This window comes from Leptidea sinapis, chromosome 11 (assembly GCF_905404315.1).
Source record: "Leptidea sinapis chromosome 11, ilLepSina1.1, whole genome shotgun sequence".
Lineage (NCBI taxonomy): Eukaryota > Metazoa > Arthropoda > Insecta > Lepidoptera > Pieridae > Leptidea > Leptidea sinapis.
The window spans coordinates 7,335,915-7,480,093 of NC_066275.1; the positions used below are offsets into that span (position 1 = coordinate 7,335,915).

General features: G+C 35.2%; 6 protein-coding genes and 1 long non-coding RNA gene across 8 annotated transcripts; 2 read left to right on the top strand and 5 right to left on the bottom strand.

Annotated features, from left to right (window-relative positions):
- Window positions 1–18,120: 18,120 nt before the first annotated feature.
- LOC126966745 (trypsin-7-like) lies at window positions 18,121–31,985 on the bottom strand. The gene is made up of 7 exons (XM_050811015.1): window positions 30,561–31,985; window positions 29,263–29,368; window positions 25,927–26,089; window positions 24,852–25,057; window positions 22,243–22,448; window positions 20,141–20,198; window positions 18,121–18,470 (listed from the first exon to the last, which is right to left on the bottom strand). Exons 1-7 carry the CDS (start codon window positions 30,606–30,608, stop codon window positions 18,349–18,351), a joined length of 909 nt encoding a protein of 302 aa, XP_050666972.1. The 5' UTR covers window positions 30,609–31,985; the 3' UTR covers window positions 18,121–18,348.
- Window positions 31,986–32,124: 139 nt separating this feature from the next.
- Window positions 32,125–39,439, bottom strand: LOC126966743 (trypsin-1-like). Its single transcript, XM_050811013.1, has 7 exons — window positions 39,241–39,439; window positions 38,450–38,534; window positions 37,049–37,211; window positions 35,746–35,951; window positions 33,981–34,192; window positions 32,996–33,053; window positions 32,125–32,334 (listed from the first exon to the last, which is right to left on the bottom strand). Exons 1-7 carry the CDS (start codon window positions 39,301–39,303, stop codon window positions 32,213–32,215), a joined length of 909 nt encoding a protein of 302 aa, XP_050666970.1. The 5' UTR covers window positions 39,304–39,439; the 3' UTR covers window positions 32,125–32,212.
- A 7,160-nt stretch (window positions 39,440–46,599) lies between these two features.
- Window positions 46,600–70,186, bottom strand: LOC126966739 (trypsin-7-like). The gene is made up of 7 exons (XM_050811007.1): window positions 69,995–70,186; window positions 69,121–69,247; window positions 67,236–67,398; window positions 52,657–52,862; window positions 51,307–51,512; window positions 50,515–50,575; window positions 46,600–48,415 (listed from the first exon to the last, which is right to left on the bottom strand). Exons 1-7 carry the CDS (start codon window positions 70,046–70,048, stop codon window positions 48,294–48,296), a joined length of 939 nt encoding a protein of 312 aa, XP_050666964.1. The 5' UTR covers window positions 70,049–70,186; the 3' UTR covers window positions 46,600–48,293.
- Window positions 70,187–73,731: 3,545 nt separating this feature from the next.
- LOC126966734 (trypsin-1-like) lies at window positions 73,732–94,119 on the bottom strand. 2 transcript variants are annotated; one of them, XM_050811001.1, is made up of 8 exons: window positions 93,898–94,119; window positions 83,787–83,916; window positions 82,139–82,177; window positions 81,393–81,558; window positions 79,980–80,188; window positions 77,750–77,835; window positions 76,902–76,992; window positions 73,732–76,273 (listed from the first exon to the last, which is right to left on the bottom strand). In XM_050811001.1, exons 1-8 carry the CDS (start codon window positions 93,994–93,996, stop codon window positions 76,152–76,154), a joined length of 942 nt encoding a protein of 313 aa, XP_050666958.1. In that variant the 5' UTR covers window positions 93,997–94,119; the 3' UTR covers window positions 73,732–76,151. The 2 variants fall into 2 exon arrangements, with proteins under 2 accessions (XP_050666958.1, XP_050666956.1); XM_050810999.1 differs by having other exon boundaries at window positions 77,675–77,835.
- Window positions 94,120–114,844: 20,725 nt separating this feature from the next.
- On the bottom strand, window positions 114,845–117,585 carry LOC126966738 (heterogeneous nuclear ribonucleoprotein 87F-like). Its single transcript, XM_050811006.1, has 6 exons — window positions 117,354–117,585; window positions 116,949–117,172; window positions 116,324–116,568; window positions 115,935–116,072; window positions 115,548–115,862; window positions 114,845–115,333 (listed from the first exon to the last, which is right to left on the bottom strand). Exons 1-5 carry the CDS (start codon window positions 117,381–117,383, stop codon window positions 115,552–115,554), a joined length of 948 nt encoding a protein of 315 aa, XP_050666963.1. The 5' UTR covers window positions 117,384–117,585; the 3' UTR covers window positions 114,845–115,333; window positions 115,548–115,551.
- Window positions 117,586–123,763: 6,178 nt separating this feature from the next.
- Window positions 123,764–127,748, top strand: LOC126966778 (uncharacterized). The gene is made up of 3 exons (XR_007729799.1): window positions 123,764–124,087; window positions 125,700–125,885; window positions 126,780–127,748. It is a non-coding gene; the product is annotated as an uncharacterized LOC126966778 (long non-coding RNA).
- Window positions 127,749–134,403: 6,655 nt separating this feature from the next.
- Window positions 134,404–141,704, top strand: LOC126966742 (heterogeneous nuclear ribonucleoprotein A1-like). The gene is made up of 7 exons (XM_050811012.1): window positions 134,404–134,574; window positions 134,727–134,950; window positions 135,403–135,647; window positions 135,729–135,899; window positions 137,413–137,595; window positions 139,011–139,096; window positions 141,006–141,704. The coding sequence occupies exons 1-6, from the start codon at window positions 134,548–134,550 to the stop codon at window positions 139,082–139,084; spliced, it is 924 nt and encodes a 307-aa protein (XP_050666969.1). The 5' UTR covers window positions 134,404–134,547; the 3' UTR covers window positions 139,085–139,096; window positions 141,006–141,704.
- Window positions 141,705–144,179: the final 2,475 nt, after the last annotated feature.

The following is a 144,179-nucleotide window of genomic DNA, read 5'->3' on the forward strand; positions in this document are numbered from 1 at the left end:
TTGGCTACATAAGTCTACATTTTCCTTTAATAATTAATATATTACGAAAAAATCTGAATCTATTACCTGGGTAGTCTGGTTTTGCACAATCAATTCCCCACGACACAATACCTATAACACAATCGCAAACATAAATTTTATATGATATTCAGGTCAACACTACCACGTGCCAGGTTAATTATTATACATTAGCAAACTTTTATACTTTATTGTAGATATATACGTTTTCCTAAATTATCTTTGATTTTTTTTAATACAATTTGAACAATTACACGTCAATCTGACGTTTATAATTGCCAACCGTACTAAAAAATAATAGTATTACTGTTTTGTGTAGATATAAACACAGTTCGATTAAAAGCTTTCTTATAAGTATGAATAAACATTCAATTGCAAATTTGTTTGTAGGTATTTAACGCTTTTCAAAATCAAACTAAAACACAAAAATTATTTACCCACGTTAGCAAAACTTACAAAATAAGTGTTTCTTTCAAAGTTCTAGATTGTACCTACCATTTACGATCACTTTGGAAAAGTAGAGCTATAATGAGAATTAGTGGCAAGAAACTCAATGCCACTCTTTTAAGATTTACAGCTTCATCATTTCACAAATTATTTTCAATACAAACAGTGATAAAATAAAAATAGTCAAATACTTCCATTTAAATAATACAATAATAAATGTAATAATTGTATAATGTCATAAATGTTCACACAATTTGAGAACAATAAGTTTTATGCGAACATTTTATAAATATTTCACATAAATTTGAAGTACCTACCTATTCAAATAAAATGTAATGTAATGTAAACCTACTTTCAATCGTCCAGCCAAGACAAATACGGCCCGTTCACGAGCACGACGCTTGGGTCAGATCTTTTTTTGCTATCTAATGAACATCAGTTTATCAGAGAGACTTCTTTGCACAATATGTCGGTGACTATCAATATAGTTGTTATATCAATATCAGTATACTATATCAAAGTCAATGCGTTGAGTTTATGTCTTTAACACAAGTTCAAATAAAATCAATTGGTAAAAAAAATAATTGAATGAGTCTTACCAACTTGATACCATTTTTTATTTTCCGTTCGACTATGTGTTGCAAAAAGTGGTCCTCCACTGTCTCCCTATTTATAAAAATATTAAATATAAAAATATTTTTAGAACTGGTATCATTTTTATTGTGGCGTTAGAAAGATAGAAAAGTTCAACTAATATTTTGTCTCAGCAAATATTACGACAAAGCCGTAAAATATTAAATAATTTATGTTTATTTATACAAATTTAATTTGTACCAAAATTTATGGAAAATGCGAGACTCGAACCTGCGACTCTCGAGTAATGTCTCAGCGCTCTTACCAACGCCGATCCGTTTGATCCGTAAATCTTGATAATATGCTTTGTTCAATTCTTAGGTTGTGGCTTCATCTACAGGATCTATTTTACAGTTGATAACCTGCTCAACCCCAATAATTGTATATAAGAGTTGACTAGTGGCTGTTTCAAATCAAAACAGTCTATTATTTTTAAGAGTTGCACAAACACATACCAAGATTTACCGATCATGCGGTATACCGATGGTTGGCTTAGATGGAAGAGCGTTGGAGCGTAACCCGAAAAGCGCGGATTCAAATTCCGCATCAACCATACATTTTGGTACATATAAAATTTGTTTATTCATAACCAGAAATGAGGGATTAAACTTATAAATTTAAAAAAAATTTTTGTTCTTTCCGCTTAATTAATCTCAGGAAAATGTATCAAAATCAAAAGAACTTTTCATCTAGGCACTAAGATTTCATTAAGTATTCATCTGATATTTTGTACCATGAAGCCTATTTCAAATTAATAATCTTCACACTAACCTGGCATGCGTCTTTCCCAGCGTTGTACGCACACATCATAGAATCAGTTACAAGATTGTCTCTATAAATGGAGGTTCGACTGCACTTTTGCCCGTCGACTAGTTTCACTCTAGTTTCTAGAAGATACCGTGAAGATGTCATGGATCCTTGCCTTGTCTTACCCCAACCAGCAACAGTCAAAGGCATATTTTGGAAATCCAAATCTAAAATATATAGATATTGTAAGTAGTATTGTTTTATATTAAAGAAGTGAAAACGTCTTAAGACGTGCCGAGCACATTATTTTGTTGGTATGAATCATACTGATCTATCACACTCGGTTTTGTAATGTTTTGTAAATTAAGTTATAAGCATTGTAGTGTTCTTAATAAATGCGTATTATAATAAACCCCTTTATTTCGAAGCTTACCTCATAAATTAATTCTAAATCTAAATTATCAATATGTCCATACGGCAAGCCTCTTGACATAGTTTATTCTGAGGATTTCCATTGTTTCCTTCCTCGAGGGACTCTCCTCTAGTTCAGACCTGCTGTTAACTTAATTATTTCATCCTCTCATCTTCTTTCATCCTCCAACTGGTTAACTGCCTTCCTCGATTTCGTATGCCATTCAGTCACTGCTTGGCTTCATTTTTCTTTGCTCTGCCCACAGCCATTTCTGTTGGTCTATTCTTTTCAGTAGGTACAGGATAAAAAATGCTTATACTTTTTAATAGATCAATGAAGGGTGTTTGTTTAATACCGCACGAAAGAAGTGTATAATTGTGTATGAATAGATCACGCTTCGGAAATCGTCTGTCTGTAGCTCCATATCCTAGCATGACAGCTTAGTCTAAGTGTCTTCCTCTCACGTCCAATACAAAATACCTTTTTATATTCAAATTCATCACTATATCTTACATTTTAAGTAAGTTACAGCGTTTTTTTTTAAAGTAGCCATACGTAAGATATACCAATCAAAGACGTGGAAAATTCAATGAAATCCGCATTGCGGAACGAAATTCATTGAATTCGCTGCTTCTATATATGTCTGTCTATCACTCTAAATTCTACCTCAATAATTCTCATTGTTAATTATTATGATGATAGAGCGTTGCTATAGATGTAATGTTAGGATATAGAATTTTCTGAAGTAAAAACTACTTGAGTCGCGTCCAACGCAAAACAAAGTGCCATACTTTGTTTTGCGTTGGAGTTCGATTCAGGCAGGCAACGCCGACGGGGAATCCGAAATGGAGATAGGTAATGCGTCCGACGCAAGTTCCATGGCCTCGGTCAAACCGAGAAAAGTGATCACCCGATCAGCCCGTCCGCCTGTCCTTCAGGCGTACTTTGACGCGCAGGCGACCCCTAAGGTCCCCGCGGTCAATCCTGACCGCACGGAAGCCCCTCAGGCTTCCAGTGCTTCACCGGCCCAGCCGGAAACCGCTCTACCGTCGAGAGCGGAGAGTGTCGCGTCGGATGCTGACGGTTTCATCACCGTCAGTCGCAAGAAGAAGCGCGGTCGCGAATCGCCTTCTCTTGATGGCACACCCGCCAAGAAAGCCACGGCCACGACTGGCTCCACTCCCGCGTCCGCACCAGCGCCCACTAAAGCCCGCGTACCGCCTCCGACCAAGCGCCCGCCTCCTATTTTTATAGGAGACCGAGGCCGCTGGTTAGCTATCAAAAATAGGATCCCGAAGACGCTCTCCTTCCAGGCGAGGGCGTACCAATCTCTCATCAAATTAGAGACCAAAGAGGTAGCGGACCACCGCGCCTTGACATCTCTTCTTAGAGAGCTGAGTGTGGGTTTCCACACGTACGCCCTGCCTGAGGAGAAGCGTCTGAGGTTCGTTATTAGGAACGTCCCCAGAGAATTAGACGAGGCCGACATTCTGTCGGACCTCAAAGAGCAGGGTTACCCTGCACACGTGTGCGCGGCACCAACAACAAAGCGTCCCGCCCGGCGGCGTCGGTCCCGCGACCGAGGCCACCGGCGCCCGCGTCCGCGGCAACAGGTAACAAAGGCGGCAGCACCTTTGCCTTTATGTTCGAACTGTCAGAGCTGTTCGACATTGATGAAATCACAGCCCTGGCCAGCAGGCTCGATGCTGTCCGGGACGACCCGCCGTCGCTCCTGCAAGTTATGGCAGACAACGGCAAAATATTCCGTGCCCTCACCGATATAGGGCGAAAGTATAAAAACATTCGCGATGCCTAATTACGTAAGCGGACGGGTTAAACCACATACGCTCCGTATAGCGTTTTTTAACGCCCAAGGCCTTAAGCCTCAACTAGACTTGGTGAAGGAGTTCGCTCACGAACATCAATTAGACCTATTCTTAGTGCAAGAGACATTTCTAAAACCAAGTATACGCGATCCGCGTATCGCTAATTATGACTTAGTCAGGAATGATCGCACCACCCGTATGGGCGGCACCCTCATTTATTTTAAAAGGTCTCTACACTGTATACCTATAGATCCTCCGGTCCTCACTAACATCGAGGCCTCTGCCATCCGGGTCAGTATGGCGAATCACCAGCCGATCACTGTTATTTCAGCTTATCTTCCGCCCAACAAAAAAGTATTATACACAGATATAGAAGCATTACTCGGCCACGGGGCTGCAGTCATAGTGGGTGGCGATCTTAACGCCAAACACTCCAGCTGGAACAGTAGAGCCACAAATAGAAACGGAATCTTATTAGATTCGCTGACAGACACGCTGAACTTTTCAGTAATAGCACCCGACGAACCAACACATTATCCGGATAACGTCGCGCACCGATCCGACATTCTAGACGTTGCGTTACTTAAGAACGTAACGCTCAATGTAAATTCAATCGAGGTTTTTCACGAATTAGAGTCAGACCACCGGCCCGTCGTCCTAAATCTAGGCCCACCGGTCAACTTTCAACCACCGACGAAAACAGTGATCGACTGGCAACGGCTGGAAAAGGATCTCGAGTCTATCAAGTCCGACGACCTTGACCTTATACCGGACGTCATCGACTCGGTCGACACGGCTCACAGTGCTATCTCTCATGTGACGTCACACATACAGAATAGGATTAAGGCCTGCTCCAGGCAGGTTCCGACGATGCAACCGCATTGCCTAAACCTGCCTCCAGAGGTCAGGAACTTACTCACACAGAAGCACAGAGCCACTAGACTTTACGACAGGTATCCGTCGGTCGAGAATAGGCGCCACCTCCGCTACCTACAGCGGGTGGTACGGGAACGTATCGCGGAACTCCGCGGCGAACGTTGGGACCGCTTGCTCGGCAACCTTAAGCCATCACATGTGGCTTTCTGGAAGCTGCCTCGCGCGTTCAAACAGGAGCCGCCCACTGTCATGCCTCCTTTGGACAGACCGGGACTGCAGCCGGCGCTCGATGACGATGAGAAGGCTGAATGCCTCGCCGATAGTCTCAAGAGTCAGTGCTCTCCAAATGCAGCAGCCGACCCGACACACGTTGACGAAGTTGATCGTGAAGTTGAACGTCGCTGCGCTCTGAGCCCTTCAGGCGATGTAATAAAACCCACCTCTTACGAAGAGGTGAAGCTAATCATTAAGGAGCTTCACTCCAAAAAGGCCCCGGGGCCCGACACTATAAACAATAGGGTTCTTAAAATCCTACCCTCGACTCTTATTACTTTATTGGTTACCATTTTTAATACTCTATTGTCTAATAGCGCGTTCCCCAAACAATGGAAAGATTCCATTGTTATCGGTATCCCAAAACCCAATAAACCTAAAGCTAATCCGAGTAGGTATAGGCCTATTAGCTTAATTAACTCGATCGGGAAACTTTACGAAAGATTAATTCTCGCGCGTCTTAATCATTACATCGCGGAGCTCAACCTGATACCCGACATACAGTTCGGATTCAGAACCGCTCACTCGTGTCCCCAGCAGGCTCACCGACTCACCGAGTACATTCTCGTACGGCGTCAACTTCACGCTACCACGGCAGCCGTGTTTTTCGATGTCGCGAAGGCATTCGACAAGGTATGGCACAACGGCTTAGTATTCAAGCTGTACCAACTGGGAGTGCCAGACAGGCTCGTGCGCATCATACGAGCCTACCTTACTGATCGCTCCTTCCGATATCGAGTAGAGGGCACCCTATCCTCACCCAGACCCATCAGGTCTGGCGTGCCACAGGGTTCAGTCCTCTCTCCCACTCTTTTCTCGCTCTTCACGAGCGACATTCCCAAGTTTCCGAATGTCCAGCTCGCTCAGTACGCTGACGATACGGCACTCTACTTTGGCTCCGCTCTATTGAACCGCTCAACCTTGAGCAGGAACATAAAGTGCTTCAAGCCGCCGTCGATGAACTAGGCAACTGGTTCAGAAAATGGCGGATTGAAGTGAACCCCACCAAGAGTGCAGCGGTACTCTTCGGTAACGCGAATAGCATCCGCGCTAAAAAACGACCGACCGACGTCATTAAATTGTATGAAACACCCATACCGTGGGTGAAGGATTACAAATACTTAGGAGTCACGTTCAACAGCAATATGAACTTCAAGAAACATATTGATACGGTATGCAATAGAGACCGATTTGTCCTCAGTCGCCTTTATCCACTTGAGTGTGGGCGTAGCAAACTTCCGCTCAAACACAAAGTGACGCTGTACAAAACCATCGTACGGCCCATACTGTCATACGCAAGCGTCGTTTTCGCGCACACCCGACCGAGCTACTTACGTCGTTTGCAAGTAGTTCAAAATAAATTCACGCGCATGGCAACCGGAGCCCCGTGGTTCATCCGAAACGTTGACCTTCACCGCGACCTAGACCTTCCGACGATAGCTCAACACTTTAAAGAGATCTCGCGACGCTTCTTTGACAAGGCGCCTAACCATCCCAACATCTTGGTTAGGAAGGCATGCGGGTACACCCCCCTTCACCATAGTCTCAACCCAATAAGACGTCCCAGACACGTAACGGTAGACCCGGATGACGACATCACCATCGCGAACGCGACACCCACACAAACACCGACACAGACACGCACACACCGCCTTCGCAGGCGTAGGCGCGGTCAACCACCGCAAACCACTGGCACTCGTCACTCTGACGATGGCCAGCGGCCCGCACCCTAGATACACCACACATTGTATTGATACCCGACGAGACGTTAGTCCTCGTCCTGTAATAGTTTCACTACACTCACTAACACACGGACTGACTGACGGACTGACATACACCACTTACACAACCACAAACAGACACAAACACAAACATACATGCACACTAACATTTACACTACTTACACACATACAAACATACATACATACAATCATAAACACATACACACACACTTACATACATTACACTAAACATCACCACACTCGCCGGCGAGTGTGTTCTTCTCATCTTTTCATCTTCATTTCATCTTCATTTTCATTTTCATTCTCTCTCCTTCCCACAAGCACACAGCCGGTCTGAGGTTCGAGTCTCCTTAGGAGACGCCCCGCGACTGTTGTTGCGTAGTCTTTGCGGCCTCCACGGCCCACGTCCTACTTCGCTGTGAAAGCCAGGGCTGCTAACAGCACAGAGGAGGTTTTAGTCGGTATGGGGCGTCCGCTTACGCGGACACTCGAGTCCGACATATTACGCCCCGTTCCGGGGCGTAAATACGTAACAGTATTTCCTCCTCTCAAAAAAAAAAAAAAAAAAATTGTTTTGCGTTACGGCTATGTAAAGCTCTTTCGCGTAGAGTTGTTTCGAGTCCACTTAAGAGAAACTCACTTGGTGAGCGTAGTTGTACTTAGTATTATTAAGTTTATATTTTTATATATATATTCTCACCTGAATTAGGCAGACATAATGGTCGTACTTTAGGAGAGAACTTCAATCTTTTCTCCAGAGTTAGTACTGCAATGTCGTTGATGTCTCTGACAGCATTTGATGTAAAGTTGGGATGTTTGATGCCATTAGACAGCCTCATGACAGTGTGGCTGGAGGAGAGACGATCGTGCATTCCCACATTGACTGACAGGTCGCGGTAGTTTACACTGCATAATAACACATAGACTAATAAAAACAACAAGAAGGAGACGTGACTCAAATGAAGCAAGTAATAGCAAGCTAGCTCATAGAAAATCAACCGCTAGAAATGTCTGTAATTAATGAATCACCCCGCAAGCAAACAAGATTTCTAAGTCGCAATAAAGAATAACGTCAAAAATGTTTATAAATTTAAAGTTTATCAAGTAATAATTATATACATGTTGTAATAATATTTAACTCTCGCATTATTTACACGCGCCAAGTAGGTACGCATAGATTTATACGCGGCAAGTAGATACTCATAGATTTATACGCAGCAAGTAGGTTCGCATAGATTTATACGCGGCAAGTAGATATTCATAGATTTATACGCAGCAAGTAGGTTCGCATAGATATATACGCGGCAAGTAGATACTCATAGATTTATACGCAGTAAGTAGGTTCGCATAGATTTTTACGCGGCAAGTAGATACTCATAGATTTATACGCAGCAAGTAGGTTCGCATAGATTTATACGCGGCAAGTAGATACTCATAGATTTATACGCAGCAAGTAGGTTCGCATAGATTTATACGCGGCAAGTAGATACTCATAGATTTATACGCAGCAAGTAGGTTCGCAAAGATTTATACGCGGCAAGTAGATACTCATAGATTTATACGCAGCAAGTAGGTTCGCAAAGATTTATACGCAGCAAGTAGGTTCGCATAGATTTGTACGCGGTAAGTAAACACATAGATTTATTATTGCCTCATTTTGATTCTTAATAACAGCGGCTAATGTTCCGTCTTGTTCTTTTATGTAGTCTAATGTAAAACATAAATTATATAATAATTTGTTTGTAAATTATAGTTATTTGATTCAAAATGTAACATTTTGTAATCACTCTTACAAAGGATTACTAAGGACTTTTATTATTTGGCGGATTAGTTCGGTTAATTTAGTTTCAGTTAACTGCACTATGTAGCATATATTTTTACTAGAAGAATTGAAACTGACTATGATAATGACTGAACTGAATTCGGCCGCTGGAATCAACCCGAAGCTCCAGCTCCTCTGAGCACTCCCCGTTATGAATGATTTAATAGGAGTGGTGGTCAAGTTATATCCATTCTCATCCATTGATAACTGTTCTGATAATGACAGGATTAATAGAATTTAGTTAATATTTACCTAAAAGCAATACAATGTCCGGCGGTTAAGATATGGAGGTCTGTAATTATGGCACCACCACAATGTAACTTCGGCCCCAGCATTAAAGATACCACCCATGGATACTGGTGAGGTTGCACACTGGTGCCTCCTACTATTCTCCGGTTCTTTCCAGCTATACCACATTCTATAAATACATTAATTTAATTTAATTTAAATTGCTTTAAATTTCACTTATAAAAGTTGTGTATATTTTCTTTTCTTTACCCAAAATAATAAGATCTTCAAATAAAAACCTTAAAAAATCTGTAGATTCGAAATAAATGATTAAATGTAAAGAAGGAAGGAATGTAGATAGACATTTATGCCTTTATTTGAAATATTTTATACCGATCATATTTTTTTAACTAGATTTTAAATTACGGTAAACAAAGTAAATACGTCGATACTGTACGTAATAATTGTGATGTAGAATCAAAGAAGGAAATTATTTTTTGTATCCCTACCACAATTAAAAATAAATATTTCGAAAAACTGGAAAAACCGCGCTTTGATATCTTTAATAATGAAAAAATGCAGCACCTTTAATCTATTATTTCCTCTGGATGACTCACTAGCCTGTGTAGAGCCAACCAGTGATTTCCGTCTGCTTTGTAATTTATTTTAAATTTAATGCTAATAACAAATGAAATAAAACTAAACAATATTTTACTTTACTTTAAAATATCATCACTCTTTTAATAAAATGAGTCAAATTATGGAACTTTTTAAAATTATATGAGTTATATATAAAGCAAATAGTTATACATAAATAAATAAATATAAAAATTTAATTAATTTTGAATTGATGATTTTTCAACGTCACTCACATACTATACATGCTATTTAGTAAGAAGAGAAATTATAATTTAAAAAAACATGGTTTAGACTCAGGGCAAGATTAGATTTCGGAACATAGTAATTATTTTGGAATCTATGAGGGGAAAGCCAAACTTTCTGGCGACAGGTTTTTTTGCGCATTTTGATTATTAAGCAGTGTAAAAATTATTAATTTTATAAATTATAATAAGCGATTGGACTTTTTTTTGTGAATAAAAATAGAACTAAATAAATAATATATTATTTTTAACTTCATAATTCGGCTTTCTGTGTGAATTATTTATTCAAAGCAGCGAATACTTATAATAAAATACTCAATTCCATCCTATAGGCATATAGATTCTTATAATTCTATTTTTATGCTGATTAAAATATAAAATCAAAAGTATAATAATATTGTATTGCCATAGAATCCATGTCCTTGGGATGTATACATATTTTCACGTATATAATTTTTTTTATGGAAAAGGAGGACAAAAAATCGTACGGGTCACCTGGTGTTAAGTGATCACCGCCGCCCACATTCTCTTGCAACACCAGAGGAATCACAGGAGCGTTTCCGGCCTTTAAGGAAGATGTACGCGCTTTTTTTGAAGGTACCCATGTCGTATCGTCCCGGAAACACCGCACAAGGAAGTTCATTTCACAGCTTTGTAGTACGTGGAAGAAAGCTCCTTGAAAACCGCACTATGGGGGACCGTCACACATCCAGATGGTGGGGATGATATCCTAACTTGTGGCGTGTCGTTCGAAGTTCGAATTCGGCGGCAGGAACCAGGTGAAACAGCTCTTCGGAACACTCCCTGTGATAAATGCGGTAGAGGACACACAATGAAGCGATGTCTCTACGCAACGCCAAGTGATCCAGCCGTTCACAGAGCACTGGGTCCCCGACAATTAGAGCTGCTCTACGTTGCACGCGGTCAAATGGATCGACTAAATCTCTTAATTTTAAATAGACAAATATAGATTAAGTTAATAGGTATGAAAAGTATAAAAATAACTTATCTTACCACATGATCGGTTAACTTTTGAAGCACATATCTATAACATAAAAATGGGATATAATCGTTACGACATTGTCGAGAACGACTGAAAAAACAAAACTCGTATAGTTACTTATACAGGTGGGTCAAATCTTTTGGTCTTCTTGAAACTACTATGATGGCTATTTATTGAACATAATAAACAGTTAATGTTGTTTTTTATTTAATACTCCAACGCAAACTTCAGAATACTCTCTGACACATGCTGCGAAGGACCGCAGCTTACTAAGGTAGACTCGAATTTTCAGGTATCCATAATAAAAGGAATAAATAGATTTTCTCAAAAATTATTCCTTTAAAATTCGAAACTCTCCCAGCATTCTTTTTTTGCGCTATTTTATAATAAAATATAGTTAAGTACAATTATCACAAAGTTATTGGGATAAAATAATCATAATCTAGTCCCAGACTGTCTGATCACTATGATATTCAGCTGTGGAGTAGTAGTAGTAGAGCCATTTTTTAACAAATCAATTAAATTTATTTAAAGACAATGCCTGAACAGTGGATAGGATTTTATTATAAACGCGTATAAATTTACCCTTACAGTTATTATGTAACTTATATAATTATATCAGATGTAAAAGAAAAATAAATTGTAGTACGAAATGGTATTAATTGCCAAGTTTCATATTTCTAGGTCAACTGTAAATAACTACAATACCCTATTTTTTTTTTTAAATCTTATTTCAGTGTTAGACAATCATTGAACAGTACAATTTCCTGCCACGTGCCCGTTCTTCTAACGGTACCCGAGAATTCCAATGGTTCTATTAGCAAATATTTTTGCTCTAACTATACTATTTAACAAGCAATTATTTTATTTGCATCATTTCGTAAATCGAAATAGCTCTTACGATTTAGATCAATTTTTTTTAATTAGGTAGGGTTTTTTATAAATCTATTTTGGAAAACGCAATTACTACCAAAGATAACTTTTTTATTATACTATCTCATAAATCTTAAGTATACTTTATAGTTTATACCACTGTTGATATTGGATGTTAAACTCATGTTTGAAAAATATTAATTTTGATATAAAAATCTAAAATGTTTCCAATCAAGATAAATTCTTTTTTAAATTCATATCATCACATCACAGATTTATTGTTAAAGTGGTAAAAAACTATTAAAATAGACAACATATAATTTAATAACAATGACCAAATTGTCTACAGAATTTGTTAAATGTATGTTTTTCGTAAAATATATATACTTACACCATGTATCACAAAAATGGTCACTAGAACAAGAAATTTCATTTTATTTCCAATAACAATTTTAGAAACAATTGCGTCATATTTAATAATGCTAAACCTTTTCATAATGCAATTAAAATGTTGATGAAGAATTTTAATTAAAATCCGATTATTAATCAATATTTCTGTATTTGTATGCAGATCTTGAGGATTTTATTCAAAATTCAAAAAAAGGTTAGTGAAAACTGACAGAAAGCTAAATATCGCAGTTCTTACATCTTTTGTATATACTTCTGTTAATTCTGCCTACCTGAGTGATAAGCGTAAAAATAATATGTTAGAAAATTTAATTTAAGTCAAAAGTTTTTATACGTGTCAGACGATTTCTGTCTCTTTCTGTCTAAATCAATCCAACCTTTATACCGATCCCCATCTTCCAACTCTCCAACACCTCTTGAAATATGGATATTGACTCTACCATAGGCACCTGCCTATCACCTGATTGTACTCCCGACCGTTGCAGCTAGGACATCGTCATCATTGGAATAATGCAAAAATAAAGCTTACCTTATGGATTTTAAATACACAAATTTTTATTGCCGAATTCGTTAATATTGTTAAAATTCGTCCTCTGGACGCTATTTTTACAGTTTATATTGAATTTTGCTTTGGATTTCGAGTAGATTTAAAACGCTATCGATGGAGGTACTTTTTGCTATTAAAATTGTTAGTTTCTCAGTTTTATAGTTAATTTTGAAAGTAAAGATGGCACGTTTGTTTCGTTTTACTACAATCTGCGTCAAGTTCATGCGCAGGACATACAGAAGACAATACAAGAAGAAGGCGAAACGAGCGCCGAGTGATGCGGTATGCCGACAAATCTTTTTCAGTTTTTTATGTGTTCAAAGCGAACTATCGCGTATGCAGATGATCGCAGCCTCCTTCATGCTTCTCTACCATACCTATCAATCTTGCTGAATCATTTTCAGAGTAGCTTTTAACTTCAATTAGAACAGTTATGTGCCTTCTTCTTGGTCGCATACTTTGTTTTTGAAGGTCGTGTCCGTACTTCAAAGTTTTCGTAACGTTGGTCACTAAAGCCCTCCACTTCCTTCGGTCCTCGGCTTTCCTTATTGCGGTTGTAACTGGTAGGCCACTGATTATCTTGATCTGGTCCGACCCGCGGCTAGGTGATCGTCCACGTGCCTTACAAAATTTAATTTGTAAGCAAATTACTTTATAGTCTTAAATTTGTAATAAATCAAAAGAACGAATAAATTTTCAAATGTCATTTATTTTAATTTAAATCTATGTAGACATTGGATTCAAAAACATTGACATTCTCGTCCAATATTGTCACTAATCCATGGCATGTGATCAACAATTCTTGTATATAATGGACTATCGGTGCTGTTGCGTGCGGCTGATGAAACAATGCCAGTAAGTCTGTACGGACTCTTTGACGTCCAGCGAGTCATCACCGGTGAACCGATGTCCTCCTAAAACAATATAATAATTAGGTACATCTATAAACAACTCGAATTCACGTACAGATTGATTTTGGAAAAATTTGTAAGTAGTCAATGTTTAGGTATATATAAGGTCTATTTTTTAAGTTAGCCTATCATAAAAATAGCAATAACCTAACTGTCCATGTTTCATGGTTCTAAAATGACTTCTTTAAACTATACTTCATAAGTCATTGTGTGAAGAGTGGTGACATCTTACAATAGTACACTAGTATCAAAATCTAGCTCAGAATTTAGTTTCTCAATGGCTAACAAAGTTAAAATATTGCAAAAATTTGTGTTAAAGTGTGTCGTGGAAATATTTCATTCTTGTATAGATTTCTGAGTCATATTGTTAAGGTTTTGATGTTAGGATTCAGGTAAGTTGGGTTTCATTAAATTTCATATAATTTCGAATCGAATAGAATATTTTGTGAAAAGTCGACACTTGGAGTTTTCTTATTTTTAACTCTCCCAGTTATTCATATCTACTGTTCCAATGAATCTTATTTCCATAAAAGATACATACTCATCACTTAAAGAAGTAAAAATTATTTCTACACAAGTAGTAAGAATTACTAAACGGCACTCATAATTCATCATCATGTTATTAATATTATTATAATTAGAAGGCTCACCACCTATCCCTACAATTCGAAAACAAAGTACAATATAATCAAGAAACAAAAGATACGGTTATAATTTTCACCTCATACAAAAGTCCAGTGGATCCAACTGGACCCAAGCATCCTTTATCCGGCGTGGCTAAAGTTGTGTTCGCGTACAGAGCGCAAGAAGACGACAATATCGGCAATGTCTTGACAGTGGGAATACACAATAAAGTACCGTTTTCACTGGCCGATATTGTAGCAATCAATGCTAACTGATCAATACTTATACCTGAAATTAAATTAAAATAAAAAATTATAACAAGGTAAGAGCGAGAAGGGACCGATAGTAAAAAGACAAATCGCAAGACCCAAGAGACACTGGTTCGATGACATTATTGCGATATAGGGAAGGGAATGGATGAAAACAACCCAGATTTTTTTTATAAAAATAAGGGACGAGACAAGCGGGATATTCAGCTGCTCATAATTAATACTCCCTGCCCATAACAATGCAGTGCCGATCAGGATTCTTGATAATCCAAAAATTCTGATCGGAACCACAATAATTGAGCTCGAGCCCGTGAGACACAAGATGCTAAGTTTCATTTGCCCAGTAATTTCACTAGCTACGGTGCCCTTCAGACCGAAACACAATAATGCTTTCACATTAGTGCTTCAGGGCAGAAATAGGCGCCGTTGTGATGCCCATAATCTAGCCGGCATCCTGAACAAAGGAACCTCCCACTGGTGAACGGATGGAAAAAGATGGAGGATTCTTCTACCCGAAAGTGGTCCGAAATAAACCAATAATTAGTATTAACTAACTTAGTTTACATTAGAGTTAACTGTTTTAATTTAAGTACAAAATCTTATTTATACAAAAAATAAAATGTTAAAACAGATTCGGATTAAATAATGTAAAGCATTATTATTAAGAGCGAGATCTGAATTAAAGAAGTGATTAAAAAATAAATTTTATAATTTTTTGATTTGCTTTAAAACAATCAGTGTTATTTTAATATTTTAAAGGCGACATATTAATATGTATGTTACGTTAGAAAAAAATTCATAAAAAACAGTTCAAAAACTTTTTACAATTTTTTTAAAATGTAGTAATAAAGGTAATCATCGCAGCTAATGCTTATTTTTAAAACTTTGCCAGTAAAAAGTGCAAGGAGTTCCAAATTTTTACTTCTTATTGAATAGACTAGAAAAATATTATCTGGAAAAAATTCAGCACTGTAACAATTTATACGGTTATTAAGAAGTAATTAAAAATAACGTTTCTTACCAAAAAGTGGCAAACAGATTGGAACTACGAATTGATTGAACGTAACTGTCTGGCGAAGTTTCAGTAACGCGATGTCATTATTTCTTCTGGTGCTCGTGTATCCAGGGTTGATGTTGATAGATTCCAGACTATTATTTACAACAGTGGTGGCATCACAGCGGTCATAGGATCCTAAACTTACTGTCACTTGCGTAGGTAGTAATCTGTCAAATAGATAATTTTAAATAACATATTTACTTTCTAATTGTGCAGTCTTCCATTTGGTACCAATTTGAAGCTACTTTGGACAAAATGCCAGCGAGATGTGCAGTGTGCTTCATTGTGTTTCGGTTTGAAGGGAGCCGCGACATAACCGTAGCTCCATTCTCGTAAAAAAACGAGAATAGCGATCAAAGTGAACCTTTGTCTAAAAATTAAAATTTCGTTTTCTTGTAACACAAATTGACATTTCTGCTTGTGATGAAGTTACGTTCCGATTATCGGAAATTATAAAATGCGTATCGTTGTAACAAAATCGAACGTCAATAGTTGGGAAATATTGGCATTTGGTTGAATTGATAACTTGAAACATCATTTAATAGAAAATAGATAACTCTTTACTAGTACAAACATTTGAGATGAGGTAGAAGAACTTTGTTGTGAGCTCGTCGTTCACGACGCGCGGATTTATTTACTGTTTTAAGGAGATGGTAGGTAAATAAGAATTTAGAGCAAAACGAGCATGGGATCGTCTTCTGCTTTCCGGATCGCAAAATGTCCTATCTGAGCTATTATTGTCTTGTATATAGTTGCGAAATTTACCTTTGTATTCTAATGTTATTATAGCCGTTTCTCATTAAAACACAGATAAAACTACGTTTTTTTTAAATTGAAATCAATTTCTCACCCCCGAAACTACCTGTATACTTAATTTCATTAAAATCGTTGGTACCGTTTCCGAGATTCAGAATATATATATGTACAAGAATTGCTCGTTTAAAGATATAAGATTTCCTGATTGTTTTATTTAATCCAGTTCATAAATAAAAAAAATCTCGATATGATTAATTTTGGAAACAGATTAAAAACAGAAGCTCAATCAAAAATAAACAAAAGAAAAGCTTATAATAAAACTTACCCATATACCACAGAAGCGGCTGTTATGATATGTCTATCAGATATAACAGTTCCTAGAGTCACTGATTTATTTGTATGTATGTAAGCCAACCACGGCATTTCATAAGGCGGTATTGGTTCACCACCGAGGTTTCGACTAAAAAATCCCCTATTCCCTTGAGGAATCCCACAACCTGTGATTGAAATTCAAAATTTAAAATGTAAAAATAAAATATCGGCTACTTCCGTTCTGTAATAATGATGACTTTATTCTGTATTTTTCATCGCAAATTTTCGACTTTCTAATGTTACGTTATAATATCAAGATGCTGATATTTCGATCCAGCTACATGGACCATGGTCACGCTCTCTATATTCATAGAGATATATGTACCTAGTCTTGGCATAAATACTGTTGCAATTAAAAATAAACAAAATATTACATTTGAATTTGGAATCTTGCTCAAAGCTCTAAGGAATCTTACCAATTATAAATGTTATGTGGGCACTATCCGAGTTCAGTGATGGTTTGGTGGGGTATTAGCTATGAAGGAGTAACTGAGCCATACTTTTGTGAAAAAATATCATTCTTGAGAAGGTAGTGAAGCCCCTTAACAACACCATGTTCAATAACCAAGAATGATCCTTCCAGCAAGACTCGGCGCCGGGTCATAAAGCTCGATCTACGCAGTCTTGGTTGGAAGCGAACGTTTCGGACTTCATCAGAGCTGAAATCTGGTCGTCGTCTAGTCCCGATCTTAATCCACTGACTTTAGAGAGTACGGCTTGCTCTAAACGCCATGATAATTTCGAGTCCCTAAAACAATCCGTACGATTGGCAGTGAAGAATTTTCCCATGGAATGAGTGCGTGCTTCTATTGATAACTGGCCTCAACGTTTAAAGGACTGTATTGCAGGCAACGAAGACCCCTTCGAATAAGCTTGTTATATTTTAAATTGTTTTATATTTATGTATTAAAATGACATACTTTATAAGTAATAAATGTTATTTGCAATAGATTTTTTTTTGTTTGTTTCAGTATTTATGGTAAAACTAGGTATATGACTCAAAACAGGTAGTTGTATAGGAAAAATAATACAAATTAATTCATTTTTATACGGTAAAGCAGCGTCCACCGGTTAACCAGAAACAGACTGTCTTTTAATACAAATATAATTTGTATAATTATTATGTACTATGCTATGATGCAGTAGTTTTGATCATATTTTAAAATTAGTTATGAATAATATACAGATTTTTTACTTACGGCAAAGACATAACCGACGTAATCCAAAAGCATTTAGCAGATCTCCAAAGCTATCAGCATTCTTTGAACAAAAAAGGTTTTTAGTTCACGATTAATACTCATAACACATCACAGGTAATAGAAAGGGAACTTACCGATAACTGTAGATAAAATAAAATAAATACGGATAGCATAAGCATGACAGAATAAAAAGAAATATAAAATAGTTTTTATTACAGAAAAATACATCAATGTTAGAAGATTTAGATACTCTCTGTGCAGTATTTAAACAAACAGAACAATATAATAGAAATAATGTTGTAATATGCGGGCCTTTTAATTAAAAGATACTGGTCACTGAAGAAAATTGAAATTTGGTAAAATGTTACGACATATGAGATACGGGTATAAAATGATATTGAGTAGTATTGTCTATTCGGGTACTTCAGTCTCTACAAAAACAGCCGTGTCTGGCGTTGTGTTTGATCCAGTACAAGTATTTCGTAACACGAGTGTATACTCCAGGATATCCTTGTCTTCCACATCCAATACCCCAGGACACAATGCCTGCAATATAAATATATCATTACAAATTGTATGCGGCTGACTTGTCGGGATCCAGTGCTCTGTAAACGGCTAGATCACTCGGCGTTGCGTAGAGGCGTCGCATCACAGTTTTTTTTTTATGACAATAAGGGACGATACAAGGAGGACATTCAGCTGGTGGTAATTGATACGCCCTCCTCATTACAATGCAGTGGCTCCCAGGATTCCTGAAAAACCCATAAATTCTAATCGGCACTAGAATTGCGCTCGTCACCTTGAGACATAAGATGTTAAGTGTCATTTGTCCAGTAATCTCACTAGCTACGGCGCCCTTCAGACCGAAACACAATAATACTTACACATTACTGCTTCACGGCAGAAAGGCGCCGGTGTGGTACCCGTAATCTAGCCGGCATCCTGTGCAAAGGAGCCACTAGCCAGTCACTGTGTCTTCTACTGCATTAATCACGGGGAGTGTTTCGAAGAGCTGAACTGATCTCCACCTTTGCAGGACACGCCACAACGTTGATATCATTGTTACCATCTGAATTTCATTCCTTTACGTGTAGTTTTCAAGGATAGTTTGCCACGTAGAAGTTAACTGTGGAATAACTTTCCTTGCTCATAGGTACATCAAATGCATTAAAAAGTGCGAACACCTTCCTAAGAAGCCGACAACGCTCCTGCATTTCCTTTGGTGTTGCAGAAGAATTTGGGCGGCGGTGATTACTTCCGGTACTTCAATCAGGTGACCCGTACGCTCGTTTTTCTCCTCTTCCATGTAAAAAGACTTAGCTGAGTAAAAAGCGGCCAAATACGAGTGTAACTAGCTAATCCTTATATTCAACGAGATGCTTAGGGTCATAGTTTTAAAAAACAACGATTTTAAAGTGAAAATATCACTAGGCGCGGGCTAGGGCAGTGCAGGGGCTGTCTAACCGAAGATGAAACGGTCACTCACGTAATCCTGGAATCTGCTGGGGTGGCCAACCAACGGGCACAAACCTTAGTAAATACAAGGTCGCTCCAGGAAGTCTGCGAACACCCCAGGAGTGTTCTGAACTTCTGGAAGGAGCTGGGCTGGTTGGAATGACTGGCCAACACTGCACGCAAAATGGACCCAATTAAGTGGTCTAATTGCGGAAACAGGAGCCCTTTACCAATACCAATACCAATCACTAGGCGCGATTTTTGTTTGTAGGTATTCATGTTACCATGATATTACCATGTGAAGCACCTTTATGCTAGTGTATGTGCGGTTACGGGGTATACCAGTTACACAATTTTTTCTCCCTTAAATAAGCATATATCAAATACTTTTATAGTATTATTTTAACACTTTTTCACAACGCACGACGGCATTTTTAAAATATTTTATTGCTACGCAAACTGATCTGTCACAGACGATGGCAAATCTCATGGCGGCCGATCGGCTTGTAGTAGTGTAAGTGTATGCGTGGGGCTATGTATTTACACGTTTATCGGCTTGTTTTGGTGCCTCACTGTTATGTTAGGTGACACGGAGTCCTTATTTTTTTACTCGTCCGTGTTCGCAAGTAAAATTTTCACCACACCTTTAGGCCTTTACACTTAATTTTTTTTCTTCAAACAAAAACAGGTCTTCATTATGAAGTCGCTGAAAATACAATAGATAACTAATTAAGTATAATTAGGTACTAAAATGTTCATACCTAAAAGTTCATATCTTTTGTCTTTCCTTTCAGCAGATAATGGACCCCCACTGTCGCCCTATAAAACAAACAATAGTAATATAAACACAAGACATAAATTCAAAGTCAAATAAACTTTATTCAATTAGGCTTAATCTAAGCTCTTTTGAATCGTCACTATAAATATTATTTTAAGTTATTATGAATCTACCATATGTTCGCAAAATAGAGCTCGTTAGAAAACATACAAGAAACTCAACTTTTAAACCAAATACAGTATTTTACAATGGCTGTAATATACATTACAATTTAGTTTGCAAGCAATATATGAATCGTGTTCAATATTAAAACCGAAAATATTTTATGAAATAAATTTCATAAAAATGAATAAAGAATAGATATAGTACAGTATGGCTAGCAAGACAGTTATTTGAAAAGAGTTAGCCGAATACTCCTCTACTACAGTTCTACGCTACTCAGTCTTATTCTTATTATATATATTTTTTTTTATGAAAATAAGGGACGAGACGAGCAGGACATTCAGCTGATGGTAATTGATACACCCTGCCCATTATAATGCAGTGCCGCTCAGGATTCTTGAAAAACCCGAAAATTTTAAGCGGCACTACAATTGCGCTCGTCACCTTGAGAGGTCAGATATTACGCCTCATTTGCCTAGTAATTTCACTAGCTACGGCGCCCTTCAGACCGAAACAATAAAATACTTACACATTTCTGCTTCACGGCAGAAATAGGCGCCGTTGTGGTACCCATAATCTAGCCGGCATCCTGTGCAAAGGAGCCTCCCACTGGTAAGTCTTGTTCGTTATCAAAAAATGATTAACGCACCTCAACAATTAGAATTCACTTCGATTAATTATTGCTTAAGAAAACCAAAAAACAAATGCATTTATAGCAAGCCAAACGAAACAGATGAAGATGATTTTCTAATACATTTATAGAGAGTTCGTGATTATAGCAATATAAAGACAATTGATTTTTGAGTTTAATGCGATGAAAGAAAGAATGATGAGTGAAATAGGATTTAATGATCTCAAGTTTTATGAAAGGAAGTGATGGACCGATCAGATGGCGCGTCTGGTGCTAAAGGGAATCTGATAATAGCAGCGGCAGTAAATTCTACGTTAAATCGCATTAAAAAACGACCAAAGGCATAGCATACCGCGAAACGTCCTTGATAATATCGCCGTGCCTCGGGTTTTTGGCTATCGACAAGATTTGTAACGTATTGCTTATAGTATTTTCTTTAATTAACGCGAGTGTTACATAATATTAAAAAAAAAAAACACTTTTTAAAGGATTAAAACGGGTGTAATTGTAACTGTGTTTTACTGTCCTCATCAGCCGGTAATTTCGCAAGACTCAAAACGAGAGAACAGTATCCAATAAATATACTTACATCTATTGCTGTTAAGGGGTAAAAAATATTTGGCACATAGTTATAACTGAAATACAAACGCTTATCAGCCAAATTATTCTGTGATATAAATAAAACCGTTCAAAATCGGTTTAGTAAGGAAAACCTTTTTAATTAATTCAAATAAGGAAAAAATTAAATTCAATTTAGAAAAAACTCATTATCATTATTAGCACAACTCATTGGGAATGCGAATCATTAGCGAATAAGAATACAGTAGGAGCACAAGCTAACCAACTTTTAATACCAACAAATTATGAGGACAAATGCTCGGAGTGTCTTTGCGAGATCGAACCAGAAATGAGGAAATAGCCCAAATGATTGAGAAACTGAAGTGGCAGTGGGCAGGGCACATATTTCGACGGACAGATGGCCGTTGGCGCAGTAAAGTCCTTCAATGGCGACCACGTACCGGAAGACGCAGTTCCCACAAGATGGACCGATGATCTGTTCATAATCGCCGGAATACGTTGGATGGGGGTTGCGCAGGACCGATCATTGCGGATATCTTTGGAGGAGCCCTTTGAGTGGATGATGAGGATGAGGACAAACGAAGGTCAGGCTCAAGGTTACTTGATTACCGCCAGCCATATTCTTTTGGAATGCCAGACGAATGATAGAGGCGTTGGCCGTCTTAATTAATTTATTATTTTTGTAATATAATGTCATACAAATTTCTTCTTACCTGGCAAGTGTCCTTCTTTCCTTCGTCGGGGTAACCAGCACATAGCATTCCATCAACAATCATTGAAGATTCATATTTAGTTTTCTTACAATCATCATTACTCATTATGGGTAGCTCTACGTCCAATAAGTTGCAGGAATGGTTTCTCTGTTCTCCAATAGATCCCCAGCCGGCAGCTATAGCTTTTACACCAATATAGTCGTTCTCTAGAATTATTAAAATTCACATATAGTTGCTAGAATTCGAGGTGTTTAAAATTCTCGTAAGCATGATAATATAAACTTATAAGATAAATTTGACAGTCTTATAAGTTAATGAAATGAAATGAAAAATGTTTATTTTGAAACGTATAAGTACACATTAATATAAAACTTAAAATAAAACTTACAAAGGAGACGAACAATAAACGAACAAAATCTGAAAGAATACTACCTATACGTGACAAAAATGGTCCCAACTCAGATTGTTTGCTGGTGTGAAAACCAACTCTGGCATTCCGTTGGGCCATTTGAGGCCTTTCATATTTGTGTTAATCGGGACGCTTGGCCCGAGGGTACAGATGCGTGGAGATTACAAATTTTTAGCTACCTAGCAGCCAAACTCAGAAAAGCTGCCAGAATTTTTCATATTTGGTTCTCTTAAAGTCTTAAGCCAAAGCCAAGAGCGTTGCTGATAATAATAAAATATTCTATCGGATGGAACAATCTTGGAGAGGTGACTAATTTCCAGTATCTAGGCTCTCGTGCAATTGATAAGAATAAGCATTGCGTCTCAGTCCTGCTCATGTAGAAAAATCCACCGTATCCAGGAGACTGAATCATCATTTTGTTTGGAAGTCCCATAAAATCGCTCTGCTGTTCGATGTTTCGTCCATTGGAACTACCAATATTTGATTGAGACCTAACTCAAATATCAATAACTTGGACGCCTAAAATGTCTCCGTGCAATCTTACGTCATTACGTATCAATAGACCGATACACTAGACTGAACATCTTAGCCGATAAAGATCATACGGCATGAAATACCTATTGAGGAAAGAACAAATTAGATAGTGTCGCTAGCCAGCCGGCATCATGAAGTAATCGCAAGTCATCTCTATCATAAAATAAATCAAGAATGTCACATATATCCTCTTGCAAAATTTTCCTGTAAATCCGTTGTTAATAAATGGCTTTTATCAAAAACATACACAGAAACTGAAGATCTCCTCAAGATATGTAACTTATAAAACAAAAAAATAGTATTGAGTATATACATATAATATGAATTATTATAGAATGTTGTTTAGATGAGATGTATGCGTGCTCCTTCATTTTTAATGTTATTATTATCAAATTGATTTACGCGAACACTGGTACCCATAACACAAGTTAGATCTTATCATGGGTATCAGAGTTTCAATTCAACACTGTATTTTATTTAAGATAAGTTAATTTTTAAGACGTAGTACATATATATTTAAGTATTCTGAACCTCTCTTTTTTTTAAATAAAGTTTATTATTATAGTGTGGCCACATGGAATGGATGGCTGCAAAATACTTGAGAGGATATTCTACTCAATGTTTTCCATTAGAAAACCTAAGATTTGCAGCATCGTTAAAAGAATGTTTTCAAAGCGTATATGTAGTAAAACTACAAATAAGTGGGAGAAAGGAGCTCATAATTGTCTCGATGAGTGATGACGTAATGGGACGCTGGATTTTTGGAGTTTGATCTGCCAAATTTGTAAAACCCTAAGCCACCACTAAACATATTTGCACGGGCCACCTGTACAGTATGACATGTGACTAGGAGCTACAGACGATGTTTGGCCAGGTTCGAGCACACGACTGAAATAGTCCAGTCGAACGTGGCTAGCCAAGGGACATCATTGACGGTTATAGTGTGAAAGACATTATCTCAATTTTGCAAATGCATTTATTTGCAATATTATAAGAACAAATAGCAAGGCATGATAAATTGCATGATATACACCTTAATATATAAATATGAATTTATTGAAATATTTAAAAAAATAAACACGATAAACATGATTTGATAAACAGTATGTTTCTCATCATTTCACAATGTTACCAATGTTTTTACTGTCGTAAGAAGTTCGACGTTTTTTCCTATTTTCTAAATTTTTTCATTTTTTTGTTTTTGTTTTTATGGAATAGGAGGACAAACGAGCGTACGGGTCTAAGTGATCACCTGGTGAGTACCTGGTTTGAAGTGATCACCGCCGCCCACATTCTCTTGCAACACTAGAGGAATCACAAGAGCGTTGCCGGCCTTTAAGGAAGGTATACGCGCTTTTTTGAAGGTACCCATGTCGTATCATCCCGGAAACACATAATTTCATTATAATTATTCAAATTATTTATTTACTTACGAAATATATTCAGTGATGTGGACTTTCAATGAGCTCCCATTATTATGGCATTGTGACAAGCGTTACAATCGCAGTTACGATAGCAGTCAGTCAGACCACATCACAAAGGATGCCATTAGTAACTACTAAATTTAACTAACTGTAGTTTAGTTAATGACTTGATTTAACGGCCTGATTCAACCTAAAAATCTCTCTAAGCCCGATTAGATGCTTCAGAAGCAATAAAAACTTACCATCATTGTGAGGTAGGCACACTGGCTTCACAGTATTCGTAATTTCTACCCTTTCATTGAGCTTCAACAACGCAATGTCGTCCCTGAAGTCGATATAGGTGAAGTTATGAGCCAGTACCTGGACTACGTATCGAGTCACTGGCCTGTGCGTCTCGTTGCATCGATTATGTTCGCCAAGGGTTACTTTTATCATAAACCACATTAAGCTGGAATAAATTAGGAGATTAATAAAATTTATGTTGGTACATTTTGAAGGATTATATTAGGCGGCTTATTCTTGTAGTTGTTATTTTTTATTTGTCATTTTGGAGGCGTAAGATTGCATCTGAATTAATTCTGCATGATCTCAACCCACAACCGGTTCCTTTTCTTTCGAATGCTTAGCAGGTAGAGTTTCCAACTGTACTCTGAAATTGAGAATTGTTCCCTGTTTCATGTAGGTGTACTCTTTTAACTAAACGTTTTTTTAAAGATTCCATCCAAAAAATGACTCTCAAAGTGATAGAAACTTGTTTGCAGAGGGTATTCACAATCCTAGCGATCAGGTATCTGGGACTTGATAAATTATTAATAATAGGTAACTATGATCTTCAGCAATGTGGAAGCGATTGATGAGAGACAGGTATCCTTTTTTGAAGTCAATGACTGTAAATGATGTTAGAAGACATGAAAGCAGAATTTTCTTTTTTGTATAATAAATATTTCATAAAAAATTGAAAATATTACTAATAATTAAAGAAAGAGAAGAAACTAAAGGTCAGAATTTACCTGTCATTGTAAAGCCCTTTTATGTTTCAGATTTATCAATTTTTCCTAGGCCAAACCAAGGCGCAATAATGAAGTCATTGACCTTATAAGTTTAAAACCCATAAGCATAATTACCCAAAAATCTAGCCGGCATCCTGTGCAAAGGAAACTGGTAAAATGGCCAACAAGCGCTCAGTACCGCGCTTGCCCGCTCACCTCAGCTGATTGACATTATTGCATTGCAAATTTATAGGTAATAGAATTCAAATTGGTTATAGAGTCGATGAATGAAGTATAGTCTTAATTTTATTAAATTAAAAATATTTACCCTTTAACACAATGCGCAGCAGTCATAACATATTTATCATTGATGATCATTCCACCGCAGTAGAATTTGTTGAAGTACGTTAAGCGAGCCACCCAGGGGAATTCATTGACGCTGGTCTCCACACCTCCAACTATTCGAGAAGCCTCGTTTCTTTCACCGCAGCCTTCCGGAGTTATATTAATTAATCACATTAGCAATTTCAACTTTATAAAATATTATATTCTGGTCTTTTAAAACTAATTCTATTGAATCATTTAGCACTTATAAAAGCTGTACTTTTCTGAAGTGGTTATAAATGATGAAATGTAGGTAAAAATTTGATAGAGATCACCCTTATAACATTACTGTTCTTATCAGTAAAGAAATTTAGTATAATTATTCATTTAAGAGAATCCTAATTCCCTTTATAATTCAAAAATCATTTTGAAAGAAGAAAGAGGAAATATAATATTACATTTGTAAAAAGACTTTCATGTTATAATATAGAGAAAAACATTTAAAAAAAACTGTGGTATACAGGATATCCCAAAGTTATGGGACATTAAGGGAAAGTACCTTAAATATCGAAGATAGGCTATTTTACTGAAAGAAGACTTTATGTTATTTTTAAAAGTTAGTACTTCTGCATTCAAAGGTTTTCTAAAAATTACTTGCCTCGTCTGGGAATCGAACAGACTGAAATGTAAAAAAAAACCCCTACTTTTATGATGCCAATCGAAAGAATGGCCAAAAACTAATAACTCTTCTTACTTTCCCTTCATGCCCCATAACTTTGGGACACCCTATATAATATCTATACGTTACAAAACATCCCAACCCAGCATGTTTGCTGGTTTGAAAACCAGCGCTGATCTCCCGTTTGGCCATTTGTAGCTGGTAAACGTATAAAATAATATGTATACACGGACTAGTAAAAAAGAAGGACTCCGTGCCGTGATATTAGCAAGTGAAGCACCGTTATGCTAGTGTGTGTGCGGGTACGGGGAATACCAGTTACACAATTGTTTCTCCCTTCAATAATAATGTAACCACAAATACTTTTACTGTATACTCAGAACGCACGACGGCATTTTTAAAATATTTTATTGCGACGCGAACTGAACTGTCACAGACGATGGCAAATCTCTTAATGGCTACCGATCGGCTTGTGTTAGAGTAAGTGTATGCGTGGGGCTATGTATTTACACGTTTACCGGCTTGTTTTGACGCCTCACTGTTATGTAAGATGACACGGAGTCCTTATTTTTTTACTCGTCCGTGTATGTATATAACTAAATGAAAAACACTTATATGTTAACTTAGTTTATATAACAATATTACTGCAGTGTATCTCGGTCTGAAGCAATAGATTTTATTTTTAAATTTATTACTTGTATGATCAGTGACCGCATGTGAAACTTATTGACTGTTTTTGGTGACAGATTGACAATTCATTGATTTGGTCTACGCAAGACTTTTTAACTTTACGTGCTCTGATTAAAGCCACCATCAAAATATAGTCAAAAATAATGTGACATTTTGGTGGCATAGGTAATATATTCTGAGAGGACGGAGGAGGAAGATTATCTAATATAATCTATAGTATATATAATAAATAATAAAAATAATATAATATTATAAAGCTGCAGTGTTTGTTTGTTTGTTTGTTTGAACGCGCTAATCTCTGGTACTACTGGTCCGATTTGAATGATTCTTTCAGTGTTGGGTAGTCCATTTATCGAGGAAGACTATAGGCAATGTGTTTTTTTTTTCAAAATTAGGGATCCGTAATAAAATTGCTATTTTGTAACACAAGGTGTAAAATCGAAAACCTATTTTTGCGTGCGCTGCAAAAACTATTGACAGTAGAACAAAATGATGTACAGGCTATAATATAGGCAATATTTTATTACTTATAAAACTATCGCGTGAATTATACTTTATATGGCAAAACAACGTTAGCCGGGTCAGCTAGTTATAGATATTTCTGTAACGAGTATTAAACTGTTAATAATTCTTATTTGGGTGTTTCTTATATAATATAAAATTGCTTTATATTTAAGTAATTATTACTATTATTTTAATATCGTAATATTAATTACTGTGTATGTTTATGGTTATGTTGATGCCTATGACGAATTATTTGTGAACTGTTAAACATGAGCAAAGTAAATTGATTAGATACACAAACCTTTGGATAAATTAGCTATACTTGCAACATATTTAATTTTTCTTGTAGCTACGGCGGTATTAACAACAATATAACTCGGATATGGCGTTGTAAATAATTTTGAAGACTTAGGTTCTCGAAGCGAACCGGTCAACCATGGCTTTGTCGAAATATCTACCTATAAGTTTAAATTGTACTGGTCCAACTTTAACGTTTTATAGCAAGATAACGCTCTTATTAAAAAGAAATCAATACTTTGTAGTATGCACACTCAAAAGGACTTTACCAGTGGCTCCTTTGCACAGGATGCCGGCTAGATTATGGGCGGCGCCTATTCCTGCCATGAAGCAGAAATGTGTAAGCATTACTGTGATTCGGTCTGAAGGGCGCCGTAGCTAGTGAAATTACTGGGCAAATGAAACTTAACATGTTATGTCTCAAGGTGACGAGCGCAGTTGTAGTGCCGATCAGAATTTTTGCGGTTTTTCAATAATCCTGAGTCGCACTGAATTGTAATGGGCAGGGCGTATCAATTACCATCAGCTGAATGTCCTGCTCGTCTCGTTCCTTATTTTCATAAAACAAAAGGAAGTGTATATGTTACATCTGTACATATAAAATAATCGTGTATTGTTTCTGTATTTATGGAAAAAACAATGCACGTTGTAATTATGTAATCGAGGCCAACAAAACAGGTTTTAGAATTTTTGTCTGTTTGTCAGTTTTTCTGTGCATATGTACACGCTTATCTCATAAACAGACATAACGACTTGATTATGTTTGTAACTGATTTAATCCAATCTATTCACGAGCAGAAAAAATTAAATAAATAGCTATAACCCCGAAATCTACCCAGATGTTTTTTTTATATGTACAATACTAGCTGACCCGGCAAACGTTGTTTTGCCATAAAAAACATTTTTAGAGTTTTTTAGACATTGCAACATTACTTTATTTTTCTAAAATAAACGAAGCGTAAGTTACTCGTTTGTACATCAGCTACCTTCCAATAAAAGTTCCGTCAAAATCGGTCCAGCCATTTTAGAGATTATGCGGAACAAACAGACAAACATTTTGTAAAAAATGTTATTTTGGTGTATGTATTAATTACAAACAGACACCCCAATTTTATTTATATGTTATTAATATTATCTACATTCAAATCCATTATTAACTTGAATACTTACGACAATTGCATCTATTTCGTTGGCTTTCAAAAATTTCTTCTGAATAATCCTCCGTAGTGTCCGTTAACGATACCAATTGTTTTTCATTCGCTTCTAGCATATGCGCCTTAAAAATAATCATGAAATAAACTACCACTACATGTATAATTTTAGTTTGCTTAAAATACATTGCTGAATACGAACATAAGTAATTTAACATTACCAAAGCGGCACTGCATTGTAATAGATACATCCCCTTACCATCGAAACCTACTAGAAATACCTACTTTTTTTAACAAAGAAAACGGAATTAAAACAAGACAGAAGGGAAAACTTCAACACGCGAGGTAGTTAAAATCAAAAATCAAAATCAAAACGTTTATTGAACTCATAACATTGATTTACAATGGCTTAAGTTCAGTCATACACTAAATTTCATAATAATAAATAAATAATATCAAATAAGTAATATAAATAACATCAAACAATTAAAATCACATAAAACAAATCACACTTTAAGTAGATCAATTCAATTCCAGGCTGCTTTATCATTTAAATAATCTTGGCTATTGTAATAGCCTTTGCTGCTTAATTTACTTTTTATGTAGGCTTTGAATTTATTTATAGACATATTTGCTATATGTTCGGGGAGTTTATTATAGAAGCGAACACACTGACACCTAAAAGAATTACTGACTTTATGGAGTCTTGTGGCAGGCATGACAAGTCTACCCCTATTTCTAGTATTAATACTATGTAAGTCACTTAGTTTTGTGAACTTATTTTTATACTTTTGTACAAACATCAAGTTAATACGAGATACAGCTATTTCTTATTTTAAATTCTTAAGGTAAATAACATTTCCACTTGTATATTTTGCCAACTTTTCCCAAACAAACATTACATAGCCCAGCGTGACGGCTTATTCTTATTCAATACTAACAACATAAAGTGTTCAGTGTTGAAGATTTCACTTAAAATTCAAATATTTTTATACAAAAAAAGGTTTCAAAATCAATTATAGAACGTCAAATATACCACACATTCGAAAAATTACAGAAATAATAATTTAAAATTTATGTGTCGTAATATTTGCAACAATAACACTCAGATTTAGATTTATTTAGAATAATATTTAATATACTTACATATTATGTCATAATTATGTTTGCGATAAAGTCAGTACATTTATTAAATTTAATGAATTTTGTTACAATATTATATTGTTTAATAGAATTTATTATTAATCTCAAATAGCCTGAAGACGAAATCCCAATCTGTGGCATCCAAAATGTAATTCAAATAAAGAAATCACTTACCTGAATACATACACATATTACCAACACAGTCACAAATACTTTCCACATAATTATTATTTGAAATCACAAGAAGCAAAGATCCTGATACTCTAAGCCTCCGGACTGGAATGAGGGCAATGCTCCTGTGACCACAACCTGAAGCTAGGCTTTATAGGAAAGCTATTATTAGCGGTTTCGCCTACGCTTATTAAAACACAAAACTGGTACTAAGCTCATAATAACGTCATTATGAAATAAAAATCAAATGAATAAAATGAAATGAAAAACAAATTTAATTTAACTAATCTCAGAATTGAGGGTTATCACTTTAAAATTACAAATTTTTTATATTGAAATAGCGACATGTCAAGTCAATTTCCTAATATGCAATTATTGGGATTGAGCAGGTTATCGACTATAAAGTAGATCCTGTAGATAAAGCCACAACCTGAGAGTTGAACAAGACATTCCAAGATTTACGATCCATGAGTCACTCGAACAACAGAACCCGAGAGGTCGCCGGTTTGAGTCCCGTATCATTGATAAATTAACGGGAGTTTGTCTTACCTCTATTAAGTTAATCTCAATTTTAATAATATAATCAACAACTCTAATGTAGCCTTAGCCTAATAAAATTATTGATTTAAATTGTACGGATACAAAATACAATCTTGTTTGCATAATATTTATACAACAGGATAAAACTTTGATTTTTAAATACCGTCTCAGACTCTTAATCATAATGAAATATGGTGAAGCTCCGTACAACCCACAAAAGATTGAGGTTCAGTAATATATAAGATACAATAAAACAGTATTATAAATTGTATTAACATTTTATTTATGTTCCAAGAGGGTTCTTGATTGTGTAATAAAATTCAAAGTAAGCTTATAAATTATGTGCGCTGTTTTATTTTTGAAAAACTACCGGATGTTTGGAGATTACTAACGATATTAATTTCTAAATACCTATCTAACAATTTTTTTTTGATGCACACAAAATCGTTGAATTTGAATGTATGTATTTATTTGCTTAGACTTAAAAGATTGAGTTTATACTAATGCCTTACCTATATAAAAAAGGAAAGGTCGAATTTATACGTATTGATAGAGCTTCTTGCTGTGAGGCAAGGCATGACAAATGCAGGCCAGGTTTATTACTTTTGTGTGCGTGACAAGCTACGTCTTTCACTTGTTGTTGTTAAAATAGAGGTTAATAGTTCGCCGCTTTCGACATGTTCCCAGCTGTCATAATCTATCTAGAAAGTCTCTGTCTGTCAAAAACTCTTTCTCAGCAGCAAGTTGATTGATTGATTTTGAGATTTCAACCTGAGTCTCTAAGCAATAAATAAATATGTTAATAGTGCTAAAAATACTTTTTTTTTATATTCCCAGATTGTTCCAGAATTATTATAGATCTTGTACACCAACAATGAACAGCGACAAACGAATGTTCTTCCTACTCTTTCACTCGCTGCAACCACATACTCTTTCTCTTTCGCTCCATAGCTTATTTCACCGAATTCGATGTATCTGTGCGCGGCGCAAGGAGCAGGGTCAAACAGCTAAATAATACTAATATCAAATTATTTATTAAAAAGCAATTTATTTTAATTTAATAAGGACTACAATCCAATGACTAAGTCATAGTATATCTATGAGTTATCTGTATATTACATGTCACAATAGCAGGCGTCGTCCGTATTATCTTTAATCCAATCCATATACTCAGTCACTCTTGTGTAAACGCCAGGGAATCCTTTTCTGGCGCAGCCATATCCCCAGGACACCACACCTATAACCACACCAAAAATATCAAAATTCACCAAAGAGTAGGGAATCGGAGAAATTATTAAACAATTACTTTAATTACGAAAGGCTTATAGTTATATAAAGTCAACTGATTTCTTTAAAAATAACAATAAACCATTAATTACTTCAATATCGGTACAAAGTTTACTGTTTTATCTTATAATTTTAATATTGATTAATATTGACACACTTTTTACACAAATTATCTTGCCCCAAGTTAAGCATATATAGCCTATGTTATGGGTTACAAGACAATGATATATTTAATACAATATACTTACTTAAACATACATAAATTCATATAAACATACATATATACGTACATAAATACATTTAAACATCCATGACTCGGAAACAAACATCCATATTCATCATATAAATGCTTGCTAGGTGCTGCGGGATTCGAACCCGGGACTCTAGCTTTGTAGGTAGGATCGCTAACCACTCGGCTATACAGGTCTCTTACTCAAATTAGAAATAAATGCAAAATTTTATGCATTTATTTCTAATTTGAGTAACATCTGGATAAAGTTATCTTCTATACCTACTTATAACTGAAATAGATACGAATAGACTTAATTTTAAACATATATAAGAATAATATCGGTAAGTAAACCTCAGTGTCAATAGAATGTTTAACTTACCAATTAGTTCATAAATATTGTCAGAATTTTCAACTACAAGAGGACCGCCGCTGTCACCCTGTAATAAAACGGTATTAAATAATAATTCAATCGTAAGTATACTCCAAGTATTAAATCTGAGATTACCTAATTCTATATTAATGAACATTCTCAATATTGATAATAATACTAATTCGACTCTACTCTGGGATTAATAGTTAACCCTACAGACTATCTTAGCCAAAGTCTAGAGGTGGAACACTTTTTTTAATGGCATTACTTGAAATTTTTATAAATATATAATTATGGACTTATTTTGTTTTAAGAATGAGATAAATAAATTGTTGAAAGTTATATGACTATGTAATCCTCACTTAATATATTATATTGTTAATTAAAATTAAGAAAAGCAGGGGCCTCACGCTTGAACCTTGTGGAACTCCGATAACTACTGGAAACGGTACTATTGTGTTTGTCAATTACAATTACTATTGATGACTGACGTGTGATTGGAAGACTTTAAATGCACAATATAAATACACACACAGTACAATATAAAAGAGTAACCCCAAAAATCTTAAGTGCATAACACTGAAAGCAAAGTGTACATTGAAAATCAAAAACACATATTTCTTTTTTTAAATAAAAATAGAAAGTTATATTTGCTGCGATCCTCGATCATAAATTCAAATAATATACAGCCATAAGTGACGTAATAACGTCATCTTTTTGCTATCGAAATGCATGGGTCTGTGTAAATGGGCCTTTATTCAAGCATGAGGGATGTTTTTTGAGTAAGATCCTTCTCTGTTTTTCTACTATTAGTAGTAACGATTTAAATACAAAGCTACTTCTTGGATAAACTAGAAAGAAATAGTCCAAGTAAAGGTTTTTAGTTGAGGCGAGAAAAGAGTATTTTTATTAAAAAGCCGGAAACATTTTCACAGGATATTCCGCTTGATGCGACGGCCAAAAATTTTAAATATTCAATTTGTTTAACACTCACGGTGCAAGCATCTTTGTGTGCAGTTTCTGGAAAGCCCGCACACATCATGACATCTTTAATTTTCGTCCTATTGTACTTTGTGTCTTTACACTCATCGTTACTGAGAACTGGCAACTGAGCTTCTAATAGAGTACACGACCATTTTCCTGTCTCCGCCATCGCTCCAAAGCCAGCGACTGTTGCCAGAATACCAGCAAATGAGAACGTTTGACCTAAAATAACAATAAGATGTCAAGCTGTCTAGAAAGACTATTGATTATATAATGTACTTATAATAAATTAATTTCTTTAAGCTACCATGCTTCAAAGGGACAAACAGATAACTCAAGATAACCCGCAACATTTAAAACAATTTTTCGATGTTTGTTTTAATCAAGACTGTAAGGCGCTGGCTACTCCCAATTTCGAAAAATGGTTGTTAAATTGGTGCAATATTAATAAAAGTAACATTATATGCAATTAACAAGATCCTTCGACATAAAAAAGGTACGAATATAAATACTTTGGTGGCTCATTAAATGACGCCAAAACAAATTTTATTATCACCGAATTTTATCCCAAAAACGTACATAAATAAGTTCATTAGTATGCAACGAATCATCAAATCGAAGTATTTTTACAGTCATATGTGAAATAGTCTTATGTATGACTTTATAGAGTTACAGTAACATGCAGGTGTATTCACAGGTAGACTTGATGGTAGGTCATAATGCCAAGCCATAGAAAACACAACACCTCAAACTTTTATAGGATGTATTTAATATCGTAAGTATCCATCCTTACTATATGTTAATATGATTGCGGCTATACCGGCGCACCTCTTGCCACAATAAAAAAAATATTTTACTAAGTAGGAACTGTGTTATATTATTGCATAACAATACGGAACCCTGCGGCCTATTGGCGGACTCGCACTTAACCAATTCTAATCGTCTACGTAAGCTGCAGAACGTTGTTAAGTGGCGTTTCTTTTGAATGGCTTAATAATTTATATAAATTTAAGCTTCTAAATGAACCCTTGAAGGTCTTGAGACTATATATATAGTCATACATAACTATTGGATGTTATTCACCCATTCCTGAAAATAAGGGTCTTCACAGGACGGACTAAAAATTTATCATATAAGACTTTTTCTTTAGGACGCATAAAACTTTGCAGATTAACCAACTGATGCTTAGGTCAATAATCCTGATCTAAGATATAATCTGTGATCAAGTGTATTTTGTCTCTTTTATGCAGAGTAATGAAGACATAGACAAAACACACTTGATCAAGAATTACGTATTGACACACCTTCTGGAATACGGCCCTTAAATGTGTATTTTATTGAAACAACCTGGAATTAACGATAAATATTAATTACCACCACGATTGGACAACACAACCCCCCCAACACTACACGATTGGTCCTTGACTGCCTTCATTCGACCTATTCTAGCGATCTTGACCAGATCATCGGTCCATCGTATGTGGTGTCGCACCAGAATTGCACCACCCTATCTCCTCCCATCGTTAGAGGAAACATACAAAGAACGGAGGATGGGCGGCAGCATCTTCCGAGTGAGCATCACCATCTGCAAATACCAACCCGCCTGCCAAGCGTGGCGATTTTGGCAAAACCCACCCAAAACTCAATAACTCACATTTTGGGGTTACTTCAAGAAAAAAAATAGTAGAAACACGGTTGTCTCTTGTGTAACTTTAGCATCGACAAAATTGTATTCTTTAGAAAAATGAACTAAATTTTCTAATACTTTCACTTACTCTGAATCGGAGGTAGGCAAACAGGTCTGATGGAATGCACGAACTCAATTGGTTTGTTCAGCTTCAGCAACGCGATGTCATTCGTCAAATGAGTGAGTGTGAAATTATGCGCAATTATCTTCACGATGTATCTCGTCTCAGGCATTGTCTTCTGCATGCAGCGGTCGTGTTCTCCAAACTTAACACGAAACATGTACCACATAAACCTAAAATTAGAAACGGTAAGAAAAAGTATAGTTTATCTGTTTTATTGATTAGGAAGAAACAAGCAAGCGGTCCACCTTATGAAAGTAAACGCCGTGCCTGGTAATCCGCGATACTAGAGGTCAATACACCATGCGACAGATGACTCCACAATGTTGCTGTCTACCCGACAGCAACGTGTGGTGATGAAACTCTATTAACCTAATGAATGTGCCCATGATCTCATGCACAACCACAGAATCATAATAGCGTGGCCTGCCTGTAAGATGCCTACGCATATTAATTCAAAGTTTTCAATATTCTAAAAAAATCCTTAGGTATCCCGGGTGTACATGAGCCAAGTGGTGAGGATCCTACGGAATTATATTGTGGGGTAGAGCCGCGAATATTGACAACATATTTGTGCCGCAGAAACGGGCAATTCGAGGAGTCTATAAAATTCGTTCAATGGATTCATTGTGACAAAAGTTTAGTAATATTAATATTATGACAGTACATAATATGTGAGAACCTCCTATATGCTCATAAACATATTAGTCAATTTTAAAAAGAATAGTGATGTACATAATGTTGAAACAAACATAAACTCGCAATTCCATCTACTAGGCTCCGTAAAATTGCTAAATCTTTTAAAGTGGATTGTTATATTTTATAATAAACTCCCGAATGATATGAAAATATTACCTATTAAAAATTTAAATGTATCGTAAAAAATAAATTAACATCCAAGGCCTATTGCTATACTCATTTGAATATTACTGTAACTTTTGTACTTCATTCTGACTTGCATTAAATAACTTATAAAGTTACCGTGAATAAAGATTTTTTTGTATTTGAATATAAAAATAAAAATGTTAACTAAAATTTAATTTACTTCCTTTTAAAATTCTCCCAGCGAAGCGGGCGGGAACGGCTTGTAACTCTATATAAGTATACAAATAGTTTCTCCGTTGGTTGGTTGAGAAGTAAAGGCGTGTAAGCGTAACAAGCAAACAATATCGCGTTCACATTTCTATTTTTTGTTAAGATTAGCTACTGCAAAATAAAATTAATTATCTAAGGCCTATTTTATGTGACTTTCCATTCAAATTATATTTACCCTTTTACGCAATGTGCAGCGGATACAACATATCTATCGTTGATCAAAGAAGCGCCACAGCCGAAAGACTGGTGGTATATGAGCCTGGCTATCCAGGGGAATGCGTTTACATTGGTCTCCGTTCCTCCAACAACTCGGGGCTCTTCGTTCCGTTCACCACAACCTAATGTACATATAGAGCTCGATTATATTAATGAATATACCAGTGGAAGGCTTCTTTGCACCGCATGCCGTCTAGATGGGTATATACTAATCAAAATATTGCCTTTCATCAGCTCTCATAAAGTCCGCAACTTTGACTTCCAACTTTGCCATCTGAGGCATTGTACATTGCGCATTTCAAAAAAGCGTATCGCTAAAAGATTTGTCAATACAATTTAAAACAGTCTCTTAATACATTTTGGCTATTTCACTGCATTTTCACAAAAATTAAACATTGTGACTTCTTCATAAGACTCCAAAAAATACTGACTGAGAATGACGACCACGTTGCACTTTTTAGACTACTTGTGAAGCTTCTTTGGAGCAATGAGTGTCCACCTTGGCATTTTGTTTGCTGTAGGGCTCTTCAATTGTGAAATACGTAGTGAAATAGTGAAAAAAACATTTCTGTTCTTTTCACCAGCGTATCGAACAATAAGCATTTCGATAGAGTAATTCTTCAATTTCCGCGGAAAAAAATTTTGTTTATAAGATTTCGTGAATTCTAGCTTTTACAGCAACTTTAACGCGGGGCTCTTCGTTCCGTTCACCACAACCTAATGTACAAATAGAGCTGGATTATATTGATGAATATACCAGTATATATTCAACAAGTGTTCTACATCTACTGAAACCTACCTTTTGAAGTATCTTGAAAATGACTGACGGCTCGATATCTATTTTGTGCAAGGCATTCACCACAAATCTGTTTTCTTTAACACCCCATTCCACTTTTGTATTCTAACAATAAGCTCAAAAAATGGCGGGAAATCGAAGTTTCTAACACAAACGCGTTCTAAATTTGAATTTGATGTTTTTTAGTTGTAACAATATTTATGGTCAGACTAGTTGTACAATAGAGGCGACAGTCATCCCGCAACAAGCACTTATAACATTTTTATTACATTATTTTTTAGATTTATATGGTCGCAAGTATACTATAGCAATACCTCAAACCTTTTTGAGAAATCTATACCGCTTAAAGTATCCGAGATAATAGATTTAACAGAAAAAAAGGGACAGAAAAATTGATCTCGGGTTCCGTTTTTTCTTTTCGGTAAGGGATACTTTTAATATATAAATTCAAACAACACGGGATATTATTCTAATAATAAGCTTAAATTTAAACCCAGTTTGGCAAAATATTTTTCGAGAATAATAGAATCTCGTTCAAAGATAAAAGTAATAAAAAAAACATACTACAGTCTTGACACCTCCGCCCTTCTAACTGTTCCTCCGCTAGACGATGGTTTAAATCCGTGTCCCCATTGTATCTAAAGGCTTCCTAAAGAGAATAATTCACGCTTATTTTAATATAATCTTATGATGGCAATAAAATTAAGTGTTAATGTATTCCTTAATACCGGATGAGTGAAATAAAATCAAATCATAAATACATTATATTATTTATTAACATATCAATTTATAGAATAGCTAAAATGATAATTTTATAACATTATTATTATAAATCTATTTTAGATACACGGGTCTAGATTTTGTTCTATGGATTTATCATGTCAAAGGAAGTACTTGGAAATGAATGTATATTAATTATATCATTCAACAAAATTTTAAGAATATACAATATTGCACTACCTACGTGATATATAAGTTAAGTTAGCGTAAGCTTTATGCAAGAACGGAATACACAAATTAAATTTGTAAGCACAATTTATGAATGATGCGTGAGGATTATCACTTTAAAAATAATAAAATAATTTACAAAAATTTATTAATGTTTTTTTATCTAAATTCATATTTGTACTTATTTGCTTAGTGCATGAGATGGTAGAGAGAGAGACTTTAAACAGTTTACCTATTTAAAAAGCTTCTATTTTAAATAATGAATTTTATTATATTAACCGTAGCTATTAAGTAGAGATGTTAAGTTAAATACTATATATTAATAAATGTACGTTATAATTGATTGTTATAATTGTAAGTAGTAATATGATAATTAGATAAAATAAAAAATAAATATAATTAATTACCTTACTGAGCGAGTTACCTCCGCCAACAATACAAAACAAGACAAAACAAATATTAAACCACATTTTTATTAAATTGTTACGTTACTCTTAGTAACACATTGCATCAGCAACACGTAGTCATGTGCTAAGTTCAAAGTTTTTGATACACTAACTCAACTCTACCTCTTCATTTTACTTATGAATATGGGTCCCCTAAAATGCTACTAACGTCACGAGGCAAGAATATAATTACTGCAATACTCTCGGCGAGACTTAAAAGCTTTTTAAATTTATCTTGTATCATTTGTATTGTCGGAAGAAAAAGATTACGTGTTTGCGAGGTGTTTGAATTGGAAACAACTTTTGGAAGCAACATTTTAGTTACCTATGAGGCGGTGTTGTTTTGGCAATGACCGCTCGCGGTTGTTGACCCCCTGTTCAATGTGTAAAGTATTTAATTTATGCAATTATGTTTAGACAAGATCGAAAGCATTTCTGTTAAATACACGTTTAACGTGTCGAATTTAAATGTAATGGATATGGCAACTTGATCTTTTCAGAGTGACAGAGTATTGTCATCATCCGAAGGGAAACATTCATGACGTTTACCAAGTGTTGTTGAAATATGTTATGTTATTGTCACTCTCTATAGTAAATAAATATAGTTCTCTTATATTCTAGTGTTGTAATAGCCTACGTAATTCCAGGCATGTTAGATATGCCGTTTTTAGTAGCGAACGCAGAACACGGTGTCGGGACTATATAGCATCCAGTCTTATCTCATCATCTGCACGTTCCGTCATGTTTTGTTCCCTTAAAGGTCGATTGGGGGCGTATTTATATCTAGATGAATACTTGAATAAAAGTAAACACTACAATTGGAGGGGATATTCTAAATATTAGTTATTGAATGGTGGCCGGTGGGGCAATTTATGTAGAAATCTATGAGCTTGTAAAGAAATATAAAAAAATCAAAGTTATTTAAATAAGGATATAGACGTAGTATATGTACATACATGGTAAAAATTGACATTAATCGCGATTAATTACGTATTCCAGCTTGCAAACAGTTGTATAGCATTACAAACACTTGGATGTTGAATAAATTGCAAATTACTCAGCGGGGATCGACACCGGAACCCTTCGCTCGGCATGAAGATACAAAATACCCAATCATATTATTATATGATTGGGTATTTTGTACTCATGGACAAATTTTATGAAATGCAAAAGAAATTGTGTATAAAACAAAAGAAATTGATACATAATGTGACAAATAAGTTTGTTAATTTGGTTTTTTTTAAGTAAAACTTCTTTAGGCGCGACTTGGGGGTAACTCAGAATTTTTTCTGACGGAAGTAACGCTCTGTACAAAAGTCAATTAAAAGATTTTTTTAAGCCGTTATAATTTAATGGTTTTAGAAAATATTTAAAATTGCTCAGTAATATTTTTTAAAAATCTCCAAGTGTTTTTATTGTTTATTTAGAACTACTGTTGCAATAAAAAATAATATTAAAAGTTTTCAGAAATTTTCTGACATTCATTAATTTGTTCACAGTTTCTGTTTTTCGTTTCCATTATTAGAATAGGCAAAGGGTTCGAGCCCATACAGCCATATTTATTAATATTCAATAACAACGTCATATTGATATGTACGTTAATAATACCTAAAATAACTTTCAATTTCTTATTATCAATTATTTTATTATTGAGTGAAAAATTTAAATTGTGCGAATGGTATTATGGAATTATAAATAGAATATATAATGAAAATTATAATCAGTCAAATAAAATGGTGGAATTCCAGGAACATTTTACTCTTCCATAAATAAATAAGAATAAAAGAGAAAATGAAGAACCTGATTATAACCTGACCTGTAAAAAGTTTAAGTGTTTATATTCTGATGAATAATAATATCAAACTATAACATTATATCATTATTTGTAAAATATATAAATTCTCACTTGATAAAATAATATTAAGTATATTATATATTAACAAAAGCATTATTTTATTTTAGGTAGAGAAAATGCCAACTTTGCTCAAAAGATGAAGTTATATCGTCAGCTTTTCCGAGAAAAAAATAGCAAAAAATCTAATAATGCTCCTAGTTCTTCAGTAATACGTGAGTGCTTAGTTGGTAACACGGCTTTATTTAATGTTAATTTAATGTTATGTATTAATGCATCTGTTAATTATTTCCAAAAGTTAATTATTATAAAGTTTTACTTCAATCTCACGTAAAGATTTTTGCACACTTTTATTTTTAAGTATTATTGGTTAATACGAAATCATTTGATTATTTTTTTTCTTTGTAATTTTACAAAGAAAAAAAAATCAAATTAAGGTAAAATGAAGAAAATTCTAGGAAACAAACATTTATGTATGCAACATTTATCCTTTTTTTTTTCATAAAGTTTAGGAAAGCTCTTATGGTATATTTAAAAATCACACACATCTTATGTATAGTTTACGTATGATTTTAATTTTATCCCCACTCATATAAGAGATGTGTTTTAAAGATAAACCACTTTGGATATACAATGCCCTCCTTATGAGTGTATAGTCTCGATAATAGTTATTAACTTAAGAGACATTTAGAACTCAATTTCATCCTATTATTTTAAGGTGACAGTGTGTGCGCACAACTTGGCGTAAAAGTTCACCCTTATTTTTTTCCCAAACGCGCTATATAACTTCAAAAAACATCTTAAATTAAATGAGGTTCTCAAAACCGAAATTTAAAAATACATTTATCTATACAATAAAGTCATCGTTTTAAAACCCTGCCACAATTACAGGTTTTATACTTAATATAAATGCAAAGGATAATGAGTCTTAAACGCTATCAATTTACGGGCTTTTTAGAATGTATAACTTAAGTAAATGTAAGTTAATAATGTTATTAAATGTGCTGTAAATGATATTATTCTGAGATTCTTATCTGAATGCAGGTTTAATTAATTGCTTAATGAGCAAATTTGGAAAAGTCACAACACACAAAGAGATTTAAGTATATATGACATAGAGCGGGTAATATAATCATCAGCCGGAAGCCGTCCACTGCTGGATAAAGGCCTCCCCCAAAGATCGCCATGACGATCGGTCCTGCGTTGCCCTCATCCAACGTATTACGGCGATCTTGACCATATCGTCGGTCCATCTTGTGGGGGGGCCTACCAAGACTATTACTTCCGGTACGTGGTCGCCATTCGAGGACCTTAGTGCCCCTTCAGTTACGCAATCATTTGAGCTATCTCGGTGACTTTGGTTCTCCTGCGGTTCTCATTTCTGATTCGATCTCGAAGGGAAACTCGGACAAGAACAGAGGAATTTGATGATAATTTTACAGTATAAGTACGTAGGTCACACTAAAAGCTTGGCGTAACTTAAAAAAACAATATGTTAAAACCAAAATATTATGTTTATTGCTTTTCAAAATACTCTCATTATGTGCAGGATGGGTGACGAGTTGTACTTTTTCAGAACCTAAAAATTACTTAGTTTTGTTGGCCGTGTGTGAAGAAGCGTTTTCATGATGTAGGAGAACGCGGCTTTTTGGTCAACTTTCATGAACTTTTTTTAACACCCTGGGTAAACAAAACAAACTCTTTTGATCTTCAAGTGGAATTGTGCAGATGGGACCCGTAGCTGAGAAATAAAATGCTATAATTTTTTTACCAACGTTTCTCGCCTGCCTCATTTTTGTTGGCCTGTTCTCATTTTTAAACACCCATTCACAAGATTGCTGTTTTTTTCGGTTTCAAAACAATAAATCCACATTTCGTCTCCTGTGACAATTTCATAAACAGCATTAGAATGTCCGTGACCGTACTTCATTAGCATCTGTGAGCACCATTTCACGCGAGCCCGCTTCTGCTCCGATGTCAGTTCATGAGGGATCCAACGATAACAAATTTTCCGAACTTTCAATTCTTCGTGTAAAATTTTCTGAATTTGGTTCATACCAATCCCCAATAGTTCTCGAATTGTCTAATAGGTAATCCACGGGTTTTCGTCAATGAGCCGCCGCACAGTAGCTACATTATGTTCATTGACGGCAGTTGAAGAATTTCTCGAAATTCGTCATGTAAAGAAACTCGACCTCTCTCAAATTCAGCAAACCATCGCCTCACGGTGCTCAAGCAAGGTGCTTCTCTCCCAAAAGTATTTTGAAGACGAACAGCACAGTCTTGCGGAGAGAGAGAACTTTTAAAACCATAAAAAATCAGAGCTCTAAAATCGTTTCGACTTAATTCCATTTACGTTGCGTTCGCAGAACTTTGATTTGTGATAAAAAAAAACAATTGACAAATGATTTCCCGCCAATTGTTTTTTTTAATTACTAAGAAGGTTGCAGCGTTTCAAAAAATATAACATTCGAAATTCAAATAGTTCCGATTAGCTAGAAGTGTAAAACTTTTAATGTGCCCCTGGCCCCATGTAATGTAGCAGAAGTACAGTTTCTGCCGTTCCATAGATTAAATACGCTAATAATGAATTTCGGAAATATTGTTAATAATGAACTTGAAGTATAAAAAACTAAACGAATAATAATTCAGAGTTCTGACTTCCGAGAATTATTGTCTTAAACTGACTTGCTATTAGAAAAATAATCTCAAGATTATACTCGTATATTATATTGATATATATATATATATTTATATATTATTCAAGAATCATAATCATCATCATGTATATCGTATCAGTGTATCATAATTCATAAAAAATTATAATCGCCAATTTTATTCATTAAACGCTTCTGAACCATGTCCATAAAAACACTTTCGTACTAATGCATAATTAAAATTAATTAAAAAAGGCTATTGTCAGTAAACCTAAGAATATACTGCCGCGGACTTTGAGAAAAGGAGAATAATTCCGTCATACATCATTTTTGCGTAGCTTTAACGGTTTGCGCAGCGCACGCCACGGGACGCTCTTAAAATGAATATTTTTCCCCGTTTTTGCAACATTTTAATTGAACATTACGTATGTGCGCACCGCAGACATATTGTGTGACGAGACGCGTTTCGCGACCGCCGTGCTGCGTTGACACCATGCCGTGCTGCATTTACACCGTGCCGTGGTACGTTTATTAATCAGTGTTACCAACTACGAAAATTATTTTCAATCTTTCTATCACATTAACTATTACATTTTAAGATACGCAAACCTACGTAGCTATACAATGGAAATTCAGTTTCATATTATTATTATATTATACATATATCATAGTATGTTACGGGCAATTTGATAAGTCGGGGCACTATTAATAATGGCCGGTCTGTATTCATAATGCTCGAATCAATTGGACAATGTGATAAATAATGCCCACCCTATCTTGGGCAAAGTAATAAAATAGGTGAACTGTAGTGTTTTTGTTTATTAAATGAAATTAAACTTACAAAATTATCATGAAAAGTTAACAAAAAAAAACTATTGAACATAGTAGTTAAAAAATAAACAATTAAAAATGTAATAACATCATTAGTTACCTACTTTTATTTTGACAAAAATATTAGTTAGGAACAATAGTTTAAAAATTAGTAAATTGAGAAAAATCAACAAAAATATCTAATAATTAAGGACTGTGCAAGACAGTTATTAAGTTTAGAATTATTTATTCTTGCAAGTTGAGCTTTTGTGACATTTGGAATTGCAAAGAATGTTTGATTTCTTGCATTTACAACGTTTTGAATTGCAGTCACCACTACAGTTACAGTGCTGGAAGCCTTGTTCCTCAAAATGAGAGTCTCTTAGAGCTCATTCTTGAAGAGTAATATAAGCTTTTGGAACATCGTCGATCGAAATGAACTTTTCTTTACACACATTTAACTGATTTCTGGAGTACAGTTGGTTTAAAATACCGTGTTTAGTTCCAAGTATGTAAAGTTATCCTTTTTCGACAGATATAATAACAGCAAGTATATTACGACTATCCGTCTTGGCCCGATCTACATCTGGTATCCTTACAAGAACGCTTTGGTCTATTTCTGCAATAGGAAATTTTGCATTTGAACGCGCCAAAATTTTTTCGGCTTGCTTATCAAGGGATACTTTAGCTGCTTTACGACCCTTCTGAATTTCGTTTGATTTTGCGTTGAGTAAAGATGCAGTCTTTTCATTATCAGAATTTTCCTTTTCATTACTCATATGGGCAGAAGGCTGTTGATCGGCTGCTCGCGGGTTTTCATTTATTATGTCGACATTCACTGTGGGTTGTTGATTTTCTGGTAGACTATCGGCAGAATGTTGTTCCAGTTCAGAAAAAGTCTGTTGAACGTCTAGTCGAGGGTTTTCATTTATTATGTCCACAGTAGGTTGCTGATTATCTAGTTGAATATTGGCAGATTGTTGTTCCAGTTTGAAACGGGGTTCAGGTTCAATCGTAACAGTAATAGAACTAGTAACAGTGGCTGAGTTTTTATCTATGTTATCGCTGTCTTCCTGTCTTCTATTTACGGCATCATACGCTCTGTTCACAATTACGTTTTGACCTTCACCGGAATCACCCCCTTTTAACATTGCCTCAAGGTCATCTTCACTTACTATCTCTGTTAACCCGTTAAATGATGGCAAGACTGATTTTAAACCTAATTTGGGTTTGAAGCCAATCATAGCTTCGTAAGAACTGCGAAGGATGCCGGAGTGGTAAGCTCTATTTTTCATGAACTGTACGAATCTTAACCCTTCCGACCATTTTGTGATTCCATTCGTCTCCAACCATGTAAATACCATCTTTTCTATATCCTGATTTGCTCTTTCTACTGAACCTTGTGTTTGGCTATGACGGGGTTTGCCGTGTATAATTTTGACTTCTTCACACATAGTTCTACAATAACTTTAATTACGATTTCCCTGCCATTATCATAGAATATTTATAATAGCCGGTCCTTATTAATAAAACCCAGTTAATCACGTTGCCCCTAACATATATATTCACCATCATATTGGATTAAGTATCATAAATTAATGAATTTTTAAGAATTATTTGTCACTTTTTGTGTACAAGAAGCGCCAAATATAAAACAATACTAATCACTCTAGCTAAACGTTTTCTCAAATGAACTCTATAAGGTTATATTTACTACATTATTTTGTACAACGTAAGTTGTTAAAGTTTTCGCTATTTAGCTACTTTAGTCGACTATCATATAATTTTTTTAAATTCAGCAAACTTCAATTCGTTTACAAGTGCTATATTCACTGTGAAACCTTTTTGAAGTGTTATTTACTTCATAAGCTGGACACTTTTCTCCCTTATCAGACGATACTCCTTGTCTCTGCCCTCCATAATACTTATTTTTATTTCATGGTTTAGATACAAGTTCAAAATTTAAAGTAATGTGTAAATAATATGTAAATAAAACAAAAATTGAGATCTTCTCTTTTATTAATATCAATGTAAATACATTCTAACTTATTTATTATGGCAAAGTACGTAAACTCATTTATCATTCAAGTAATAAATAATAATTATAACCGAAATATTAATAAAAATACATACTTACTCTACATATTAAGTCAGATAATTAGGACAGGTAATACGTATGATATGATAAGGTTTGAACAAATTATGTCTACAAAATATTATCTACATGTCATTTTAGTATTTATTATGTACCAAGTCAAAATGTTAGGGATTCCTTTGAGATTGTAATTTGTAGTCACGAAGCGGTTTCGCTTCTTTTAGTTCGCTGTCGTTAATACAAGCTGTTTTCTTATTTATATAAGAGGGGACGAACGGGTAAGAGTGTAAAAAACCAGCTGCTCTCTCTCTCTCTAAACTCTCACAAAAAATAATAAAATTTAATGAAAGAGTGCAGAGGGCTATATTGATTCCAAGAGACTATCACAAAGGTTTGCTTATTTATTGTAAACTGACCAGAATTGTTTGCCAAAAAAACAATGAAAAGCGGTACGAAAAAATAAATGATGGGCAGGGAGGCGATTATTCAGTCCCGAGCGCTCGATTGGCCGAGGATTTTTGCATAAACTCAAAAATAAATACTCTTTTTATTGAAACAAAAGCTACCGGCTGACATAGCTAATGTTGACCCTCGTCTTGGTATTCAAGCGCACGAAATTGCAAAATCGCCTCCCAGAATAGAAATAGATTCGCATATATCTTTCCTATCTGCATACGTTATACGATTGCCACAGTTTCGGCACGCTTGCCCCTCAATACCAATATACAAAACAAATGGACTACTCTCTCCAAGACTTGATGAATTACTATGGACGAGGAGGTAAATTCTTTATAGTCATTAGCGCACGAAACGTCATAAAAGTCGTTCTGAAATTTATATGGCCTAAATATTGTCTGCCTAAATCAGCTTACCAAAATAAATATAATATTTATTATAATATGTTCTTTAAATAAGACTTAATAATTTTAAATATCACATTATTGTTAAGTATCATTTATATATAAAAATTATAAGTTTAATTGATATTAACATTGTAATTGTAGCTGCTAAAGGTTAAAAGACGATAACGGATTAATAAAATTTAGGGCCGTTCATATCGCAGCGTCCTAATTGTCAATCGCTCGTACGAACAAGACATAGGATTTCATCGCACGACTTAGTACGTTCAGATCTCATCTGAATTTCTTCAAATAAACCAATGCTTGTTAATCAGAGTGTTAAGGCTGACAGTGACGAACGCGTGCAAGCGAAACAACCAGTGTAACATTTCCAACTAGTTTGTTTTTTGTGCCATATCTATAGTTAGTGCTCTAAACAGTACTATTATGGTGTAATAGAAATGAATAAAAATGTGTTAAAATTATTATTCTTGTTGTAAAATTACTTGTCTAATTACCAGGAGTAACAAGGAATACAGCTTCGGTAAATATTACTATTACGTGCCTATTCATTTGAATTAGAATTTCTTACAAGACACTGACCTTAAGCTTCATTTTAATAGAACAACACAGTATTCTAAATCTAGAAATGTTAACGATTCCATAATTTTTATCTAAGTTATAATTAAATATAAATATATAAATGTACAGAAAGTTATTCGTGGATCACTACGGTACAGATCGGATTTGATGTATATTGTCTATTCTGAGCAATAGCAGGCATCTTTAGTATTTTCTTTAATCCAGTTCAAAAAGTTTGTTACTCTGGTGTATACACCGGGGTATCCGACACGGGCACAGCCGTTGCCCCATGATACAACACCTGAAATAAAAAAAATCACTGTTTATTATACATTTAAGTCCCACCCCGTTTTGGTCGGGTTTAATTGAAAGACGAATAAATGAGACAAGCCGTTAAAATCCTAAAATGTTCGGATAATAAATAATAATAATATTGACACACTAACACAAATCATCTTTCCCCAAACTAGGCATAGCCTGAACTATGGATACAAGACAACGATATATTTAATACAATATACTTACTCAAACATACATAAATACATATAAACATCCCTGACAAACATTCATATTCATCATATTAATGATTGCACCTACAGGGATTCGAACCCAGGACCTCTACCTCAGACCTCAGTAGGCAGGGTCACTAACCACTGGGCTATAGGGGTTAAATAAAACCGCATCGTCACTCCGCCACAGTAATTAACTACTTTTGACCTCAGATAATTTATACTAGAAAATCTAGATAGAGCCTCTTGCTGTTAGACTTGTGTGCGTGTACTTTGGTGTGTCCACTTTGTGTTAGTGTGCGTGCATTGCTCAAAATAGAGGTTAATCGTCGACCTCAATTTGTTTTCGACATTTTCACAGCAGTCAAAGTTTATCTAGACGCATAAATGATCTAAGGTTTTGAACATGATTTAAAAATAAAACTAATACTTTCAGAACATTCTTATAAAATGGTATATGCTGTTGTTATCTTATTGTTATTGATCGCTTTATCTAAGACCGATAATCAATATATTATTGTTGTTTTAATTTCTGTCTATCTGTCTATGAACGGTTTTACAATACAGTCATGAAACTGTGCATAAAAGAGAAGGACATATGCTAGATCGTACATTATAAATTGAGATGTTTTCTCAACTATAATCCTAAATAACGCATTTTCCGGCTTAAGTGATGTATGTCTCAAATATGTGCGAAGGGAACGATGACCGGTCCATGCATTAACTCGTCAACGGGTGTTGCTTGTGGTGCTATACGATCGGCCTGCTATAGTTAATAAATCATTGTATTTATAATTTATTTGATGCGATTGCTAATTATGACAGTAATCGCGACCATCATGTTCACGAAGCATCAAGCACACAAATAAAGAATTCAATCCAATATGCGATAATTTATATTTATACAGTTTATTCTTTAATACCTTTTATAGAATATTTGATATTTAAAACGCAATATTAGATGCAGACCTTACAAACTAATCAGTTATGTATATTACAGCCATTGTAAAATACTCTATTTGATTGAAATGAGTGGCCGTTGAGTTTCTTGTATGTTCAAAATCAGTAATTTATAGAAATATTTATAGTGACTATTCAATGGTGCTTTGTTAAAGCCTGATTGAATAAAGTTTATTTGACTTTGACTATATCATTAGGGTGATATTCCTGGAATATCACCAAAGCTACTAAAGTTCAGTTAGTAAGATCTCTAGTGTTTCCCATACTACTATATGGTGCCGAAACATGGACAGTCAAAGAACGAGAGAGACAAAGGATTGACGCACTAGAAATGTGGTGTTGGAGACGAATGCTACGGGTATCTTGGACACAACGCCGCACAAACGTCTCGATACTTGAAGAGCTCAAGGTGAAAGAAAGGCTTTCATCTATAGTCAGAGCCCGTATCCTCAGATACTTCGGACATATCACGCGACGTGGAGAGCATGCCATAGAGAGACTTGTTGTTCAGGGAAGGGTCAACGGCAGTAGGTCAAGAGGACGCTCTCCTATGCGCTGGACAGACCAGATCAAAGCCCTAACCAATACTCCCCTCAACACATGTGCCAGAGAAGCAACAGCCAGGGATAACTGGTGTAGAATCGTTCGTCGTTCGACGTGACCACGACTGCTCTGTCAAGAGTAATCCGACGAAAAAGAAGAATATCATTATGATTCAAGTAGCAAGACATAGCCAAATTGGCTTCGAAGAAACTAGAAGAAGAAGAATACTTGGAGTATTGCTCTTATCTCTTTTCTGGTGCACCCAGTATCAGTCCGGACGAACCATGGGGTCAACCCATGCAACGCAGAGGTACGCGGAAGCATCGGGGTGTCTTGTACATTATCACTATTTTATGTTACATTCTATCATAGATAAACTGAATCTTACCAATTATCTCGTACCGCTTGTCAAACTTCCTCTCAGTTATTAGAGGACCGCCACTGTCACCCTGAAAAATCATAAATCATTATTAATACAAGGATCTTATTATAGTTTTTTCAAACAAATACTATTTAGTACATAATAATGCAATTTTTTTTTTATGGAATAGGAGGACAAACGAGCCTACAGGTCACCTGGTGTTAAGTGATCTCCGCCGCCCACATTCTGTTGCAACACCAGAGGAATCACAAGAGCGTTGCCGGCCTTTTTTATATCATTTTGAGTGATTAATTTCAACAAATTGGAAAAAAAAATATCGTAAAGATACAAAATAAATATGCTCATTAAGTATGTACTAAATATAAAAAACAAGAAGGTACCAGTTTACCATTTTTACGCGGAATCCCAATTATTCATAACATGAAAGTAGTCTAAATTATTTCTATCTTATTCGTAATCTACGCCGTTTCAGGCGGTAAAAGAATGGCGAATGGTGATAAATAATATCAATTTCCAACCAATCCTCTTCGGTTGTTTGTTTGTTGTTATGCACTATGACGTCATTGTTCACTCGCAAAAATTTTCATCTTTGGTGTAATAAAACAAAAATCCTTAAAAAAATATTTTACGTTTTATTGTTTAGGAATTTTTCAAGAATCCTGAGCGGCACTGCATTGTAATGGGCAGGACGTATCAATTACCATAAGCTGAACGTCCTGCTCGTCTAGTTCTTGCTGTCATAAAAAAAGTCCCTAACACGCCAAAAGATGTATATTATTATCAAAAAATCCATATTACCTGACAAGAGTCCTTCTGCCCAGACTTGGGGTATCCAGCACACAACATGTTCTCCGTAATCATCGAGGACGTATACTTGGTATTTTGACACTCCTTGTTGCTGATAACTGGCACCTCTACCTCTTGAAGAGTACAGGATACCTTCCCCTCTTCAGTCAGAGTTCCCCATCCTGAGGCAACAGCTTTGACTCCGACGTATAAGTTACCTGTAATGTTAAGAATATGTTTTATTATAACAGAAAATTGTATATATTCTTTCACCTTTTCTCAGACAGTGTTTCCCGAAGCAATAGATTACAGAAAAAAAGTGTTTGTGTACTTATGTATGCACGCAAGAACTTAAATTTCTTTGGCCTAAGGAAGCAAAAATCATTAAAATGATTTATTCCTCTTGCTAATGTACGTTTGAAGAAAGAACAATTTTGTAAAAATCTTAAAGATGGCTTTGACAATTAATTATTAAATAATGAATACGGCTGTATGGGCTTGAACCCTTTGCCTAATAATGGACGAAGAAACAAAAAAAAAAAAACGAATGACGCAAACGTCAGAAAATTTTAGGAACCATCTTCACTCTGCTATTTTTGTGTCACAGTGATGCGCGCGCATCTTATAATTTCACTCTGATTATTTTTTCATAACGCACCTAAAGAAGTGTAACTTCAAAAATGTTACAATACAGTTCATAACAACCAGGGTTCGCGATGACGGAATCGTTTAGCCACCATAAGTTGAAGAGCATGAGGAATACTTCCATTGCTTCCCTCGGCCATATTTTAAACAAACAACCTATCTATGATAGTATGTGTGGCTTTAACTTGTGATTTATTTTGAATATTATAACCGCTAGGAAGTGATTTGATCGTCCAGATATATTAACATATGTGTTAGTTAAATAAGATCAGACATTCGACAGAGACAGGAAATCGTTTGTCACGATATTGCATCATTTACAATAATATGGATGAAGACCGGGACAAAGAGAATTCAGGGCGGGTGTCAACTTATTACCCATGGGTATGTTACCGACCCAACCCGATTTTAGGGCAAACTAGTTTTTCTAGACCAAATCAGTTCAACCTTTATGACATAGGATAAGCCGACTGGGTAAACTTGTTTCCCCTGTCGGCCTTTGTACAAACTCGTTTAGTTTAACTTATTTAGACTAGGCCAAACCAGTTTAGCCTGAAGTGTACCTATTTATAGTAGGCTCAACTAGATCAGCCTAGATTTAGTCTAGGAGAAACTAGTTAAACTAGATTGAACTGATTTGGCCGAGGAAAAACTACATTGTCCTATAATAGGTTTGCCCGGTAATATTTATACGTTTAATACACAATAATAACTTACGAGGATCCGAAGGCAGGCATATTGGCTTAATGGTAGCAGATAGCGATACTTTCTCATTGAGTCGTAACAGGGCTATATCATTGTCGAAATTGGTAAGACTGAAGTTCTGTGCTATTACTCTGATAATGAATCTTGTCTCCGGGCGGACTGTCGTGTTGCAGCGGTTGTGCTCGCCAAATGTCACTTTGATCATGAACCACATGAACCTACAAAGAAATAAAAGTAAATTATAACAAAAAAGTACTATTAAATTGCTCAATCCGATTTTGCTTAGGCCAAATTTGTAAATGTATTCCATTCCACTCCACTAAGTAAGGTTCTTCTCAGGTTTGAGGTACTCTATTTTGAATGGGCGGTAGTTATTGACGTTCAATAAGTGATCCTAATAACCTTATGAATAAAAATATTCGAATTTTAATTTGAATTTGGGGTACATAGACTTAGAATATACTAGAGTATAGACGGTCTGACCTATTTTATGTATGTATTTAAAGTAATAAGGAACTTATTTCAATCGTCCCTGGCTTTTAACGACTTCCGTCCATCAAAATCTGTTATATTAACAATAGATTAGCTTTCCATTTCTTCCTTCTTGCACTCTTTGGTTGTCTATACGTTAGTAAGTCTATGGTGTGGCGAGGTGAGTGACAGAGATAGAAGATCTTTCTTGGCTTTGGTCCGCTCACCAAATAGTAGACCCTGCGGTTGACTTGTGTAGTCAAGTGGCGAGGAAATCTCAATGAAATTGAGACGACTCTAGCAAATGACTCAGTAATACATAGTTGGGAAAACCGTTTAGAACCGGTCTATTCAAAGCCAAAACCCGTAAAAACGATATTAAAAATAGAACAAAACCGAATATAAAGCTCCTGTCATTAATTAACTAGCCCGAGTTTTGATTCGGTTTCCAAGCCTTAATAAGAAGTACATAATAAATGTGATGCCTTGCCCTTTTAAACAGCAAAGTATTGCTAACGATATTATTTCAATTTTGGTAGGGAACACTTTTTTAAACAATTAATTACAGCTCATGTTACTACTAGATTTACAGCGGCAATGATTTTTCTATAGATTATGATAACAAGCAGTTCTAAAAAAGATTTTAGAGTTTATAATATGATACGTAGGATGGTTGTTGTATTTCTTATATTTTGAAATCACATGCTGTAACAAAAAAATCATTAATCGACCTCGGAATTTCCAGTTTATACCTGAACGTTCGGGTAATATAACTCCAAATAACATAAATTAATCACGTACGAGCAAATAAATAAGGACTCCGTGTCACCTTACATAACAGAGAAGCACAAAAACAAGCCGGTAAATGTGTAAATACATAGCCCCACGCACACACTTACACTAAAACAAGCCGATCGGCCGCCATTATCAGATTTGCCATCGTCTGTGACAGATCAGTTTGCGTCACAATATAATATTTTAAAAATGCCGTCGTGCGTTGTGATAAAGTGTAAAAATAATACTATAAAAGTATTTGTGGCCATATATGATTATTAAGGGAGAAAAGATTGTCTAACTGGTATCCCCCGTAACCGCACACACACTAGCATAAAGGTGCTTCACATGTTAATATCACGGCGCGGAGTCCTTCTTTTTTTACTCGTCCGTGAAATTAATAAAGAAAATTACACCGGCTGTTAGTCTTAATTTTTTTAATAATCAATTATTATTTATTAATAATTATTTTAAACTTAAAATACGACTTGTACTCCCTGGTCAACCCAGCCCCTCGTTGTAAGAGCAAGGTCACTGGCATGTACTAAATAAACCCTTAAGATGCGCGCGCACACCGACACCCTGACATTAGCTGGTCAACTAGACCATTTGTATCATACTTCAGACTAAATTAACATTTTCATTGTATGTAATAATTTCTTTTTTTATGGAAAAGGAGGACAAACGAGCATGGGGGTTATCTGGTGTTAAGTCATCACCACCGCCCACATTCTGTTGCAACCAATACCAGAGGAATCACAGGCGTTGCCGGCATTTAAGGAAGGAGTACCTACTCGCCTTTTTTGAAAGTAACTATGTCGTATCGTCCTGGAAACACCGCAATATCTATTATTATTATTAATAATTATAACATATTTATTACAATATTGTTCTTTCTACAACAGTAAAATAACACGAGGCATAAAAAATGAGGATTTCGTTTTGTTACGCCAAGGAAGTCTTCTTGAGTGCGTGATTTGATTGATTACATATTACTCACAAACTTTTTTATAATACCTACTGACATATTTAAACAAATTATCATGCCCCAAACTAGACATAGCCTGTGCTATGAGTTGCAAGACAACGATATATTAAATACAATATAATTACTTTAATAAACATAATATATTACATATAAACATTCCTGACTCGGAAACAAACACCCGCATTATACATACAAAATGTTTGCATCTACCGCGATTCGAACCTGGGACCTCTAGCTCAGAAGACAGGATCACTCACCACTGGGCTATATGGATCATAGTATTATATCAGCTTATATTTAAAAATTTGTATGGATTCACCCATAATATTTAGCGAGTGATCCTCGGTTTTATGAATTTGTTCATAACATTAACGAACTTTGAATAAATAATAAAACAAAAAATATTACTTTTGTTTGTGATAGAAAAATCCCAATTTGAAATACTAAATACACTCGTCAAAATATCATTTTCATGACATGATAAGTTATTTTAATTGATAAGATATAACATCATTGGTGTGGTGAAATAAAAATTCAGATATTCAAATGTTCAGGATAGGGCCCAACATTTTAATTATAACTTTCTCCTATAACTGCGGAATACATTAATTTTATGTTTTACGATTAATAATAACAATACGCATATATACATTATATTAGAAATCCTCGTAATACAACTACAATAAAATTGGAAAGCACAGCAAATGGCATATTGTACTTTAAGTGACATTTTAGGCCTTGTGGCTTGCCACATGTTATTAACGGCACTGTTACTGTAATTATTATGTACATACAAACAACCTACGTGCCTGAACTTTATTAAAACGTTTTTGTCTCATTATGCTATCACATACCAGTTTCTGAAGAGGCTCCTTTGCACAGGATGCCGGCTAGATTATGGGTACCACAACGGCGCCTATTTCTGCCGTGAAGCAGTATTGTAAGCATTACTGTGTCTCAGTCTGAAGGGCGCCGTAGCTAGTAATATTACTGGGCAAATGAGACTTAACATCTTATGTCTTAAGGTGACGAGCGCAGTTGTAGTGCCACTCAGAAAGTTTGGTGTTTTTCAAGAATCCTGAGCGGTCCTGCATAGTAATGGCACGGCGTATCAATTACCATCATCTGAACGTCCTGCTCATCTCGTCGATTATTTTCATAAAAAAATATATGCATATTATATTATTGAGCGAAAGTGGCTGGATATTTCGGTAAAGGCGAAGTAGAGCACTATTAATGTCACCTTATTTACGCTTTCACTTACTGTATTCAATACACTCTTTTGTTTTATGCGTAATATCTTCTTTAACTTACTTTACCGCGAGGCAACATTTTGTTTGCAAAACAAAACTCGCCCGGAACAGGACAAAAATCGCAATAATATGTGAGTTGCAATTGGACGTAGTTAAGCAGAAAGGACTCAAATCACACTTTGGTCAAAATAGACTTAAGTATGCCAACGTACTCCTGAAGGACGAATCTGACATATAGTGAAAATCCTATTTATAAAATGTACACAGAAACTGTATTGTTGGATATTTATATGGAAGATTATTTAGAGCTGAAACTTCAAATCCCTATAACTCAAAAGTGTCTTTGTGTGGTTTGAATCCTTTGTGTGGTTTGAGTCCTTTCTGTTTAACTACGTCCAATTATGAGTTGGATAATATTACAATTGTGTCAGTATTAATACTCTGTTTTGATTATTTCCTCTGTATTAATTCTAAGCCTAAGCTTCCTTAAATATTTATAGGATTTAACGTATTCCAATATTAATGTATTTTCTTACCGTTGTAATTCAGTTCCATCAAATTATGCTCGTTAGCGATTAGAAAGGAGAAAGAAATATGGTGGTATATGGTGGAAGATATAAAAAACTCTTCAGTAAACCCTTTAGATACTTTCGCACATTTCTTTTTGGTTCTGTTTTGCCGTACATTTTAATTATACTTTATTTTTTTATATACATAAAACATTCTGATTATCATAAAAGGTAATTATTTTTCTGGCAGCAAGTATTGTTTTACTGTTTCATTTAAATTAAGTACTATTTGTGAAAATAGGAGTAAATACATATTATTACTTTTGATTGATCTATTAAATCACATGATAGATTATTGGTTGTATCTTCACCTCCTCTTACAAATACATACAATGTAATTTATATATACGAATGTAACTGTTGTTATTACAAAACAATAAAATTAGTCCAATAAGATACGATACGATTTGAAGACCCATATAGCCGAATGGTTAGTGACCCTGACTACCAATTTAGAGATACCGGGTTCGAATCCCGGTAGGTGCAATCATTTATATGATGAATATGGACGTTTATTTCCGAGTCATGGATGTTTATATGTATTATGTATCATTAAGTAAGTATATTGTATTAAATATATCGTTGTCTTGTACCCATAGTACAGGCTATGTCTAGTTTGGGGCAAGATAATTTGTGTAAAAGTGTCAATAATGAAAATAAAAAAAAGATAGAGAATATATTATATACAGAATATTGTTAATTAAATAGAGATGAAACTATTTCATATAACTATTTAACGGTATACAGTTATATGCCTAAGAATACAATCACAGCAAATTTATACAATACAAAATATGACTTCGGTATTAAAGCGTTGATAGATGACGTGGTAATGGAATAATAATTATGATTAAAACACGCAAAAATCGCTCGAAAATGTTCTACAAACGTTGTTCGATGTGGACATTATTTTTATAAAAGGATAATGAACTTGTAGTTCAGAGCCGACTAGGGTTGCCAACCCTACTATATAATATAGTAATCCTACTATTTAATAATAATAATATATTTATTTGAAAAAAACATAGTATACAATGGTGTTAAAATATTATAATAATGAGCTTAAAATATGTTTTGCTAGCACTATTCCTAGCATGCAAATATATAACTTAATACAATTAATATCAGAATTTCTTATCCATGAATTCCTTAACACTATAAAAATTATAAGCGTATAGCCAACTATATAGCTTATTCTTAAATAATCTTGAATTTATGTGTCTACCTACAATTATTTTAAAAATATAAGGTAGTTGGCGAAACTACTATATTTTATCGGCATACAGAGTCAACAAAGAATACAGTATCAGCTTAATAAAAGCTGAGTTAAGTTTTCTGTAACTTAAAATAAGATAGTACCTACCTAATAATAGTAAGAAATATAAAAATAAAGAAAGCACAAAGCAGTAAAAAATATTCATAGAAATGATTATTTTTTTAAACTTATTCCCTGTATATATATATATATATATATATATATATATATATATATATATATATATATTTATTTGTGTACTGAATCCAAAAATACTATAATATTCGGTCTAAAAAAACTTGGCAGCCCTAGAGCAGACTCATAGCCGGTTTGAAGGTGAACGTACTAATATTATTGGAATTCACAAATTCGGACTCAGAAATCAATTTGGGCTTGTTTGCGATTTTTAGGTTATCGGACCCGTATTTCTTATGATTTATGATTTCATCTGCATATTGGACGTAGCCGTTTTAGTTTGACATTCGATACATTAGAGATTGAATTGAAAAAAAAAGGAATCTTCAATAACTATGAAGGTCATAAGCTAATAACAAGTTATTAAATTAATTAACTATTTATGTTATAATTTCAATTTATAATTCCAATGTAAGAATTAATTCTTGGCGATTGTTTACTTAAACTCTTTTTGATAATGTACAAAATTGCGAATTGTAATTACTTATATTATTTTATGTCAGGATTTAAGAAAATTTTATTTGTCTATGTAAAATAAATGGCGGGTGAGCATTGGTTTAATTTAATATGGGTTTTACTACCAAATTATCTACTTTTAAGTTATACTTCTTCAGGCGCGTTATGAAAAAATTATGACAGTGAAATTTTAGGATGCGCGCGCTTCACTGTAATACAAAAGTAACAGGGTGAAGTTCGTAACCTAAAATTTTCTGACGTTTGTGACATTCTTTTTTTTTTTGGTTTCTTCGTCCATTATTAGGATAGGCAAAGGATTCAAGCCCTTACAGCCGTATTCGTTATTTAATAATTAATTGTCAAAGCCATCGTTGCAAGATTTTTACAATATTGTTCTTTCTAGAAACGTGGAATAGCACGAGGAATAAATAATTTTAAGAATTTTTGCTTTGTTCGGACAAAGAAGTATAACTTCTTGCGTGCATACATATGTACACAAACACTTTTTTATAAAATTGTTGAAGTTTTGGTGATGAAATAGTGAAGTGCTTAAGAAATATTAGATTAAGGTAAGCAAGTTAGTAAGACCTGTACTTTTTTATGGAAGAGAGGACAAACGATTATGCGGGTCACCTGATGTTAAGTGATCACCGCTGCCTACATTCTCTTTTAACACCAGAGGAATCACAGGAGCGTTCTCATCCCTGTAAAAAAGTGTACATGCCTTTTTCATATTTCTTGAAAAAAAAAACAAATAAATTTACCCAATGACTTTTAATACACAGTTGTCCCAGAAACTAAAACAATACACGCGTAGGTAATGTGTTCTGGTTTATTGTGAATCATAATTGATTTATTAGCCTTAATTTTCTTTTAATTGCACGAGGCCTACATTCCCTAATAGATATTTAACTATACTCAACATTATTTGGACTTTTTCGACTTGGAAATTCAAATAATTATTTTCCGCTCAGATTTCTTGCGTGCTTATTGGTCTCCGCTGCGCTTCAACTAGTTACCGCACTACCTACTAAGAACAATGGCTTCTTCATTACGTCAACTATTAGATGCTTGTGAGCGTGGCATCTAAACACTCAGTGGCATCTTTTAAATTTTGTAACATACGCTTCGTGTTATTTTACATTGAAATTAAAAAAAAATACAATATTATTACAGATGATATTTGTGATACCAGTGTCTTTCTTATATCTTGTAGTATTTATTATTTATACAAAGTTTTACTAGTAGTATTAATTGCCGCACTTTGCGTCTACGCGGTATTTAGTTGGAGCGCAGCGGAGCACCAATCCTTAATCTAAGCGATTAAACTTTACTTACTTTTATGAAAATAAGGAACGAGACGAGCAGAACGTTCAGCTGATGGTAATTGATACGCCCTGCCCATAACAATGCAGTGCCGCTCAATATTATTGAAAAACCCAAAAATTTTTGGTTAATGGTATGTATATAGAACAGGTTGGTTTGTCACGCAACTTAAATGTCTAAAAAATGAGTGTAGGTATAAAAAAATAAGTTTAAACAAATATTTTGCAGTGACTAGATAATTTTGACAAGAATAAATTTAACTGAAGCTTCATATACTACGCTTTGAAGCACTCTGTAAATACTCCAAAAGCTCTTTCATATTTTCTGGTCTTTAAATGATACAGCGAAAATAATTCCATGTGAGGACCGTTACAATAATGATTGACGCATCATATTATGTCAATACACTTATTGGCTTAGAATTGATGTTTACGGTTATATTTTTTTCATAAATAAAATATTATATGTTTAATATTATTATTTATTTGGCGTTCTGCGAAATTCTACAACTCATCATGATGAGAAAAGTTTCCGGAAGATGAGGCGTAACTCGCAGAAAAAAGTCTCGGCTGCGGAACATTCGAGAGTTGACAGGAATCGCGAGTGGGGCAGAACTATTTCGCCTCGCCAAGCACAAAAAGTTAGAATTACAAAGCTTACTGCCAACCCTCGCTAGTCGGAGAGGCACGAGTAGAAGAAGAAGAAGCGTGAAGAGCTGACGAGAAAATTATTGGTTTATTTTTCAATGAGATACTGACCAAGTATCACTCATTTGATTCCTAAGCGTTTAAAGCGAAGGGTAAACAAAAAACACAAACAAGGTGGTTTTAGACAAGTTTTGTGGTGAAAATATAACATTTGGGGCTATGAACACTACTTTATCCTGTTACACATACCCTTAAGTCTTACTTGTAGGTTGCTAATGCTTGCTGTTTGTTAAAGTTAATACTCCAGAGCTATTATGAACTACCAGTTTTCTTTGCAGTTAAACAAGTTTTTCTCGGAACGCTGCATTTGTTTAGTATACTACTCTCATAAAAGTTGTTCTTATAGCTTTTAATTTTTTTGTGTAGGCACATTTATTCAGATTAGTAATCAATAATGAGGATTGTAAGCAATTAAACTGTTTGCACCTGTTAAAATGTTACATTTTCGACGCAAGAATTTTGAAAATATTGGCTTTGTAACCTAGGAGCCGTGAACTCACATCGCTCAAGGTCGCCGGCATTTAATGTCGCCTTAAAGAAATCTTAAGCCATAATTCAATGGGAATGCTAAATTCAATTTTATTATAGCTACTTACCCTTCTAATGTGTATACGATGAACTAATCGAATTTTTTAATTAAATATTTACTTAATTCACTAAATTATTGCCCGCTATACGGCTGACTAACTATATTCAATATATTACATATACAAATATATACAAGTATAATGAATATTTGTTCAAAATATATTATATTCGTATCTACCTTTGTAAACAAAGTATACGTTTTCGCTCTGCATTTGCTTCATTCCAATCGGTTAACAAACAAAAAGTTACGTTTATTGGTATTTCGGAATATTCCGAAATCTACTCGGATAAATCGCCTACGCCTACTTATGCATAATATATTTGCGATGAGTCTCATTTGCCCAGTAATTTCACCAGCTACGGCGCCCTTCAGACCGAAACTCAATAATGTTTACACATTACTGATTTAAATGCTTTTTGTTTTTTTTTTACAAAAACCTCTGTGAGAAACACAATATTATCTCACGACAAAAAGTTGGCCCTAATAAAAATCTACCTTATAAGGTTATAATTAAAAAAGAGAAATAAGGATTTTTATTACATATTTGGGCTTAATTAGTTTTATGTCATCAAGTTTTTACGGACTGGTTCTTCCGATAAATGTACTCTTTGTTGTTGAGGTTTACGATTCATTTTACAAACGCCCAAGTTGATTACTCATCAACGGGTTTCTTTCAACAAATAAACATCAAAAACAAAGAACGAAGATTTTCGTCGAGGACGGTATCGATACGAAAACAAAAACAAAATACCGAATGTTGTTTATCATATAATTCAGTACAGGTAGATGCTTTTAGGCGTCACGGGTTATCCTGCCTAAAATCGGCAGGCTGCATTAATGAAGTCATCCGCAGGGCATTTGCCGCTCTATTCCAGCTGTTTTAGTGCCGAATGGTAGTACCCGCCGCGATGGCAAGAGTCCTGATGGAATGACGCTGGTGGCTTGGGCACGGGGAAGGGCGCTGGTAATTGACGTGACTTGAGTCGACACCCTGGCTCCTTCTCATGTCCAAGTTACGTCAGTTGGTACTGGTGCTGCTGCTTCGACTGCCGAAGACAGCAAGCGTCACAAATATGTCGGTCTCAGTGTGTCATACATCTATGTGTCGTTTGGTTTCGAGACACTCGGCCTGTGGGGCCGAGAGGCAGGGAGAATGTAAAAATACTATCTTCGCGCCTCAATAAGGCTACTGGCAACCCAAGCTGGCAGCTATTTCGATCAACGGATCAGCTATCCAACGCGGAAATGCTGCCAGTATTCTTGGTACGCTTCCACGTAATGATAGTTTTAATTTTATGTAGTCATAGTATTTTAAATATAAGAATTGTTTTAATTCAGTACAATTTTTGGTTGCACTGTCGTCATCCTAGAATGGGTATGTATAAAAAGCATTCAACTTAAGATCATTTATTGTGAAAACGTCGAAAAAAATTGAGGTTGAAGGTTAACGTCTATTTTGAGCAATGCACGCACACAAACACAAAGTGACATACAAATCGCGAGTGTATAACGTAGTTTGTCACGCATACTAAAGTAATAAACCTGGCCTTTTTCATCGGTTGTCTAACAGCAAAAGGATATTTCTATCTATATCTTTATATATATAATTCTTGTGTGCGTGTGTATGTCACTGAACTCCTCCTAGACGTCTGGACCGATTTGGATGAAATTTTTTGTGTGAGTTCAAGGGGATTCGAGGATGGTTTAGATTCACAATTGAACTACCTCCTAAACGGCTGGACCGATTTTGATGATATTTTTGTGTGTTCCAGTGAATTTGAGATTGGTGTGTGTTGGTGGATTCGAGAATGGTTTAGATTCACAATTAAAGTACCTCCTAAACGGCTGGACCGATTTTGATGATTTTTTTGTTTGTTTCAGTGAATTTGAGATTGGTTTAGATTCTCAATTCCGTCCATATAATATAATTCTCTCCGTCCATATAAATAAGAACTCCTCTTAACGGCTGGACAGATTCTGCAAATTTAAGACGTGTGTACAGGACAACGTCTGTTGGGTCCACTAGTACTATATATATCTAGATGAATAAATTATCAAAGCATTCAAATTCAAATATTTTTATTCAAAATAGGATGTGACATCACTTAAAAGAAAATCAAAAAAAAGTACCACCCATTCTAAAATGAATGCCTCAGGCCTGAGAAGAATGGGCGCGACAAACTCAGCGGGCTTATTTTTTTCATCAAAAAATATGTTTACAAAGTAATAATGTACAAAGTAAGGTAATAATGTACAATTTAACTTATTATTTAATAGCCTGAGGGCGGTCGCTCTCTATTCCCAATCTGTGGTATCATTAAGAAAGTCATTTATGTTATAGTAACCTTTACCACACAACCGTTTTTAACAATTCTTTTGAATAACGTAATACTAACCTTTGTTTTGAAAATTTTCTGGGATCTTGTTGTAAAAGCATATACATCGCCCCACAAAAGACTTACTAATTCGACCCAGCCGAGTAGTAGGCATTATAAGCTTATGTGTGTGAACATTATGGTTATAACAGTTTCTAGCAAATTCACTTATGTGCCTATGAACATACATTACATTATCAAAAATATATTGAGAAGCAACAGTCAAGATGTTAATCCAGAGTAATGCCAAGAAATATAGCAGATTCCACCGGTTTTATCACCTCTCCGTTTAACAAAACACTTGCTTCCACATTTTTGACATTTGGTACGGTAAATTTTATATATTTCGTTTTCTTGCTATTTAAAAATAGGTTATTAGCGCTAAACCAGTACACGATGTCAGAAAGAATATCGTTCACTTCGTCATACATAGTTTGGTTTCTTTTCACTTTGAAAATCAGTGAAGTGTCGTCCGCAAACAATTATACTACCTTATGTTTTTTCTCTATAAGATTAGGAAGATCATTTGTATAGATAAGGAAGAGGAACGGTCCGTGAATGGAACCTTGTGGTATCCCCATACTGAGAGGAGTCCCAAGAGATCTCTTGCCATTCACATTCATATCACATCCATAGATACTCTCGCTCACGATTGGTTTTTATATAAGAAAGAAGACGCACAGTGTTACTGTCGAAATTACCTCCGTATGAGTATTATAAATAAACTCTATGAGATAAATTGTTATTTATACTACGTTGACCTATAACGCATTTTTTTTAACTAAACATCACGGGCATCTGCTTGATAAATTGCAGCAAATAATAATTTAGATAATTATACAGATAATAATTATAGATGTAAAGACCAGAAAACAATTGTTGATACAACGCGATATTAATTAGAATCACATTCAGGTTTTACCATAGGTATTTTGTACTAACACAGTAATGTTATAATTATTTAAATGCATATCATTTTTTTTTTTCAATTCTATGTTGCGAACAGGCCAGGGGCCTTACTACCTTGTCTTTAATATTTTCATTTAATTTGGTATTTATATTCCGTATTTTGTTTTACAAAAAAGTCCGATAAAGTTTTCTCATTTCATCTTTCATCAATTATATTTTCCTTTTCTAATAATGTATATTCCATACATCTATAGTAGTTTTCTTTCATCAAATCCAATCCAGTCTTAAAATCATCAGTTATTTTACAAATACAGATAATGTTTATTCTCTTAAGAATATCTTCCATATTTTCCTTTTAATTAGTTTAAATCCAGTAACATAGTCTCTAATAACTTCCCCCTTTTCTTATAAAAGCGTACCTACTATTAAGACGCAGCTTTTGTCAAAGATTTTTCATTAATTTGACATTGAACTCCTAGCTCTAGTCTATCGATTTACCTAATCATTCTCAACTCTCTTCATAAGCAATAGAAAATAAAATACAATCCACCAAAGAGAATATAAATATGTTTTATACCCATGTATCCTCAGTATACATTATGTAATGATACAAGGAAAGTTTAAGTTATAAGTAAATTTGTTTAACCTCATCAAAAATAGATCTTCCGAGATAAAATGTATACAATTGCAAAATTATGTCGAGTAGATTATTCCGCGAGGCCGTTTTACGCGGTTTTTTAACGTAATTATGACTCAGAGAACGAACGGGAACAAAAACCCTGCTACAATGAAAGTTTGATCGGAATGGAATGTTAAGGAAAAAACATATTGTACAACTATCACCTGAAAAATAAAATACAATCACAAGTTTATCAATAATAAATGGTTCATTTCAGTTTATAGTCGTAACTGTTTTTAACCAAAAAAAAATTATCCATTCGATAGAAAAATAATAATGAAAAGACCAAATCTACTTTTGATATTTCTAATCAATCCATCTTGCGAATTGTGAAATAAACCTTGCAATGTTAAAGAAGTTCGACGTCCGGAGGACTTGATACTTGACTTGACAGCATAGTAGGTAACAATGATAAATAATACCTATTTAAAAACAACTAAAAAACACGCTTTTTATAGAAAACGGAACTAAAAAATAGAAATTATTTCCTACTTTTTAGATTGGTTTATTTATAAAAACGTGTTTTTTTTTTAACTTTTTTTTAAACTATTATTTGCATTGTTGAATTAAAAAATTTCTTTGGTATTCGAAAATTTCCTAATATTACATCAATCGCTTAAAGATAATCGTTGAAATTTAAAATTAACATCAATTCTTGCTTTATAGACGATAGATGAAAATTTATTAAATTAACATAAATATTATTTTGCAAATTGAAAAATAGAATAATTTTATCAAATTAACGTATTATTCTCGATAAATCTACGTTTGAACGAAATCTGGAAGTTTAAAGTGGGTCAAAATCGCGCCCAAATGAGTCGGTTACAAACAAACATACAGGTGAAGCTCATAAAAAGCGTTGGAAAAGTGATACGTTACTTAGTATTGTTATTAGAAATAGCAATTTTATTTTATGAATTAGTCAGACGCATTCAACTTAAGCAGAAGGGTTAACTAATGATTTCTGATTCCGAAAATCCATTTATATTGTGTGAAACTTAAATAAGACAAATTATACTTGGTATAAAAATTTTCTTTCCAATGCTAACTTAACTTCTTCCTTATAAACAAACTAGCCTTTCCTGCCTGCTTCGCTGGACGAATTTTAGAAGGAAGGAACGTTGGAATTCGAAAAATAAGTAGCCATAAACCATCTAGGATAAATTTCGCTCTCTCGATCTCTATCACAATGATTTATAAAAAATTTTTAGGTTAGGTTACGTTAGAACAGTTAAAACAAAGAAACGAATTCTAGGCGTTTCCCTTTCTTTCCTCCCCATAAAAATGTCCAACCCTTAAAAATGTCATAATTTGTGGTGAGGTTATAATGCTTTTTTCTCTGGAACGGTGCATTACCTTGTAATTAGACTGGTAGCATTATAATCGTAGACTAAAGCTCTATCAATTAAAATTTTATTACCTCATAATTCGTGCTACGGGATACTAAGTTTTCACCCAAATTTCATTCATTGATGTCTTTTTTCTCTCTAATCCGATATTCGGACGACTAATTAAATTCATTCGTCCAGTTGCCGGACGAATAGCAATATTAATAATTATAAATTGTTTGTACGGTAACCGTATTAATAATTATAAATTGTTCGTACGGTAACCGTATTAATAATTATAAATTGTTCGTACAGTACCCGTATTAATAGACTCAGCCTATATATATATATATATAGATTATGCCGAAGTCTTCAATAAGTTGTAGTTACATGGATTCATGGGACAGTAGCCAACAATTTTATAAAATAATATGATAATTCTTAATAACTAACTCATATTTTTGTAGGCATAAAAGGCATTTATTTTCTCAAAATTGATTCCTTTAGAATTATTTTTAATGTCATTTCTAATATACGATATTTAAGTTATTTGTCGCATATAAAGAGCAAGTACTTATTTAAGTACATTTGTAGCAGATAAATAGAAAAAGTAGAATAGTAAGCAATTATTATAATTTTTTATTAATTAAAAAACTAAAACATTTAACCCCCAAGAACTGGAACTTACAAAAAAAATATAAGAAATTGCTTACATACCCCTTTACGCAATGGGCTGCAGTCATTACATATCTGTCGTTGATAAGCATCCCTCCGCAGTAGAATCTCTTGAAGTAGTTCAGCTTTGCCATCCAAGGGAATTCGTTCGGGGCAACTTCAGTACCACCCACAATACGAGACACTTCATTCCTTTCACCGCACTCTGAAATAACGTATTAAACATTTTTAGGGTTCCCTACCTCAAAAGGAAAAAACTGAGTATATTTGTCTGTCTGTCAAGTCCCTTTATTACGGGAATGCGAGAAGGTATCGAGTTGAAATTAAAACGATATACTTAGGTCCGGAGCCTCTTGAAGCTGTAAAAAATCAAACTTCTAAGTTAACGTAACAAAGGTTCGATCATTTATGTCCCAAAAGACGTACCTATATTTCGACACTCTCAAGGGAATCAAAATTTATAGGGTATTTTAGTATCAGTAGCTAATAATATGTACGGAACCCTCGGTGGGCGAGTCCGCTTCGTACTTGTCCCGTTTTTTTATGGATTGCAAGGACAAACGGAGGGAAGCTTTGCACAGTATGCCAGCTAGATTATGGGTACCACAACGGTGCCTATTTCTGCCGTGAAGCAGTAATGTGTAAGCATTACTGTGTTTCGGTCTGAAGGGCGCCGTAGCATGGCATCAGGCGAAGCAGTTTTTCCCCGATAATGTTGTAGAAGACGCGGATTTTTGTGCAACGCCTGGGGATTGAGCCGTCCACAGACAAGGACAATACTCAGGAGAGTACATGGGGATTTTTTTATGAAAATAAGGGACGAAACGAGCAGGATGTTCAGTTTATGGTCATTGATACGCCCTATCCATTACAATGCATTGCCGGATTCTTGAAAAACCCAAAATTCTGAGCGCCACTACAATTATTGCGCTTGTCACCTTGAGACATAAGATGTTAAGTCTCATTTACCCAGTAATTTCACTAGCGTGGTACCCATAATCGAGCCAGCTTCCTGTGCAAAGGAGTCTCCCACTGGATTCAGACAATTCTAGCATTCTCTTAATTACAGGCAGTCTAATACTAAGGTGCACCACTTCAGAGATAATAGTTTTAACTCCGAATCCATAGTACCTGGTTAGTACCCACTATATAGTAGAGTATTTTGTCGTTTGATATAATGTGACGTCATCAATTAAAATGCCACGTGACTGACTATTTACGCGCAACATTTAAATTTAATTATGAAAAACATTATAGACTCATTCCTAATTTGCTGAAAAAATTTATGGTAAAGGTATAAAATAAATACCTAATTGTAAATTGTGAAGTATTTTAACTTTTTGATAAACAGTCAGTTTGAGGCCAAATGCAGAAATAACAACAAAAGCGGTCCAAATGTAAAACTCTGTAATAACAAATTTTATAAATATTGGTTTGGCCGTTTTGGAGTTCAGTGGCAATCTAGATATGAGTAGTTTAAATCAGGAACAGAACATCAATTTTTAAAATCTACTTTTCTGTTTCATTCTGTTTATCTACCATTCATTCTGTTTGTTCTTGCTCATTTTAATTTGGACTATACTTTCACTGGCTTGCTAAAGTGAAGCTTGCTTGAAGTGAGTGAAATTATCAATAGAATCGATAATCAAGAAAGTGATGGTTTCTTAATACTTCCCCGCGCGTTGAGATAGGTACGCACCGCCATTTTTGTGACGTCATAGTAACGTCATGTCAAAACATAAACATAAAAAATCCTTACTGTAAGAAAAGTTTCATCGTTTTCAAACTATACGCCTGTCTGCTAACATAATGCAGACATTGAAATGGTAATGATCTATCCCTCTTTCAACACGCGTTAAAAAAAGTAGAAATATATTTGCAACAGTCCCGTGTCGGGTGACCGCTACTTAGCTATAAATATTCTTACTACATGTGCAGGTTGTTCGAGGTTGATTTACTTCTAAAAGCGGTGGACGATTTCCCCAAACACCGCCGAAGAAGTTTTTCGTGAAAATTCCTCTTTGTTCCCGGTCAGCAGATTTTGCAATATCATCCTAAAAAAGACAAACGCGTTTATTTTATAATGTAACTTTACGATAAAACTACCTAAGAATATGTTTATAATGCTATAATGGTTTTCTAATAATAATAAATTATTAAATTTACTTTAATTTACTTTAATTAAAGATTAAAAGCATAAAGACCCATTAAATTGATGACTAGGAACTTTTATCAATTGCTCTTTTATCATCATTAATTACGAACTTGTATAAAACAGGCTTTTACGTTGAGGTTTTAGAGTATAAAATAATAGAAGTTCTGTTTTTCCTCCTTTCCACAATTCAGTCCCTTATAGTGACGTTTAGATTTATGTGAGGAAAATAAATTTATATTCAGGCACACTTCTATAAAGATGCAAATCAAATCGAAGCGAAAACATCTATTTAAAATCCACACACACACATACATATTTTTTGTGCTTTGTAATAAAACTGGAATATATCAAACAAAATGCCAAATGTTAAGCCTTTGATATTTAGAAACACGTATTTTGGGAGGATTTAGATTTAACATAATGATACATAAACAATAATTTTTAATACCTTCATTAAATAAATGCTTAATAAATTCAAGTCTAAAAAGTAAATGTCTAAATTACTTTATGTGCAATAGTGACTTTAGTTTTTAAGTAATAAAAATATAACAAACTAATTAACAATAATTAAATTTCTTATCCAATTTTTTCTGCCAATCTTATTAAATTATTAATATCACAACATACGAAAGTGTTGACCACTGACCTCTGCACTAGTGAAAGTAAAAGCTAGCAGCAAAATAACCAGGCACTTCACCATCCTGCCGTTGTCAATAATTATGCAATTAATTAAAAAAGAAAAAAAATCAAATTTAGAAAACCGCGCCAAACTGCACGGTTTCTTTGAACTTGTCGCGCGATATCGCAAACAGAGAAACGGTCACACACTGAGATGGGACGGCAGCCATATTGACACCCGACGTGATTTGGATACTACGCACCCCACTTGTCTGTCTATATTGGATTTTAAGTAGAAACTAGCGGTTATTTTTGTGTATATTATCAATATTTATCGTGTTTACATAAGAAGAAGTTAAGTTGTTTATAAAGATGTTTTACGATAGCTTTTAAAAGGTTTTGTACGAATCAATAGAAGATAATGAATAATATATTATATATGAATAAAGGAATTAATTAAAAAATAGCTTATCGTTGACGTTTAAGTTATATTATATTTTAGATTATGTAGATTAAATTGATTACTTATGTAAGTTTTTAAAATATTCTAACTTAATGAACTCTTACGGTTATAAGTATAAGCATGAACAAACTTCTTTAAATATAATAATGTACCAAATAGGCCGGCAACGTTCCTGTGATTCCTCTGCAGTAGGATCTAAGCAGTGATCTAACCATCAGAAGACCGTTTCGTTCGTCAAGTGTTGTTCGTCCGTTGATGTCGGATATAAAAATACGCCTAAAAGTTTAAAATTTTAGATGTCTTGTCTAATGCAGGCTTCAGTAATGCATGTTGAATTTTTCAAAAATATAATACGGAACCTTTAGCGTGCATATAGGGTTACCATATATATATTTCGATAAAAGTCTCGAATTTTTAGTTGATCTCGCTTAGATTTCGTTTCTCGTAAAGATAAAAGACTTAATTGGTATTAGTTAACGTGTAGTTTTATAACTATATTCCATTTTATTGGAAATAAAATTCAGACAAGTTTTAGGTCAATTTTAGTGGTAAGTTTTAGGTCGTTTCGTTACGTTTTTATTACATTCTCTGTGCATAAAAGTTTGAAGTAATTTGAAAATATATTTAAATTACCGAGAAAGTAAGTCACTCATAATAATCAAAATTGTTTATTTATTATTGTAATATTTACCTATTTCACTACATTAACAGCACGTACAAGACGAGCATCGTAAATAAATACTTAGTGGAATTATAAACACAAACAGAGGCCGATACGACGTTCCTTTCATCCTTTAAGTGTGACATTAAAAGGCGAAAGTGCCACTTTCCAACACGTACGAATTGAACTTTGTCGAGAAAGACATAATACAATGAGAACACAATGCAATTTGTACTATTATATTCTTCTTTGATGGCGATCATGAAAACTACGGTTATAATGTTGATTAAAAATAGAAAAGGAATGTCGTCTTACTAGAATAATAATTGAAAAAGTCGTTTTTGTAATGAATGGAGTTAAAGACGTAGGATGTAATGATGTGTTCACAAACTGCAGACTAAGAGTGACGTCTGTGCTTGATATCCACAATATTGTGTTATGAAGACGACTTGAAATTTTGGGAGTTCTGATCAAAAAAACACGACAAGTAGTTTTGGCACTATCTTGATGTTAAACTGCCGCTGACTAAAGAATTCTGAAGACATCTAAAAGGGTGGACACCTGAAAGCCCAAGGCAGATGGCAGATTCATTAATACCTCCCAGCCAACCTATGAGTAGCTAAGCATGTGTGTGGTCTAGCGCTATTGTGATTAATGACCATACACTTTCTATTGATCAATTCCGGGCGTTTCCTCTACTTCTTTCTTTAATCTACTCAGTTGTTGGTAGAGATCTGAAATGGTTCTGCCCGATCTAATCCCACTTTACACACAGCATCCCCTTATTGCGAGGTAACCAGGGTTTTATCAGTTTGTGGAGCCTGACCAACATTTGAGCCCAACCTTTTTCGGATGTTCTTGTTGTACGTAATCCTCTTTACAACAGCAGCTATCAATCTCTTGAAAATCGGTTCGGTATCATTACGTCACAGCAAAGAATAGTCAATTAGAATACGGGTCATCGGGTTTCTTTTAGTAAACTCGTGTGGCACCTAAATATCGAGCTATTGACACAGATATAGACGAGGGTTGAAAATAAAAGACGAACAAAACGTTATACAGCTCGGCATTACAATGTCAAAAGCAGGAATTAGGATAACATCCATTTTGAATCGTCGAGACAATATTATGTTTGCCGTTAAATATTATAATTGGTTGTAAATGAAAAGGCATTTAAATCGTTAAGTTTTTTAAATAATAAAATTATTATTCTTGTTCAATAATTTAAAAAAGGAGTCACATTTTCTACAGCAGTTGTGTTTGAAGAACGGGCGTTCTTCCGTAACTTCAGGCCGTTAGACGGTACCTGTTGTCGGACTGTGATCGAGTTGGGACCCGATTACTGGTTTTTTCCACGCCTGGGCCACTTGATGGCCCTAGGACTAGGAGGTATCATCTCATTTGGTAGGGCTTTTCAGCCCATGCACTCCAGAGAGGGTTGCGAGGTGTGTGCGTCGAAGCATAATCCCGGATGCCCCCAATTCCGGGAGACGAGTCGAAAACCCGTACTGACCGCTGAGAGCACAACAACCTCAATGGTGGTAGAATTAGAGCGGCTCTACCACCACCACCGCTTTACTGTGTAGAAACGGACTCCCATGAACTATGGTTCGACGACGGTATATATGTTACATGCTGAATAAACATTGTTAGCGTGATCTAGGATTTCATAGTTTATGCTGGTTCTACCTCACTAAAACAGCAGTGACAGAAGTAAATATATTTAATACACGTTTATTTCATTTTAGGACGACATTATTGATCAAAAAAGTGATAATGTAATTGTATTTTAACCCACGAAGTGGATTGATTCGGAAAACTCATGATAGCGCCATCTAGTTGTTGTCCGTGTAATCTATGAATACCAATATTTTTACATTCCACATTCATTTAGTTACAATAATTGTTTCGTCCATCTGTTGCATCTTTCGCATTACACTGAATTGAAGTACATAAAGTTTTAATTGATTTTTTAATTATTTCAACTCTTTCATAAGAGTCAGGTTGGTCGAGTAGATATTATAAGCTCGGGTTCCCGGGAGGGAGCGTGGGTTCGAACCCCAGACCTGACAAAATTCTTTTGTTGAATTTTATGTTTATTTTATGAATTACTAAAACAAAATAATTTTTTTTTCTTTCGTTTTCTTTAGATTATTATGCTGTGAACTTCTCTTTTTTCAAATGGATCCAAACTTTTTTGTGGTCAATTGCCAGTTCTTCAACTAAGTAGCTACTACTGGTACTGGTTTTCAAATATGGCGTCCATTTGATTAGTAACTGAGCGAGGGTCACGTCATAATTCTCGGACTGAAAATGTATAAGCCAACATTATGCCCCATAATTACTGCATCAGGCCTTAAAATGTCACAAATTTTTAGATATTTGTCTTACAAGACTCGCGTCTTTTTTTTTCTTTTTTGTAGTAAAGTTTTTAAATTGACCATTAAATTTATTACAACAGAAAGTGAAACAAGCGAATGACTGGAAACACAATTCCGCTAATATGTGTCTTTTTTTAAATGTAAGCGTTCCAATGTCATTAATTTTTTTTTTTAATTAAAATTTGAAATTGAATTAGCTTCATCGAAAGAAACTTTTATCGCTCCACCGAAGAAGTGGTCAAAAAGAAACCAAAATCAAATTTCAAATCAAAATGTTTATTAAGAAATAATTTAATAAATATTAGTAGAGAGATAACAATAAATTAACTACATCAAATTTAATAAATGTTAACAATTATTAAATAATCCTTAGGAAGTAATGAACAAAATTAATTATAAATAGAAATATTTACATGCAACAAAATTAAAAAAAAAAAAAACAATTTCGTGACATGGATCACAGGTGCAGCCTAAAGAGCATTATTTATTAACTAAATTAATTACAATTCAATCAGGTTAACAATTTTAACATCTAATAGCAGGAAGGAAGCAGTTGATCTGTGATGTATAAAGAATTCAGCAGTTATAACTGATACTACACTCAAAATTCAATTAATTTTATAAATAATAGTAATATTTTGTCAATGTCTAAGATGTCTCTAACAAACTTATACCTAAAAATGTTGCTTCAATTTAAATTATTTGTTTTATACATATTTTCTTAATCCCTACTCGATTACGATAGTAAAAAAATCTCATAACGATAAAGCTGGAAAAATCTTATATAAGTAAAATAAAAATTAAAAAGAAATATTCAATTATAGAAAAACTGGCATCCGCTTTGTCTTAACAATCTTGGTATTGGGTAATACTACACATAAAACAGTATGTTAATGTGTGCATTTAGCCCATAGTAACTGAGCCATAAACACCGAAACAAAATATTAATTATGTGCATATAACTTGACATTGACAGAACATGTCACATGAATTGATAAATAAATGATTAAAACATAGGCGACAATATTTCTACAGTAATAATATAACTAAATCAAGAGTCTTAGATTAAGGATTGGTCTCCAACGCGCTCCAACTAGATACCGCAGGCAGGCGCAAAGTGCGGCTAAACTAATACTACGGTCAAGTGGCCGTACTTGAGCCAGTTTCGAACAATACACATTGACGTTGACGTGCCACATGATCTGTTAAACTTTGCTAATAATTGAAACTACAATGCTGGATTGCGTAGTAAAACTTTGTAAAAATAACACTATAAGAAATAAGAAAGACACTACACATATCATCAGTAACTATTTTGTATTTTATTAATTTCAATGTAAAATAACACGCAGAGTATGCTATAAAACTTTATAGATGAAATTGAGTGTCAAGATGCCACGCACACAACGGAGCGCAGCGGAGACTAATACTTAATCTAAGTTAAGAGTTATTTACGTACTAAAACGATTATTGGTACCTATAACCTAGTACTTATATTAATGAACACGTAGGTAGTTCTACAGTTCTATCTAATATCTAATGGTAATCTGCACCACCGGCCTGACGGTTACTTGAACACATTATATCTACATCTATTCTAACATTACTAACGTACCTATATAGTACATACGTACATACCTACTAATATATATTAACCTATAATTTTCTGGTTTACATCATTTAGGTATTTATTTATTTTTTATATATACAACATTGGCAACTTAACATTTAACTTTTATAAATAGAATGCTTATAGCGATTAACGGCCACTTTCTATATTTTTTTGCAATTTAAATTGATCCATATACTATATAATAATATAATAGCTACATACTAAATTATCAACCTCGGATATATGATATACGAAATACGAATGATGTAAGTACTAGAATTGTGTAGTGATAACATATTTAAAGTAGTGATTCGATTTTATGTACTAAAATAATTAGTAAACCGGTATGTCATTGTCATTATTTCAAGCTTTTTGGCCCATATAAAAAACATCCATTACATTTTTTTCATTAAACGTAAAACCATCCATTAATAACTTTTATACGCGACTATATTTTGAAAGTGTCGAATAATAGCTCGATAGCACTAAAATTTAACCGCCATATTGTTTGGCAATTAACTGATTTCGTGCGCAAGAACGTCAAAGATTCGAAAAGAAAGAAGAATACTAAGTTAACCAGAATACAACATAAATGTATTATTTATTCTTCAGTAAGATTCAGTAACAAATCTTTGCAGCCCAGAGAATTATTTTAATTGATATAGTACTATCGCCCAAGCATTCAATCTGTACAAACTTAAAACTAATTGCATTTATTACCCTTTTATTTGCAAAGGTTATAAATTATAAGTAGCGAAGTAGCTAGGTACATGAAAAGAAAACATCTAATCTAACTGTACACAATATACAAAATCTCACAAAGCATAAATTATAAATAATTTAAAATGTAATCTATTGCTTTTAGCTGGTAGTCATCAGCACTCAAATTTGGGCTGAAATCTCACAAATCTAATTTTAACAATGGCAATATCAACATATCCTAGAATACATACGTTTGTCGACTGTGTAAGACTAATTTCAACGCAAGATATAGAATTTTCGACATAAGATTAATAATTAAGTTAGTTAAATGTTTAACTGTACCGCCTGAGAATTTGTTTTTTATTGTTATTTGACACAAAGGCAGGTGTCCTGCAGGTTCGCTTTAAGCCAGGGCAGATATCTAGTTATCCGGGTGTAAACACCAGGGTATCCCGGTCGACCACATCCGACACCCCATGAAACAATACCTGAAATTTTCATAAACAATTTATTTAAATTGGAAATTAATTAATTTAATCAATTACTGTGAATTTTCAAATACTGTTCAGTTGTGCTTTGCACACTAATAGTAGTACACACACATTCATAAAAGTAATACACACACATTCATATAAGAGATATAACCTACTACATATTAGTTACCTACGTATTTGTAGAAAAATTAAATAATAGTTTTAATATGTATGTAGACTGATAGCGCTGTGCAATTTTGAGGTTTTTTAAAGGGGGTTTTAAAAATTCTATTTATTCCTGCAGTTGTAAGACTTTCAGCAAGACGTGGATATAATTATGAATTAAGTGTATTTAGTACAAAATTTTCGTTGTGTAGCAAACGTGAAACAAAACAGGAGATTGAGTGCAAGCTATGCGGTCACCACCCGCGTGCCCGGCGCAGGTAATATGAATGAAATGGGAGAGTAGGCGGGGAAAAATAAAAATAACCGCAGGCAGAGGTGTCCAAAGATTGCTCCGTTTTATTGCTTTTCACTTTTTTTAATGTGTTTATTTCCGGAAAATGAATATGTATATTAAGTTCTCACTACGTGATACTAATATTAAGATACAGTACAAGTTTTTTTTATCTTGTATACTTGCCTACAACTTGGAACCGATCTCCTTGCTGTATCAACAGAGGTCCACCGCTGTCTCCTTGGCAAGAATCAGTTTTCGCACGACCCGCACATAACTGGAATCACAAAAAATCAATAAGATAGAAATTTATAGAAGGAAATGTACAGGTATGCTTTATCTGCCTGTAATTAGTCGAATGTTTGTGTCCCTGACAGCTATGATAGGTATAATAAAACCTTCTCCTTCTTTTCCCTATTACATGTTTATGTCCACCAAGAGTCCATAAAACACTCTGTTTGCCCTGGGCTTCCCCGGAGCATAAAACGTAAGAATAGGTAAGTGTCGTAAGAGACGACTAAGGACATCTACCAGTGAGAGGCCTCTTTGCCCAGGATGCCGGCTGTGTTATGGGTACCACATCCACCTTTTTCTGCTGTGAAGCAGTAATATGTAAGCATTATTGTGTTTAGGTCTGAAGGGCGCCGTAGTAGTGAGATTACTGGACTAATGAGACTTAACATCTTGTCTCAATGTGACGAGCGCATTTGTTGTGCTGCTCCGAATATTTGGGTTTTTCAAGAAACCTAAAAGGTACTGTATTGTAATGGGCAGTGCGTATCAATTACCCATAAAATAAAAAAGATCTGATCACATAAAAGCAGTAAAGGAAAGAATTCAAAGAGTTGCCGATTTTAAGTTAGAATTAAGTAATTGTGTTAATAGAAATAAAATTGGCCGGTGAATCATCATTTATATATGGCTGACAAAGACCATTAACTCTTTTAACAAAATATTACCATATTATTTGTGATTCGTGAAGCCCTGTACTTCATCGCGCGACATTGCTGCAGAGATAGAATAGGAACCCTCACTTCTTGGACAATTGCCGGCAACTGGCCACCTTCTGAAGTTCGTCCCCAGCCGACCACGATTCCTTCTTTACCAGCTGGTTCAATATCTGAAGATTGGAACAAAATATTTCAGTCAAAATTAAAGCAGACATCAAGTGAGCAAAAAGTGCAAGTATAGTCCATAGGCCTCTTTTTTTTATAGATGACACTACAATTTCATTTATTTATAAAATTGTTCTTTTCCCAAGATATAATTAAAAATTTATTTATGCAATGGTACCCACTACCACATTAAGGTTTATATCAATGATTTTTAATTGCTCAAAACGTGATTTTATGGAGATGCAACAAATCAACTTTAACATAAACGCAACGATAATTTTCGAAATTGCTTATAAAATGCTCACAGAATACCTTTATTTATTTATTTATGGTGTATGTGGATCATGCAGCTACTGTACTCAATAACTTTTGTATTAATTTACATTAACTTTTTTGACTTACCTACTCGTGTAAGACATTGACTATTTGACGTTTGAGTGTGTCTGTTGCATCATTTTACATATTATATTGTAATATGAAATGATTTGTAAATCGGTGTACTTAAATGTAAATCTTGATATAAAAGAGTGGCAATGAGTTTCTTGCTATTTCTTCTCATTAGCTCAACCCTTTACGAAGTAGCGGTAGATTCAATTAGAAAATAATTTTTTTTTGACATTCATAAGTGTCATTTCCGTGACCTTCGTGAATAAACTGATTTTGATTTGATTTGATTTGAAGTTAGAACGCGTTTAGCTTTAATTGCCACAAGATGACGGTGCAATGCAATATTAATAGCATTTGAGCATTTTTAGCAGTGAAACTGGTCGGTTATGATATTATAATGGGACAATTTCAAACTCAGCGTTTTGTATGGTATGGTATGTATGCGATGGGACGCCCATGTGCTGTGGCAATACTAAAAGAAAGACAGAAGCATTACCGGAATTAGGATTTAGGAGCAATGGTGGGGTAAAATGTAGACCATTCACTCTCAACATGGTGCCCTCAGTTCGATCTTATCCCGTGAAGTATACACATTTTCGATTTTCGAATTTATATGAAGGTATTCCACCTTCGCACGACACGCCACAAGTTATGATATCATCCCCACCATCTGGATGTGTGGCGGTCCTCCACAGTGCGGTTTTCAAGGGGCTTTCTCCCTCGTACTACAAAGCTGTGGAATGAGCTTCCTTGTGCGGTGTTTCCGGGACGATACGACATGGGTACCTTCAAAAAAAGCGCGTACACCTTCCTTAAAGACCGACTACGCTCTTGTGATTTTTCTGGTGTTGCAAGCGAATGTGGGCGGCAGTGATCACTTAACACCAGGTGACCCGTACGCTCGTTTGTCCTCCTATTCCATAAAAAAAGTTATGTTTATAAGATTGTGATTCCTCTGTTCTTACAAGAGAGTAATGGTCTCGGTGATTATCCACATGTTTGCTGGCTTAGATAAAATAAAAAAGGAATCTATGTCATATCTCAAGGCTTGCGAACACTGCTGTATGTATATATCCATGTAAGTTTCTCGAAAATCGCGCTGTAGAAACACACAGATGCTTAGTTACCTATATGTGTTTGTGGCATGTGGTAACATTGTAGACTACAGCCGATTTGCACATGCCTTTTTTAATTGAATATACAAGCGAGTTTATGAATATGCATCACCTATTGGTGTGCACTCACCGCCGTGCATAGGGTCTATCTTGTGCAGAGGGATCACGGGAACAATATCAGCCTTTTAGGTAAACATTTTTAAGACGGTGCCCATGTCAAATTGACCTGCAAACACCGCGCAAGGAAGATTGTTCTACTTTGGCTGTACTTGGGAAAAAGTTTCTTGCAACAAGAATTACAGTTTATTATTTATTACTTTTTATGACATATTAGATATTATTTAAACACAATTCATATATTGAATGCAGCACCTTACAAACTAATTTGTCATATATATTACAGCCATTGTACAATATTTTATTTGATTGAAATTGAAAGTTGAGTTTCTTTTTTTTATGACAATAAGGGATGAGATGATAGACGCCGTGCCCATTACAATGCAGTGCCGGAGGAGGATTCTGAGCGGAACTACAATTGCGCTAATCACCTTAAGATATAAGATTTTAAGTCTCATTTGCCCAGTAAGTAATTTCGAAGAAGAAAAGGTGAAATCCAAATAAAATTCGATAGTGTACAAAATACTCACTAGATGGCGGTAGGCAAATAGGTTTGATTATTTTAGAGAATGTGACGGGTTTTCGTAGTTTCAGTAGAGCGATGTCGTTGTTGTAGGAATCTGCATCGAAACTACGGTGACGTACGATAGCTGTCACCGCTCGCATTATGGCCGTACTCTCAGTGGTCAAGGTCTGGTCGTGGTCGCCTAGTATCACTCGGATCTTCGATCGTTTTAACCTGAAAATTTGAGAGATATCAAGGACTTTCAGAATTCGAATTCCGTATCTATATTCATTTTTCGAATTCAACGTTTTGTTTCAAATGATGTAGACGATTGATAACTAAGACTTGAGTTTTTTTTAAATAAGTGGCAAAGCCACATTATATGAAATACTAGATGCTTGAAGATGTCACGCAGCCACAAAACTAAGACAAGTTATACGTCTAGATAGTGATACCTCTTACTATTAGAATAAAAGAAAGAATGAAATAAAGAAAGAAAGATATTTATTTGCAACAGACACAATATTTACATATTAAAATAGAACAAATATAATTACAAATTTCATGTTGGAGTGTTTGTCACAAATTGGAATAAGATTATATTAATTATATTAGGCAACGCATGCCAACAGGCTCGGTTTATTACTTTAGTGTAGATGACAGCTAGTTCTTATACTAGCAATACGTCACTCACTTTGTTTTAGTGTGCGCGCGTTTGCTGAAAATAGAGACTAACAGTTCAATCTTTTCCGACATTTTTACTGTTGTCACAGTATAAATGATCTAAACAATAAAATAATACAGAAGGTTAGCTTATGAATGAACTCGATTCTTTGGCTGGAGTGCTTACAAAAGACAGATTGCGGTTAGTTTCTTTGAGATCTCATACTGCCCTAGCTCCTAGGACCACGTCACCATTTGGTGCGGCTAGTAATGCACTGCTTCTTCAGTTTATTATTACTTTGTGTTTGAGGTGAGAGTATAGGTTACAAAGTAAATTTTGTTTGGATGTAAGATAGCCGGCGTGCTTTCCTACTAAATGCTTGTGCGAAATAAGATTTCTTGCAAATCGCAGCGGTGGAGAACGCTAGACAATATAAGACATAGTGTAAAATAAATTTCATGCCGATGGTTCGAGTGATTCTTTATTATTTGCGTTCATGAGGAAGCATCTTTACACCATGGATCGCCGGATGAAGTTGAAAGCGGGAGCCCGAAAGTACTCCTTACGATTTCTGTAGCAAACATCTTCAGTCACACTGCACAAAGTTACTCAGCTAAGTAATACTCTTCGGGAGAAGTTAGCTCAAATCGACGAAAGAAGAGCTCGGTAAGCATAGTTATTTCAATGGAGTGTTAGGACGACTCAATATTTCTATACTTACTCAATAAAGTCGCAAATATTAATACTACATAGAATATAATATTAAATACTTACTTTCTAACACAATGTGCTGCTGTGAGAACGTAGTCCTTAGTGACCAACGATCCGCCGCAATGAAACTGTCCATCGTAGACCAACCTCACCATCCACGGGTACTGGTTGAGACCGGCAGGAAAACCTCCCACAATACGGTTTTCCTGATTCGGACCGGAGCCGCAATCTGTCGTGAAAGTAAACGTAGCAGTTGATAGGTTGTTGACGCGTGTATTGGAAAATGATCATTAGCAATGCTAAACTGTTACTACGGAAGTTGGATAAACATCGATTAGTTACACAGTTAAAATATATACACATCGTAACATTATAATTTTATTTTTACCCACTAAACTAGTATCATAAGATTTTCTTACAAAGGCTTCCAAATCAAACCCTAAACCCCCTAGATAACAAAACAGAAAACCTTAACACAAGTTTATTACGTACATGAAAAAGTTTTTATAATACCTAATAAAAATAGCTATTACTTAATGATTCTGTTGATGTTATCTGTGGTTACTTACTGTTAACAGATGAGTAATCTTAATAGCTTAATTTAGCGCCGTAGGCTAAACCAATCTAGTTTTAATACCTATTAATATTATATGTACACAGTAGGAAGAAAATACAATAAATTGTGTTATTAATTTCATGTTAATGGTAATAATGAAGTCAATAAGTGGTATTAACATAGACCGCAACCAGTGATTTACAACATCCAAAGGTAATAAGCAGAATGCAAGAATGCGTAAAAGAAGACTTACCCTTTACTTTTCTAGCGGGAAGATTTACTCTGCCACATTCTAGAAAGTGAAATGAAATAGTGATATAGTGCCTTATATCTAAAGTAAGTATCTACTGTGAATTACTGGAAGAAAGTCAATAATCAATTAAACACCAACTTAAAATTCCTTAACTGGCTTTTAATTGATTAAATATGCGTGCGGTTTACCTTGTCCGAAATAGAAATACACGCCTTTTCTTACTGACAATGCTAGTGGAACAAGAACATTTGCACCCATTTGATCACTTTTGCACAGGGAGATAAAGATTTTACAATAGATATAGGTGGTGCGATTACAGGCAGAAAAATATTACCGTTGGAATAAATAATACTGCATAAAATCTTTAAGTATATTTTAGCCTTTTTCAAAGTCTGTTTGAATGCCGATGTTTTCATCACTGGCTTTAATATTTTTTATGGAAGAGAAGGAGAAACTTATCCAATTTTAAGTGATCACCGCTGCCTACATTCTCCTGCAATACCAGCGGAAACATAGGATTGTTGCCGACGTTTTAGTTTACAATTACACTTTAGTGTACGAATTTATTGAAGTAACCCATCTTATCCTTCTGTAAACATCGAGCATGGAAGCTGATTCCATAGAATGGTAGTACGTGAAAAGAAGTTCGATGAAAGAATGAAATGTGGTGGCAGGAATCAGGTCAAACAGCTCTTTGGAACACTCCCTGTGTATCTGCTTCAACAAAATGAATGATTTCAATATCACTTTAAATTTAAATATATACAGTTATAATCTTCATTTTATGAGCGAGTAAGCTACAATTATTTTATTATTGTCAAGATGGCCCTGGAATAGTAGCGTCAAAGAATTTTTACATTATTCGGACTTTTAGAAGAGCGATTTCTCTTTCAGCTTTTGGGATCTGAGCTATCAAATCCTTCGCAAATGGCGAAAAGTTTCAAAAAGAAGATCGTTATGTAAATACAACACACTAACTGACCTCCTCGCCGTTGGGTCAAAATTCAAACATCACTCTTTTGGCATCAGAGCTGACAAATCCTCCGCTAACGGTGAAAAGTTTCAAAAGAATGAACGTTATTTAAAAACACACACACACAGACACTGACCTCATGACCGTTAGGTCAAAGTTCATACATCACTGTTTTGGCATCAGCTATCAAATTATCCGCTAATGGCAAAAGTTTTAAACGGAGAACGTGTTCTCACAAAACACAGACACTGGAATCCTCATACCAAACATCACTCAACTCATCAGTTATCGCCTTGCGGTTGATCGCCGATGTTAAACTCGGCAAGGTTAGCGCTCTTTCGGGCTAAATTCAAAATGACAAAACTCTATTTGGTTTTATAATACGAAAACATAAAAAATGTTTTTGGAACTCACTCTGTAGGTATAATAGTCATCATTGATAAATTATAGTGTCTTAGATTTTATGCTCGCCTTCAGACAAATTACAAGCATAAAATAAGATCGTCATTAAAAATCCCTACTATCTTTAATCTTACTATCATTATGTTCGATTTCGATATTGTATCGCAGGATTAAAGTATCCATTTTAAAAATCTCGGCTTTAAGATCGTCTACCTTTTGACCTGCTGTTTGAATCATTCAATGAAATATTGTAGCCGTAACTAGTACACGTACCACATGAACAGTTCCTGACCTGGGGGACATCCTCCTCGTCATCTTCGACGCTCTGCTCGTCCAGAATAGGAACTTCTAGCCCGAATATTGCATCGAATAGGAATCTCTGCGTTCTGTTTCCGGATATTGACTGAAAATAATAATAGTTAATTTGGATTAGTATAGATATAGGTTACATTCATTGTTTCGTGAGCGTTGTCTTATGGAATACGAGGACAAACAACTAAGCAGGTCACCTGATGATAAACATTCTTAATAGTTTACTCTCGTTTCAGCGTTTAGCGAGTCAAAAGGTCCTGAAGATGCCTCATGTACAGGAGGTTAGAAATTTAGTATTGCACACATAACGTTGAAGAGGTTGACGTTGATTCGCGAGGTAAAGGTTTTTAATAGGTATTTAGTGTAAGGTAAAACTTACTAGGTGGGTGTTCAATAGAAGTTTGGTTATAGAATAACAAAATAAATTAACTTTAATACTTTAGTATTTATTAATTTATGTTCTTATTAAGGTAGGAATTGCCTAATTACCTATATGGAATGCACGCCACTGAGTTTTTAAATTTATTAGTCATAGATTTCACAATTTCATGATGTACGAAATTTCATATTGGCAACAACAAGCCAACTAGCTTTAATAAAATTTCTTAGATATTATTCCTGGTTAGTTATTATTTTACTAAGCAATTAATTATTAATCATCTACTTTACTTCCTACGAATGAATATCCAACAAAAACAAGAAACACGAAAGTGTACCACATAATATTATTACGAAACTGTAAATCGATGTTCTTTCGGAAGTTGTGGCTTACATAAGTGCTGTGTGGATCACATAACTATGAAGTTTACTTTCGCAGTCGTATCGCAGGTTGGTATCACACGCGATCGTCTCTGTTGCACAACGGACTAAAGTTAATTGGCCACTAATGTCAATGTTACTTTCACAATATTAACACTCGTGTTCCGGTCGTCTATTATCCGTATTATAATTGTTTTGTCTGCTTCACTTGATACTGTGTTTATCTTTTTGTTACGAGAACTTCAAAATAGCTCTTACTTGACTGAGTAATTACCATAAACATTGCACTATTTGAAATGTACAATATTTAAGACGGTATGAGGCTTAGTATAAGGCTTATTAATGGATAGCTGATGTCATAATTGTAAAAAATATAAGTGGCATTTATTAGGCAAATTGAAAAACTTGATGAGGAACAAGAAAATTTGTTAAGTCCTGAATAACTCTAAATAAAGCTGTATACCTAAGGTGTTTTATAATACTTTAATATAATGTTGTACTTTTCGACTTTGAGTGTTGCCAGGGACTGAATCTTCCAATATTTTTCGTTCCAGATATAATTTAGGTGGTTACAACCACCTCACTAATTAAAACAAAATCCCAAAAAGTAGATGGACTAACACACAGTAACAGTAAATGCGCAAATTCGATCTCATATTTTTAACCTGTCGAATTTGTATAAAGCGGTGAAAAATATTACACAATAACTGACTTAGATACAGCGGACTTGTTTACTTTAGATTATGCTGCCGATATCAATACCATCTTTGTGCTGCAGGAGGCGGCTATTCGCACCATTTATAACCTATAGGTCCTAACGAATAATTGAGAGCAAAATTTAAAGAAATAAACATCTTAACTGTTGCTACTCAATAATATATTCTTTATCATTTTTTGCATGTACATATGCACATAAGAGACAGTTTTACATCAAGATCCCAGAAAATGTTCTAAACAAATGTATTACGAAATTCAAATGAGTTGTTAAAAAATATTTGTGTGGTAAAGGTTATTATAACACAAATGACTTTCTTAATGATACCACAGATTGGGAATGGAGTGACCGCCCTCATCACTTCACTTCATCCTGGAAATATTGTCAATTTTTCGTGTATTTCCTGTTTGTTTCCTTTCACGACCTTCGCCTACTTTTTGCGAGGTTATTTCAAAATCGTTGACGTTAAGTTCCGATACTAACCACGTTCTGCTCAAGATTCGTATTCTCTTATGATTTCTCAAGAAAGTTAATTGAATCGGAGCCGCGCGTGAACCACATTTGAACGACAAGCCCGCGCGAAGATTGTCCCACTGGTAGAACAATATTAGTTGCCCAATATTTTTTAAGGTTATCTTAAGTTAAGGTTAAGGTTATCTATGTTCTAATAAATGATGTTTTAAGTTGTCAACTCAATCAAACGCCTCCCAACAATTGTCGTTAGATCTTGTCACGAAAATACGCATCATACAATTTCCCTAATTCGGAACACAACTTCATCGGAACTGAACCGTCAATTTGTGTTACAAGAATACGAAATTTAACTTTTTGACTTAAGTTTACTTCGATCCTATTCTCGTTTTGTTACGAGATAGGGGAACTGCTGTAATTGGGTAGGTACTAAAACTAGCACTGGGACTAACTTCAAACCAATATGTAAAAAGAACCAGTTTTTATAAATTTCGTTTTCTAACTACTATATAAAACCTGTTGATGTGCACCATCTGGTGGTAAGTTGTTACGTGGTAGCTGTTGCCCATGTAAAAAAAAATTCTAATTGTAATTTTAAAACCTTGGCGAATAAATATATTATTACAGTGACTGACTCTGTTCCTTGGCACAAGTGTAAGCAATTAGTATCACAATAGGAAGATCAGTATGGTACAAAAAAAATACGAACTAATCAACTTATATTATTAGTTAAGTCCCTGTCAAATGCTGTAATTTTTATATTTAAACAAGCACTGATGCTAGTGTTAAATCCAAAAATATTTTGTTTTTAAGTAACATCGTTTTAAAATATAATTGAAGTGTGGAGACAAGTGCGCTGTGTTTACAAATTACAATAATTATATTTCTAAACTTCCTTGTTATGGTAATTTTTGTTGCATAGTTTCGGATACGTAGAAATATACTCTTAGTTCTATCATATTATATCTTATATATAAAATTCTCGTGTCAATTTTTTTTTGTCATTATGATTCAACATTGAAAAATATTAAATATATATATATATATAAATATTTTAAAATTTTCCCCCTTTTACGATCTACAACTATTTTTGTATCACGATTTTTATATTATTCTGTTCCATCCACCAAACCGATATAGGGTTGCAAGATAGCAATCGAATACAATAATTTTAGTACGATATATTTAGTAGGTCTGAGAATCGGTTGCATAAAAATTTTAATAATTGATTTTTTTAAATATGTTATATGGCAATACGACGTTTGCTACGTCAGCTAGTTTTTATGTAGTATTTAAATAACTTACATCATATATTTGATAACACTCTTTCCATACTTAGAAAAGTACCTACCTACAGCGCACGTAACGACAGCTTCAGTGACAAATAACAACAACATATTGTGTTACATAACACGTTATATAACTAATAGGTTAAGGTTGTCATATATATTACTATTCCACCCACTCTTTAACCTACATTATTGTTAACTAAGGCTATAAAGCCTAAACACATGATGGACTTTGGTACGGCCGAACTATCGGACGCGGTCTCGTAGCGGACCATATTAAATGGTATGTCGCATCGGCCCGGACCGTACCGAGTACGATACCGGACCAGTTGGTGCAAGGCGCCCACCTGACCGTCCGATAGTCCGGCCGTACTTAATCCGACTATGTGTTTAGGCTATAACGCTCCACTATCCAACCGTCCATCCCATATTTATTTGCAGGATAAGGCACCATGGTGTTGTTGGCTTGTAATTATTAGGTGCTCTTACCCTTATGCATTTCTGCATTATGTATTCAAACTTATAAAATTGGAGTACGGACTTTGTCTTATTTTGGAATTACTTTACAATTCTCAAGTAGTTATTTTGATATTATTAAGTATTTTATTTTGATATCATTAAGTAGGTTATAAATATAAGATGTTTTGTAATTTTGCCTTTAGCAAAATGGTCAAATTGTAAGCATGTTCTGTATTATATTATCTAGCCTATCAGCGATGCAATGTGCTGTAGATTTCATGAAATAAATAAATGTAAAAAAGGTAATATTCGCTATACTAAAATACTTAGATATACATTTCAAACCTAATAATAATAAAATTATAGTGTTATAAGAGACTATAGACCGTGGTGTTCGTTTGCCTTCCATAAGAAAACTACGACTCCACACTACTGAGGTGTATTTAGGTCCTCGACTTCAAATATAGCCGACAGATTGCATACTCGATAGGAATCGTTAACTTGCTCTCCTAAGTAAGCAATGTATCTGTTACGGGTAATGCTAGGAGGTTTAGTAAATTTAGGTTTACCCGGGTACAACTAGTACTACACAGGCGCTTTGGGTAAAGTCTGAAAACATTTCCCAGTCAGTGTTGGGTACACCTAGATACAAGTTAATGTTACTTTAATATTCGGACTTTACCCAAAAGTCTTGGGTAATACTAATTATACCCGGGTTAAGCTAACCTTCTACTCATAACATATTACCTACAAACAACTGGTGTTGATAAATTCTTCATTCTGAAAATAGAAAATTCTGAATCGTCTTGTTTTAAGTGTTACCTTTACGTGTATAAATAGAGCGGCTAATATTTCGTTGACCTGCCCTTGTACACAATGTTGATTGGACCTCGAGTTCTAGCTTATTCACGATCAAGATCATGCCATTACACAAACAAGTATCTCAACAGCTGGGTCACTCTTATATTATGCAACACAATGACTTGATGAATTCAAGTTTAAATTTACCTACATTAAATAGCTCATTGTACATCCCAAAATGGAATTGTCATTACAGATAGGGCTGCGGTGAGGACATACTATCAAGAATCGACTGTCTTGAAAAATTCATTTCATTCATTTCATGAAAAAATAATAAAAAAAAAACACAAAAACATTTAGTACTTTCTTTGATTAACGCGAGTGTTTCACATTTAAATAAAACACAGTTAAAGCATTAAAGGTCTTGAAACGTCGGGTTAACTAAATAAAAATTTAACTTTTACGCAAACATCTAATGTAAAACCGTTACAATTACACGCGGTTTTAATCCTTTAACAGTATTTAAACAAAAAAAATTGTTCAAATACTGAATTCGAATAAAAACTACTACTATACTAAATCAGATAGTTTGAATGAATTCATATCCGCCGCATGTCTAACTATTACTTACTTAATAACTTTCTACAAACAAATTCACGCTCCATTTCATTCGTTTTTTTATTCCCACCAACCAATAACGTTTTACAATTCGTAAGGTCAGTAAGTAATCCACTTTCCAAAACGTAATCACGCCTTTCACGAAGTAATTGCCGTTATACTTTTGTTTTTGTTATCCGGAGCTGTTAATCTTAGGAAAGAAAGTGAATCCGACCGTGCTGACAGTCGGCTGTGATGCTGTTATGGTTATGGTTTTAGCGGCTTTAGTACAGTTCAGTGCAGCCCTGTTTCACTGCGACCAATGTGATCTATTGTGATATACACTTGTACTATACGCTCACTGCTAAGATTGATTCTTATCACGAATCTTGTAATATCCATTGCAGTGAGCTGGCATATCTCAAGTAATATGCAAATATTGGGGTTGAGCAGGTTATCAACTGTAGAGTAGATCTTGTAGATGAAGCCACAACCGGAGAGTTCAACAATGCATACAAGATTTTATGACGATACGTCACTCGAACGGTTAGCTCAGTTGATTAGAGCACTGGCACGGAACGCCAGAGGTCGTGGGTTCGAGTCCCGCATCGTTTATATAAATTTGTTTTACAAATTTTATTTGTGTATAAATCCTAGAAGTGAGGGTTATCACTTTAAAAACATAAATTGTTTAGATATCTCAAGTAGTTAAAGAATTGGACTTACCAAAGGGATGCTATTTTTATATATTATAGGACTACATTGAGAGAGGATGTGTAACGGGGTTTCATCTGCATTATTAAAGAATCTACACGCTCTATAATCTGTGAGGCCTAGGATTGAGAGGTGTTTGTTTAATCTGCAGTGGCCCGTCAGTGTCCTGGTTATAATGCGTAAGTTTTCCATACTTAACCCTAGTGCCTCATGCACAGCCTTTTTGTTGAAGGCTTGAATTAGGGTTTCGGAATGAGTTAAATCCGGAGTGTGGCTCCGCTCCGTGATGCTGTTAACTTATACGAGTAACCTTCTCATAACAATGCGACGCAACTTAGCTCTTTAAGTTCTTTTTATTGAAGTTAAACTTCCAATGACGAGTTAAAAATAAACAGAGAGAATTTTCGCGCGCACACCAACACCAAAATTCGACACCCTGACGTTCGCGTTAGATGGTCAACTATCTAGTTGTAATCTATTATATCCATACCATTGTATTGTATCTAGTATATCTATACCATTTGTATCATACTTCAGTTACTTAAGGTAGCCTCAAGAACTAATATGACTACTGAACCTCAACCAATGGACGAGAATTAAATTTTGTAGAATGAAATCGAATGGTATAGAAACTATTTAATGACATTTAAATAAACGTTATTAAACTAAATTATGCGCTATAATAATATTTTCATTAGTTGTATTTAATACCTTCTTATGCAAAATGTTAATAAAAATACATTTTACTTATGATTGGTTTATTTAGACGGATAACGTTTCCCGCGTTTATTTGCAAGTCTGCTTGACATTCGGAACCGTTATAAGACCGAACAAAGCATTCGTAAGCAAAATGTCTATTTGTAAATATTTTACATATCCTTGGTTTATGCTTAGTTATAACTTTATGCCAATTTTATTTGTAAGGCCGTTAGAGTTTATATTGTCGACCAGGAATATGGTTTGTTCTACTATTTAGTTGAACGTGGAAATAAGTTTCTTGAAAAGCGCATTGTACGTGAACACCACTCATCCCGATCGTGATGATGATGTTAAGTTTATAGCTTATGGCAATGGTGGAATTTTATAGGAGATATAAGTCCAAATAAAACTTTGGAAAACTCTCAGTGATAAATGCTTGCTACAAAAGACTGTATAAATGGAACGACGTCTCTATCTAAGCGATCAAGCCGTACAAAGAGTTATCTTACTAATTCGACTTAACGTAACACGCGGTTAAATGGTTCGAGCATATACGAGGGTGCACCAAACAAGAGATGAGAACAACACTCCATATGTGACAATCTTTCCGACACCATAATAAATCCCAAATTAGCATCACGCTCCCTTGGACATTCATAAATATTACTTGATAAATTCCCAATTTCTGCGCAAATACAGATAGTGATATGTTGAGTAGTCGAAGAGAAAAAAAAATAAACTTGATATAGCATTTGTAAAATTGGTAGTTTTTGCAAATAAAATTAACGATTAAAACCAAGAAACTGTTAACAAATATAATAAAGAAAACGGTCTAGATATCTAAAGGTTATATATCCAAAATGTTAATGTTGAAGAACTCGATCTCGTTTCATGTAGAACAAGGTGAAGATAGCATAACGAAACGATAGCCTTGCTTACATCGCCTTAATTGGAACAGAAGATAATTGTGTAGAATTAATAGGAAATGCAATTAAGGCACTTTCCGATTGCTCTACGAATAATTGTTTCTTGTATTCCTTCACCGATTTAGGCGTGGGTTTGTATGGTAGTAATCTAAGCTTAACCGACTCGTGAAAGATAGCACTAATGTTTAATAACTGTAAATCTTCAGTTCAACAATTTATTATCTTCTTCGGGAAAAAAAATCATCTTATATGAATTTCCGGTACTGCTTCTTTTCGGTTGTTCTAGTCATAGTTGTTATTTTATTAATTTACGAAACGTGCAGACTTCTTAACGCATTCTATCAGATATATTTTGACACACATATACAAATACCAATGGCCTTGCACCTTAATTGTTTCGATGATCATTCAGACTATGTCATTATGTTAAGTGTTTAAGCCCAAACTATGCTTAATTAATATCAATATTTGACAAATGCCAAAACAATTTTTTCAATAATGCCGATTCTATGCAGTAATTTTCGTAATCAACTTCATTTTTGAATTCCATTATTTGATTTACTTTTTAGTGTTCATCATTTCCTTATACTATAAGAAGCTACAGCAGTTATTGCCGCGTTCAGCTAGTGGCACTAATCACAGTACATACATCTGCATTTACACATTTGCCTAATATACCTACGACCAACCAGAGTACGACCAGAAACGATTTTCGTCCATAGATGGATCACGCGATTGGATATTTAAAAAAATACCTCAAATATCAATTTTGCTTCACGTCACTCTTACGACCGATTATTTTAAAGTTGTCAGTTATAAGAATTTATGTGTCTATATCAACGACGTTCTATACATCATCACTACATAGTATAAAACAAAGTAGGTTTCTCTGTCCCTATATCCCTATGTATGCATAAATCTTTAAAACTACGCAACGGATTTTGATGCGGTTTTTTGTAATATATAGATTGAAGAGGAAGGTTTATATGTATAATAACACCCATTAAATATTGGAAAAATACTGTTATTTTTGAGGTTTCTAATGTGATGTCGTACATGATTACATTTTTTCCGCATACATTGCAAACGCAGGCTGAACCCTACGAGATTTATCAAAATAATGTACTAAGTATTGTACACATTGAAAAGGTCTACAGAACACTCCGCTATTGTATATGTCTATCTCTTATGGATATCCCACAATAACATTTTTTTGTCATTTACTTTTTACGACAAATAATGGCTATTTTCGTAGCGATTTTAACCAGTACAGCATTAATCCTTATGTAATTAAATACCTTAAATACATTGTTGATTTAATATAGATCTATATGGCCCTTTACAGCATATGATTTAAATGAATATTTTCGAAGATATTACAGATTTAAAAATTGCGGGACGTAGCATTTGCGGCGGTTCCGGCCGGCCGGGTCGGCGGGAGCGTGCCTTTGAATAGCGCGTCGGAGGCCGCGGTTCTCCCTATAGCACTTTGAAGTTAGCAGGGATCGGACGCGTTTATTATCTATTTTATACCCGTGCGAAGCCGGAGTGGGCCGCTAGTAGTGTATATAATATGATTATATGCAATAATAGTAATTAAACTAACTCAAGAAATGGCGTGCTTATTTTAAAAGAAATTATTTCTAAATATTCCTTGTATTTACATAATTATCATAATATTATAGATAATCTATTTCTTCCGGAAGTCCGATTGGAGTATTATAATGCACGTATTTAGGGCAATATTTTTTCACATATTATCATAAAACATTTGTTACATAACTTTTTGCTTACATAAGCGTAGAAACCTGACACCATTTATGTTTTTACGGAAGCTTTCCACAAATTCACTATATTCATTTGATTATGATTTCTATTGGTTTCAAATACTTGTAATAATAAATTAAATGCTAATGCTCAATTTTCATAATGATAGATTTACAATCGTCTTGATTTGGTATTTGCGTTTTACGATTGTGTGATGATACATTATGTGAGAGATAAAATAATCAACAACAATGTTTTTTTTTTTTTGAGAATAGCAAATGTAAGATAAACGGTTATGAGGATTCATAAAATACAAACCAAAAAGGTAAAATAACTTCCTCATAGGTACATAATCATCTTTAAGTGATTATTTGAAAATGGTATGTTCCCAGACCCCAGTGTTTACTTAAGCGAAGTATTTAATAAGTCTTAAACAGAAGGTTTTATTTGTGGTTCTGTTAATAATTTAAATATTGTTAGTTAGATTCTTAGACAGCAAATAATAATTAATGGTACCACTTATGTAGATATAGTATTACACCATTAAATAGATATATGGACGGTATGATACAGCCCAGGTATATCAACAGTTTAAATAACATAACCATAAATACAAAACTACTTACTTCCTGAATATTGACATACTCGAAGAAAAAAATGTTTTGTTGTAAATCATAAGATGTAATAGATACTCCAACGAACGGTAGCGGCGATAAATCTTATCTGAGTATTAAAACGACGTTGTGAGCAATTAACATACAGCATATAGTAGAGAAGTGAATGCGCTCCGTGGAAAGTAAAAGTGAATTGGAGTCGTTGCACGCGCGAATGACCGATAACATAATAAAATGCTATTTTCCAAATAATTTACTCACGTTATTTTCGGGGGAGGTGTTAAGCGGACTTAATTTCCTCGCGCTGACAAAACACAACAGTAACACACAAATTAAGGCCACTGCTCTCCATTGGCACATTGTTGATGTTCCGTTCTCGAGCGTGATTATTTCGGCACTATTTGTGCGACATCTCCCCTTGGTCACTGAGTGGTTCGATCTCGTTTCAATGGCATTATTTCGCAAACGTCGCCTTGCCGACTAACGGCGACGGCCGCGGGCGCGGAATCCGCTACGCGCTGAGGTCTTCAGCCACCACTTCGGGGACTTTCTCTTCGTACCAAAACTTGATGTGGAGGTAGAACGTGCAGCCCCACCCCCGTCATCCACGAATCACGTTACAACATGCATTACATAAGTATTGCGTAAACATTTCATATGTTGACATGATATGGCATGGTTTTTGAGAATATTGAATATTAATTTAAAACTTGAATATGACGTAATTGGGACAAAATAAATACTTACTGCTTTTATTTTTCTTCTTATATATAGCAAGGTTGTTATGAGAAAATAGCCCTATTGGTTTATTTGTTAGTATAGGCCCATTTTCAAAAGCTTCTTTTAGTCTTTTTTAAGAGGATATCAAACGAGCGTTCGGCTCATTGTATACGCTTTTTAAGTTATTCATGTCGGAAACTCGCTCATTCAGCAGCTTGGTTGCACGTGGAAGAAATTCCTCGAAAACCGCACTGTAGAGGAACGCCACACTTCCTGATGGTGGGAATGATATTGATAGTTGTGATGTGTTTTGCAAATGTGGAATTTGACGGTAGGACTCAAGTAAAATAGCTCTTCGGAACACTTCCCGTACTTCCTATAAAGAAAACCAGACGATTGCAAGTCAGACTCCACACCGTGGATTTCGTAAAATTATTTATTTATTTATTACACATTTTTGACACCACTTTGACAAAATATATCTTAAATACTAACATACATAATTACATGATAACATACAAATGGCGGCCTTATCACTATAGGTATACTGATCTCTTCCAGGCAACCATTTGTAATACAAAAAAAGACGAGAGAGAAGAGAAAGACAGTACATTAAAAGGGTAAGAAGTGTCAAAAATATACACATACATAATATATACTATACTCAAAAATATAGATTATAAAAAAGTTAAATAATACGTAAGTAAAAGGTAGAAACAATAATTAACGTTTCCGAATTGTTGAATTATTTTTATGATTTCATTACAAATGTATGAGTCGTTTTCAGTTTTATCCTTATACTTGTAGTTTACGCTACAAGTATTAACCAAATTTCATATTTCTAGGTCAACGGAAAATACCGTATAAATTTTGATTCCCTTGAGTGTCGAATTATGCGTTTTTGTGGCATAAACGACCGTAAGAATCTTTTTTTACGAAACCTTAGCGGTTTGATTTTTTCAGATCTGCAGCAAGTCTGAGTATATCATTTTAATTTTAACTGATACCTCAACGTTCCGCAGAAAGACATTGCCCTGTGCTTCCCCGGGGCATAAAGATAGGGAAGTCCCAGGCTTAAGAGTGTCGTAGGAGGTGACTAAGGGCACCAGTGGGAGGCTTATCTGCACAGGATGCCGGCTAGATTATAGGTACCACAACGGCGCCTATTTCTGCCCTGAAGCAGTAATATGTGAGCATTATTTTGTTTCAGTCTGAAGGGCGCCGTAGCTAGTGAAATTACTGGGCAAATGAGACTTAATATATGTGTCTCAAGGTAGTGCCACTCAGAATTTTTGGATTTTTCAAGAATCCTGTGCGGCACTGCATTGTCATGGGCAGGGCGTATCAATTACCTACCATCAGCTGAACGTCCTGCTCGTCTTGTACCTTTTTATTTCAAAAAAGACGGACGGACAACAAAGTGGTTATCAGGGTTCCGTTTTTTTCCTTTTGAGGTACAAAATCCTACTTACTCACGCAATATCATTTTTTTTTTTATTATTGGTATTCTAATAAGTAAGTCCTAATATAATATGACTATCCAAACATACACAAACACACACACATACTACATACACCCGCAAATACACTACACACAACCTTACAATTTACATACACGCACACACACTCCGTAACCTTATTTTGTAAAGCTTATTTTCTAAGTAGCTTATTATAGTAATTGTAAATATTTTGTTATCTTATTCTGGCTTGTTTAAATCATAAAATGTTACTTCTTAAAGGCCTATATACTGTAATCAGTTTTGGCTTATTTTTCTACATTATAATGTAATTATATTTTATATAAATTGTGACGCTGTAGATTACATGAAAATAAATAAATATCGATTGTGATGAATATATTTTTTGCAAATGTATTAAAAAGCGACGTCCGATGCTGCGGAATTGTCATTTCTTCAGGAGTCTGTTTGTTGAACCAAACCAAACCCAAAAAAAAGGCGCGATAAGACAATAGGAACGAGTGCAACCAAGTGCGAGATGCTTTCAGACCTTTTAATTATGTACTTGTATCGATAATGCCGAGAGTTCAAACTGCAAGCCAACTGCAATTAGCTAGTTTTTGAAAGTTACTAGATAACTATTAATATGTTCTTTACTTTGATAAATCAAATCAAATACATTTTAATATCATGGGTAATTGTATTACTTTTGAAATATATGTAATTTTTTTCGAAAAAGCTCATTCGGAAGGCAGATTTCCTCAGAGAAGAATGAGCAAGAAACTCTAGGGTTGCTCTTTTCAAAACAGATTAGTTGTTACAAGTTCTTATTTTTAATGCAATTTACAATTCATTTGAATCACGTCAAAAAACTAGAAGGCTTACACGATTAAGTAAAAAAAAGTAAATTAATAATTATAAACACAAGAGTTATTGAGTTCAGGAGATGCATCAATCAACACAAACCGTACATAAATACAGGCATTATGCGAGCATTTTATTAAATAAAAATACAATAACTTTAATTTTAAGATAATTAAATAAAGGAAATAAAAAAAAACATGAAGCAGACTCCCGGTAACAAGATCATCCAGCCACCACAAGTAGTGCCCGTTCACGAGCATGACATGACAAGCCATCGCCTCCCTCGATCATACTTTAGGGAAGGAAACGACCCGCCCCACGTCACCGCCACAAGCAGTGGCATTTAAGCGAGCATTACGACGCCCGTCACGATAAATCTACCGAATAACAAAACAATGTTCATCTACATATTATAGTAGAGGTATCATGAAAACCCTACTTTAATCATAATAAACGTAACATAACATAAACGAAAATTGATATATAAAACTAAGAATAATTTATAAAACTATTCAGCAAACTCGCACTTAACCAGTTTCTTGATTTATACATCTACTGTATGAAAGGGTATTTCAACGTAGGAACTTTGATGAGTCGAGAAGTGAAAGTGAAATGAAACTGCTCTGTTCTCAGTACTTCCGTGAGACTGAGATTACTCTGCAGCGACATTAAGTGAGAACGTTTTGTTTCTCATAATCATTATTAACTGGATTTGGAACTAACATTTTTTTATTTAAAAAAATGTGTGTGTACTTATGTACGCACGTATGAAGCTATTCATCGTTGGCGTAATAAAACAACGTTCTTAAAAAAATATTTATTTATTAAATAGTAGATATCTATCGATGTAGGAACAAATATGTGATACCGAGCTTTTAAAAGGTTATTTAGACGACCAACTCCATGCCCACTTTGCCTATAGCAAACACTAGGTAATAACTTGCCTAATGTATAATATCTTGTCTTGTCATGGTTTCTTTACAATGGCGTTTAATATTAACAGTTTTTAAGTTATAAAAATATAAATGGCTAGGCTAGTAACAATACTAATCTAGGTAAGTAGGTACAACGTACACAGTATCAACAAAGGTTTGTTATGGAATAAGGCGTTTGCCTGAAAGTGAAATATGCCAAAATAATTATTGAACTATATTTTTTTTTAAATCAGTGATACATGAAAATAAAGAAAAGTTTTATGCCCTTAATTCGTAACTCAAACCTCTGATCATAAAATATATAGATGACTGCGGTGGACTATCGCAATTGTTGTGATAGCGAACATGCCTGGTTTTTAAGTTACCGCTAATGTGTATACTCTGGTATTCTATGCAATGCCTAAGGTATGCAATACACTTCTGGACACATCTATTGGCCCAGCTTAGAGTTTAGGTTTCGATGGCCCCTACCTAAATATGATTGCTAGATTGAAAAAAAAAATTGATGCAGTTATAAACCTGATACATTTTACCATCTTTTTCGATCGTATTGTTTTAAATTTGAATTCATAATACCACACGACATAAAAAAATAAATAAATAAAACTTTTATTTGGAACAATTTAACAAAGATAATACAAACAAGTAATAACGATGATAGCTGAAAAAGTATAAACTGCAGCGCAGCTAACAACGCCCTTCTCCGAATACAATAACGAATGATGTTTCATGCACAAAGATCTAAATAGTAAACAGAGTACGGTAATTGATAACAAGACATTAAAAAATAGTACAGTACATGTGATTTGAAATAACCAGGAGTCAAGTTTCGCTTTACATTTCCTCTTGGTCAGTGGGTAGATGTTTAAGCTTTTGTTATAAATTTTAGAGCTTATGTGTTTGTAATAGCGACTTGCAGCTATGCTTCTACGTGAATCAACATACCCTATTTGAGCGGCGTGTGGTACAGCATTTAGGGTCAAAGGTAATTTCGGAGTGTTTGCGAGGAGCAGTTTAAAATATAAATAGCTGTCTAACTGAGAGGACCTGGCAAAGGGTATACAGATCGGTTGTCGGATTGGTTTCCTTGCCAGCACTTTCAGGACTGCTCTCTGCGCACGCTCGACCCTTAGCATGGCTGTTTTACCGGCACCACCCCATACCGTAAGGCAATACCCCAGAACAGACTGGGCAAGCGCAAAGTACACAGTTATTAAGCAGCTCAAATCGGCTGCGGCTCTGAGCTTTTTAAATATATATATTAGTTTTCTTACACGAGCTACAGTTAAATCAAGATGTTGCTTCCATTTCAGATTGCTATCAAGAGTAACTCCAAGATATTTAATAGTAGCAGTGTTTTCTATTTGTTGACAACCACAGTTTCCGGGTCGATTTGGACAGGTGTGCGCACGAATTTCAATCGGTGTAGAAGGCTGACTAGATTTTGTATTAGAAAAAGTCATAAATTTGGTTTTATTGACGTTTAGAGTAAGGAGATTTTTGGTCAGCCACCTCATAACTGTGGTCAAGGCATACTCATAGTTGAGGCAAGTATCAGTCCAGTCCCTACCATGAACAATTAGAGCTGTGTCATCGGTATAAGCTATAATTTTGCAGTTGGGTAAGGATAACTGACACAGCTCATTCATGTATATAAGAAAAAGTGGGGGACCCAAGACACTGCCCTGGGGGACACTAAAAGTGAGAGTCTCCTGGTTGCTCCGGTAACTTTCAAGCTTTGTTATTTGTTTACTACCTGTAAGATAACTCCTAAAGAGACTGTGGGCCGTTCCACGAATACCAATCGAAATAGTGTCGAAGGCTTTGGATAGGTCTAAAAATATGCCTAGTGTTTTGTATTTATGTTCCCAGTGGCTAATAACCGTATTAGAAAGTTCCAGTACAGCATCTTCGGTGGATTTTCCACTTCTAAATCCATACTGATTATTAGAAAGAAGCTGAAATTTATTTAGGTATTTGGTGAGTCTATGGTTTATCACTTTTTCGAATATCTTTGAGAGGGTACTCAACACTGAAATGGGTCTGTAATTAGCGACTTTGTCATTGTTTCCCGACTTATAGATAGGGTGGATAGCTGCAGTTTTTAAAACATCAGGAATAAATAAAGATGAAAACTAGAATAGGAATAAGAGTTTGCCGAGTCGCCTTCACTACTGCGGGGGATATACCGTCAAATCCAACTGCACAATTTTCTTTAAGGCTAAGGATGATGTTTTCCAGCTCAGCACTATCCACGCTGTGAAGAGCCATTGATTGAGGTGCGGATGACGTGGATGTGCCCATTATCTCAAATTCAAACCGATTCTCGGAGATATATATAAATAACAGACTGTTTGATATTAGCCGCCAAAAGTCCACCCACATTCGCAAAGTAAGTGTTGATATTATTTACAGCCTGCGACGGTTCAGCACTAGAGTTTAGAAGGTCAGAGGCCGTATCTCTGCTTTTGCTTAAGCTTGCTACCCGTTTGATGAGTTTTCATGTAGCTTTTCGACTGTTTCTAGCCTGTTCGAATTCGGAACTTTCATATTGACGCTTCACTTTTTAAGAGATTGTTACAGAAGGTTCGATAGCGACAGAAGATTAGTTTGTGTGTCTCATCTTCAGGGTTTTTTATAAAGTTCCGGTGCAACTTATCCCTGTGACGTATGCACCTCAGCAGGCCAGGAGAAATCCATGGCTTAATGATGCGCTTTCTACTGGGAATTTGAGGATTATGTGAGTGCGATTTGATGACTGAGGACATGATGGAAACAAGAGATTCGGCAGCCTCATTCGGGTTATGACACTGAAAGATTGAGGAAAAATCTGTGCTGTCAATTTGTTCCACAATCTGAGGCAAATCAATTTTTACTTTGGTGGAGTGGAGGGTTTTGGTTATTACGTTGACGTTGCAAAAGGTTAATAGGAGAATGGTCAGTGATGGGAGAATCAATTATAAGAGTAGTAGCAGAGCTTTGAGTCCGGAGTATCACATGGTCAATGCAGTTTGAGAGTCCAGTAGGTAGAGTGTACGCCGGTAACATAGCATGCAAAGCTGTAAGATTGAGGTATTCATCAGCATTTGGGTCGGTGTTCCCAGGAATAATGTTTAGATTAATGTCACCAATGATGGCTACGGTTTTAAATTGAGTTAAGCTACTGAGTAAACTGTCCAGGCTGCGAAGAAAATAGTCAAATCTCTGTAAGAAGCAGGACGATAAATTGCGATGAGGGCAGCTTTATTTGAGAATTTAAGTAGAAGAGCATTTGCCTCATTTAATAAATGTATTTCGACAATGGTATCAGAGAAATCTCTTAGATAGACAACCACGTCCTCATTTTGTGTTTTATACGACGAAATGTGCGAGGAGTAGCCAGTTAGTAAGGGAGTATTTGGGAATTTACTCAGCCAGCACTCAGTCAATTCTACTCAAAAATACCACTAGTTTATAAAAATTGCTCATAAGGCTACGAATATTAGTGTGTAGTATTTTAATATTATGGAGAGAACAATTAAAATACTTATCACTTGCTTCTGGGGAACAAGTATAGCAATTTGAGACGGCTATTTGCTCAACTTTATTTGTGATCACAGTCAGATCATTCATTTTTAAATTAAAATAGCAACAGGGTAACAAATTTTTTGGCTAGAGTAATTATACTCATGGTCACAATGTCTGCTACATTAGGAATAACCCCTATACCCTAGGAATAATAGACTAACAGTAGCACAAACTGAGTGTTTTACTGTGGAGGCGCTTTTAAGCGAATTGTTTGGGAAATACAGAGTTTGTGGGGTGTACATGTAGCTAACATGTCGGGAATGCGCCTTGATGAAGGCAGATGATTTTTGAATAAAAACATGTTTTATGTTAGGTTTAATTTAATAACGCTTGTTGCCTCCATGAGCGACAGCTCTCATACGATTAGGCATAGAGTTTATCAACCGCTCTAATGTTCTATGATAGTTTGAGGGATCATCTCATTCCTCTTCTATGGCAATTTTCAACTCCTGCATCGTCTGGGCAACTGGCTGAGGAGCCCTAACACGTCTTTTTAGCTCGTCCCACCTGTGCTCCATCGGGTTCATGTCTGGGCTACTGGCTGGACAGTCCATAATTGTGATGTTCACATCCCTTAGATATTCCCTGACAATGCCGACCGTATGGGCTCTTGCATTATCATGCATAAAAAGAAAATTTGGGCCCACATTGTCCGCGTATGGAATCACGTGAGGTTCTAAGCACTCACGAATGTACCTTTCAGCATTTAATGTTGGCAGCCGTGGTCCCGTAACAACCTCAACTTGAGTTTTGCCGTTCGCAGATATACCGCCCCAGACAGTCCATGAGCCATCGCCATAAGCAACCCTCTCTTCAAAGCAGCATTGTGCAAAATATTGCGCTGTACTGCCCCGGGGCGTAAAAAGAATAGGGTAGTACCAGGTAAGAGGCGACTACGGGCTTTTTGAAAGTGGGAAAGTTACGCTGTCGTCTTATGACGTCAGCACAATCAGGCCAGACTCGTCCGGGTAACTTACACACTCGCACAGGATACCGGCGTGAAGTAGCGGCCTAGTGCCGCTATGTTTCGCATATGTTAGTGTCGAGGACCGGAGGCCATCCCCCCTCCCCCTCACCCCCCAACAAAAATATGAGAGTGGTCCTTAAAAAGATATTACCCCAGGAGGGTACCGGCTCTACCAGAGTCGATGAATCTCTCCCCGAGCATTCTCACTCGGGCTGCCCCATATTCTGGGGAGGGCACAGTACCGCGCATATCTAAGGACAAACAGGGCAGCAACACCACGGCACCCCACTGGGGAATCACCACCCATCAGGGGAATTCACTCCAATTTAAACGCCGTCCACTACCACCTTGAGACGGCGCAGCCGGCCTTGTGTTTCCTTACGGAGACGCAGATATCTCGACCTAGCGATACGTCATATTTAACGTACCCCGGGTACAAAATTGAGCATAATTTCATGCCTCATGCCGGGGTATGTGTGTACGTTAGGGAGGATGTCTGCTGTCGCCGTCTCAGCAATTTTGAGGGTAGGGACCTGTCTACTCTCTGGCTCCGCGTAGATTTAGAGGACCGCGTCCGCATCTATGCGTGCGTCTACAAGTCCCATAGTGGTAACGCAGAAACGGATTACCTCATGGGCTGCGTTCAAGCGGCATTTGATTTGCTCAGATCCCCTAAGCTGAAATCGTAGTCTTGGGTGATTACAACGGGCACAATGCCGAATGGCTTGGATCACATACTACAGACTACGCAGGGCGATCTGTGCATAATTTTGCATTGGCGTATGGTCTGTCCCAATTGTTTGAGTCACCAACGCGGCTCTCGGATGTGGATAGCCACTTGCCGTCCTTATTAGATCTTCTGCTGACTACACATCCCGATGGTTACCAGGTCTCTGTGGACGCCCCTCTCGGAACGTCCGACCAATGCCTGGTCAGGAGTGTAGTGCCTATCCGACGCCAACGTCGCAGACCACCAGTACCCGCCGCGTTTGGCACTACAAGTCAGCAGATTGGGATGGGATGCGTTCCTTTTTTGCATCTTACCCTTGGGGCAGGGTTTGTTTCCCTTCGGATGATCCTAGTGCCTGCGCCGTTGCAGTAGCCGATGTGATACTGCAGGGCATGGATATTTTTATACCAAGCTCTGTAGTACCGATCGGTGGCAGATCACAGCCCTGGTTCGATGCGTCAGTTAAAGCAGCATCTGACTGCAAAAAACAGGCGTATCGAACTTGGGTTGCGGCGCTGGGCTCAAAGGATCCGAACTGCAAAGTTCTGAAGAGGAAATATAACCGTGCCTCCAGATTTTTTAAGCGGCCCATACGGCAAAAGAGAAAGCCGATTTCCTGTGCACTCTTTTTGCCTCCAACTCGAATCTTGACGACAACGGAAAAACACCGCCGACCATCCCGCGGTGTCAGAGCTCCATGCCTGAAGTACAGTTCCGACAGAAAACTGTTAGGCGAGCTCTGTTTTCGTTGGACGTCAGGAAGTCGAGCGGGCCGGATGGCATTTCTCCAATCGTGCTTAGAACGTGTGCCCCTGAGTTGACGCCGGTGCTAACGCGTTTATTCCGGCACTCTTATTCAAAAGGCGTAGTCCCTGATGGACGTCATGGAAGTCAGCCCTTGTCCATCCGATCCCAAAAAAATGAGACAATTCGGATCCGGCAAACTACAGGCCTATTGCTATTACCTCCCTACTCTCCAAAATCATGGAGAGCATAATTAACCGCCAGCTCTTGGTATACCTTGAGGGTCACCAGTTGATCAACGACCGGCAGTACTTAGGCTTTCGCCATGGTCGGTCGACTGGCGATCTTCTGGTATACCTAACACAGATGGGCGGCGGCTATTGAAAGTAAGGGGGAAGGCCTGGCAGTTAGCCTGGATATAGCGAAGGCCTTTGATCGTGTATGGCACAAGGCGCTCCTCGCAAAACTTCCATTATTTGGGCTTCCCGAGAGGTTATGCAAGTGGACCTCCAGCTTCCTCACTGGGTGCAGCTTACAGGTCGTTGTCGACGGTTATTGCTCGAATCCCAAGCCCGTGAACGCTGGAGTGCCCCAAGGCTGTGTGCTATCTCCCACGCTGTTTCTTCTGCATATCAATGATATGTTGGACACCGCCAACATGCTATGCAGACGACAGCACTGGTGATGCCGTATACACGGGTCACGGGTACCTCTCGGGAAAAAGTCGACCAGTGCCGGGAGAATCTTGTGTCTTCTATAGAGTCCTCTCTCGAGAAGGTCGCGGAATGGGGTAAGTTGAACCTTGTCCAATTCAACCCCCAGAAGACTCAAGTTTGCGCGTTTACCACTAAAAAAAACCCATTTGCCGTATCACCGCTCTTCGAGAACACTTCCCTTAAAGCCTCGCCTAGTATCGAAATCTCGAGCAATTGCCAATTCCGTGGCCATCTGGAGGGCAAAGCTAAATTGGCTTCGAAGAAACTGGGCGTCATAAATAGAGTACGGCAATACTTCAAGCCGGCCCACATTCTAGCGCTCTACAAAGCGCAGGTCCGGCCTCACATGGAGTATTGCTGTCATCTCTGTTCTGGCGCACCCCAGTATCAGCTCGATCCATTTGACCGCGTGCAATGCAGAGCAGCACGAATTGTCGGGGACCTAGCGCTCTGTGAACGGCTGGATCAATTGGCGTTGCGTAGAGACGTCGCTTCATTGTGTCTTCTACCGCATTTATCACGGGGAGTGTTCCGAAGAGCTGTTCAACCTGATTCCTGCCGCCGAATTTCACCTTCGCACGACATGCCACAAGTTACGATATCATCCCCACCATCTGGATGTGTGGCGGTCCTCCACAGTGCGGTTTTCAAGGAGCTTTCTTCCTCGTGCTACGAAGCTGTGGAATGAGCTTCCTTGTGCGACCATACGACATGGGTACCATATCAAGAAAAGCGCGTACACCTTCCTTAAAGACCGGCAACGCTCTTGTGATTCCTCTGGTGTTGCAAGAGAGTGTGGGCGGCGGTGATCACTTAACACCAGGTGACCCGTACGCTCGTTTGTCCTCCTATTCCATAAAAAAAAAACGCTTTCCCTTACGTCGGTAGACATTCTTCCTTCCATCATTGCATGCAAGTTATTGTATAGTACAATTAAATGGGACCCGTAGCTTAGAAAAAAAAATGCAATAATATTTTTTTCTCAAAGTTTCTCTCCAGCCTCCCTTTGGTTGGCCTGTTCTCATCTTCAAACACCCATTCACAAGATTCCGTTTTTTCGGGTCTAAAACAATAAATCCACGTTTCGACTCCTGTGACTAATGTCATAAACAACATAAACATTGGAATATCCGTGGGCGTACTTCATTAGCATCTGTGAGCACCTATCCACGCGAGCCCGCTTCTGCTGCGCTGTCAGTTCATTTCTGAATTTGGTTCATACCAATCCACAATAGTCATCGAATTGTTTTCGAAATCGCGGGTTTTCTTCAATTAGCCGCATAACAGTAGCCACATTATTTTTGTTGACGGCAGTCGAAGGCCGCCCTTCACGACTTTCGTCTTGTTCACCTGACCCCTCTCAAATTCAGCGAACCATCGCCTCACGGTGCTCAAGCAAGGTGCTTCTTTCCCAAAAGAATTTTGAATATGAGCGGCAGTCTTGCGGAGAAAGAATTTTTAAAATCATCCCTCCAATTGTTTTTTTTAATACTAAGAAGGTGGCAACGTTTTAAAAAAATATAACTATAAAAAATATATTATTAGAATCCTAAGACAAGGTAAGGTATCCACATCATAATGACACCTATCATTACTAATATTTTTTTTTGTAATATTCTGACTAAATTAAGTTAATCAAACGGGAAATAATTGCAAAATGCGCCCAATCTATATTATAATAGTATGGTGGACCTACTATAATTACCATGTCTTACCGAGCATTGACTTGTGCTTCCCCGGGCCGTAAAAAGAATAGGGGACTCAAATGCCCAAGGGTGTCGTAAGAAGCGACTAAGGGCTTCTTATAACTGAGAGAGTTACGCTACCGTCTTATAAAGTCAGCACAGACTAGACTCGTCCGGGTTCATTACCACAGGCCTAGTGCCGCTATGTTTCGCATAGGTTAGTGTCGAGAACCGGAGCCCATCCCTAAGGAGAAGTTTGGTTCCCTTCGTATGTTCCCAGTGCCTGCGCCGTTGCAGTAGCCAATGTGATACTACAGGGCACGAATATTTTTATACCAAGGTCTGTAGTACCAATCGGTAGCAGATCACATCCCTAGTTTGATTCGTCATTTAAAGCAAGGTTGTGGCGCTGGACTCAATAGTTCCGAACTGCAAAGTTTCGAAGGAGAAAATATAACCCATACGGCAAAAGATGTCGGTCGATCTTCTGTGCGCTCTTTTTGCCTCCAACTCGACTCTTGACGACAACGGAAAAACACCGCCGACCATCCCACGGTGTCAATGCTGTATGACTTAAGTATATCTATATATACGTGGGACTCACTGAAATGATCGGGAATTAGAAAAACCACATGCACGGTATAGTTTAATTGTATTTTATTGTTTTTCGAAGTCTCCGTTCAACTTAATGCACTTTTCCATTCGTGCAAACCAATCATTAAAACAGTAATTCCAGTCATCACATGACGGTCATCTAATATAATAGTTCGCACAGCTGCGATGTTTTCAGGCGTGACCGCTGTTCTTGGTCGACCTGCAGAAGAAACAGCACTGCGCGACACACGACCGCGTCGGAACTCGGCATACCAGCGGTATATTGTCCTTTCACTCGGTGCTTTAACATCTTATGTCGAAACAAGTTTGCGGAGACATTTATCTTGAGATAAGCCGCGACGAAAATTGTGAAAAATGATGGCACGGAAATATACACGCGTGAGCTCCATTTCTGTTAACGACGTGTCAACTTTAATGCAACATAGTTTTTGTTTTTGAACTTTTTTTTTAATTGTATGAATGTCATTAAGATTCTTACTGGCCAGTATTCACATTCTAAAAAAGGTTTTAATGTAACTCAATTCGAAATATTCTATTCCCGATCATTTTAGTGTGCCCCTCGTAGGTATATAATGAAAATGGTCTCTCTAAAATCCCTTGTCCATCCGATCCAAAAAAAGAATACAGTTCGGATCCGGCAAAGTCAAGGGTCACCAGTTGAACAACGACCGACAATACGGGTTTCGCCATGGTCGGTCGGCAGATTTTCTGGTATACCTAACACATAGATGGGCGGCGGCTATCGAAAGCAAGGGGGGGAAGGCCTGGATATAGCGAAGGCCTTTTATCGTGTACGGCACAAGACTCTTCACTCATAACTTCCATCATTTGGGCTTCCGGGAAGATGGAAGTGGACCTCGAGTATTCAGTCATCACCGAATGGATAGTGTGTAGGTAGGTATCTAGTTACCTCAATGCGATTCAAGGCAGTCGTGTGGATGCTGTGCCAGTCCGTCATGTCACTCACTTGAATGGTACAAATGAGTAAACAACCATAAAGCAAATGTTGCACGAAGATCTTATGCCACATAATTACTTAAGTGAGTAGATAATTGTTTAAAAAATGGAATTAATTTTATGGAATAAGCTTTCCCCTAAGAACTTTAACTAGGATGCCGAAGCAGAATTATGATAGCCCTGTTGGCGTTTTGATTTGAGGAGCTGACGACGCTATATTATATCTAGCAACTATGGGTCTCAAGGTGACTATCGGAATCGCAGAGCCATACAATATTGGGTTTGTCCAATAATCCTAAGCGTCACTGTATTAAAATTGGCAAGGCGCTTCACTATCAGTTGAACGCCTCGTTCATCACATCACTTTTATCATAAACTAGCTGACCCGGCAAACGTTTTGCCACATAAATTGTATTGATCTTTTGCTTGCTAGTTGATAAGAGATGGCGCTAGTTGTATTCATTAGTAACAATCACTTTTATATTTTGTATAATTCACACTATAGTTTTATAAATTATAGCCTATTTGTTATTCTGGTGTGTAAGCTATATTATTGTAGTTTCATCAAAATCTATTCAGTAGATTTTGCGTTAAAGAAGTTCAAACATACATCCAGACATACAAACTTTCACATTTATAATATTAGTAGGATTATGCTATAACTACTTTATCCCACCTTCGTGAAGAGATCAGAGGTCTGAATCTATGTCATGTGAATTCAGGAAATGAAATAAAAACAATCGATTTCTTGTATTTAGTTTATTATCAAATAAATAAAATATGTTGTATAAATTATTTCACTTTAGGTTAGGTTACTCACCTGGATTTGAGCTGAACGGATACTCTTCTGAAGGTAAGTTGTACCTCGTTGAGTGTCATGGAAATGAAATTACAATTAAATACTAAAAATCAAAAAACAAGTAGTTTATATTATATATTACCAAAATAAATCGGCATATCAAATTAATAAGACATGCGATGTGTCTAATACCAGAGTCAATCGGTTAGTGTTCATCTGCATAATTTTGTGCTATACCTATCACAATGTTACATGGACTAGTAAACGTATCGACACGACACACACATATACCATCGAGAGACATCGCAGGTCAATTTACTTATATGCAATTATTGTTTGGGCAGGTTATCAGCTGAAAGTAGACCCTGTAGATGTATGGACAACATTCCTAGGCTGTGTTGAAGAAGTCATTCCAAGATTTACGGTCAATGTGTCACTCGGGACGCATTTTATATATCGACAAACTTGACTTTCCGGGGTTGCCTGTTCTACTATTTCAACTGCATCAGCCACTATTGGTTCAATAAAGGACAGCTAGTGGACCCTCCGAGTAAACGGTATGTCTGTAAGGCTAGAAATTCTATCACCAGAAGAATTTCTAGCCTTACAGACATACCGTTATTCGGAGGGTTCACTAGCTTTTGGTCTAATATGGTCGTTATTGGAATTTAAACTACTATATAATATAGCTTTTTCTCCTAGTCCACATAAAAAACTATTTTCAGATAATATTGCAACTAACATACTCAAGTTATTTTCGCTGCCTAGAATGTCGCAAACTTGACAATATGGATTTTTGAACTCCTGCTACAAATTGCGGGATTTACTACATTGAAAAGAATTTAAATAATTTTGTGGAAAAAAAAAATAACATAGAACAAGCGTGTTTTAGATTTGTACACAAAGGATTCTCAAGGTAACACAGACAACTCAACAGTAATAGAAAAATTTATTTTTAACCTTAGAATTACCGCGATTTTGAAATTCCACATGAAATGCATAGTATTATTACACGTGTTTACGTGTCTGTGAAATTTCAAGTGTCTCACTATTAAAGGTAGCAGCCCAATGACAGATCAAGGAAGCAGCAGTTTAACTCAATGATATTATAGTATTAAAAGAGGTAGATGTCACTAGCGCGCCGAAAATCAATCGCATATATTGAGTCAATTGGTTCCTTTGGTCGTAGTCGCTCTCTCGATACGAAAACGGTACACACGCGTTTGTTGTTGACAGAATTGCTTACAATTTGATATTGGTACATAGTTGTCCGGTCAATTTAGACCAAAAAATTTGAGTGAAGTTACATAAAGTCCCAACAAGCTGAAAATCAGTGAAATTGTTCAAAACATAATTATAAACAATGTTTAAAAGTTCCCCATCATTCCCGTGTATGGATTTTTTTTTATTCAAGGTCAAAGGTAATAAAAATGAGTTTTTCGCGATTTTCAAGCAAAACAGTAAGTTCTATCATAAAAGTACCGTGACAAAAATTGTAGATCATAAAATTATCTATAAAAAATGTTATAATACTTTTTTTCTTACGAGCCACCGTTCCTGAGATATAACGATTCAAAAAGTTATAAAAACGCGCTAAGTACACTACCTCATAGCTGGCGTGGAAACGTGTGCATATTATGACGGTAACAACATTTATAACTTTTTGAATCGTTATATCTCAGAAACGGTGGCTCGTAAGAAAAAAAGTATTAACACATTTTTTATAGATAATTTTATGATCTACAATTTTTGTCCTAGGTACACTTTTATGATAAAACTTACCGTTTTGCTGAAAATCGCAAAAAACTCATTTTTTTTACCTTTGACCTTGAATAAAAAAAATTCCACACACGGGAATGATGGGGAACTTTAAAATATTGTTTATAATTATGTTTTGAACAATTTCACTGATTTTCAGCTTGTTGGGACTTTATGTAACTTTGAATGTCTAAATTGACCGGACTAAACATTAAAATGCCGTCTTGTGTTATGGCAAGATGCACTAATTACGAAAGTAAAAAAAATCATAGAATTACATACCACACAGCTAAGAAATCATGAATTGTAACATTTTATTTCATTTCATTATTTATCTAACAAAATAAATATGTCGCCATGACAACGCCGATCGCCGCCAAGCCGATCATAGATTAACGTACAGAAATGACAAAATATTGATGCTGTCTGTTGCGGGATGATCGAGGTAGAATATTTTAGGAAATGATGTAAAAAAGTCGTTACAGTGAATGTAATACAAAATGTAATCATTTTTAATAAACAAGTGCGTATATAGGTGCTGAACTATGAAACTACTAAAACTAGTTTTAGGGTAGGTAGGGGATGTAGACAGTGAGTGCTATTTTGTTTACGTAGGAGTTTTTATGGATCATTTTCTTCTTCTGTAATAAATTACAATAATTTAATGGGAGAAGTCTTTTTGTTAAGGGTTTACCCTTAACAAAAAGACATTCATAAATTATGTAAGATACAAAAATAATAGATAGTAAAATTGTAAAAATGGGACCCTTACTGTAGATACCTTTCGGATTTGTTTTGGTGTCGGTATGGTTTTTATTATGGGACCCTTACTGTAGATACCTTTCGGATTTGTTTTGGTGTCGGTATGGTTTTTATTATTTTATGTATAAATAATTGATTTCATCAATGTGGCTATTATGTATAGTAATCAATATTAAATTCATTTTATATAAAACCAATGACACATTACCTACCTAATTTCAATGCAGTTTTACTACTTTATAGCTTTTACAACATGAACTTATGAATGAACGTAATTTAGGCATAAATCACGGTGTACGGTAAAAAATCATAACTGATGAATTAACTGTATTTTTTCTATACAAATACGAAGCAATTAGCAAATTAGAGTTATCTCTTTTTCGCTTGCGATAAGTGCATTTACTATCCTTCTTTGACGTATAATCGTAATGTAGTGTGCTATTGCAATGTAAAATTATTCGTGTGTGCGTTAGTGTATCATTTTCAAACACCGAATGTTGTCTACGTAACCCATCTATACTTTTAAATATTATTTAACTGAGCTTAGAATAAGATTCTATACATGGTACAGTAAACAAAACTATAAGCACAAAAAATACATTAAATAGAACCACTGATTGTTGCGTTAATAATATTGCATGTGTTGTATACACATACCTACCTGTTCTAAATGTCTAGAAAATAAAAATGCGAGTGTTCAATCAAAAAACCCATTTTCAGGGGTAGGTACGCACGCAATCGTAATAACATCTTATTTTTAGTAAAATAGACAAATATTAACTAGGTACCTGCTAAGCTAGAAGTGGATTTATAATAATATTGTTTTTCATTGATCTGTTCCATAATATATTTTTAACCATGTTATAATTTTGCCACTCATTGTGATCGTTTGTAATAGGAACTTCGATCAGAGTCGAGTGCTATGGCAATAAAATGGAAGTGCGCTTGCGCTCTGTGTTGACTCGTTATTAGGTACCTATTAACATTCAAAGTTGTGATTAAAACTTACCGTAACGAAAAAGCGCCTTGCATGGCCAGCCTACCCAAGTAAGATTGAAGAGTTTGAAATATCCCGCCTGTTCTCTGATAAACCGCAACGGCGCTAGCGTATCTGTGTGTAGCGGTATGGTTGCATTTTGGACCGTTGGGAATGTTAACCAGAGGTGTCCCAAGACACATCAATCGTATATATTTCGACAACAGCTATAAATCCAATGGATTGATGCGTTGATGGTGTTTTGTCTGCATGGCAAAAAATACTCACTAAAAAATATGTTCCCTGTGGCAGCAAATGACTAGGCGTTTATAGTGTTGATTTGACAGCTATCAGTCTTAACGACAATAAAGCTGTTACTTTCTTATCATCGTATGTCTGGGCAGAACCTATCTCTCAAGTAAAAAGATTTGAAAAGGAAAGACTGGGATCAAGATTTCATGCCCTCATATAATAAAAGTGTATAATGCCCACATCCGCGCGTTATATCTAATGGATAGCTACATTGGTAGGTATCACATTTCAGTGAGAAGCCGAAAGTGGTATTTTACTATTTTTTAGATATGTCAGCAATATTGATTACTTGATGTGTTAATAAGCGCTGCCAAAGTCATGAACTGTCATAAGACATTTGACATTATAAGTTCACGATATGTGAATGATTAGATTAGACATCCCAATTAATTATAACGTTTATTTAACTACTTACTGTGTTAGTACTGTTTTACATAATTGTAACTACAATTTTAGAAATAACTATAATTGCATATTATATTCAGATCTTCAGTTAACTTGATTCGTGTAAGTTAGTGGGTACTACAGCTGTAGTGCCAACTAACAGTTGATAGCATCATCACTGTGACAGTCGTGCCCTATAAAAAGCCAGAGCGCTCAGTTCGAGTGAACATTACATAATGTGAATTAATTCTAAGAGGTAACGCTGCCCAAATTGTATACAAATTAATAGTGGAAACTGTAAAATACAGATATTTAAATTTTAAGTGCGTTTAAATTACCACCCCTTCAACAGATATGACTAATAAATTCTTTGCTTGTCTATACAGATTTGAAAGGAACTTAGGCAAACTCATTAATTCTAAATTTGTGTCACGGTATAGACGAACTAAGTTCTAGCCAATGTAAACAATGCATTTGAACTCTGTTAACAAACGTGAAAGTAAGCACCAGAAACAGTGTAGAAATGGAAATACAAGCCTCTTAGAATGAGAGGACCAGTTCAGCATATTCCACCTAAAGACACATGTACAGAATGTTGGTCACTGTCTGGTGATTGTGCTCGAGGTAGATGCAAATTGCCTAGATGCAAGGGATACACACAAACAAGGTGTGAGAAGTAGACCTTTGCCTGACTAAAAATCAAGATTTAAAAAAAAATCACATGAAATGTGATTAATTGAATAATCCCCAAAAAAAGCATGTTTTAATCTTCAACAGTTTTATTAAAAACTATGTCACCCAGCTTAAAAATTGCTCAAGACATACCCTGGCACCTAGTCTCAAAACAAATGAAAAGATTGAAAATGTTAAGCCCTGTATATGGACGGAAATCAGATTCCTTAAAATATTTTTCAAATGTTGCACTGGTACCCCACAACTAATGGAGAATTACTGTAAATCCCCACAAATCCAAAAGGAGAGACAATGACGCTGGTCAGATTCATATGAATCCCGTGTAAGACTTCAAAATATTATGCAGTATTTATCCTTCTTCACGAATTTGTTACATTGTTGTTAACATCTCTTTGTATGTTGTTGCTAGGAAGAGAGCTACTACTACATGGCAATAAAGTATGTTTTTTCTTTGTTTAATATTTAATTTATATGAAATACTCCACAACCCTGTGACAGATATTAATTACATCAACTTCAAACATTTTTATTCAAAATAGGATCTGAACTTCAGCAACTTTAGTTACCTACCATAAATTCAAAAATTTACATCAGACCTGTGAAGACTGACATCACTGTGCAGTTTGTTTTACTTCAAGTTCTGACGCATGACTAATTTGTGTTTACTTTATTATACATATTTGTTTTCGAATTTGTTATTTTATGTTGATTCAGAAGAATTTTTTATGTTATTAACAATGTTAAATATTTTGAGATGAGAATGATTTTGAAGATAATGAAATATACATTCAAATCATAATTAGCGTTGTTCTTTTTTATACTCCCTCTGATTATGCGCAAATACCCTTTTATGTAATAAATGTTGATGAAAAATGTAAAACAGCAAAGTGTGGCTATAACCATAGTTTCTTCTTTTCTCAAGATTCATTGTATGTGCTACTCTCGGGGTTGCAAGACAATAGGGCAATAGACATACAAGAAATTGCTTCAATGGTACCCAATTTTACTGGAAATGACAGTATCTTTGTTACCTGTTCTTATTTGTCACAAATTATACAAAACTATCCAATAACTTTTCACTCACATCTACACTAGGTAACAAAAGAGGATTTGTCACAGTTGTAAGTTAAGTTGTTAATTATATTACATAAGTTGGTACTATCTCAGTGCCTAGTCTATTCGAAAAAAATCATGCTCCAAGAATACATAAATTTCAACCAAAGCCATGTTTTTGAAAGACATTCTCTATACACAGTTCTATACTAGTCTGTATTTATCATTATGACTATATTTTAGTGTCTGTTATGCATGAAACCTAAGTTATTAATGAAACTATATAACTCTCAATCAGTAACAAAGACACATTGTGTGACTACACACTTTATTGGTTTGCCTGGACCAATATTAATGATGGAAAAAGGAATTATTATAATAAAGGTTACTTGAAATTTTTATTGAGAAAATTCAACTTATTTCTATTTCTTTCAATAAGGATATAAAAACCCCTTAAAACCTAAGTACAGGGTTTAAACTAACATATTTACATGTCTAAATAAATAAACCTACACAGATTTTGTATTCAATTTATTTATATAATAAAAAAATTAACCTAATAAGTCCATATTTATATACCTGAGTAAATAACAGATATCTTTTGAGAAATTAATACTGTCCAGAAAATAAAATTTCTTGATTAATTCTATTTTCGTATGTCAAAATTAATGCCATGCTCGTATCTTCTTAATGAAGAGAGGTCTTACTTACATAATTATCCTAAGAATTGTACTTATGTATTGACACATTACTAACACATAAACATCCTTATTACATTGTCATTCTTATGTACCTAAAGTACCTCAATAAATAACCTTACAGTTCAGCACTAATGTTCTAAAACTTTTAATTATGATACGAATCTAGCTAAACATCTAGAATTTTCCTGAGGGCTTCCCGTATGTGGTCTCGAAGGTAGACCATTGAAGTGTAACTATCGAGCTCCTGAGCAGCCTACACTAGCATGATATACTCTGCTCTACTAGTGTACTTAGCACGAAACCTAGAGATTGAAAAAACATTTAATACATAATATTCAAGAAATCTAAGAACCTTCATAGCATTAACATCAAACTATCGAATGAGAGCTATCTAGCCCTAACACGTTAATGCTATGTAGAAAAACCTATAGATAAACTTAATAAAATCCTGTTATGTCTACCATTCAATTAAATGTTATGTAATGTGAAATGTAGATGACTGAAAGTTATACTTACACAATTAGAATCTTCCACCACGACCCCCTTGGCTACCTCCATAGTTGCTACCACCATAGCTGCTGCCACCTCCTCCTTGGTTCATGTTGTATGGTTGAGATCTATTTCCATAAGCCTGGGTGTTACGAGTTGGTCCACCACTGTAACCCTGATTGCTATAACTACCAAAATCTTGATTTCCACCACCCCATCCCCCTCTTTGGTTACCTCCTCCATAGCCACCCCCTTGATTTCCACTTCCCCAACTACCTTGGTTGTTATCCCATGGGTTAGAGTTGTTCCAACCACCCTGATTGTTGCCATATCCACTTCCTCCTAATAAAAAATACATCATTAATAATTCAGCCAGAAATGAAATAAATTAATATTATTTAGTACAATACGAACCTCCATTATTTCCCCAGCTATCATTTCTGCCACCTCCACCACCACCACCCTGTCTACTTCCCCTCTGATCAGAACCATCTTTAGGTAGGGCTTTCTTTACATCTAATTGCTTGCCATTTATTTTATGAGGCACATTTACTAAAACATAATACATATATATTAAATCACACTACCTAAATATTCCAATAAAAGAACAATTGAACTACTACTACAATTGAATAGTTACTGTAATGTTCATTGACTTGCGTACCAGATCCATCCTAATATGACAGTCAGGTATAGCTTTAGTCAATCATTTAATCTCCACAGTCAGAGGAAGCCAGATCTGGACACAAACTTCCAACCTGGGGCAAAGCTGTGGGACAATCAAATACTACATAGGCACTTACAACAAACTTTATCCACTGGGTCATAATCATCAAACTCGACAAAACCGAATCCCCTTTTCTTGCCCGTTGCCTTGTCTGTAACTATGCTAACATTTTGGACATTTCCATAGTTCGAAAAGTATTCTCTTAATTGGTCTTCCTCATGATCATCTTTGATCCCTCCAATAAATAACTTCTTCACAGTAGCACCAGCTTCTGGGTTTTTGATATCTTGTCTTGCCACTGCTCTTTTAGTTTCAACAAAGCTGAAATATACAAATTATTAAAATTTGTATGTGATGGGTGAAAATATTAACCCCCTTATTCATAATGGTGCTCTAACTTTAAACAACCGCTTAGGAGTGTTTTTTCTCATTCTGACTTAGATCAATAGAAGAAGACAGAGTGAGATTTAGCAATGCTTTAAGTTAGCAGACTATTATGAATAAGTGGGTAAGCTTTTAATTAGAGAGGAAATGTCGACGTCACTGAAAATGCCACGCGTGATAAAACTTCGAGACATTCACCAAGTGGTGTCGATGTTATTTGCAGTTATAAACGATATAGAAGCCACGTGTAAGCTTCTAAATAGCTGGACTGCAATGCATTTGGCAAAAGATTAAAAGTAGACTACATATTAACTTACCGTCCGTCGATTTTATGGGGCCTGTTGTTCTGAGCGTCATCTACCATGTGAGCTTTGGAATACGTAATAAAACCGAAACCACGAGATCTTTTCGTTTTAGGATCTTTCATGACAACCACATCGACGATTTCTCCCCATTTTTCAAAATGAGTTTTGAGCGAATCATCCGTCGTGCGATAATTAAGACCCCCAATAAAGATTTTTCTGTGAACTTCTGGTTCATCCTGAAATAAAGCAAACACGTAGGCATAAACAAAATGGCGGCTTAGCATGGCGTCCGCCAGAATGAAGACGTAGTAAGCGTATAATTAACAAATATTCGATAATTCTGCATTTAATCCTGTAAATAATCAATTACTTCTACTACATACTGCATAGGACAAATAAATTAATGCTATAACTTACGAATCCGTCATCTCCATTTTGCGGCCTCATTTTATGTACTTCTGCCGTTCTGCGTCCCCTAACCGATAAAAACCCTAAACGATTTTAAGTATACGCTAAATAAATAGCAAATTATAGAATAATAAAATACTTCCTTAAATTTAGCAGACTAACAAGGTACCTAATAAGAATGAAATATTTTCTGATCACACGTCTGTACTAGACCGACGCCACGCCAAAAAGAAAATGACGGTTGCGACTTGCGAGTGCGTAATGCGAGTTGCAAACTCATGGGGTCATCATATTAAGATTGTGTATTTTCCCCAGATGGGATCTTTTTTACCCCAAAAAGATACTATATTGCTGAAACATTCCCCAAATAAATTAAGTAACGTAAGGATGTAATAAAACTAAATTTATTAATCTTTCACCCCTCTAGCTCAAAGATGAAAAGGAGAATAAACGAGCGCAAGATTCACCTGGTTTTTTGGTTGTATAGTTATTTTTGTTAATGTTAATAATCTATCTCAACTTTACTTCACAATTCTTTCATAAACTAGATAATTCTAAAATTTTCAAAAATATTTTCATTTGATTAGAATAAGGGCTTATGTTTGAAAACTTTCCAAATAATTCTAGAATTTTCTAGACCACAATGCAGTTAGTGATGAATTATCAAAAATTTTATTTTATACTTAACCATATTATTGACCGAATTGTATCTACAAGACTAGTGAATGAAATTGATATGTTTCCGTCGTGCTCTAATAAAGATAAATAAGAAAAAACTGAAAGCTCATAAAAAATGAAAAATATTCGGACAAAAAAATATAAATGACATTATTAAGGGAAGAGTACTATAATGAGAACCTGGAAGTATATAAAAATAAAGACAAAAGCAATATATTATGTACTCGTAGTATGGCAGACTCTAAATTACTCTTACCAAGATTTTCAAATATTTATGGTAAGAACAAGCACTTGGTTCTTAACCTTATACATGAACTGCCCAAAGTCGTAAAGCAGGACGTGGCAGAGAAAAACCTGAAATTTAAATTAAACCACTATTTTCTGTCATAAACTCAATTAATGTTTTAATTCATATAGATATAAAAAAATATATTTTTCACCCTTCTCGTCATTCTTGTAGTGATATATTGTTTGTTAATAAATTAATCACTCTGTATACAAAGCAATAATACTTTGAGTGTTAATATTGAGGGAATTTGTACCTAAATTATTTAGATCTATAATATATAATTTTTTAATAAGAAATAAATAATCCGCGGACGAGTAAAAAAAGAAGGACTCCACGCCGTGATATTAGCAAGTGAAACACCGTTATGCTAGTGTGTGTACGGTTACGAGGGATACTAGTTACACAATTTTTTCTCCCTTAAATAATCATACATGTATACAATATATATATATATGTATGTACAAATACTTATCGATTTTATACATTTTCACAACGCACGACGGCATTTTTAAAATATTTTATTGAGATGCAAACTGATCTGTCACAGACGTTGACAATACTCATAATGGCCGCCTATCGGCCTGAAGTAGTGTAAGTGTGTGCGTGGGGCTATGTATTTACACGTTAATCGGCTTGTTTTGGTGCTACACTATTATGTAAGGTGAAACGGAGTCCTTATTTTTTTACTAGTCCGTGAAATAATCTAGTAACTATGATAGGTTCTCGAAATTACGCCGTGAAACATAATGTTCAGAAGCAGAATGCTATGATTTATTTGTTGATAAGGCTGAAAATAATATTTATAATTGATTGTGTGATTTTGTGATTCAACAATCGCTTTGTGCTGGTAGTTCGACTACCCCTCTCCGGTTGAAAACATTCGTGGCAAACCGAGTCGCGAAGATCCAGGAAACTATTGATCTTCAATATCATTACCATATTCGGGGAAAGGATAATCCTGCCGACTGTTTGACTCCAGGTTTTACACCGGCGCAACTCATCGCTCATCCCATGTGGATGAATGGCCCTCCGTGGTAATATCTCGAATTTGAGGCTTAGCCAGTAAAGTGTCTTGGCGCTCTTAGTTCGGAAGAGTTGCCCGAACTTAAAACTATAATTTTGTCTACGACATCTCAGAGTAAATGTGAATCTTTTACCTCTAGATTATACCCTTGTGTTTCGCGCTGGACAAAGTTATTATGCATTGTTATTTGTTTTACGCTTTACTAGACGCCTTGATTCTCGTGGTGATATTAACACTGCTGACTTAGAATAGGCTGAGACAGTAATTGGTCGTGCTGTCCAGCAAGAACATTTAAAAAAATATATTAATTTGATTAAATCGGGTAAACAGTGTCCAACTGCTATTCGTAAGTGGCGTCCTTTTATGTCTAACGTCGTTCTTCGTGTTGGTGGTGGCTTGGGAAATAGTGATCTATTGTACGATCACAAACACCCTGTGCTCCTGCCGAGCAAAGATCGAGTGGTCGATCTTATCGTTGATTATGCTCATAACACCGCTTGCCATGCAGGACCCCAACGGAATAAATTTTGTTTTGGCCAAGGCTTCGCTGCGCGTCGCGGCAGAGTTGCCTCCGAGAGAATATTTTGGCGCGCAGCGCCGCGACGCGCAGTGCAGCGACGCTCAGTGCGACATAGCATATATAGAAAATACGCGAGCTGCCACTTACTGCAGTTGTAGTGCGATAGGTACCGTGAAGCGACACTCAGCGAAGTGCCGCTCTAGTGAGTTGACCTAGCTACAACGTATAGGTATAATAATAAAGTATATCCTAAGTATTTTCAGTAATTTTAACATTATATTTTTTGTATATTGTATTTTGTTGTTGCACCAAAACGTAACTCAGTTTTAAAAAAATATTTACAAAAAAAATCGAATCAACATATCACGGCAACACTACGCGCTAATTGGGTAACTCTGAATAGAGGGAAAAACATTCATTTACTTTTGCAATGTATCTATAAAATTTTATCTTGTAGTAACTTTGAACACTTACATAATTAAAAGTTGTTATATCGTGCAATAGGTATGGTAATTGTTGTTGTAGGTATTGACGTTAGTGTACTAAACTATAATGCATGGCGTTAAACCATAGATCATCGCATCTAAGCTGAATTTAAAAATAAATAGTAATAGATTATACGTCATGTAGTTCACATCACAATAGAAGTCACTTTCATAAACTAGTTAGGGTATGTTCCGATATGCACTGCGAGCACTGCAAAACGCTATCACTGTAGGAAAATTCGTTCCGTTATGGACTGCCAGTATACTGCCGCAGTACCCTAGGGAGATATATGACGTCATAAATAGCCGCCATATTCTACTGTGAGCACTGGCGTTTTCGAGGTAAGGTACTTGCAGTACTTTGATCACGTGATCAGTCAAAACCACTCGATTGTCTAAAATATTAATTAAAATATTTTTAATTTGACAGTACTCCAACAAAAGTTTTTTTAATGAACTAGAAAACTTTAATACACTCATTTGAATGCTGCGTCAAAATATTGACAGGTTACGGGATTGCGTTCCGTTTTAAATAGAAGTAACCAGTATAACTGGCTATAAAGGAACGGCTTCACAGTATACTAAATTGACGTCACACTGTACAGTGGTCGCAGTGCATATCGGAACGTACCCTTAGTATTTCGAAATCAATACTCATTTCATCAAGTATATTATTAGGAGATATCGGTTTTAAATAGATAGCACTTCACACATCCCAGAACACACTTTACATAAATTATTATATTAATTAACTATGAAAAATATTTTCATTTAAAGCTTTTAATATTATATATAATATTTAATGGTTAATGTAATTTCTAGGAAGCAGCTTATATTCACTGATAAAACTTTTAACACAATAAGCGACAGCATCGTAGTAACCGCTCCGCGTGTCTTTGCGCTTTAAAATATTCGAGTTATTCTCTTGCTGTTATAATATATTATTATTAGATATTTGATAAATGTTTGTGTAAAAAAAATGCTTTTTAAAGTAATAATACTATGAATAAAAACAATAATATGAATAATATCGTAAAAATATATTTTTTATTCAACGTAAATAAATAAGTCCAATGCGAAAATACAATTAACATTTTTTTTATATATATAAATCGAATGACACATCTATGTAATTTAATAATATACATGTTTAAAACGTTTAAAAAAATAAAAATATTATTCTTTTTCGTACGAGAAAGTGAAAAGGAAACAAAAACTTTTTCGCAACTGTATATTGCACAAAAGTCATCGAGCCAGGAATCATGTTGAATCGCCCTTAACTTCCTTATAGGAGGATAGGAGGACACTGGACTATGCGAAGGGGTACCCTAACCGGGAAAAAACATCCGGAACGTAAGATTATTATTATTTATATGTAAATAATTGACAAATTGACATTTGATACATTTCTGACAAGTTTTATTGATTGTTTATTTTATTTATTTAGAGCATTGGTAACAAGGCCAAACCAAACCAAAATACATTAAACGAATATTTAAATCATATTTAAAAAGGTTTATAACTGCAAAATTACATTGACATAAAAAAAACATGTACATTATGTATACCTTTTTCATGTTATTTAAGATAAATTTATTTCACTATTACGTTGCGCGCGCACAACGACATCTAAAACTAAAAGTTTTCAGAAATTTTCTGATGTTTGCGACATTAATAATTTTTTTTTGTTTTTTTTTTTCATTATTAGGACAGGCAAAGGGTTCAAGACAATACAGTCGTATTCGTTAATATTCTATAATTTATTTCACGATTTTTACGACATTGTTTTTTCTACAAACGAATGGCACGAGGAATAAATAATTTTAAGGATTTGTTTTGTTACGCCAAAGGAGTATAACTTCTTGTGTGCATATTTAAGTATACACACACTTTTTTTTCTTTTAAGCAATGGAATTTAGTGGAACTGCCCATTTTTTTTAGTAAATCAGTAAAATTAATATTTTTATAATAAGGAAGTTCGTTCCTAGAATATATAATAAAATAGTTATGGCTCAGCTCTTCTTTTAAACGTAGAATAAGAAAAACCCTGTTCACTAACAATATTGTCAAGTAAATATTTTTCTTATAGACAATGGTCGTAAATAATAGATACATCACTTTCATACATTTATTTAACATGGTATTGATTAGATAAGATAGGTAGGTAAGTAGGTAAACTATTAAAGTAAATTTGAAATGAAAAAACGATTATATTTCCAGTACAGCACTGTGCGTCCCTGCGCGTCGCGTCAGAGTTGCCTCCGAGAGAATATTTTGACGCGCAGTGCAGCGACGCTCAGTGCGATACAGCAAGCGCCGCGTCGCTTCAGTATAGATACTGTTAATTGTTTAATTTATAGAATTTTGTCTTATAATTTAATTAATTTTAATAGCTAAATAAAAATAATTTTATTATTAGTTAAATTTAATAAATTAATAATTTTATTATATTCATTTATTTTGGATACATACCCTTACAAACTAATTTATTTTGTATATTACAGCCATTGTAAAATACTCTATTGATTGAAAAGAGTGGCCGTTGTGTTTCTTGTATGTTCTTTTGAAGAGCTCTTCTTTTTCCGAAACATAATGGTAGATTCAGTAAGTTAAAGGAAATATTTATAGTGTTGATTCAAAAGCGCTTAGTTTAAGGGTGATTGAAAAAGGGTTATTTGACTTTGATATCTTTTTTTTCCTCATCCGTTAATAGGTTCTTCTTCTGCACACAATAAAGAAATAATGACCCTGCAGTTGTAGTGCGGTAGGTACCGTCTAGCGACGTGAAGCGGCGCAGTGCCGCTGTAATGCGTTTCGACCTTTAGCCTAAAGCCGAGTACGTCCCAACCAAAGAGTTTTTTTTGGTTCTGTTCGTCCATCTGGACAGGCAAAGGGGTCAAAAGCCCATACAGCCAAGTCTTCATTTTTATTTTTCTATTCTTCACGTTACACAGCTTGTTCAAAGTCAAGCTAAGTATTTAATATTTATATAATCTTTATCTTCAAACATAAATAGTACAATTTCACATAAAAGTAGTATTTCGTGTTCTTCATGTTTCATTTTCTTCATATACATATAGGTTCGCATTAAAGGCCGAAGCCAAGTCTTTTATTGATAATATTCTTGTTCCAATGAAGATCAAGCTTAGCCCGGGGTTTAATAATAATAAACTTTTATGATATAATACTAAAATATAAATCTCATATACGTTATAAGAAATATATTATACATGAATTATAAGTAATAATGATGAATATTAGTTGAATATAATAATTATAAGATAATATGAAACTAATTTAAGGTATAACTACAAATATACTATTTACATTTATACATTAAAATTTACATTATAAACACAAGTCCAACAATAATTTATGGACGAATATGTCTTAAGTCTGTGTAAGGGATTGTGTCAAAAGCCAAGCCGTATTTCAAATTTCGCCTACCGTTGACGGTTGAAACTATAAATTTGTAAAGCGGCACGAAGCAGTCATAAGTTTTCAATAACTGCTGAAGTGAGCGCGGGATGTCTTCAGCATTCTTATAAATATCCAAGAGGCAGTCTATCAATGTAAATCTTTGAAGATTATATTGGGGACAGTCAAAGAAAATGTGATCAAGAGTTTGGATGGATAAATTACAGAATTGACAAGTTGGAGAATCTAAAACACCGATCCTAAATAAATGAGCACCACTACGAGAATGGCCCAGACGTAACCGACAAATTGTGGTGTAAAATTTTCTGTGTGAGTATTTTTTCTTTTTAACAAACCAGGGAGGAGAGATTTCGTTTTTAATGTCGGCTAACTATTTGCCCTTTGTTTGAACAACTTGTTGCCAATAATTCTGAAAGTCTTGCAAGAATGTACCTTTAAAATGAGACACTGCATCTGTGTGTGGTATGGGAATGTTCAAAGCAGTATGTATCTGATTACTATTCACAATAGATTCAGCAAGATAATCAGCTTGTTCATTTCCTTCCACACCTATGTGTGAAGGAGTCCAGAATAAAACAATATCTTTTGTTAGGGATAAGCATTGATGTTTGTCTCTAATATTGTAAATGATGAAATTAGTTGTAACATTACATTTAGGATATTGTAAAGCTTTTAAAACACTGATGCTATCGGTTATAACAATCCAATTATTATATGACTGTTCTCCAATTTATTCTAGAACAGCATATATGGCAGCACATTCTGCTGTGTATATACTAGCGAAGGTATTTAACCTATGACCAAACCCACTCCGCAGTTGTATGTCATAAACTGCCATAGAGAGCAGTATTACTTTTAGATCCATCAGTATAAAGTTGGTTATAATTTTGCCACTCTGACAGCATACAATATACATCTTCCTTATATCTTAATGATTCATTAATAATTATTTTAATAGGTATTTATTTTGAATTATAAGAATTTAAATAACATGGCCAAAGAATACTAGAAAATAGATTATGATCACAAGAAAAATGTAACAAATCAGAGATACCTTCTACTTGATAGTAGGAATTATTGTTAGTTTGGTTAATATAGTCCTGTATCTTTAATAGGAGTGGATGATTATTAATAGAAGTAAATTTGGGAAAGAATTTTGTTTGTAGATATTTGAATCTAAGAGCTATATAATATAATATTACATTCTACTTGTAATGATATAATAGGAGTAGACCTAAAAGCGCCTGTTATGATCCTTGAGCATTTATTTTGTATTTTGTCTAATTTATTCACTAATGTAATTACTCCACCATAACAAAACAAGGCATACACAAAATGGCTACGGACTAATGACTTATATAGTGTTAGCAAGATGCGTGGGTCTGCACCCCAATATGTACCAGCTAATGATTTCAGAATATTGCAGGCCTTTAATGCTCGATTTTCTAATATTTCAACATATTTGTGCCATCTAAAATTACTTAAAAATGTAACTCCTAAAAACTTTATTGATTTTCTATTGAAATTTCCTGAGTACCATAATATATTTTTGCATCTCTTATTCTTATAGAATGCTTTGAAAATATTACTACTTTGCTTTTGTCAATACTGACCTCAAGACTAAGATATTGAAAATACAGCTCCAATTTTTTGAGTGCTACATTAAGATCTAACACAACATTTGATAAATTAAGTCCTGAACTATACACTACTAGATCATCAGCAAATTGGAGGTTAGAAACTCTATTACCCAAAACAATATTTATTTGATTTATGTAGATTATAAAGAGCAATGGACTCAAAATTCCGCCCTGCGATAAGCCTCTATATGAATATCGAGGACCTATTAATTGGTTGTTGACACTAACATAAAGTTTACAACCATGCAAGAAATTGAATATCCAACTAACTATTTTTTCAGGGACATTTAAGGATAGAAGAATGGATAATAATTGTTCTAAATCAACATTAATAAATGCTCCTACAACATCCAAAAAAGCACCAGCCAATATCTTATTGTCAATCTGGGCACTATGGATGTCAAGACATAAATGCCGTATACTCTCACAAGCAGAACGACCACATCGAAATCCAAATTGATTATTAGGTAAGAGGTTGTTACTTTCAATATAAAATATTAATCTCTGTTTTATTAATTGTTCAAAAATTTTACCAACACACGAGCTTAGTGTGATAGGATGATATGAATCAGCTGAACTAGAATCTTTCCCATGCTTTAAAATTGGAATTAGACAGTCTGTTTTCCATTCTTCTGGAATAGTGGAGTTCTTCCATAGGTGATTTAATATTTTTAGAAACTTATTTAAGTTAGAAGAGTTTAGGAGTTTTAACATTTTATAGGAGAGCCAATCCAAACCGCATGCAGAGTCCTTTCTTGATGATAGACCAGCTTTTAATTCTTCAATAGTAAAAGGGGCAATCATAAAAGAGTTGGTGCTATTTAAAGGATGATTATTGTGAATAATTGTCAAATTTGGTACTGTATCTGGAGTATATTTGTGTAAAAAGTTTGATATCCAATTATTGAGAAACAATTATTATTAGAATATAAGTTCTTAAATTTCCTCATTTTTGTCCAAATCTGTGTCATTGGTGTTAACCTATTTATGATGGAGCAAAAATCTGTCCAGGATTGACGACATTCAAGTCTTAATATACATTTTTTCTTTGCTTGAGCTTGCATAAAATGAATGTAGTTTTGGATATTGCAATTTGATTTGAATAACAGATTAGCCTGTTTGCAATCTTCTACCACTTTAGTACATTGCCCATTCCACCAGGGAAGTTCTCGCTTTCTTTAAGGTAGATTAGTAATATTGTTACTGTGGTAGTTGGTTTTAGGTACTGAATTTTCTACCACTCTAAGAATTATGGAACAGAAGTTATTGTAAGACTTCTGTAGATTACAATTATTTATATCAAATTGTTTTAACAAGTCATTTACTAAGTTCTCATATTGGTCCCAATTTACTATTTTCAGATTACTGTGTGGAGGAATGTTGGATGGAATTGAAAAAGATTCAGTTTCCGACACTACCATGGAAAATTTTGTGATTGTAGGCAAGTGATAGCTGCCCAAAGAGTCCTGATGAACTTGCATTCACAGCACAGGAATAATGAAGATGATACTATTGTTAGATCTAGATTCTAGTCCATTTGGTCTCCAAGAATTAGTACCCACTGTAGTTGGTTGATCATTATTTAAGAGCATTAAGTCATTATCGTCCATTACATCCATGATGTCTCTACCTCTAGAATTGGTTCTATTACAACCCCAAATGGTATGGTGAGCATTAAAATCACCAGCAATTATTAGTGGTTTTGGAATACTATGCAACAGTCTATTAAATTTAGATTTGTCAAAGTTAGGTACACTGTTGCCAGGACTATAAAAGCTAACAATTGAGATGTCTTTTTGTTTGTATTTAATTTTGATTGCTATATTTTGCAAGGAGTTATCAGAAAATGTTTCTAACTTTTGAAAATAAATGCCATTTCTAACAAAAATTGCTACACCATTGTGATCATTACCACAATCATTTCTTAGTATTGTATAACCTCTGATAGAAAACTGTATATTTGGTTTAAGCCAAGTTTCTGATATAAGTGCTATGTGTATGTCCTGCTCATAAAGTAGGTTTTGAAGCTCAAGTCTGTTACTCAACAGACTTTGAGCATTCCACTGTACTATGTTAAGTTTGTGACAGTTGAATGTGATGTTTTATTTTTAATTTGTATGGTATCTTTAATAGCTGAACTAATTGCGTGTGAGCTAATGCTTTAATTCTGTGTTTTATTTAGTGTAATGACTTTTATTATTGATTCTGTGATTAGGTTCATTGCTGCTGGATTGGATAAAATTAAATTAATGATGTCTTGTGTGTTCTCTGTCTTATTGAGTGATCGAAAGTTTGTTGGATGTTTAAATAAATCTGATAATGGTGTTTTACTTTTATTTTTACTATCCAATATCTTTTTTTGTTTTATAGGGCATTGACCTGATACTGCAAGATGGTTACCTTTACAGTGCACACATACTGCTTTGTCAATAGGTATAGTACATTCTTTATATGAATGATTTTCAGTGCAGATTGAGCAACGCTGAGCAATCTTACAGAATTTAGCCAAGTGGTCAAACCTAAGGCATCGGACACACTGCTTAACTGGCGGCACATAAGGTCGCACTGGTAGACGCCACATCTTTGAGTGAACGTAATCTGGGAGTGAAGTAGATGACGCAAAAGTAATAATGACTGCCTGTGTAGGCAATATAAAACCACTATCGGATTTGTTTTTTTTCATTATACGCCGAACAGAAATATTTTTTTTTGTACTTGACAGAGAATTGAAAATTTTTTTGTTGGACATATCAATGGGTACGGAGGAAATCACTCCAGACAATTCAGTGGCACCAGCTGAGATGGACGCCTTAATATTTTGTTCCCTTAAAAATGTCGTGTTGTCTAGGAATGTATTAGCCAAATTGGGTCGTTCAAACACTACTCCTATCTTATATTTGTTGAGTTTCTTAAGATATTTAATGTCTTTAATGAAGCGCGATAAGTAGCTACTAAGAGTTAGCATGTCACGACTACCAAGTGGCTGTTCAGTGACACTCTCTATGAAGACTATAAATTCATGACCGGCACCTGCGTCTTCCGGATATCGGCGACAATAGTCGGCCACCCTATATGGCAAATAAAAGTCCTCGTGGTCTTCCAAAACTGTACGCGAATCTGAGTATTCGCTACTTTCAGAGGTGGAATCTAAAACAGACTCACCTTTATCTCGTTCCGGCTTGGTTTTTTCCGCCTTTTCGACATCTCTTAGCACAAACCTAAATCACTAAATATATAGACTTTTACTTATACTAAACAAATTAAATGATAAACATATACAAATACTTATATACTTTTCAAAAATATGAGGATTATATACAATATAATAGAAATATTTAATTTTATAGTTAAAAAGACCGCCCTAAGCAATCAAGAGTTCCAGCGCTTTTTTTTTTTTTTTTTTGCGCCATTTATTGGCCTGCACGGTTTGTGCGTCAGCCATACAAAAAGGTGAGGAAGTGTGTCATTGGATTGAGATTTGGAAAAGGATCAGGTAAATTTAGTATATAAGTACATAAATGGTTATAATTTTGTATCGTTAAGAAAAATAAAACTAGCTAAAATTCTATATACATCAATATTTATATTAGATAAAAGGACAGAAATTGAAGTAGGAAAAGGAATTTTAATGTACAAAAGCGAGGAAATAAAAGCGGAACGGTCATGTCGAGGACAGGCAAAGAATATATGATTAAAATCCCCAACGTCATTGCCACACTCACATATATCACTAGGCAAAAGGTTAAGCCTTGCCAGATGCAAGGGAATGCATGCATGGCCCAGCCTCATACGAATAAGAGTCGAAGTGGTAGCTTTACCAAACGTCAGATTTGAAAACCACGGTTTAGGAGGTATATCCACCTGAATCGTGCTGTAATATCGACCTTTAATCTGACTTGAAGAAAGCCACATATGTGTCCAAGAGTTGAATAACTGGGATTTAGGAAGGAGGGCCAAATCACAACAAAAGTTTTGGTACGGAACCAGATCTCCGTCATTGACCGCAGCTTTGGCAAGGCTATCAGCCTTGGTATTGCCAAAGATTCCTGAGTGCCCTGGAATCCAAGCAAAGGAAACTGTGTAATTTTTGCTACAACATTGATACAATAAATCACGACATGCAATAATGACTGGATGATTGTTACTGCTAAAAGGAAATCTGTCCAAGGCTTGTAGGGCACTTTTAGCGTCGGTAAAAATTATTGTGTTTTTTAATTTCATGATTAAAATGTATTCCAGAGACTTCAGCAGACCAAAACATTCTCCAGTAAATACTGAAGTCTCTGGAGGCAATTTTATTTTCTGTACAATGCCAAACTGTTGATGAAAAATGCCAACTCCCACACACTTCTCAGGACCGGGTTTGGAAGAATCACTAAAAACTAAATGGCAATGTTTCCATCGGCTGTCATTGTCAATAATATCCATAAATTTGGCATTGGCAGAAGGATCTTGTTTACAAATACCAAAGTCAAACAAAATAGATGGATTTAAAATTAATGCATCATAGTTAACACAAAATATAGGAAGAAATTGTGATCTATGTGTTGGAGCTTGAAGAGCTAAGTATTTTTGGAGACTAACAATAAGGCATGGCGGCGATTTATGAGCCCAGTACGAATAATCCATACATTCCAACAGAGACCGTAACTTATAGTAAAGAGGATGAGTATAAACTTGAAATGCTCTAAACAGGAACCTGTCACAAAGAAATTGACGTCTGAGGTGCAGGGGGGCTTCAGAACATTCCACCTGCAAAGCGTTAATAGGGCTCGACCGCATAGCTCCCGCAATTATTCTCAGAGCCTTAGACTGGATAATGTCTAACTTATGGAGAGCTACTGCATTACAGGGTTCAAGTATAAATGTTCCATAGTCTAAAATGCTTCTTATTAGAGCATTATATAGAAGCTTTAGAGAGAAAGGATGGGCTCCCCACCAAACTCCAGAGAGACAACGCAGTATGTTTATAATCTTCTCACATTTGGCACTTATATAGTAGCAATGAGGGCTTCCTGTAAGTCTTGAGTCTAAAATTACCCCAAGAAATGTTGCTTCACTTTTAGTGGGAATTCTAATGTTATTATAAAATACAGATACTGCTGCAGGAAGTCTCATACGTGAGAATAAGACTATAATACTTTTAGGAACCGAAAGGCTTAAAGTGTTATTGTCAAGCCAGACTTTTAGTAACTTAAGGGAATGTGTCATAGTATCAGACATGTTGTCTACAGAATCACCAGACACATAGAGGAGTAAATCATCTGCATATTGGAGTGTGTTAACTTTACCCTTAAGGGAGGCTTCCAGATCATGAGAATATATATTGTAAAGTAAAGGACTTAAAACTGAGCCCTGAGGTAAACCTCTCCAGGCAATACGGGATTGGTAGGAGTCTCCTGATATTACTTTAAGCATTCTACCAGAGAGAAGATTGATTGTGAAGCTTATAAAAATTTGTGGGATATTCAAATTAGTCATTTTTTGTTTCAGAATTGAAAGGTTGACATTATCATAGGCTGCAGACACATCTAAGAATGCCGCTAACACAGACTTATTGTAAGAAAATGCCAATCTTAAGTCTGTCATAAAAATACTGAGACTATCCATTGTACTCCTGCCTTTCCTAAATCCAAACTGGTTTGGTGATAGTAACCCCTTACTCTCAATAAACCATTCTAGTCTAGTTTTAATTAAATGTTCAGAAATTTTGGACATAACTGGAGCTAATGCAATTGGTCTGTATGATGATGGATCATTAATCGGTTTGTTGGGCTTGTGTATTGGGATAACTTCATGGATTTTCCATGATGGAGGAATATTACCTGATGTTAAGATTGAATTAATTAAACTGAGAAAATAAGAAAGGCAGGAATCATTCAGGTTTTGAAAAAAGGAATATGGAATTCCATCACAACCAGGGGCTGAGTCCCTTAGTTTTGAAAGAACCCCTTTGAGTTCTGAAAGGCTAAAGGAAATGAATGAATTGCTACTATCATGCTGGGGGAGGAGAGAAAGCTGTGAGTTAGAAGACATATTATCTATAGATGGGACAAATGGTGGAGCTAATCTGTCAAGAAACAAATCAACTGTACTGCTATCCATAAGAGGAGACCTTGGAGGTTTAAAAGAGGATCTGAATCTACGAATATTTTGCCAAACTTCAGATGGAGAAATGTCTGGTGAAATTGAGGCACAAAAAGATTTCCAGCCATTGAATCTTTTTGTTTTAATAATTTACGTGTTTAAGTTATAATATTACAAAGAACATTAAAATTTTGTGATGTAGAATTTTCTCTGTAATTTTTTTCAGCTATCTTTCTCTCAGCTATCGCAGCAGAACACTCACTGTCCCACCAAGGAGGTGATAGAATATACCCATTGCCATTATTATTTTTAATAGGAAAAACTTCCTCAGCAGCCTGTAGTAGGGCCTGTGTAAAAGCTTCATTACAAAGATGATTATTGCTATCATTTAGTGGAGGTATGGTTGATAAATTTTGTTGAACTTTATCTCTATATAATGACCAGTTAGCATCCTTAAGTTTATATTTTAACCGGGAAGGAGACTTTGACAACTTTTCAACAAGTTTAATGTAGGGGCAAGGGAGGGACTACACAGGGTTAGGTCTGGTGCACTAATACCCTCATGGGGCTGTGACCTTCTAGTAGAACAGCCAGAGTTTAGAAGGCATAAATTATTATCATCTAAGATGTCTAAGATTCTAGCCCCATAATGATCAGACTTAGAACTTCCCCACATAGAATGTTGTGCATTGAAATCTCCCATGACCAAAATAGGGCGCGGGAGTGAAGATAGAATGCTACAAATATCATCAAAGACTTCAGTGGAAGGGTGAGGTATATACATATTTACAAAACAAATATTATTTACACTAGCAGCAATAATGGAAAATTTATCACTGTGATTAGGGATGGGTATGTGGACAAAGGGCACACCAATATGTCCTGGAATTCTAAAATTGAATCCGGGACGAAGCCAAGTCTCTTGAAGAGAGACTGCAAATGGTTTGTAACTATTCAATAAATAAATTAGGTCACTTTTTTTACTATTAATACTCCGGCAATTCCACTGAATCACTAGAGACTGGTTTTGTGGATGGTCCTGACTGGCCATGATTTAAAAAACTTTTCAAAGTAGCAGCATCGTTGGACGGTATTTTAATTATATTAGATTGTGAAAGGTACTGAATGATAGAAATGATGAGATCCTTTGTTATTATTTCTGACAAATCATTGTAATTTTTGAGACAACCTGTAGAAAAGGAAGAAATGTTGCTGTAATCTTGGATAAGCTCTGCATGCGCTTTTTGATCATATCCCTTACTAGAATTTCTGGGACGAACTTTGGGTTTCAAGAATACTGTTTTCCTATATGACTGTGTGGGACTTTTAGAAAGGCTTGTTAAATTATTGGGGTTGGAATAAGTAATAGTTGGACCAGTAGGGGCCGATGAAGCAGAAGCAAGAACGTCAGCATAAGATTTCGAAATTGGTGGATGGACTTTACTGGCTTCTGAATAAGATATAGAGTTTCTAGCCATTGTTTCCTTAATAGCTTTTTGTCTAGCATACTCCGGGCACTTTTTGTCGGTTGCGAAATGGGAACCAGAACATAAGATACAGACAGCATCATTCCTTTCAGTCTCACAGCTTATACCTGAGTGGTTGTCACCACATTTGTAACACCTTGGAGTGCCTCTGCATTGCATTTTGGTGTGACCAAAACGGCAACAATTAAAACATTGCAGCGTGGGGAAAATATAAAGCTCTACAGATAAGGAATTGAAACATATAAAGACCCTGGGAGGTAACACCTTCCCGTCAAAGGTTAAAACTACGGTCTCAGTTGGAATGAACTTGGGTGTCTCTCCATCATATACCTTTCGGTTTAATCTCCGAACTTTCAAAATGCTTCCACAGTTCTGCGGAAGCTCAATATTTTCTATAATATCTTTCTCATCCCAGTCACATGGCACACCTCTCACAATTCCCATGCGGGTGATAGTGAAGGCCGGAATAAATGCTTTGTATTTATTAACATCAAGAGATTTGTGATCTAGAAATGTGTTAGCATCCTGAAATGTTTTAAATTGTAAAGACAACCTATTCCTTCCAATCTTTTTGATGCTTCCCTCTACAATGTTTTTTATCAAACTTTTTTTAAGGAAAAATCCAAATTGTACTGGGTGAATAGATCCGGTTTGATTTGGTTGTAAGATTTTTTGAACATGGACAACATAAGGCGCAGGGTCTGACGCGTGGTAAAGTGACCGAGCAGAACGAGGGTTACTTGTGATATTATTAGACTGAACAGCCTCATTATGGTGGATTTCGGTGTTTTTATCATTAGACTCAAGCATGTTAGGAATAACATTATCCTTCAAATCATTGGGAGAGTATTGGGAATCTGATGGACCCTTATATCTGTGATTTTTTCTCTTCCTTTGATTTCTATCTGAGATTCTCTTTCTTTTAATTGATTTCGTGTTTTCCGAACAGTCCGTATCTATAATTGAACTTTCCGTTTCCATTCCCGACGCATCTATTGTGACTACATGAGACACCTGGAGGGATGCCCCTCCAGGGTCTTCGGGCTCCAACATGGACGCCAAGAGAAAAATTCTATTTACATATAATACAATAAAATGACTTACCAGGTGAAGAAAAAAAAACTAAAACTATAAATAATAAACACTAACTACTTATATATACACTTTACAACTTAACTGATCCTATAATATCAAATTAATTTAACTTTCAAAAGTTTTGCCAAAAAAGGACGTCCGCCTACTTCTACACTTCCCGCCTTTTTCTCCCGCGCTTTTTCTCAGTGCCTTAAAGTGTAATGGTTCCCAACGAAAGAGTATAATAATATATAGGGAGGTCCCAACTATGAGTAATAAGTCGACGTGAACTAGCCATTTTCATCAAAGAGGATGTAAATACTACATATTTCATTTTGAAATTTGCGTGACTGGCTACTGCTATTCTAAATTCTGATTTACGATAGGTTTTTGTTTGAGTTCCAGCTTGCCGGTATTTCTATTTTCTTGCTGAAACTCTGACATAAATTTGTTTGTAGAATTTACAAATTGTTAAAATAAAATGAAACCCAGAGGCGGTGATGACTTCGTAAGTAACAATATTATTATTACGTAGGTGCTTAACTTTGTTTCTTTTAGGTTCTCGGAGTCTCGTTCATAATATGTTAAACGCTTATTTATTATTTATCACTGATTCATGTAGCTCTTAGTGTATGTAGGCTTCATACAATTATTTTACAGGAAGAGCCTGAGCATATGCGGAAACTCTTCATAGGCGGATTGGACTATAGAACCACTGATGTGTCATTGAAAGAGTTTTACGAACAATGGGGTGAAATAGTTGACGTAGTTGTGATGAAAGATCCGCAAACGAAGAGGTCTCGCGGATTTGGTTTTATCACATACTCTCATGCACACATGGTGGATGATGCGCAAAGGAATAGACCTCATAAGATCGATGGAAGGTAAAAAAGTTCTCTAAATATAAATAGAATAGGGCTTAGCACCAATCTCGGATGTTGGTGCATATCATAGTTACATCTTCCACATCTTTTACTATTTTGCTATTCCAATTAAGTATTTAATTAAAAGGGTAAAATTTTGTATACATATTGATATAAATTTGGAGAAGAGTGGGTTGTTTGTAAAATTCAAATCTTATAAAGTAGCTGTAAAATTATGTACCTCATTTTATTTAATTTTTCCACACATTTTCAATAAATAAAGTGAAAAATTATTTAAATATGTATTGGTGGTTGTGATGGGTCATCCATGATAGCCATGTTTTCTATCATTTTTGTTAATATGCTTGTACTTTCAACTTTGTCTATGTGAAATTCCTCTTTGGGCCAACAGAATGAAAAAATAGAATTATCATATATTAGGTCATTGTAACTAAATTCTTAAAATTTTAAAGGATTGTGGAGCCTAAGAGGGCTGTACCAAGAGAAGAAATAAATAGACCTGATGCAAGTGCGACTGTTAAGAAATTATTTGTAGGTGGAATGAAACAAGATATAGAGGAGGAAGACCTAAGGTCCTATTTTGAATCATATGGAAATATTGTTAGTGTCAGTCTTGTTACTGAAAAAGATACTGGCAAGAAAAGGGGCTTTGGATTTGTTGAATTTGATGATTATGATCCTGTTGACAGAATATGCTGTAAGTTATAAATATAAAAATTTAATGTGACATAATTTTGTATCCCTATCCATTGATTTTGTTACAAATTGTTTATTACAGTGCATCAGAGTCACAAAATTAAGGGGTTCAGAGTTGATGTGAAAAAGGCCATGTCAAAGTCTGAAATGGGAGGCAGTGGTACTGCTGGTGGAGGTGGAGGAGGTGGGAATAAGAGGGGTGGTAGAAGTGGCTGGAGTAATCGGCAGGATAATCAGGATTGGGGCAATTCTGGTAATCACCAATATTTAATATTATTAACCGTTTCCATGTAATAAATATGTTATTGTTGGTTTTTAATTGAAAAATGCCCTTGTCACTTAATTGAATAATATCTACTAAAACAAACTATCTAAAATACATTTTCCGACCATTGTGTAGTCAGAGGTGGAGTGCCTATTACAAACCCACATAGAACAACAGTGAACAGTGACCATATTTGGCACTTCAAGTCAGCAGATTGTGATAGGATGTATTCCTTCTATGTATCCAACTCTTGTATCTGTGGTAACAATCAGCTGATCACTGCTGTAGTTCCACAGGCATTTGACCAAGATCAGTGGTTGTTCTTGCTGCATACAACCCTGTTATAATTTAAATTTTGTTAACTAAATCTGATTATTACATGATACTGTAACATATGAGCTCTGCCTTCACATGTGGAAACATATTATTATGAATTAATATAGCTCTCCTCTCTTTTATGGTTTATTTATCTTCCTTTACTTCAGCTGAGACTATTCTTACTTCATTCCACAATATCTTTCTATCCCTCCCCATTGTTTTTTCGTTCATGTCATTTCAATCTTTTTAAATTATAAGTTTAATTTTTACGGCCAACGTTATAGTTCTTATGTGTGAATAAGAAATCAAAATCAAATTATTATTATTATTATTAAGTATACAATACGCTGTAAGTGCTCCTGGGATTTCTGTGGTGTCGCACGAGAATGTTATCACTTAAAATTAGGTGACCCATACTCTCAGTTTCTCCTCGTTTTCGATAAAAAAAATTGAATGACTTATTGAAATAAAAAATGTTTTCTCAAAATTGGTTATTTTAGATATCATTTCATTTTTTGCCATCGCTTGCAAAACAAGTGGTCATTCGTAGATCTTGTTCTTTTTAGCATTGTTTTAAACAATTTATGCAGTGTTGTTCTTAATTTTTTATGATGTTATTCTGCAAGAAGTAAAATATAAGTCGGACCTTTTTTTAATAAATTTTTAATTTAGATAATGCTGAATGATCAACAGAAGCTGGGACTTTACTAAGTGTATATATTTACTTTTTTAAAGACTATGCACTTGCAATGCCAAACATCCAGTTCAACAGCCTTTATGATTGCTAGCTGTGACTGTTCGGTCAAGCATTCAGAATAGGAACAACATGTGGATGGGCTGCCATATCGTTCTTTTCAGCCCCAGTTAGGAATTTGTGACATACTAGTGTGTGGGTGTCTATGTATTTCAATGTTGGAATGGCCTGAATGCCCCAGCCAGACTAGGTACCTAGACTCAAGGGACATTCATAGCCTTATCTGGCCATTTGTCTTGAATATGATATGAGTCAAGTCATTATGAAACGACCTACACATTTTTCTAATTTGGTCACACTGAGACTTGAATCATGTGCTTGTAATGTCAGTTACACTAGCTTTAAATAAATAATATAAATATTTTTGTTGTCTCAATTATTATTATAAATGGTGTAAATTGACTTATAAATTAATGCCTTACAATCTAGGTGGCTGGAACAATCAAAACCCATGGGACAATGGAGACAATTGGGGTAACCAAGGATATGGAAGCCAGGGTGGTGCCTGGAACCAGCAGTCAGACAATTTCGGGACTGGATATCAACAGAACTATGGAGGTGGACCAATGCGTCCAAATTTTAATGCATCCAGACAACAACCTTATAATTCAGGTAGGGGTCTTTTTTATTGTGTTTGAAAATGCAACAAACAATTTTTTTTATATGTTTTATTATGTATCCTAGGAATGATACATGCATAGTCAACATGGTTTGTGAATTAATTTTTATCATTACTTATTAAAAAAAAAAGTATTCCTGCTTGGTTTAAATTTTAAGTGAATGCCTTCTGGTGTATAAACATACATATAGCACTAAACACTCTGTATCGATAATAGATACGTAGCGACTAGTATACTTTGGTTATTTTCATAGTAATGCTCCAATGGTATATTGCTATGGGGCAATGCTGCCGATATCAATACCATCTTTGTGCTGCAGGAGAGAGCTATTCCCACTATTTATAACCTCAAAATACCCAAGAATCATTGAGACCAAAATTTAATGAAATGAACATTTTAACTATTGTTGCCTCAGTATATTCCTGATAATATTATGTAACATAACCATAATGTTAACACTAGATGAAACTTATTATGCCTACTACTCGGCTGAGTCGAGTTAGTCTAGGCTAAGTCTATTGTGGGGCGATGTATACGCCGTTACAACAATATCCCTGAAAATGTTTAAAACAAGACGTGTACTTAATGCAAAATTCAAAAGAATAATTAGAAGTCGTTTATGAGGTAATAAATAAAATTTCTTAATGATACCATAAATTGGGAATGGAGCGACCGCCGGCAGGATATTTAAATGCTATTTTCTCTGATATTAATAATAATAATAAAGTGATACAACAAAGACACTCCAACATCATAACTTAGCAGAGTTTAATATATAAATGTAAAATAAAAAAAAGAAACCATATTAGTAATTGAGTACAGTTGATGCATTAACCAACAGACATCAAAGTTCTAATCTCCAAGCTCTAGAAGTTCATTATTAATAATGTTTAGTGCTCTTCATCTGCGTCAACATTGCATTAATAAAACGTATCTAATGTACTAATCTGTTTGCCAAAGATCATTGAGATCTATGTAGCCATTTTGGCATGATTGAGTAACAAACATAATATAAACTGTGGGAGGAGTGGGAGGCTAGATTATGGGTACCACAATGGCGCCTATTTCTGTCGTGAAGCAGTAATGTGTAAGCATTACTGTGTTTCGGTCTGAATGGCGCCGTAGCTAGTGAAATTACTGGGCAAATTAGACTTGACATCTTATGTCTTAAGGTGACAAGCGCAGTTGTAGTGCCACTCAGAATTTTAGGGTTTTTCAATAATCTTGAGCAGCACTGCATTGTAATGGGCAGGGCGTATCAATTACCATCAGCTGAACGTCCTGCTCGTCTCGTTCGTTATTTTCATAAAAAAAAACTTACACATAATATTACTAGTATAGATTATGGTATGTAAGTGGCAAGTGCTATTAAACCAGATTTTAATATTGTTAATTAATTAATTTCAGGGGGTTATAATACAGCTGGTGGGCAATCTTACAACAACATGGGAAGTGCGACCGGAAACCAGAGACGTTACTAAACTTGGCTTCTTGTAAGTATTTAATAATCCTTTAACTGATAAAAAACATTTACAGAGATTTTTTAAGGAATAACCAAGGAATGCTATATACATTACTGAATCGATAGGTAGTAAAAATAAGAAAGTGCTAGGCTCTCGCGCGCCGTGGGTTCTGTACCGAAAAATCTAGTTATTCAAAAATGACTATATACTTAAATTGCTGAACTCTGGAACGTGAGTCTAACTTGAGCGAGTTGACTTTTGTTCCAGAGTTTGGCAAGAAAATAACTCCTGTGGGGAAACACGTGCAGAATTGGTTTCACATACCAACAATGCGGTCATTCAGTGGGAGTTGATTCTTCCTTGGACGCTTTAAATAGTCTATTAAAGATTCTAAAACAGTTAGCTTATTGCCAACATTTAAACACCCAATGTCCTAATAACCATTACTTCAATTGTGCTGTGAATCCCTTGTTATTTGATAAGTCTCATACTTCTATTGAAGTCAATGAAAGAAAACTTATCTGTAGAGTCTTTAGATTGAATAGATTAAGAAGCTTGATTTTATGGTACATATATGATACTTCAAAGTATTCATATATTTAATATTGATGTTAATTACAACTAAATGTATTTTTGAGAAATAGGGTTTTGATAGGTACATCTACCGAGCGATTGCCAATTCCGCGGTAATCTGTAATGCAAAGAGACTGACAGTGAGGGAATAAAGGCACTACTTCAAGGCACACATTGCAGAGCTCTTAAAGCGCACGTTCGGGTTTACATGAATAGAACTAGCTTTTATCCTGGTGGGGTACATCCCAGCTGTAACAGTTGACAAAAGCAACACAGAGCTGCTCGTTTTGTCGTTGATCCTGTTCACTTCGATCACATGGCGTTCCGTAGCGACATCGCTTCATTGTGTGTCTTCTACAGCATAGGTATTTATTACGCATAGTGCTCCGAACAACTAGTAAACATATTTAATTCCTGCTGCTGAATTCCACCACACGCCACAAATTAGGATATCATCCTCACCGTCTGGGTGTGCGTTTTTCCACATAGCGGTTTCAAGGAATGATCTGCCACGTAAAACATATACCGGATTAAGCTTCCTTGTGGTGTTTCCAGGACGATTCGGCACAGGTACCTTCAAAATGCTCTTGAGATTCCTTGATGTTGGAGTAGAGTGTAGGTGACGGTGATCACTTAACATCAGGTGACCTGCATCTTCGTTGTCTCCCTCAACATACTTTACAGCAGTAATGATAAAGTACATAATGTCATATGCTGTAAGGTGTGAAACGCACCATTACGAGTCCCACTCCCACTTAACCGCTATGTGTTTAGAGGTACAGAACCCTAAAAATAAATAAAACCAAAGTTAATAAATAAATCTATATTATTAGGAATTGTATAAATTTATAATTTTGTATTAATAAAAAACCCAGGGATCCATATTACTGTGTATAAGTGAAAACTTTATAGGAGTGCTACTCATTTGGGTAAAGTTGGTTCAAGTCATCTAAGGGAGTGGGATCAGTCAAAGCAAAATATACCAAAGTAACATAATATAGACAATTATAGTTATATAATATATTGTAACCCCCTTATTCATAATAGTCTGCTAACTTAAAGCTTTGCTAATTCTCACTCTGTCTTCTTCTATTGACCTAAGTCAGAATGAGAAAAAACACTCCTTAGCGGCTGTTTAAAGTTAGCCGACCATTATGAATAAGGGGGTATATGTTTAGTAGATATTTTAAGAATAAAAAACAAAATAAAGGATTTTTTTCATATTATTAACCTCGCCTTTGTGAAGTTTTCACTTGTGTGCTGTGGTCATAAGCAAACACAATTTTTTTTGCACCTGATAATGATCTGTTATATAAATATTAGGTAAGTAAATAGTTAATATTCATTGGTAATTTTTAACACTTAGGTATGAAGTTGTGCTTAGTTGAAGCTAGGCAGGAAGTTAGATTAGGACTAACATCGTGTTATGAGGGCCATCCAGCAACTACAACAATGTAGGCAGGTTCATGTAAGGTTTGTTCCTATATCGGGGATATGTTTTCTTTTACACAAATCACAGTTTTTACATAATATTTCACATAACACCACCAGTTTGTGTATTCCTTAAGTTTGAAGTGAATTATTTTATGTTTATTAATTACTGTAAAAGCTGTGCTATTTAGGCAATAAGAGATAAAATGTTTATATACTTATATTTATCCTATGAGACATGTTAGTATTACATTCCAATTATTAAAAGAAATTTAGTCATCATACAGATTATAAATATTTTTGTTGTCTTAATGAACTTCATATAAACATTATTTTTCCTATTTGCATATAAGATTATTTACATTATTACATTATTGTTCCTAGGCATTTTAGATGTTAGACATACTATAGAATAATCAAATGTATATCTACCACAGATAATTGTATTTTATTCTGTTATGGGGTTTCTCTTTATGTGTTGTTATAAGCAAGAAATTGTAATTTTAGTTTTTGTGTGCAATTTATTAAATATACACTATTTTCCATGGACTATTCTACACTTGAGCCATCGATCGTGATCGTGGAAAAGGCCATGGTGAGTTGGTTTCATTGAAATAAACTAATTATAATTAAATATTGTTTTTTATTTAAATATCCAACTACAGTCTTACAACACTTAACTAGTTTATTTACAACTTTTAAAATATTATACAAAACAAAAATAAAGCTATTTCGCCGCCTCTTCCCGTGGGTCACGTGATTGGCCTAAGAATACGTCATTATTTGCTATGCGGTTCTCAAACTATTTTCGAGTGAAACATCGCTATACTCTTGCTACAGATGTGAGCGACACAACAATAGCAATGAAATGGCGAGCTGTAAGTATGACATATAATTATTACCTATATCGTGATGTAGTCTTAGGCCGTAGTGGGAGGAGAATACCAGGCGGTGTATATTATTATACTATGATTAAAACTTAATTAAAATATGAAACAAATTTTTTAATGAGACTTAGGAAGGAAGTACAGTACTAGTAGTAATGATAAAAGATTTTCCATTAGTTCTCTCACACGCGGCACTCCGGAGAATCTTATTCGGGAGTTCTTACTGCTCGTAATTACCAACATTACATGTTAGATACTTAAGCTGGGTTGCATCACATTAGCTGTTATAGTTAAGGTTAATGTCAAATTTAACAGTAACGCAGCCTTTAACATAGACTACGGAATATACGTAGTTCAAGTTTAAAAGTGAAATATCAAGTTAATATCGAATATTTATTGGAAACGTTTGACAGGCTCCTATTTAACATTATAGAATATTAGCGGATAGACGACAGACCGATAAAGTGTCAATGTTTGCATTATCTAGTGGCTTATCCAAAATATTACTGGGAGCTAATGCCAAGAGTGGCTGACTGCTTACCATTTGTCAATCAAAATCGATTATAGTAACAATAGATTCGCTTAACTTTTCTGCTTGCTGGGAGATAGATGGGATATGTTCTCTCTCGCACTTTTTGTATACGCATAGTATACTGTACGTCAAAGTTTCACCTAGAGACTCCTAACTAATATGATAATATGCTAGGTGGTATATCAGGTATGTCAAACTGCACCAGCCGAAACGGTGGCGGATTGAGACTATTCTGTGTATACTGTTCACATCGTTAATAGTTACATCAGTCAGGTGATCAAAATGTTATAATTCGATGGTTTTTACAGTGAGCCAGAAACTAGGTATTTCTAGTTTTTACTGGTTTTCATTATTAACAGGCGGTGACTGTATCGGCAAGCAAGGACATGGTTGAGAGTATGTTGGAGTCAGCATAGCTGGGAAGAAGCCCGATGCGGCCGCTAATTGTCTGTAATTAAAGTAATTTTAGATTAAAAGATGTCAGCTGATTGGGCTGTTGAGGATCACAACAGATCTCGGTCACTTCATTGTGTGTGTGTGTGTTTTCTAGAGCATAAATCACGGGGAGTGATCCAAAGATCTGTCTACTCCTGGCGCCGAATTTGAGCATCGCATCACATGCGACAAAATAAAAAACAATTCTCAACATCTGGATGAGTGACGCTCCGCCTCGATTTTAAAATGGCTTGTACTATGACCCCTGGGACACTTTCATGCACCAGTTAATGTGCAGAGGAGGCATAATACTTTTTTTTATGGAAGCGAGGACAACACCAGAAGAATTACAAGAAGCCTGGCCTTTTAGAAAGGTGTTTTAGGGTACCCATGTCGTATCGTCCTGGAAACATCGCACAAAAAAGCTATCATTCCACAGCTTGGCCGTACGTGTTAAGAAAGTTCCTTGAAAACTGCACTCCACACATCCAGATGGTGGGATGATATCCTAATTTGTAGCGTACCGTATGAAGGTGGAATTCGGCAGCAGGCATCGGGTCAAACAGCTCTTTGGAAAACTCTCCGTGTTAAATGTGGTAGAAGACACACAAAAGCGACATCTCATTTCATTCACAGAGCAACTGGATCACTAACAATTCGAGCAACTCTACGCATGAAAAATAAAGTAAATAAATGTGCAATTGTACGCTGCACGCGGTCAAATGGTTCGAGCTGATACTATTTATAGATTGAGGTTGATGTTGGTTAAGCGGTAGGTGTAATCTGGCCAGTAATTTTACTAATTTGTAAAATGCAATTGTTTTGTGCATCCCCAATACTTAGTTTGGACCGTGAATTCAAAATACGATTGAATAGATTGATGAAAGAACGTCGCAAATAGAGCTGGAATGGCCACACTCGCTGATGGGATTCTTACCGTATACAGAGGCAAGCCCTACAAGAACTCCCCGAGAAAACGTAAAAGTGGTCGTCCACAGCGAACCTGGCAAACCGGAACCTGACTAAATAATTAGCGAAAACTATCGGAAAGACCTGATGTGAAATTGACATATGTTGAGCACCGATACAGGTAGAGGTGCACTTTGGACCTCATCTGTCCCAGCTGGGTATATAATACTGGAAAATAATAAGTGCTAAGTTCAAACTTAGCACACTATAGGGCACACAATAATGATAATAGTAGGTGATCACTACCGTCAAATAAGACCTATCTATATGATCACCCACATGACGC

Excerpts from the sequence above, each read along its gene's own strand:
- LOC126966745 (XM_050811015.1), bottom strand. The coding sequence starts at position 30,608 with ATGTGGAAAGTATTTGTGACTGTGTTGGTAATATGTGTATGTATTCAG. Across the intron at positions 26,090-29,262 it reads ACGAAATAGATGCAATTGTC|GCTGCGGTGAAAGAAACGAG; the intron begins GTAAGTATTCAA and ends TAACTCCGGAAG. Across the intron at positions 18,471-20,140 it reads CAAAAGATATGAACTTTTAG|GCATTGTGTCCTGGGGTATT; the intron begins GTATGAACATTT and ends TTTATATTGCAG.
- LOC126966743 (XM_050811013.1), bottom strand. The coding sequence starts at position 39,303 with ATGTGGTTTAATATTTGTTTTGTCTTGTTTTGTATTGTTGGCGGAGGT. Across the intron at positions 37,212-38,449 it reads GCGGAGGTGTCAAGACTGTA|GTTGTGGTGAACGGAACGAA; the intron begins GTATGTTTTTTT and ends TATGTACATTAG. Across the intron at positions 34,193-35,745 it reads TTGCCTACCTCCGATTCAGA|GTCAAACGTTCTCATTTGCT; the intron begins GTAAGTGAAAGT and ends TTGTTATTTTAG.
- LOC126966739 (XM_050811007.1), bottom strand. The coding sequence starts at position 70,048 with ATGGTGAAGTGCCTGGTTATTTTGCTGCTAGCTTTTACTTTCACTAGT. Across the intron at positions 69,248-69,994 it reads TTACTTTCACTAGTGCAGAG|GATGATATTGCAAAATCTGC; the intron begins GTCAGTGGTCAA and ends TGTCTTTTTTAG. Across the intron at positions 50,576-51,306 it reads GGCAGAAGGACTCTTGTCAG|GGTGACAGTGGCGGTCCTCT; the intron begins GTAATATGGATT and ends ATGATTTTTCAG.
- LOC126966734 (XM_050810999.1), bottom strand. The coding sequence starts at position 93,996 with ATGTGCCAATGGAGAGCAGTGGCCTTAATTTGTGTGTTACTGTTGTGT. Across the intron at positions 83,917-93,897 it reads ACACCTCCCCCGAAAATAAC|TCAATATCCGGAAACAGAAC; the intron begins GTGAGTAAATTA and ends TATTATTTTCAG. Across the intron at positions 81,559-82,138 it reads TCCCGCTAGAAAAGTAAAGG|ATTGCGGCTCCGGTCCGAAT; the intron begins GTAAGTCTTCTT and ends CTTTCACGACAG.
- LOC126966738 (XM_050811006.1), bottom strand. The coding sequence starts at position 117,383 with ATGAGGCCGCAAAATGGAGATGACGGATTC. Across the intron at positions 116,073-116,323 it reads CCCAGTGGATAAAGTTTGTT|TAAATGTGCCTCATAAAATA; the intron begins GTAAGTGCCTAT and ends ATTATGTTTTAG. Across the intron at positions 115,863-115,934 it reads TAGCTGGGGAAATAATGGAG|GAGGAAGTGGATATGGCAAC; the intron begins GTTCGTATTGTA and ends ATTTTTTATTAG.
- LOC126966742 (XM_050811012.1), top strand. The coding sequence starts at position 134,548 with ATGAAACCCAGAGGCGGTGATGACTTC. Across the intron at positions 135,648-135,728 it reads TCCTGTTGACAGAATATGCT|TGCATCAGAGTCACAAAATT; the intron begins GTAAGTTATAAA and ends TGTTTATTACAG. Across the intron at positions 135,900-137,412 it reads TCAGGATTGGGGCAATTCTG|GTGGCTGGAACAATCAAAAC; the intron begins GTAATCACCAAT and ends CTTACAATCTAG.